This window comes from Pristis pectinata, chromosome 24 (assembly GCF_009764475.1).
Source record: "Pristis pectinata isolate sPriPec2 chromosome 24, sPriPec2.1.pri, whole genome shotgun sequence".
NCBI classification, from domain to species: Eukaryota; Metazoa; Chordata; class Chondrichthyes; order Rhinopristiformes; family Pristidae; genus Pristis; species Pristis pectinata.
Window position 1 is genome coordinate 6270883 of NC_067428.1, and position 144179 is coordinate 6415061.

General features: G+C 47.6%; 2 protein-coding genes, 1 pseudogene and 1 gene segment (V, D, J or C); 2 read left to right on the forward strand and 2 right to left on the reverse strand.

The window, feature by feature from the left end:
- Positions 1–38040: 38040 nt before the first annotated feature.
- Positions 38041–40829, reverse strand: LOC127582759 (immunoglobulin lambda-1 light chain-like). The gene is made up of 3 exons (XM_052038333.1): positions 40721–40829; positions 40260–40616; positions 38041–38747 (listed from the first exon to the last, which is right to left on the reverse strand). Exons 1-3 carry the CDS (start codon positions 40764–40766, stop codon positions 38425–38427), a joined length of 726 nt encoding a protein of 241 aa, XP_051894293.1. The 5' UTR covers positions 40767–40829; the 3' UTR covers positions 38041–38424.
- Positions 40830–44758: 3929 nt separating this feature from the next.
- LOC127582705 (Ig kappa-b4 chain C region-like) lies at positions 44759–68969 on the forward strand. The segment is given in 4 exon segments: positions 44759–44857; positions 66461–66543; positions 67479–67534; positions 68647–68969. Coding segments are annotated over 4 exon segments (561 nt in total).
- A 15499-nt stretch (positions 68970–84468) lies between these two features.
- On the reverse strand, positions 84469–87118 carry LOC127582762 (immunoglobulin lambda-1 light chain-like; annotated as a pseudogene).
- A 32884-nt stretch (positions 87119–120002) lies between these two features.
- Positions 120003–122833, forward strand: LOC127582760 (immunoglobulin lambda-1 light chain-like). Its single transcript, XM_052038334.1, has 3 exons — positions 120003–120135; positions 120240–120596; positions 122127–122833. Exons 1-3 carry the CDS (start codon positions 120090–120092, stop codon positions 122447–122449), a joined length of 726 nt encoding a protein of 241 aa, XP_051894294.1. The 5' UTR covers positions 120003–120089; the 3' UTR covers positions 122450–122833.
- The last annotated feature ends 21346 nt before the right edge of the window (positions 122834–144179 follow it).

The window sequence follows — 144179 nt, forward strand, 5'->3', positions numbered from 1 at the left end:
GCCCTTCGTCCCAAATCGTCCATGTCCACAATGGTGACCCCCAAGTTAGTCCCATTGCCTGCGTTTGTCCAATATCGCTCTCAAACCTTCCTATGTATGTACTTATCCAATTGTCTTTTAAATGTTGTTACTGTACCTGCCTCAGCCACTTTCTCTGTCAGTTCTTTCCATATTTGCACCATTCTCTGGGTGAAGAAGTTGCCCTTCAGTTCACTTTTAAATCTTTTACCTCTCACCTTAAAGCGATGCCCTCTAGTTTTTCGGTTCCCTTCCCTGGAAAATAGACCATGTGTGTTCATCCTATTTATACCTCTCATGGCTTTATTCACCTCTATAAAGTCACCCCTCAATCTCCCACGTTCCAAGGAATAAAGTCCGAGTCCACCCAACCTCTTCCTGTAACTCGGACCCTCGAGTCCTGCCAGCATCCTCATAAATCTTCTCTGCACTCTTTCCAGTTTAATGATGTCTGTCCTGTAACAGGGTGAACAAAACTGTACACAATGCTCCAAGTGCAGGTTCACCAACATCTTGTACAACTGCAACATAACCTTCCAACTCCTGTACTCAGTGCCCTGACTGATGAATACCATCTGTAAATGCCTCCTTCACCACCCTGTGCACCTGTGATGTCGGTTTCAGCGAACTATGTACTTGTAGTTGTCGGTCCCTCTGTCCCACAACACTCCCCAGGGTCTGACCATTCACTAAATAAGTCCTACCGAGGTTTGACTTCCCAAAAGGCAACACTTTACACTTAGCTGAATTGAAAGCCATTTGCCAACCCTCGACCCACTTCCCCAGCCGATCAAAATCCCCCAGCAATGCCCATCTCTCAGGTGACCTGCTCTCTCCAACGCCATCCCTTCAATATGCCTATGAGATTTCTTGGGATTTTCCTGAACTGTGCCTGCCAGATCTGTCTCATACCCTCATTTTGCCCTCTGATATCCTTCTTAAGTGCACTCCTGCACTTCTGATAGTCAGCGAGGAATTCACTCGTTCCAGATTGCCTCCTTCATTTTCCTGACCAGAGCCCCAATATCTCTCCTCAGTCAGGATCCCCTGAACTTGCCAACCTTGACCTTCACCCCGGACTCTTGAGATCACATTTTCAAGTCTTCCTACTTGCCAGTCATTCCTTTTCCAGCCAACAGTCTCACCCTATCGACCTCTGCAAGATTTCACATAACCCCCCCAAAATTGGCCCTGCCCCAGTTTCAGACCTTAATCCGTGGACCTATCCTATCTTTCTCCAAAACTACTTTAAACATAGTAGGATTATGGTAAGTGACTGAAGTGCCGCCCGGACTGACACTTCAGTCACTTACCCTACCTCATTCCTCAAAGGGGGGCCAGTGCTTCGCCCTCTCTTGTTGGGTCCTCCATGTATTGGTCATGGAAACTTTGTTGGACACATTGAACAAAATCCACCCCACTCAAGCTGGTTGCACCATGTGTGGCCCAGTTAATGTTGGGGAAGTTAAAATCCCCCACTCATACTACCCAACTACTCTTACAACTGTCTACAATCTCTCTCTGCATCTTATTATTTATTTTACTATTCATTATTGCTCACTGCTTATTTATATTGTAACTTACAATAATTTTATGTCTTCATGTCTTGCACTGTACTGATACCCCAAAACAGCAAAATTCACGACATATGTCAGTGATAATAAACCTGATTCTGATCTGCTCCCCTAATTCCTGCTGATGATTGGTGGTGGGGGTGGGGGCGCTATAATACAGCCCATCAAAGTGACCATCTGCTTCTTGTTCTGAAGTTACACCCATATGGCCTCACTGGATGATCCCCCAAGAAGATCCTCTCGAACCTCTGTTGTTATGTTCTCCCTCCCCAGAAAACAAACCGTCCCCCCCCCCCCCACCTTTACTGACCTCTGTCAGGCCTGCAGCATCTGTATCATGGAACACTGAGCTGCCAGTCCTGCCCTTCCCTCAGCCATGGTTCTGTTCTGGCAATAATATCCCAGTCCCCAGAGCTAATCCACACCTGGAGTACATCCGCCTTACCTGTTTAGTCTCTCGCATTGAAACAAATGCAGTTTAATCCAGTCGTCTTTTCCTCTCCCTTCACTGTCCTCCTGCTCTCCTGACCACTAAACTTTCTCTCACTGGTGACAGTATTTTCCCTTGACTTCTCATCGGCCTCTGATGGTCAGGGTCCAACCCCTAGCCAATCTAGTTTAAAACCTCCCGAGTAGCACTAGCGAATCTCTCTATCAGGATATTGATCCCCCTCCAGTTCACGCGCAAACTTGTCCCTCTGGTGCAGGTCACCTCTGTCCGAGAAGAGATCCCAATGATCTAAAAACTTCAATCCATGCCCTTTGCACCGGCTCCTCAGCCTTGCATTCATCTGGCCCATATTTGTATTCCTGTCCTCAACAGCATGTGGCACTGGGAGAAATCCAGAGATCACTTCCCACGGGGTCCTGCTTGTTAACTTCTTTCCAAACTCCCTGTACTCACTCGGCAGGACCTCATCCATTTTCTACTCATGTCGTTTGTACTAATGTGCACAACGACCTCTGACTGTTCACCCTCCCACTTGAGAATATTCTGCAACTGCTCAGCGACATCCTTGACCCGGCACCTGGGAGGCAACACACCGTCCTGGTATCGCATCTGCGGCCACAGAATCTCCTGCCTGTGCTCTCACCAGCGAGTCTCCTCTCACTAACGCCCTGTCTGACTGCATGCTTTCCCACTGAGCCCAGGCTAGGTTAGAGTGCCAGTAACTGCTGCTGCTACCCACAGAAAGATCACACCCCCAACAGTACCCAAGGAGGTAAACCTGACATTCCGACCTTCTTTCCTGATATTCGGTGTCCAAGGCTGCCGCGAAAGAGCGGTTTCCTCTCACTTACCGGAACCAGGACACGGACCGGAGCAGAGAGACGAGTCTCCCCCCACCTCCCACCTCCCACCTCCAACCCGGTGTCAGAATGGGAAGAGCACGCAAGGTAACGAGACACACACACGGAAATCATTCCTGCAATGATCATCTTTATTGGTAGTTAATCACCGTTACCGTCTGTCAGTCTGATACTGATGACGAATCATAAAAACATTCATTAATTATTTTAATTAGATCCATCCCTGGTGCCAGAGAAAACCATTCACCGGCTGAAATTTCTAATGAAGCCAAGTAACTGGTCACTTTAACCCGGTGTAGCCTCTCGGTGGGAGAAACAGAACAAAAGCAGTCTCGGGTACAAATATTCCAAGAACACGGTGGAAACCACAGAGAGCGGAACAGAAGCACAGAGTGGGAGAGGGGGTGAAAGATGCAAGGCAGTGATCTCCCGGTAATCAGGGAGCAAACACGCCCGCAGCCGCACTCTGTTTAACAGCTGGATTGTGCGACAGTTACGGATATTTTCGAGGCTTCTCCTTGTTGAACTGTGCAGGAGTACACCTTTCCACTGCTCCAGTCTGTGCCGGGCACCGTCAGGTAGCTGCTGAGACTGAAGGTGTTGTCCGTGTTCCGACTCACCGCGCTGGTTTCGACCTGACTGCTCGTCGGACTCCCATCCGTCTCCAGTCGCACAACATGCCCTCAGGGTCCCAATGAGTTTACACAAGCATTTGTCTTCAAAAAAGACCCAGGGTATGAAATTGGTTTGTTGGGTAAGTCAGTCAATAAGTCATTGAACAGTGGTGGTGTCTGAATAGAGTCTTTACTTGTTCATTGAGATGGTCTGGCCTGGCAGGGAATTTCAGAGCCATGGGAATGGGCATCCTGGGCAATGTGGGACCTCGGGTGCTTCCTGTTTCCTGGACAACCACAGGTACAGGAAGTGTTGGCAGCAGGAGGAGCTTGAGCAACAACAGTCCATCCCCAAGGCTGAGGGTTTCGTGTGCAGCAGGTTTCAGGAGGTGATCATCCTGCAGCTGAAGTGAGTGCAGGCAGCGGGGGACCGGGAGACCGGCCGACAGACAGAGAAGAGCAAGCAGATGGGTCAGGAGACCCTTGGGGACACCCTGCTCTCTAACTGTATGATATTCCAAGTGCTGACTGGGAAGAGTTTTCCCCTGGGGATGGAGAAACTACCAAACAGGTGGGTCAGTTGTGCAGGGAGAGAGAGATATGATGTTGAGAGCAAAAGGAGAAGGGATTCTATCGTCTGTGCTCACAGACACGGTTCCAGGAGGGTAAGTTATCTCCGTGGAGCCTGGTGTCAATGATGTCACTGAACAGATTTTTTTATATTCCAAACTAAACTTCATTCATCATAAAAAAACAAACTACAGACAACAATGAACAGTTGTTATAAAGGATGAAGTGTTGCATTACGCTGTGTATGGTCGGGCCCTGGGGAGTGTTGTGGAGCCCAGGAGTACAAGTACATAGTTCGCTGAATGTGGCATCATAGGTGGACAGGTTGCTGAAGAAGGCATTTGGCACAGTGGTCTTCATCAGTCAGGTCATTAACTGTAGGACTTGGGACATTATGTTGCAGTTGTACAACCACAGTTGGAGTTGTTTTTGTGTCAACCTGTGTCTGTGACCATCTTCAGGAATTGATTAAAGGAATATTGCACTACTGGTGACAATTGACATTGTCCTGGGACAATGGATTATGGAATCTTTTGACATATCAAATATTACAAGTGGATCCTGATCAGCAAGGTAAGTGGGCTGAGGAATGGCAAATTGTGTTCAATCCAGAGGTGTGAGGTGTTGCATTTTGAGAAGTCCACCAGGGTAGGACTTTAACAGTGAACAGGAGGGCACTGGGGAGTGTTGTCAAACAGAGGTACCGAGGAGTACAAGTACATAGTTCCCTGAAAGTGGTGTCAAATGTAGACAGGGTGCTGAAGAGGGAAATTGGCATGCTGGCCTTCATGAGTCAGGGCATTGAGTACAGGAGTTGGGATGTTATTTTGCAGTTTTACGAGACATTAGTCAGGCTGCACCTGGAGTACTGTGTACAGTTTTGGTCGCCCTGTTACAGGAATGATGTCATTAAACTGGAAAGAGTGCTGAGAAGTTTTTCAAGGATGTTACTGGGTAGTAAGGGCCTGAATTATAGGGGAGGGTGGGCAGTCCAGGACCTTGTCCTTGTCATGCTGGAGACTAAGGCATAACCTTACAGAGGTGCATAAAATGGACATAGAAGGGTGAATGCACACAGTCTTTTTCCAAGGGAAAGGGAATTGAAAACTAGAGCGTGTATGTTTAAGCTGAGAGGGAAAATAATTAAAAGCGACCTGAGGGGTAACTTCGATATGCGGAGGGTGGTGGGTATATGGAAAGAGCTGCCAGAGGAAGTGGTTGAGGCAGGGACAAAAACAAAATCTAAAAGACTGATGGACAAGTATCATGGATAGGAAACGTTTTGGGCGTTATGGACCTAATGTGGGCAAATGGGACAAGTTTAGATGGACAACTTTGTAAGTCGACATGAGTTGGGCCAAAGGGCCTGTTTCCATGCTGTATTACTCTATGAGTCTACTTTGAGTGAAGAAACAATAGAGAGGCATTAACCTGACCAGGACTATTGTACACAATGCCAGTTTGTGGGAAGGGTATCGAGCAACAAGGGAGATTACACAAATCCAGTGACGCTGGAGAACTTCCATAATCCAAGTACAGACAGGACAGCAGTGACATGAGGGGCACAGAGTGGGAGGGGATTATGAGTGTTGAGAGGAGCTTCCTTCTTCAGAACATTTCTGGTCCAATGAGGACAGAGGGCAGAGGTGCAGCACTTCAGTCTGTACAAAGAAAGCAGGTCCTTCTGGAGTCTCAGCAAAGGAAGATGTGACTGAGATTCTGGTTGAGACAAAGATTGATACAGAGCAGGTCCAGGAATGTGTTGCTGCACCTAACATGGAGTCAGTAACAGAGAAACAAGACAGAGTAGAAGTGTAACGGAGGGGAGGGAAGTGTGAGTGAGTGGCCATGGGTCGGTATGAGGGCCACTGTTTTCCTTCATGTATATTAATGACTCACACTTGGGTTTACAGGACACAACCTCCAGATTTACAGTTGACACAAAACTTGGAGGCCCAGTGAACTGTGAGGATGATAGTAACAGACTTTAAGGAGGCAGAGGGAGGCTGGTGGAGTGGTGAGACAGGTGACAGAGTGAGGCAGAGTAACAGTGAGAATAGGAGCAGGAGTGGGCCATTTGGCCCTTTTGGCCTGCTGTGCCAGTCAACACGATCACTGCTGATTTTTGACTTCAGCTCCTGTTCCCACCTTCTTCCCATTTCCCTTCTTGAATATTTTTTATGACTTGGCGTCCACTGCCTTCTGTGGTAGAAAACCTGTGAATATATTTCTCCTGAACTTAGTTCTAAAGTTCCTTCCCAGAATCCTGTGACTCTCTGGTTTTGGACTCTCCAGTGATTGGTGAAATCTCCCCAGGAATGAAAGTCCAGCCCTGTTGAAATTTTACAGAGTACTGTGAGATCTCCTCTCATTCTTCGGTGCTTCAATGACTAAAAGCCGAACCAACCCATTCCCCCTTCGTACAGAAGTACTGACGGTAGTGAGAGCACAGAATGTACCCTGGTTGGGGACTTCGATGTCCACCACTGAAAGTGGCTTGGGAACCCCACCACTGCAGGCTGACTGTGGACTGAAGGATGAAGCTGCTAAACTGGGTCTGCAGCAGGTGGTGAGTGAACTCACTTGGGGGTAGGCGTCCTGGGTTCCAGGACAGTGGAAAGACTTTTGTCTCCCTGACACTGTGGGGAAATGCTGGGATTTGTTCTGTTCACCAAAAGCAGGACAGATCCAGTCCAGCTAATTGTTGCCCAATCAGTCTACTTTCACTCACCAGCAAAGGTGGAAGGGGTCACCGACAATGGTATCAAGTGGCACTTACGCTGCAATAATCTGCTCGCCGAAGCACAGTTTGATTTTCACAGAACCACTTGGCTTTAGATCTGCAGACAAGTCAGTGGGAGAGAGAGGAGCAGATATGCAGACAAATCACAGAAAGATATACGAGCAAGAGAGTTTTCAGTAATGAGCATTTTAACTTCCCCAATATTGACCGGGATTGCCTGAGTGTGAAGGATGGAATTTGTAAAGTTCATCCAGGAGAGTTTTCTCAGCCAATTAATAGATAATCCTGCCGGGACCTGTCTGTACTGGACCCTGTCTTGTGAGTGAGGCTCGGCAAGTGGTGGAAGGGTTAGTGGGAGCATTTTGGGGATTGTGGTGATAATTCTGTGAGGTTCAAGGTTGTTTTGGGAGGTGATAAGAATAGTCCAGATGTTCAGGTCCATAAATGGGGGAAAGCTGATTCCAATAACATGAGCTGGGGAAAGCTGACTGGGAGAAGCTGCTTGTGGGTAGAACAACATCCAACCAGGGGGAGTGTTTTAAAAGTGAGAGAGTGAGAGTTCAGGGCCAACATGCTCTCATAAAGGTGAAAGGAAAGGATGGCAAGATTGGGAAATCATTGGTATCAAGGGATATCAAGGGCTTGATGAAGAAAACGAAGGAAGCACATGGCTGGTATCGGTGACTGAAAATGGGAGAGACCCTTGAGGAGTAGAGAGAGTGCAGGAGAGAACTTAGGAGAGCAAAGAGGGGCCATTAAATGTCACTGACACACAAGATGAAGTAGAATCCCAGGGCATTTTTTAAGTATATTAGGAGCAAAGGTGTACGTATGGAAAATGCAGGTCCCTTCAGGAAGCAGCAGAGGAATCTGTGCATGGAGCCAGGGGATGTGGGTGAGGACTTAAATGAATACTTCTCATCTGTATTCACGGAGGAGAAATACACGGGAAATGGAGAGTTCACGGAAAGGGGCAATGATATTCTGGAGCTTGTTTGAGTTAAGAAGATGGAGGTATTGGTATTGGTTTATTATTGTCACTTGTACCGAGGTACAGTGAAAAACATGTCTTACATACCGATCGTACAGGTCAATTCATTACACAGTGCAGTTACATTGAGTTAGTACAGAGTGCATTGAGGTAGTACAGGTAAAAACAATAACAGTACAGAGTAAAGTGTCACAACTACAAAGACAGCGCAGTGCAATAATGTGCAAGGTCACAACAAGGTAGGTCCTGAAGTCAGGGTCCATCTCATCATATAAGGGAACCACTGTCTTATCACAGTGGTGTAGCAGCTCTCCTTAAGCCTGGTGGTACGTGCCCTCAGGCTCGTCTATCTTCTACCTGATGGAAGAGGAAAGAAGAGAGAATGACCCATGTGGGTGGGGTCTTTGATTATGTAGGCTGCTTCGTCAAGGCAGCGAGAAGTAAAGACAGAGTCAAAGGGGAGGCTGGTTTTCCTGACGCTCTGAGCTGTGTCCACAACTCTCTGCAGTTTCTTGAGGTCCTGGGCAGAGCAGTTGGCGTACCAAGCCATGATGCATCCAGATAGGATGTTTTCTATGGTGCATTGATAAAAGTTGGTGAGTGTCAAAGGGGAAATACCAAATTCCTTTAGCCTCCTGAGGAAGTAGAGGCACTGGTGAGCTTTCTTGGCCATGGCATCTATGTGATTTGATCAGGACAGGCTATTGGTGATGTTCACTCCCAGGAACTTGAAGCTCTCAACCCTCTTGACCTCAGCACCATTGATGTGGACATGTGCATGTACACCACCTGAAGACAATGAGCAGCTCTTTTGTTGTGTTGACATTGAGGGAAAGGTTGTGGTCATGACACCATGCCACAAAGCTCTCTATCTCCTTCCTGTACTCTGACTCATTGCTGTTTGAGATACAGTCTACAACGGTGGTATCATCTGCAAACTTGTAGATGGAGTCAGAGCAGAATCTAGCCACACAGTCATGATTATATAGGGAGTAGAGTAGAGGGCTGAGAACGCAGCCTTGTGGGGCACAAGTGTTGAGAAAAATCATGCTGGAGGTATTGCTGCCTATCCTTACTGATTGCGGTCTGTTGGTTAGAAAGTCAAGAACCCAGTTACAGAGGAAGGTGTTGAGTCCCAGGTCTCGGAGTTTGGTGACGAGTTTGCTTGGGATTATAGTATTGAACGCAGAGCTGTCATCAATAAACAATAGTGGCTAGAGGAGAGAAAAGGTGGTTCCATTATTCAAGTAGGGCAGCAGGCAGAAGCCAGGTAGCTACAGGTCAGTGAGTCTTAAATCAGTGAGAGGGAAATTATTGTAAAATATTCTAATGACAGGAGATATTTACATTTGGAAAGGCAGAGATTGATCAGGGATAGACAGCAAGGTTATTTTTGTGGGAAATCCTGTCACACCAATTGACTGAATTTTCAGATAAAAAGAAAGATTGTATCAGCTGAGTTTGTTGTCTGTGGAGTCCGGGAGGCTGAGGTCTGACGCGAGAGGTATACAAATTACAAGGAAGAGAATGAGAGCCGACAATAAGAATATTTTTCCAGAAGAGGGAGAGACGAAAACAAGAGAGGTAGGACATTTAGAGGGAACCTGAGGAGGATTTTTTTCATTCAGAGAGTGGTAGGAATCTGGAACGTGCTGCCTGAGGAGGTGGTGGAGGCAGGTACTCTCACATTTATGAAGCATCTGGACACGCACTTGAATTGCTGAGTAGATTACAGGCCAAATGCAGGTAAGTGGGGCTCGCATAAATAACTACAGTGTTCGGCATGGACATGTTGGGCTAAGGAACCTCTTTCTGTGCTGTACAACTCTGTAACAATGACTCATCACAACCTTGGTTCAAACATGGCATTCCAGAGGTGAGGCGAGAGTGAATGAAGGTTACATTTGACAAATTGTGACATCAAAGAGTCCCGGTAACACTGAAGTCACTGGGTATCATGAGGAAAACACACCAATGTCTGGAATCATACCTCACACAAAGGAAGGTGTTGTGGTTGTTGTTCGTCGATCATCCCAGTCCCAGGACATGGTGCACGACTTCCTCACAGCAGTGCATTCAACCCAGCTGTGTTCAGCTGCTTCATCAATGACCTTCCTTCCAGTGTAAGATCAGAAGTGAGAATGTTGACTGATGATTGCAACTCCTCAGCAAAAGAACCAGTTCATAACTGCATGCAGGAAGATGTGGACAACATTCAGGCATGGGCTGATGAGTGGCAGGTAATGTTCACATGACAGTAATGCTGAACTAGGACCATAACCAAGAAGAGTGTGTCGAGCTACCTACCCTTGACATTCAATCCCATCACCATCACAAAGTCTTTCCACCATTTGTAAGTCTAAGACAATATAATAATGGAATAAGCTCCACTGTGGTGATGAGTACATCGTCAACAACATTCCAGAAGCTCAGTGCAGAACGAGGCATCCCAATTGATTGGCAGCCAATCCGCTGATATATTGATGGACCTTCATGTCACTGGGTCTCATTCCTGGATCTCCCATCCAACAGCACTGTGGGAGTCCCTTCACCAGAGGGACTGCAGAGGTTCAAGAAGGCAGCTCATCACCACTTTCTCAAGGGCAGTTGGGCAATTAAAACTTGACAGAGAAATAACTAACTCACCAAATGGAAAGACAGGAGAATCTGGTGTTGTTCACCTCAGAACCGATGAGGCTGCAAGGAGATCTGATGGTAGATTTTTTTTAAATCATGGAAGATTCAGACAGAGTTGCAAGGGAGAGAATGTTTTCATTGGTGGAGTTTCAAGAAGCAGGGAACATGGAATGAAAGGAAATGGCAAACGTGACATGAAGAAAATCTTCCTCACACAGTGAGAGGTGAGAGACTGGAATGCACTGTCAGGGGTTTTAGTGCAGGAAGATTCAATTGTAATGTCCAGAAGGGAGCTGAATAAGTATCTGAATCTGCAGGTTTGTGGAGGGAGAGCAGGGGGATGGGACTTGCTGGAGTGTTCTTACATGGAGCTGGTCTGAGGTAAACAGGTTGAATGGCCTCCTTCCCTGAAGTAGCCATTCTGTGACCCCATTATTTAAGTTCTCATGTCAACATCTGATTCTGAGATGGCAAATTGAATGCAAACAATTTCCTTTCAAGTAAAAACCTGCCTGCTTTGGAGCAGTTCATAAGGTAGATAATTGTCTGATATTTCCCAGTGTCGCCATTTGTTTCTGCTTTCTCCGACATGACAACTTCCAGCTCCAATCAACAATTCCCTTTCTTGTACCACAGTCAAATCCAAAACACTTAACCTGTGACTTTGTCATTTCCATTGAATCCTTTTGGACACAAGGAAAATAACACACAAAATAAATCCCTTTATTGGCGGTTGTTCACCAGAGAAAACACCCGAAACATTCCCCGAACACCAGAATCCTCACTGCAGAATATTTAAAATGGAGACTTGATACAAAATGCCAGTGAACAATTCAGTTATTGTTCAGACATTACTGTGTGTTTGTTCCCAGTGTTTCGACTGTGAGTCAACCTGCTTCACTCGAGATAGACTGACACTGTAAACAGTACTGATTCACTAATGCCATCTGACTATCACATTCCAACTTGCGATCAGTGATTAGTAGAACATTAAGACCCTTATATTCAAATCAATGACAAAATTTATCCTGAAACAATCTGCTATTTCAAATAAAATGAGGACATTGAAAGCCAACTGCACTCATTTCAATACAGAAATAGGATTGGTTGAGTTAAGGCTGCAGAGAGTTGGTCCTGCACCAATCAGTTTACAGTATTACACATCAGCTTCATCAAGTTGGACTAAATGATGAATGGAGGAGGTCTGTAACCGAATCCAGTTAGAATGAACTCCATGGGATATTGGGCATTATTGAGCTATGTTAATGTGGGAGAATCTAATCATCTTAATGCTCCAATTTTGTAAAAAAAATTGCCTTGTCATTTTAAAAAATGAGCTTTGGTGCAGTTCAGATCAGCTGCCGTCTGGGTGTGAAAACAACAAACATCTGCAGCCCCAGCAGGAAATGAGCTGTTATTTTAGGGAGAGGGACCGCCCAGAACTGAGACAAGATGTTTACATCTGCCTTTTATACCACATTACACAAATATCACAGTTTCTGTTCGACCTCGCCTCACTTTAAGTATCTATCGGGCACTTGACTATTTAAAGGGTCATTATCTCTGGTGTTCTCTTTGTGTTGTGGCAGTTAGAACAAGAATTGCCTCAGAAATTGTGCCATGTTGGTTACCTGAGGAACTTTGTCCCACAAATTTATTCAGTGAATTTTGGGGGGGGGGGGGGGCTAGTAAATGTTAATCAGGGCTGATGGTATAAATGAGTGACAGTGAATTCACCCCCATTACATTGTCAAAGCCTGGTTTCCTTTCCATTGAAATCAAAGGAATAGAGAAATGAGCAGAGATGTAGAATGGGGCTTTGGTTCAATGTAATTTGGTAAAATGGTTTATTATTTTCACATCTACCAAGATACAGTGAAAAACTTTGTTTGGCATGCCATGCATACAGATCATTTCACAGCAATAGTCAGGTCTGACCATCATGTTAATGTGCTCAAACAAATGATCCAAATCAAACAGCAACACAATTCATTAATGCACCCAGCATTGGACTGTTTTGTCTTGGCGTCTGGCGGGAGAATGGAGCGGCTCAGCCACAGGGCTGCAGATTTACATCCCCAACATCACCAATAGCTTCACTTTTCATGTTTCTTTATGCTCAACAAGAACAACCTGCAGTTAAATCAACCATTAAATTGGTAAACCTGCAAATCCAGATTCTTGATTTTGACCCTGACATTAACGACCATACTGAACAGTAGAAGTCAAAGATAATCCCTCTATGTTTTGATGTGGGGCAGGTTCATCAGGCCATCCCATGGTTTTGGGGAAACCCAAGGGGAGGGTGTGTGAGCTGGAGGGGGTAACAGTGAAGAGCTGCTGGCAAATGGGAAAACCCAGATTGGTGTCAGGGGCACCAACTTACGGCAATGGTCTAACTGGTGTCAGGGCGCCATGTGAAGCAAGAGGCAAGCAGCCCACTGAGGGAAAGCGGGTCATGGCCCAACCAACAGTATCCCAGTGCACCATGCACTGAGGACCTGACTGAGGCTCAAACCAAGCAGATCGTGGAACATGAGTCCTTTCCCGGAGAGGTCCACAAAACACGTGGGAAGGAACGTTAGGGGATGGGAAGTTAGGAATTCGTAAGTGAGGAAGGTTGGAGACTCCTGAGGTTCTGGCTGATGTGGGAGTGTTTGAATGTACGAGTTGGTCTGGTCAATATCTTTCATCATTCCTTTGTTTGAATGGCTGAAACTTAAATGTCATTTTGAAGTGTGCATAACTGTGTTTTTTCCTGTCCTGCCTGTTTCTCCCTTGACAGTAAAGTGCGTGAATGATTTCTGAGTTTAAGTTGTTGTAGCAATTTGGGGACTTTTGAGTTCATTATAACCTAAACAGAGAGAGAGAGAGAGAGAGAGAGAGAGAAAGAGAGAGAGAGAGAGTGACAGAGAGGGAGAGGGAGTAAGTGAAAGGGAGAGAAAGGGGGAGAGAGAGAGGAGAGAGAGTAAGAGGGGGAGGAAGAGAGGGAGAGACAGAGAGGGTGAGAGAGACAGAGAGAGAAAGAGAGAGAGAAGTAAAAAGGTGATTGACAGTTCACTGTTCTGTGCTCAGAGGAAGTTGTGTTAATCCTAACTGTGTCGCATGGAATTGGATGTGGCTGAATGAAGTATTCCGTGTAATTACATGAGAAATTAAATTGCAGGGCTTCTTATATTTAAGGAGGTGTCACTGTCTGAATGATCTGTCTGAAGGAGAGAGCTCTGTCAGCTTTTCCAACTTATTCTTTGTCCTGAGTGTTAAAGATTTATTTAACTGTGGAACCTGAAAGTTTATCTGATTTACCATTATTCTCTTTTCTTTTTCTTTTGGTTATTCACTGAATTAAATTTGGAAGAAACAATGACCTGGATTCGACAATATATTTTTGCAACTCTGTTCAATGTGATACATTATGTGTGGGTCTCCCATTCCCTGGACGAGATTCTCACATGAAATGCTGTTGATTCTGATTTACTATTTTGGGAAATAGGTTGGGGTCACTCAGAATAATCTCATCTATTGTGTTCTTTATTGAGAATTTTTTATTCCCAGAAGTCTACTCCTGATATTGAGCATGCTTTTGCCATTTTAACAGACATCCAGTTTTTAAAAGTTGTTTGATTTCAACAAAAAGATAAAGGATTGATGGGTGATAAATGGCTGTTCAGAAATGCAACATTCAACATTGACTAAAAGATTTTGTTGAATGCCCGTGTAAGCCATTCAGAGTTTGTATTCCCAGGATCAGTTTCAGACTGAAAGACTTAAAAATTGCAGTTGTCAACCACTGACTAGTCATCATGGAATTTAGTTCTGAATAAAATAAATTGTTTGTTTTGATTTGTTTTTCAATAAAAAAAACAATTTTATTCCCTGCAATTCAGCTGTTTGGTCCATGCTGGGACAAAGGTTATGTTGCAATCCAGGGCAAGTGGTCCTGGGGAAATCCAAACTAGGCATCGGTGAGCAAGTCACTGTTGAGTCAGTGTCACTGGTGACAACAGCTTTCATCACTTTACTGATGATTAAACACTAATGAGCTGGATTTAATTTTTCCTCACTTTTGTGAGTGGGAAATATCTGTGCAATTTTCCCCATTGCCATATAGATGCCAGTGTTGTAAATGTATGGGAACTGCTTGGCAGAGGCACAGTGAGATCCGGGATACAAGTCTTTGGTACTACAGCTGGGATGTTGTCTGGTCCCAGAGCCTCTGCTGTTCCCAGTGCTCTCAGCTGTTTCTTGATGTCAGCGGAGGATATCGAGGCTGAAGACTGGTTTCTGTGACAGTGGGGATCTCAGGAGGATGCTAAGGTGGATCATCTATTTAGCACTTAATAATGAACGTGGTTGTGAATATTTCAATCTTTACTTCACCACTCACTGGCTGGGCTGCACCAGCACTGACAATGGGGATGTTCTTGGAGGCTCCTCCTTCGTAACTCGATGTGGTAGGACTCAGACCGTTGATCTGATCCAATGGATGTGAGAACCCTCAGCTCTGTCCGGTACACACTGTTTTTGATGTTTACTGTGTGTGTGGTCCTGTTGCAGCTTCTCCCTGCTGACACCACATCAGTGTTGGGTACGTCTGGTGTTGCTCCCAGAAGCTCTTCTGCATTCCTCATTCAACCAGAGCTGATGCCCTGGTTTAATAGTGAGGGCAGAGTGAGGGATATGAGGTTACAGATTGTGGAGATGGACATCTCTGCCGGTGCTGACGGTCCACAGAGCCTCACTTTAGAGCTACCAGACCTATTCTGAGTCTGTTCCATGTAACACGTCTGTAATGTCACACACCACACAATAGAGGGATTCCTCGATGTGAAGGTGGGAATTGTCTCCACAGGTATGGTCCGGTTGTCACTTGTACCAGTGCGATCATTGACAGATGTATCTGCCATAGGTGGATTGGTGATGTTGAGGTCAAATATGTTTCTCCCTGGTGTTTTTCACTCCTACTGGGAGTGAAGAGTCGGAGTCATACTTTGAGCAAAGGGAGGTCAACCATCCCAGAACCAGGACATCACTGCGGGAGTGTCTGAGGACAGTGTCCTCAGCCCAACAATCCTCAGGTGCTCCATCAAAGACCTTCTTTCCATCTTAATGTCAGAAGTGGGAATGTTCACTGATGATTGCAGAATGTTCAATTTCAGTTGCAACCCCACAGCCAATGCTGCAGCCCACACCTGTATGCCACCCAGCCCTGGACAACATTCAGAAACAGTACTGTAGTGTCAAGCAATGACAATCTTCATGAAGATAGTGTCTAACATCCTACCTTTGACATTCAGTGACATTATCATTGCTGAGTCCCTGACCATCAATATCCTGAGGGTTAACATCAACCAGAAACTCAATTGAACCAGCCATATAAATATGATGGCCCCAGGAGTGGGTCACGAGCTGGGTATCCTGTGGTGAGTGACTCAGCTCCTGATATCTCAAGGCACATATGTTACTTACAGGGTACAAGCCGGAAGTGTGCTGGGATACTCTCCACTTACCTGGATGAGTGCAGTCCAACAATTCCTGAGAAGCTCAGCATTATCCAGGATAAGGCAGACCTTTTAACTGGCGCCTCTGGAATTGACTAAACCATTCATTCCCTCCACCACTGCCCACAGTTGCTGCTGAGTGGAAAATCTACAAAATGCCCTGCAGTTATTCACTCACCTCCTCTGACAGCACCTCCCAAACCACGAGCTCGACCATCTAGAAAGACAAAAGCAGCAGATGCAGAGGAACACCACCACCTGCAGGTTCCCCTCCAATGGGCAAACCATCCAGACCTGGAAATATATCCCTGGTCCTTCACCTCAGTCCTGGAACATCCTCCCCAACATCACAGTGGGAGCACCACACCCAGATGGACAGCAGTGGTTCAAGACCACGGTTCACCACCACTGTCTCAAGCGATGGGCAATAGATACTGGCCTTGTCAGCAATGACCAGGTCCTGGAAATGAATCGTAAAAATTGAGATGGTCATTTGGACCCAATTTGAAAATTTACTCAATCACAGTTTAATTTATTTATAGATACTATGTCATGAGAGTAAGATCACTGCAGACCGTTGAACTGCTGTTGGAATATAAATATGTACAAATGGAGGGAGCTGTGACAGAATCGTTAGAGTTGCTGATGGAGGCAGGTTTCAAGGTCGGCTGTCAGCTTCCAGGTGAGGCAAACATTCGCAAACCAATACCGTGGGTGGCATGGTAGCATAGCAGTTAGCGCGACGCTATTACAGCGCCAGCGATCGGGGTTCGATTACCGTCGCTGTCTGTAAGGAGTACGTTCTCCCATGTCAGTGTGGGTTTCCTCCTGGTGCTCCGGTTTCCTCCCACATTCTAAAGACGTACGGATAGGTTAATTTGGGGTTTAAAATGGGCGGCGCGGACTCGTTGGGCTTAAAGGGCCTGTTACCATGCTGTAAATAAAATTTAAAAAAAATCCTCCGGTATTGTTTATTGCATCTGGTGCTCCCCATGTGACCTCCCCTACATCGGTGAGATCAGGCACAAACTGGGCGACCGCTTTGCCGAGCACCTGCACTCCGTCTGCAGCGAATGTTTGCCTCACCTGGAAGCTGACAGCTGACCTTGAAACCTGCCTCCATCAGCAACTCTAACGATTCTGTCACAGCTCCCTCCATTTGTACATATTTATATTCCAACAGCAGTTCAACGGTCTGCGGTGATCTTACTCTCATGACATAGTATCTATAAATAAATTAAACTGTGATTGAGTAAATTTTCAAATTGGGTCCAAATGACCATCTCAATTTTTACGATTCATTTCCAGGATCTGGTCATCGCTGACAAGGCCAGTATCTATTGCCCATCTTCTTTTCTAATTTCTTTTGTGACAGGGCAACCCTCTCATCCCAGGAATTAACCTTCAGCTTCTCCTGTGTTGTTGATCCAGTGCCTCGTGCACTGACCTTCCTTCTTTGGGTTGGACAGACCTTCCCTTCAGTTTCAGTCATTTATAACCCATCAATCCTTCATCTTTCTCATTGAACTCACACAACTTCTAAAAACTGGATAATCAGTTAGAAAGCAGAAGGCAAGATCAATATCAGGACCAGTCTTTCGGGAATAAAATATTCTCAATAAAGAACACAATCGTTGAGATTACTCCGAACTGTCCCAAACTATTTTCCAGAGCAGTAAATTAGAATCATCAGCATTTACCAAGTAGGAATCTCATCCCTGCAATGGGAGACCCACACACAGTGTACCACATTAAAGAGAACTGCAAAATGTATTGTGGAAACCAGCTCATGATTCCGTCCAAATTTAATTGTAAAAAAAAACAAACGAAAAAGGAAGGAGAATAATGGTAAATCAGAAAAACTGCAGGTTCTACAGTGAAATAAATCTGGAACACACAGCTCAAAGAACAGAGGAGAGGAAATAAGTCGGCAGATCGAACAGAGCTCTCTCCATCATACAGCTCATACACACAGTGACACGGCCTCCTGAAATGTAAGTCCTGCAACTTAATATCCGGTTAAAATACACATAATGTTTCCCTCAGCCACATCCAATTCTTTGTGACATACTGAGGACTAACTCAACTTCCTCAAAGTACAGAACATCAAACAGTGAACAGCATCTCTCTCTCTCTCTCTCTCTCTCTCTCTCTCACTCTCTCTCTCACTCTCTCACTCACTCACTCACTCACTCACTCACTCACTCACTCACTCACTCACTCTCTCACTCACTCACTCACTCTCATAAGTTGAGTTCAAAACTGAACTGAGAAGTTCCTGCATTGCTGCAACACTTCAGACTCACAGATCATTCACACATCTCTTAAGGGTGACAAACGCTGGGCAGTTAAAGCACAATCAGGCAAATTTCAAGGCAACTTTTATGTTTCAGGCTTTAAAACAAAGGAACAGTGGAAGACATTGACCATACAAACAGCCATTCAAGCACTCCCACATTAGCCAGAACCCCAGCAGCATCCAGGCTTCCTCACTTCCCAGTTCCTACCTTCCCCACCCCCTCACGTTTCTTCCTACATGGTTTGTGGACCTCTCGAGGGTAGGTCTCCAGTTCCTTGATCTGCTCTGATGGAGCCTCGATCAGCTCAGTCTGTGGTGCATTGGGATTGGGTCAGTTGGGCCGTGACACTCTCTCCCTTCAAGGAGATGTTTGCCTCTTGCTTCACATGACCCCTGAACCCAGTTATAACATAGGCCTCATTTGGTGCTCTTGACTCCAACCTGGGTTTTCCCTTTTATTGAACACTACGGCACAATACAGGCCCTTAGGCCCACAATGTTGTACCAACATTTGATGCTGCTCTAAGATATATCTAAACCTTCCCTCCCACATAACCCCCTATTTTCCTATCATTCACATTGTCGTCCCGAAATCAATTTTCCCTTTCCGTCCGCTGTAAGTAACAGAGTGCCACAAGGTCGATTCGAACAAATACCTTTATTAGCAGTGCACCGCTAGGAGAATTCTCTTCAGCACTCACAAAGAGTCGCTTCCCGAGTTCTCCCCGCACAAAGGGCAGACAGACATTTGTACAGGTATGTCACGCACATCCCATGCAAACAGCGCCGCGAGTTTTGGTCAAGCTATAGAGATCCCGAGACAGCTATCACACCTTTTGTCTTAGTATAATTGAGTTATAATCAAGACTTTCAAAGGCAGGTATCACCCTTCATTGTTCAGACCAAGTCTTCACCTCGATGTTAATTAGTATGGCCACTGTCTAAAATATCGGAATGGTTCGTTACCCGAAACAAAGGCAGTTAACATACTTAACATTCCAACCTAACTAGTGGGTCAGCAGCTTGCTAGTCCTTGCCAAAGAAATATAAATGCATATCTATATATATTGTTTACCAGTTATAGGTATGGTTGCAATTCTTAACCCTTCACTTCCTCGACATGACAATCTAAGAGTCTCTTAAATGTCCCTAATGTATGTGCCCCCACATACTCTGCAGGCAGTGCATTCCATGCACTCAGCACTCTCTGTGTAAAAGACTTACCCCTGACATTCCCCTTATATCTTCCTCCAATCACCTTAAAATTATGTTCCCTCGTGTTAGCCTCGTTTTGCCGGCTGCTCTTCACTGTTGTCCCCTCCAACTCACATGCCCTCCCCTTGGGTTTTCCCAGAGCCATGGGATGGCCTTATGAACCTGCCCCACATCAAAACACAAAATGATTGTCCAGGAAGAGTGGTCACTGGGTCAGTGGCACTGATGCTGCTGATGCACAGACCAGGCTGATTCACAGATTTCAAAAGCCAAGTGAAGACTTGACCACAGTAAAGAATAAAAACATAACTATGGGAATAGAAAGATGTACGATGTCAATTTAACTTCAGGTGGATGTAAACTGGGCGATGCTGAACAGAGGCCCCATTCTACATTTCATTTCATTCCTCTATTCCTTTGATATCAATGAAAAGAAATCAAGCTTTAACACTGTCACCCATTAAACCATCGGCCCTGATTAACTTCTCCTTCTCACACAATTCAGTGCTTTAATCTGTGGGATGAAGTTACTTAGGCAACCAGCATGGCATAATTTCACAAGCAATTCTTGTTCTGACTGCCACAACACAGAGAGAGCACCAGAGATAATGTCGCCTTAAACAATTATGTGCCTGATAGGTTCCAATCAGTACTGGTGAATTTGAAGTCATCCACTTTGACAACCCTATTGTTTCTGCACCTTTCCATAATCTGTCCACATATCTCTTCCTCCACCTCTCGGTGACTATTTGGGAGCCTGTATTATGACCCCAACAGCGTAATTATACCTTTGTTATTTCTGAGCTCCACCCAAATTGCCTCTGTGGATGAGCCCTCCAGTGTGTCCTCTCTGAGTACTGCTGTGATATTCTCCCTTATCAGTAGTGCAACTTCTCTCCCTCTTTTACGGCCTCCGCCCCCCCCCCCCCCCACACCTCTATTATGTCTAAAGCATCAAAACCCAGGGATGTTGAGTTGCCAGTCATGTCCCTCATGCAACCAAGTCTCTGTAAAGGCAACAACATTGTAATTCCATGTACTAATCCAGGCTCTAAATTCATCCTCCTTACCCATTGTACTCCTAGTGTTGAAACGAACGCATTTCACCCATCAGTCCCACCACGTTTATTAGCCGACCCCTTGCTGTCCTTCCTTTCAGTCTTACTTTTCAGACCATCTTCCTTGCTCTCAACCCGACTACCTGTGGTTCTGCTGCTGTGGCTCCCATCCCCCTGCCACTCTAATTTAAAACCTGCTGATCAGCACCTTGCAGGAGCTTGTCTCTGCTCCTGCCTCTGTCATCAGTTCCTATATGGACCACACCTCTGGCTGCTCACCCTCCCCTCTCAGAATGTCCAGTAGCCAGTGCGAGACATCCTTGACCATGGCACCAGGGAGGCAACACACCATCTTGTTGTCTTGATTGTGGCCACTGAAATGTCCGTCTGTACCCCTTACTGTCGAGTTCTCTATCATTATCACTGTGACTGGCACCAACTTTCCCTCCGTTGCCCCAGAGCAAGGTTGTGGGGCAGCAGGCCCAAGGGGCTGAATGGCGACTCCTGCTCCTATTTTCTCTGTTTCTCTGTCTCACTCTGTCACCTGTCCCACTGCTCCACCAGCCTGCCTCTGTCTCCTTAAAGCCTGTGACTATCATCCCTACAGTTCACTGGGCCTCCAAGTTCTATGTCAACTGTAAATCAGGAGGTTGGGTCTGTAAACCTAAGTTCGAGTGATTAACATACATGAAGGAAAACAGTGGCCCTCATACTGACCCCTGGGGCACTCACTCACACTTCCCTCCCCTCCGTTACACTGCTACTCTCTCTTGTTTCTCTGTTACTGTCTCCATGTTAAGTGCAGCTACACATTCCCGGACCTGCTCTGTATCAATCCTTAGCTCAACCAGAATTTCAGCCACATCTTCCTTTGCTGAGACTCCAGAAGGACCTTCTTCCTTTGTACAGGCTGAAGTGCTGCACCTCTGCCCTCTGTCCTCATTGGACCAGAAATGTTCTGAAGAAGGAAGCTCCTCTCAACACTCATAATCCCCTCCCACTCTGTGCCCCTCATGTCACTGCTGTCCCGTCTGTACTTGGATCATGGAAGTTCTCCACCATCACTGGATTTGTGTAATCAACTTGCAAAGTTGTTGCTCCATATCCTTCCTACAAACTGGCATTGTGTACAAAAGTCCTGGTCAGGTGAATGCCTCTCTATTGTTTCTTCACTCGAAGTAGGCTCATCGACTAACACAGCATGGAAACAGGCCCCTCGGTACAAATCGTCCATGCAAACATAAATATGCCCAGATCAACTTGTCTCATTTGCCCACGTTAACCCATGTTGCCTGAAACCTTTCCCATCCATGTTCCTGATCAACTGTCTTTCAAATTTTATTATTGTCCCTGCCTCAACCACTTCCTCTGGCAGCTCTTTGCAAATACGCACCACCCTCTGTGTGAAGAATATATCCCTCAGGTCTTTTTTATGTCAATTTGCTCTCAGTTTAAACTTCTGCCCTCTCATTTTCAATTCCCTTTCACTTGGAAAAACACTGTGTGCATTCACCCCTCCGTGTCCATTTTATGCACCTCTGTAAGGTTACACCTCAGTCTCCAGCACTACATGGAAAAAGTCCTGGACTGCCCAACCTCCCCTATAACTCAGGCCCTTGTGACCCAGCAACATCCTCGAAAACCTTCTCGGCACTCTTTCCAGTTTAATGACATAATTCCTATAATAGGGCAACCAGATGCGGCCTCACTAATGTCTTGTACTACTGCAAAATAACATCCCAACTCCTATACTCAATGACCTGACTGATGAAGGCCAGCATGCCAAGTTCCTTCTTCAGCATCCTGTCTGTATGTGATACCACTTTCAGGGAACTATGTACTTGTACTTCCCAGGACCTCTGTTCCACAACCCTCCCTAGTGACTTCCTGTTCACTGTTAAAGTCCTACCCTGGTTTGACTTCTCAAAATGCAATACCTCGCACCTCTGAATCATTCTTTGTGAAGATCGGTGTCAAACGATGTTGTAGTCTTTCCTGAATAGTTTTCTCAATCTGTCTTGCTCCCATGTTACACCTCACCTCCAACAACCTTCCCAAGGGAGTGGAGATAATCCCCAGAATTTATGGGAAACTCTTCAACCTACGTGACTGCACTCGAGAACCAAAGACACCCAAACCTCAGTAGTCAACCTGCTCTATACAGGTGATTCCAGCATTTATACACACTCAGAGGCCGGACTCCAAGGCACTGCTCACGCTTTTGTTGAGGATTACAACAGAATGAACCTTACACTCGACATCCACAAGAAAAAGGCCCTCCACCAACCTGCCACTCATATACATGTGAACTCTTCCCCCATTGCAAGAGCCACCTCTCGGTGAAGGCAGACATTAATGATGAAATTCGCCATTGCCTTTAATGTATCTGCACACATTTCGGTTGACTGAGGAAGAGGGTATTTTAAGACATAGTCATCAGTCCTTTCATGAAACCCACAGTTTACCAGGCAGCAGAGATCGCTGGCCTCCAGGATGTTTCTGAGCTCGAGATTACCCACAGCAGGTATGTCAAGGCACTGTAGAAATACCACCAATAGCATCTTCACAAAATCCACCAAATGTAATGCAAGGAGAATTGAACCAATGTCAGTGTGCTGCCCCAGGCCAACCTCACCAGTTCTGAGTCCAGAATTATACTGATTGGCTGTGTTGGGCAGGGCAGGTTGTTCACAGACCTGATTCTATGTCCTGAAACACACATTCTAAGAAATGCATATCCTCACTGGCCCCTGGGACACCCAGGCCCATGACCGCTCAAATCAAAAAGTAGCACTAGGTTGTGAGAATGAGGAACCTCGATGCCAAAGATGAGGAGCACACAGAGGTCCTGTATCAGTGGTGGAAGGAGCGGAAATTCTCACAAACTACCCACCCCTCACCTGTCGACCTCCACCTCCCCTGTCTGGAGAAGAGTCTGTGATTCCTACATTAGCCTCATTAGCCACCTCAGATCCCATAAAACTGGAGAGGAAGGAAGTCATCACAACATCATAAACCCACACAGAACATACAATTCTGATGATGATTCAGAACATGATTCATACAGCACGGAAACAGACCCTTCAGCCCACCTTGTCTGTGCTGACATCAAACCTCTATTTGCACTAACCCAACACTGATCCCCTTCCATTCTCATCACATTCCCTGAAACATCCCCCAGATTCTACCCCTCACCAACATTCACCAACACACTTGGGGCAGTTTACAATGGCCAGTGTAACTAACAACCTGCACATCTGTGACATGTGGGAGGAAATTGCAGCACCTAAAGGAATACAGCAGGGGGAATGTGGAAGACCTGTGGAAGCAGACGGGGTTTGATTAATTTAATTGTGCATCATGATTGGCACTGATATCATGGGCCAAAGGGCCTGTCCCAGTGCTGTCCTGACCCATGTTCTATGGACCAGTTGTGCCAATGTTCCACCCAGGACCACATCCCTTTTCTATCCATGACATCAGTACCGACATGGACACCAGTCCTGGCTGTTCACCCTCCTCCTCCAGAATTTCCTGCAACTGTTCAGTGACATCATTGACACCAGGTGCCACAGAGAAAACAAACCCTCCTGGAATCCACAGAAACACTGGTCTGTTCCCTAACTATTAGAATCCCTTCTCCTGTACCTCTCCAGACCATTCACCTCTCTCCCTGCATTACCGACCCACATGTATGGCCGTGCCTGCATCCCCAGGGAAAAACTCTCCCAAATCAGTACTCTGAATATCATACAGTTAGGGAACCGGCTGTCCTCGGGGATCTCCTGACCCATCTGCCTGCTCTTCTCTGTCTGTCTGCCGGTCGCCCGGTCCCCCGCTGCCTGCACTCACTTCAGCTGCAGGATGATCACCTCCTGAAACCTGCTGCACACCAAACCTTCAGACTTGGGGATGGACTGTTGTTGCTCGAGCTCCTCCGGCTGCCAACACTTCCTGCTCCTGTGGTTGTCCAGGGAATGGGAAGCATCCCGAGGTCCCACATTTCCAAGGTTCCCATTCCCAAGGCTCTGAGATTTCCTGCCAGGCCCCTGTTTATCAAACTGTCTCAATGAACAAGTGAAGACTACACTCACGACACCACCAGTATTCAATGACTTATTGCCTGACTTACCCAACAAGCCTATTTAAATCCCTGGGTCTTTGTTGTAACCAAATGTTTGTGTGAACTCACTGGGACCCTGAGGGCCTGGTGAAGGACTGGAGATGGACACAGACCGGGCAAAGATGGGAGGTTCCCTCCCCGAGAGGTTTAATGAGTCTTCGACAGTTTCCGTCAGACAGTTCACTGTTACTGAAACCAGATTTCATCCCCACATTTAGACCTAATTCAAACCCTCAATCTGTCAGGGTGGGTTTGATCTCAATGTCTGAATGACTGATGTGGGAACAGGAAGCCTGCAGTGTCCTCCCCTGTTGTAACTGGAGGTGTGAGGGGCATCTCTGGACTGTGGGGTGGAGTGCGGCAACAACTGAATCAGGGGAATGAAGGGAGAAAGTGGCAAACATCAGACAATGAGCGACCTGCTCATTCACGGTTGTTTTGAACAGATCAGTCAGTTGCTGACACTGTTCTGGGTTCCATCGGCAGCGGCGACCACAGTCTGTAACAGATACAGCGACTGAAGGGAGGCAGGTAGCTGACAGGCAGCAACGACTCAGCCCAGACTCTGACTCAGCCTCCGGTCGTGTCGGTGAATCCAGGAGCCACGGACACACTGAAATGCAACATCGGGACCACGGATTGCAATTATGTGAATTGGTCCAAGCAAACGCCGTGATCAACTCTACAGTTTATCCTGTATTACCATCACCCACTCAGCGCCCCGACCTGTGGGTCTGAGGTGGGGAAAGTTTCTTTTTCTCCCGGTGCCGTAAGCATTTGCAATTCTCTTCCTCAAGGGGCGGTGGAAGCGGAGTCCATGAATATTTTTCAGTTGGAGGTGGACAGATACAATTTTAGAAAGGGAGCGAAAGGTTAACAGGAATACGCAAAAATGGAACGTTAAGGCTACGCTCAGATCAGCAGTAAATTTACTGAATGGCAGCGCAGGTTAGAGGGGCCGAGTGGTCTACTCCTGCTCCTAAACTGTATGTTCAAGTGGAAATCTACCCACTTGCTTGCATGACACAGCCCCGACCGGAGGATCTTACCTGACTGAACAATGCTGTACTTCACTCGGAAATAGACAGCTCCGCACAGCAACCCCTTGGACCACTCTGACCCAATCTATCCATCGTTCAGTTGGTGGCAAGTGCCAGCTCATGTCTGATTGGCAGGGGCTTATGGAAGCTTCCTCCCCTTCACAAGGAAGAGACTCAAACGATTCCATCTTCAGTGGAGGGGTCAGGAGCCGGCCGGGTGCTTGAACACCCACAACACTGACTCAAAGTCAAACAGCACCCTCGCCTGGAAGAAGAGCTTCCCTTTCTGAGTGTTCCCCCATTCACTGTTTTGAGACTGGCGCCAGGTTTGTTTTCCCAAAACACAAACACTTCAGCACTGGGCTCCTGCGAAAGAAAACATACACACCAAATAACCACCCTGCAATGACCAAGACCCACCATTCCCATCAATCAGAGAAATCTCACACCGACCTGTTCCCAAGTTGCCTTCCCCTGTTAGTGATATCTCAGCGCTCCCTGCAGGAGAAAAAGAATTATTTATTTGGACAAATGTAATGCGGAGAAAGTCCTTCGGTGTTCAGATATTGCAGCAGAAACCTCACTCTGGAATGGCTGAAATCCTGTTGTGTTTCTGTCTGAGTTGGTGGGGGTGGGTTTTATGGTGGAAGAGAGAGAGAGAGAGAGAGAGAGAGAGAGAGAGAGAGAGAGAGAGAGAGAGAGAGAGATGAGATGAGGGAAGGAGCCCCGGGGATAGAGGGGTGGAGAAGAAAAGGAGCTGGGAGTGGGGAGGGATGGGCTACGGAGGGAGAGGTCGAGTGGGAACCGAGCAACCCTGGAACAGACGGAAGGTTTTATCTTATCTCTTCCCTCCCTCTTTCTCACACCCTGCTTCCTCTCTCCCTCCCTCCGTCTATTTCCCATCTCCCTTACATCCATCTTCCCCGCCTCTCTCCTCCCAACCTGTCCTCCCACGCTGTTGTACCTCTCACTATGTTAAACATCCCACTTCTGTCCCAACCACCCCGTCTCTCTCTCTCTCTCTCTGTCTGTCTGTCTGTCTGTCTGTCTGTCTCTCTCCCTCTCTCTCTCTCTCTCTCTCTCTCCCTCTCTCTCACTCTCTCTCTCTCTCTCTCTCTCTCTCTCTCTCTCTCTCTCTCTCTCTCTCTCTCTCTCTCTCTCACTGCTAAAGGAGAGATCTTTACGGATTACTGGTGGAATTGCAAAGTGGAGGTGATTTGTATTCAAAATTGACGAAGTGGTCTGCCTCTGTTGTACAGCGTCATGCTCCTTATTTAAGGAAGAATATAATTGGACTATAAACAATATAGAGAAGGTTTACTGGACTCATGACTCGGATGTGAAGGTCGTCTTGTGAGGAAAGTTGAGGCCTGTGTCCACTGGAGATTTGCAGAGTGAGAGGGGCCTTGATTGAACCATCAGATCCTGAGGGGTCTCGGCAGTGCGGGTGGGGACAGTTTGTTTCCTGTTGTGGGAGCATCTGGAACAAGTTGTCAGTGTTAAGTAATCAGGGGCCTCGCATTTAAGACGGAGGGGAGGCAAAGTTTTCTCTCAAGGCGCCCTAAGCCTTTGGAACTCTCTTCCGTAAGAGGCGGTGGAAGTGAAGTTAATGAATGTTTTCTGAATCAGTGGTGGACAGATACTTGATCAGCAAGGTGTGGTGGGATTGAAAACTTATCGGGAGCACGGAGGAATGAGACACTGAGGTTACAATCAGATCAGCTGTAATCTTATTGAAAGCCTGAGCAGGTCCGAAGGGCCTGGTGGTCTACTACTACAACTAAATTATATGTTCATGTGGAAATCTCCGATTTATCACCATGATGCAGCCCTCACCGGACGGTCTCATCGCACTGATTAATGCTGGACTTCACTCGGAAATAGACAGCTCCGCACAGCAACCCCTTGGCCCACTCTCACCCAATCTATCCATCGTTCAGTTGGTGGCCAATTGCCAGCTCACGTCTGATTGGCAGGCACTTGTGACAGCTTCATCCCATCACAAGGAAGAAACTCAGATCACTCTATCTTCAGTGAACGTGTCAGGAGATGTCCGGGTGCTTGAACACTCACAACACTGACTCCAAGTCAAACAGCATCCTCGCCTGGAAGAAGAGCTTCCCTTTCTGAGTGTTCCCTCATTCACTTTGTTGAGACTGGCCCCAGGTTTGATTCCCCACAAACAAGCACCGCAGCACTGGGCTCCTGGGAAAGTAAACATATTCACCAAATAACCATCCTGCAATGGCCAAGACCCACCATTCCCATCAAACAGAGAAATCTCACACCGACCTGTTCCCAAGTTGCCTTCCCCTGTTCGTGATATCTCAGCGCCCCCTGCAGGAGAGGAAAAAATAATTTGGACGAATTTTGAACTGAAGAAGAACTTCCGCATTCAAACATTGCAGCAGAAACATCTGTGCAATTGTTATTGATCAAAACACAGAATAAGGCCTCTCAGCCCTTTGGGTCTGTGTCAGCTCCCAACAGAACAATCCCATCGGTACCGTGTCCTCTCTCCTTATTTCCCTCATTCTCTCACACGTGCCATCAACTGCCCTTTGATTCTTTTGTTGCTTCTCTACACTGAGGGTAATTTACAGCGACTCATCTTTGGGATGTGGGAGGAAACTGAAGAACCCGGAGATCCCCGCGATGTCACAGGGAGAAAAAACAAACTCTGCACTGACAGTGCACGAGGTGCGGATCGAATCAGTGAGGCCTCAGCACGACCTGCTGCACCTCAATGCCCCCCCTCACATGCTGCCTTCGTGTCCTTGTGCCTGTCTCCCAAACGCATCGCCCACAGGTTCTGTCGGAATCAGTGGGTAGAAGGGGAAACGGACGGCAGCCCTGGGACTGGCGGGTTCAGCTTTGCTCTGCACCGTTTCCCCAAAATCAGCTGCAGTCCGAGCTCCCAGGCTGAAGTCCCGGATTTCAAATAATGGCTGAAATCCTGTTGTGTTTCTGTCTGAAGGGCAGGAGAGTTGGTGCGAGAGAGAGAGAGAGAGGTGGGAGTGGAGAGATGAGCTGAGATGGGGGAAGGAGCCCCGGGGATAGAGAGGTGGAGGAGAAAAGGAGCTGGGAGTGGGGAGGGATGGGCGACGGAGGGAGAGGTCGAGTGGGAACCGAGCAACCCTGGAATAGAATAAAGGTTTTGTCGGATCTCTTCCCTCCCTCTTTCTCACAACCCTGCTTCCTCTCTCCCTTCCCTCCATCTGTTTCCCGTCTCCCTAACATCCAGCTTCCCCGCCTCTCTCCTCCCAACTCGTCCTCCCACGCTGTTGTACCTCTCAATTTGTTAAACATCCCCCTTCTACCCCAACCACCCCGTGTCTCTCTCTCTCCCTCTGTCTGTCGCTCTTTGTCTATCTGTCTGTCTGTCACTCTCTCTCTCACACAATAAAGGCGAGATCAATGCGGTTTACTTGTGGAATTGTAAAGCGGAGGGGGTTTGTACTCAAACCTGGTGAAGTGGTCTGCCTCTGTTCTGCAGAGCAGTGGCGCACACCATCAGCCTCCTTATTTAAGGAAGGATATAATTGCACTAGAAACAACACAGAGAAGGTTTACTGGACTCACTCCTCGGATGTGAAGATTATCCGGTGAGGAAAGGTGAGGCCTGTGTCCACTGGAGATTTGCAGAGTGAGAGGGGCCTTGTTTGAAGCATCAGATCCTGAGAAGTCTCGGCAGGGCGGGTGTGGACAGTTTGTTTCCTGTTTTGAGAACATCCGGAACAAGTTGTTGGTGTTTAATAATCAGGGGCCTCCCATTTAAGATGGAGATGAAGCAAAGTTTTCTCTCAAGGCGCCCGAAGCCTGTGGAACTTACTTCCGTAAGAGGCGGTGGAAGTTGGAGTCAATGAATTTTTTTTTTCTGAATGAGTGATAGATACTTGATCAGCAAGGTGGGGTGGGCTTGAAAACTAATCAGGGGCATGAAGGAATGGGACATTAAGGTTGCAATCAGTTCAGCCATAATCTTATGGAATGGCTGATCACTTCCAAAGGGTCGAGTGGCCTACTTCTGCCCCTCAAGTGTATTTTCATGTGGAAATCTCCAACTTATCACCATGATGCAGCCCTCACTCTATCTTCAGTGAAAGTGTCAGGATCTGGCCGGGTGCTTGAACACCAACAACACTGACTCCAAGTCAAACAACACCCTCGTCTGGAAGAAGAGCTTCCCTTTCTGAGTGTTCCCTCATTCACTGTGTTGAGACTGGCCCCAGGTTTGATTTCCCAAATCACAAGCACTGCAGCACTGGGCTCCTGCGAAAGAAAATACACTCACCAAATAACCACCCTGCAATGGCCAAGACCCACCATTCCCATCAAACAGAGAAATCTCACACCGACCTGTTCCCAAGTTCCCTTCCCCTGTTCGTGATATCTCAGCGCCCCCTGCAGGAGAGGAAAAAAATCATTTCGATGAATTTTGAACTGAAAAAGAACTTCAGCATTCAAACATTGCAGCAGAAACCTCACTGTGCAATTGTTATTGATCAAAACACAGAATGAAGCCTCTCAGCCCTTTGGGTCTGTGTCAGTTCCCAACAGAACAATCCCATCAGTACCGTGTCCTCTCTCCTTATTTCCCTCATTCTCTCACACGTGCCATCAACTGCCCTTTGATTCTTTTGTTGCTTCGCTGCTCTCCAGGGTAATTTACAGTCCCATATCTTTGGACTGTGGGAGGAAAATGGAGCATCGGTGGGAAACTCCAGTGGTCACAGAGAGAACATACAAACTCCACACGGACAGGAACAAGATCAGGATCAAATCCAGGTCCCTGGAGCTGTGAGATATCAGCACTGCCTGCTGCAACTCCATGCCACTCCTCACATGCTGCCGAAGCATCCTTGTGCCTGTTTTCCAAAGGCACGGTCCACTGGTTCTGGAGGAAGGAGGTGGGTATAACGGGGAACGCCGGGGAGCCCTGGGGCTGGTGGGTTCAGTTTTGTTCTGCGTCGTTTTGACAAAAGCGGCTGAAGTCCGAGCCCGTGGGCTGAAGGTCAAGTGTGGGGGAACGATTGGAGCCAGTGGGGGAGAGGATTGAAGGCTGATTCACTCCACCCCACTCTCCAGCAAACTGCTGAAGGACTTCATCACCTGCACAGCCCTCGAGCTTATACCGAGCTGTGAAATCTGTCCTTTAGCAGTTTGCTGGAGGGTGAGGTGGAGTGAATCAGCCTTCAATCCTCTCCCCCACTGACTCTCCAATCGTTCCCCCATACTTGACCTTCAGCCCACGGGCTCGGACTGCAGCTGCTTCTGGCACAAGGGCGAAGAGCAAAGCTGAACCCAGCAGTCCCAGGGCTGCCTGGCCTTCCTCCTTAGAACCAGTGGAACATGCGTTTGGAAAACAGGCAGAAGGATGCTCAGGAGGTGGCATGGATGTGCAACAGGGAGTACTGATGTCTCACTGCTCCAGCCTCACGGGTCTGATCCCGACCTCGTGTACTGTCCGTGTGGAGTTTTCTATGTTCTCCCTGTGACCTCGCGGCTTTCCCTCGGGTGCTCCGGTTTCCTCCCACATCCAAAGATGTGTTGCTGTAAATTAACCCTCAGTGCGGCTAAACAACAAAAGAATCAAAGGGGAGCTGATGGCATGTGTGAGAAAGTAAAGGAAATTAGGAGAGAGGACATGCGACCGATGCGATTGTTCTGTTGGGAGCTGACACAGACCCAATGGACTGAATGGCCTGAATGGTCAATAACAATTCCACAGTGATGTTTCTGCTGCAATGTTTGAATACCGAAGTTCTTTTTCAGTTTAAAATTCGTCCACATGATTAATTATTTCTCTCCTGCAAGGGGCGCTGAGATATCACTAACAGGGGAAGGCAACTTGGGAACAGGTCGGTGTGAGATTTCTCTGTTTGATGGGATGGTGGGTCTTGGCCATTGCAGGGTAGTTATTTGGTGAGTATGTTTTCTTTCCCCGGAGCCCAGTGCTGCAGTGTTTGTGGTTTGGGAAAACAAATCTGGGGTCAGTCTCAACACAGTGAATGAGGGAACACTCAGAAAGGGAAGCTCTTCTTCCAGGCGAGGGTGCTGTTTGACTTGGAGTCAGTGTTGTGGGTGTTCAAGCACCCGGCCAGCTCCTGACCCCTCCACTGAAGATGGAGTCGTCTGAGTCTGTTCCTTGTAATGGGAAGGAAGTTTCCACAGGCCCTTCCAAGAAGGAGAAAGCGAGAGAACAACACGGAGAGATGGATGGAGGAATTGGGAGATTGGAGACGAGGGACGTTTGAAGGAAGTGGGTTGGGAAACGGGATGCGAGAGGGAGAAAGGAAGGAGAAGTTCCAAGAAAGAGGGAGAGAGGAGATCGGACAAAACTGTCCAGGGCTGCATTGTTCCCACTTCCCCCTCCCTCTGTCACCCTCCCCTCCCCACTCCCACCTCCTACCGTTCTCCGCTTCTTCCGCCACCAGGGGTCTTGCTGTCATCTCGCCTTCTCGCTCCCTCCCTCCCTTCCTCCCCCAGCAACATTCCTGTCCCTCAGACCGAAAGACAGCAGGATTTCAGACATTATTTGATCTCTCGGACTTCATTGGTCGCTGTCGACCACCTCGTCCATCGAGGCACCGGGAAGGAGGGGCCGCGAAAATGGGCTCTGAGCCCGGCCACAGAGATGGTGGGGAGGGAGGGTAAGGATCGGGTGCAGGAAGCAGTGGAGCGGGTGGTAGGGAGGAGAAGGGAGGGAGGTCGAGGGTCCGATTCAGGCGGCAGGGGAAGGGAGATCAGGAACTTAGGTGAAAGCAAGCCCCTTGTACCCTGTCACCAGCACACACCAGAGGCTGCAGCATCGGCAGCAGGCAAACACCCACCATATGCGACCCCCAGCAACGGCCTCCCTCGAACTTCTCCTTCTCAGTCGCATCCGACCACTCCATCTTTGGGGTCCCGCACCCGGACACCAACGCCCAGTGGAAGCTTGAGGAGCCGCATCTCACCTTCTGACTGGGCACGTTTCATCCCTCGGGACCCAATCTTGAATTCAGACATTTCAGATCACCAGTTTGTGTCAGAATTGGTCAGTGGTGGTGAAGGTCATTGGCCCGGAATGTTCCCTCAGTTTTCCTCTCTCCACCGATGCTGCCTGACCACCTGCATATTTCCAGCAATTTTTGTGTTTACTTCCTTTATTATCCGTCCCAAGCGCCCACTATTTTGTTCTAATTTTATCATCACTGCCTTCCAATCATCCCCTCGCCTTTTCCTCGATTATTTCCTGTAGTCACAGAGTCATTGAGTAATGCAGCATTGAAATAGGCCCTTCGGCCCAAATCTTCCATGTCCACAATGGTGCCCCCCAAGTTAGTCCCATTGCCTGCTTTTGTCCAATTTCACTCTAAACCCTTTCTATGTATGTACTTATCCAAATGTCTTTTAAATATTGTTACTGTACCTGCCTCAGCCACTTTCTCTGGCAGCTCTTTCCATATATACACCATTCTCTTAGTGAGGAAGTTGCCCTTCAGGTCACTTTTAAATCTTTTACCTCTCACCTTAAAGCTATGCCCGCGAGTTTTTAGGTTCCCTTCCCTGGGAATATAGACTCTGTGTGTTCATCCTATTTATACCCCTCATGGGTTTATTCACCTCTATAAAGTCACCCCTCAATCTCCTACTTTCCAAGGAACAAAGTCCGAGTCCACCCAACCTCTTCCTATAACTCAGACCCTCGAGTCCTGCCAGCATCCTCATAAATCTTCTCTGCGCTCTTTCCAGTTTAATGATGTCTGTCCTATAACAGGGTGAACAAAACTGTACACAATGCTCCAAGTGCAGTTTCACCAACATCTTGTACAACTGCAACATAACCTTCCAACTCCTGTACTCAGTGCCCTGACTGATGAATACCATCGTGCCAAATGCCTTGTTCACCTCCCTGTGTACCTGTGATGCTGGTGTCAGCGAACTATGTACTTGTAGTTCTCGGTCCCTCTGTTCCACAACACTCCCCGGGGTCTGACCATTCACTCAATAAGTCCTCCCCTTGTTTGACTTCCCAAAATGCAACACTTCACACTGAGCTGAATTGAAACTCATTTGACAATCCTCGGCTCCCCTCCTCAACCGATCATGATCCTCCAGCAATGCTGAACTCTCAGGTGACCCACTCTATCCCGCACTACCCTTCTAATAAACCTATGGGATCTCTTGGGATTTTCCTGAACTGTGCCTGCCAGATCCGTCTCATACCCTCATTTTGCCCTCTGATATCCTTCTTAAGTGCAGTCCTGCACTTCTGATAGTCATGGAGGGATTCGCTCGTTCCCGATTGCATAAACCCAATGTATGCCTCCTTCATTTTCCTGACCAGAGCCTTAGTATCTCCCCTCGGTCAGGATCCCCCGAACTTGCCAAATTTGCCCTTCACCGCGGACTCCTGACATCAGATTTTAAAGTCTTCCCACTTGCCAGTCATTCCTTTTCCAACAAGCAGTCTCACCCAATCGACCTTTTCAAGATTCCACCAAATCCCTCTAAAATTGGCCCTGCCCCAGTTTCAGACCTTAACCCGTGGACCCATCCTATCTTTCTCCAAAACTATTTCAAACATAATAGGATTATGGTAGGTGACTGAAGTGCCCCCAGACTGACACTTCAGTCCCTTACCCTACCTCATTGCCTCAGAGGAGGTCCATTGCTGCACCCTCTCCAGTGGGGTCCTCCATGTATTGATCAAGGAAAGATTGTTGGACACATTGAACAAACTCCACCCCATCCAAGCTGGTTGCACCATGTGTGGCCCAGTTAATGTTGGGAAAGGTAAAATCTCCCACTCACACTAGCCAACTACTCTGACAACTGTCTACGATCTCTCTCTGCATCTTATTATTTATTTTACTACTCATTATTGCTCACTGCTTATTTATTTTGTAACTTTCAGGAATTTTATGTCCATGTCTTGCACTGTACTGCTGCCCCAAAACAACAAATTTTATGGTATATGTCAGTGACAATAAACCTGATTCTGTTTCTGATTCTGATCTACTCCCCTAATTCCTGCTGATTATTGGGGTGGGGGTAGGGGCAATAATGCAGCCCATCAAAGTGACCATCGCCTTCTTGTTCCTATATTCCACCCATATGACCTCACTGGATGATCCCCCAAGTAGATCCTCTCAAACCTCTGTTGATATGTTCTTCCTCTCTAGAAAAGCAATTCACCCTCCTCCCCCCCACCTTCCTGTTCCTCTGTCAGGCCTGCAGCATCTGTACCCCGGAACATTGAGCAGCCAGGCCTGCCCTTCCCTCAGCCATGTTTCTGTTCTGACAATACTATCCCAGTCCCCAGAGCTAATCCACACACAGAGTTCATCCATCTTACCTGTTTAGTCTCTCGCATTGAAACAAATCTAGTGTAACCCAGTGTTTTTCCTCTCCCATTACTGTGCTCCTGGCTCTCCTGACCACTAAACTTTCTCTCACTGGCGACACTATTTCACCTTGAATTCTCATCGGCCTCTCTGATGCTCAGGGTCCAACTGCCCTGCCAATCTAGTCCAAAACCTCTCGAGCAGCATCATCGAATCACTCTAGCAGGATATTGATCCCCCTCCAGTTCAGGTGCAACCTGTCCCTCTGGTGCAGGTCACCTCTACCCGAGAAAATATCCCAATCATCTTAGAACCTGAATCCCTGCCCCTTGCACCAGCTCCTCAGCCTTGCATTCATCTGGCCCATCTTTGTATTCCTGTCCTCAGTAGCACGTGGCACTGGGAGAAATCCAGAGATCAAATCCCACGGGGTCCTGCATGTTAACTTCTTTCCCATCTCCCTATCCTCACTCCGCAGGACCTCATCCACTTTCTACAAATGTTGCTTGTACTAATGTGCACAACGACCTCTGACTGTTCACCGTCCCACTTGAGAATATTCTGCAACTGCTCAGACACATCCTTAACATGACACCCTTTCGCCAATTTTTAGGACATAAACTGAATGTACACAGGAGTGAACTTTTCCCTTGGAACAATCTGAAGTTATTCGATACTAACCCTCCTTTTAAAATTTTAAGAAATCATTTTACCTATTTGGGTGTCACAATTACTAAAAATTATAAACCTTTATTTGAAGAAAACTTTCTTACTTTATTGAATTATGTGAAAAGGGTCTTATTAAATTGGTAACCCCCTCTATATCGTTGATTGGGCGCATTAATTCTATTAAAATGTATATTTTACCTAAATTAACGTGTCTATTTCAGGCATTACGTGTTTTTATTCCTAAGTCTTTTTTGATTCCCTTGATTCAACTATATCTTCTTATATATGGGAAAATAAACATCCTAGATTAAATAAAGTTCACTTTCAGAAATTTAAAAATAATGGAGGCTATGCCTTACCCAACTTTAGGTTTTATTACTGGGCAGTCAATGTATGAAATCTTACGTGTTGGTTACATTATATTAATCATGAGGCCTGTCCAGTGTGGATTTCTTTGGGAGCTAATTCTGTTAAAAAAAATTTCTATGATCTCTTTGCTTGGCTCTTCACCTCCTTTATAATTAAATAAATTAACTCATAATTTGATAGTTGAACATGCTTTGAGGATTTGGTTACAATTTAGAAAATATTATGGTTTATTGAGATTTTCTCTGTCTGGTCCCATTGCTGCTAGTTGTTGTTTTAAACCTTCTATGACTGACAATTTTTAAAGAATGGGATAGATTGGGTATTACTTGTTTTCAGGATCTATTTGTTGGAGCAGATTTTGCAACATTTGAACAATTGTCAATTAAATATAATTTAGCAAAAACTCACTTTTTTCGATATTTGCAAATCAGAGACTTTCTCCAATGTCAAGTCCTGATAAGAACTTACTAGATGCAATTTTTAATTTGAAACCTTGTTATGATGGTTCAGTATCTGAGATCTATAGTAGGTTATCAGGAACAAATAAAGCTCCTTGACAAAATTAAAAATGCTTGGGAACATGATTTGCAGATTTCAATTTCTGAGGAAACTTGGAATGAAATTTTTAAATTGGTTAATACTTCATCATTATGTGCACGACACTCCCTCCTTCAGTTTAAAGTGGTCCATAGAGCTCACCTGTCCAAGGACAAGTTATCACACTTTTATTTGGATATATCTCCTTATTGTGATGAATGCAATAACGGAGAGGCTTCATTAATTCACATGTTTTGGTCATGTCCGAGTCTGAAAAAATACTGGATAGATGTATTTCAAGCCTTGTCTGTGCTTTTTAAAATAAATTTAAAGCTAAATCCTTTAACTGCATTATCTGGGATTGTTGGAGAAAAAGATATAATTTTGGAGACTTCCGATTTACACATATTGGCCTTTATTTCTCTTATAGGCAGGAGGGCTGTGTTGCTTAAATGGAAGGAAGTTACTATCCACACTCATGTTCAATGGCTATGGGATGTTATGTCATTTCTAAATTTAGAGAAGACCCATTGTTCAATTTCTGCATCTAATCTGGACTTTCAAATATTATGGGGACCTTTGCTGAACTACTTTCAAAACCATTGATTTGGTGCTTAAAGTACAGATACTGGCTAATACTGTTATACCTTTAGGGCTTTTTTTTTGTCCTTTTTTTAACCAAACAGCTTCGGTCTTGGTAGTGGGTTTATATTTTTTTATAATAAAATTATTCCACTTTATTAAATTAATTTGGTATCATTTCTGTTTATCAATATGAAGTATTGTGATTTCAAGTGTGATTCAATACAATGTATTTTGTAACATTGTGTCTTTTGTTTTGTTTCATGTACTTTGGATTTTCTATCTGGAATTAATAAGAAGTTATGTTCTGAAGAAAAAGACAGCACCAGGAGGCAACACACCGCCCTGGTGTCTCTTCTGCGGCCACAGAATCTCCTGTCTGTTCCCCTAACCAGCGAATCTCCTATCACGAACGCCCTTGTCTGACTGCACGCTTTCCCACTGACCCCCAGGGCCGGTCACAGTGCCAGTAACTGCTGCTGCTGCCCACAGAAAGGTCACACCCCCAAAAGTACCCAAGGAGGTAAAAATGTTACAGAGGGGAATGGCCACAGAGAGCCCTGAACTGCCACCTTACTCCCTTTGTCTTTCATGGTGGTCACCCAGTGACCTGTTGCCTGGACCTTTGGTGTGACCACCTCACGAAAACCCTTATCGATGATGCTCCCAGCTCAGCAATGGAACTTTCCGACCTTCTTTCCTGATATTCGGTGTCCGAGGCTGCCGCAGAGGAGCGGTTTCCTCTCACTTCAGGGAACCAGGACACGGACCGGAGCAGAGAGACGAGTCTCCTCCCACCTCCCACCCGCTGTCAGAATGGGAAGAGCACGCAACGTAACGACACCCACACACGGATATCATTCCTGCACTGATCATCTTTATTGGGAGTTAATCACCGTTACCGTCTGTCAGTCTGATACTGATGACGAATCACAAAAACATTCATTAATTATTTTAATTAGATCCATCCCTGGTGCCAGAGAAAACCATTCACCGGCTGAAATTTCCAATGATGCCAAGTAACTGGTCACTTTAACCCCGTGTAGCCTCTCGGTGTTGAAACAGAACAAAAACAGCCTCGGGTACAAATATTCCAGGAACACGCTGGAAACCACAGAAAGCGGAACAGAAGCACAGAGTACAGTGAAGAGCGAGCGCACAGAGTGGGAGAGGGGGTGAAAGATGCAAAGCAGTGATCTCCCGGTAATCAGGGAGCAAACACGCCCGCAGCCGCGCTCTGTTCAACAGCTGGATTGTGCGACAGTTGCGGATATTTTCGAGGCTGCTCCTTGTTGAACTGTGCAGGAGTACACCCTCCCACTGCTCCAGTCGCTGCCGGGCACCGTCAGGTAGCTGCTGAGACTGAAGGTGTTGTCCGTGTTCCGCCTCACCGCGCTGGTTTCCACCTGACTGCTCGTCGGACTCCCGTCCACTGTCCAGCTGACGGCAGGGAAGCCCACTGACAGTTTACTGACCAGGCAAACTAAGGTGCCCGCTCCTTTAGCGGAGATCTCCTCGGATGACGGCCCAAGTAATTTTACTGAAGGGTCCGGGAGCTGCTGAGCTGGAACGGGAACAAGAGAAGACGTGTTTCAGGTCACGGAAGAACTCGCGTCATTTCACAATTTGACACAAAGGTTCCTGCTTCCTATAGTGGGAACAGAGTCTCACTGAGGGACAGGGCAGTGTCCATGGAGGACAGTGCATATTGGTCAACACTGAAGAACGATACATTTGAGGTCAAGTTCTTGTTTTAGGATCCTCCTGGTGACTCGCTGTTTTCCAGCATCACCCGATCGGTGACCTCACCTCCAGCTCCCAGGGTCTACCCCGGCTTGTACCACAGGAGCTGACTGGGGGAGAGTCCCCCAGGGAGGTCTCACTTAGCCTCAGTACTTCTGGTTCGTGAGGGAAAAGATCCATGATTCCAGTTCCAACCACCAACCAGTGACCTTCGCTCTGGAACCAGTGATTGCCGGTGGAAGATCTACTCCAACCGGTGATGACATTGGCACCGAGTCATTAACGGACTTGAGACACACACCGGCACCAGCGGCGACCCCTCATCAGTTTAATGTGCCCACTCACGGTGCCGCCAGCGACACGTTGCTCCTCTTCCCTTCTCCCCACCCACCCATCACTAATGCCCCCGCTGTGCCACCCACTGCTGTCGGGGGAATAAACCCATCTCACACTCTGCACTGCCCCAGTGGGCGAGGGCACAAGGTGCGCGGTCCTGAGCTTCACGGAGCAGGACAAGGCAGGTCGCTCTGTGATCTGGGATGATGTCGAGGGATTCGGCTCCCACTCACTGTGGGGGAAGGGAGGTGGGATACTCCCCAGACCCGGAACTCCGGCCTCAGTCGGTGCAGCGACCGCAATCGCTGAGCAGCGGTCCCCGGAAAGGAGCAGCGCTCAAGGGAATAGATGGCAGAAGAGAGGGGGCAAGGACTGGGCAATGGGAGAGGGGCTTTTATTGGATGGGTGTCTGCAGGAGATTCCACCCTCACTGGGAGGATTGGAGGTTCAGTGAAAGTCCGAGGGAGGTTTCGTTGGTGGATCCTAATGCAATAACTTGAAACTTGTCATTCTCCTGTCTTGACAACTGTGGGCTGACTTCAGTCGGCAATGTCCTGTCCCCAGTGAGACTCAGGGCCCCACTTTAGGAAGATGGAACCCCTCACGTTCTCTTCTACCAAACCAACACAAAAGCAGACAAACTGACGGGACGGAAGTCGCGCAAACTCACATAGAGAGGGCGAGTTCGTGTCCGAAACATATATTGAAGAGCACATGTCAGGGACAAAGCACACGGTACCAGAAATTGCACAAATTCACACAATGTTTTATCAGGAAGTTCAACTAAATAAAGAAATGTGGTCATTAAAAGACGGTAACAATTCACTGAACACAACCCTCGACTAGAAACTGGAGCTTGACAAGAAACAGGATTGTATTGTAAATCAATATTTTTACAGTAAAATCCGCCAGGAAACAATAAGGTTTCAATTATTAATTGCCAGGTGATTGTATTTATGCCGTTAGTAATTGCAGGAAGGATTTCTCAGACACTTACCTGTAACAAAGAGCTTGGTCCCTGGGCCGAACACATTAGCACTGATCGATGAAAACCACTTTCCGCAATAATAGACGGCAGCGTCATTCAGCTCCACGTTCTTTATGATTAACTGGTAAACGGTGCCGGCGCTGTTGGCTGTCGACGTGAAACGGTCGCTGCTGAACCCAGGCCCATAGCTCGGGGCGCTGTTACTGTAATAGTAATAGAGGATCAATTGCGGCGTTGTTCCCGGTGTCTGCTTGTAAAAGCTAACATAATAGCTATCCTTGGTCCCGATGTTACATTTCAATGTTGCCGTGGCTCCTGGATTCACCGATACGACCGGAGGCTGAGTCAGAGTCTGGGACTCTCCAGCTGGAAAAGAGCAGGGATTCAACTTTAACCATTGACTCTTTAATGTGACCCCAAGAGCCCCCATCAGCAACCGCTGGCTGTGCAGACTTGCTGCCTGTACTTACAGTCCAGCCACAGTGCCAGAGACCAGAAAAAGCACAGCGTCCGCATCGTTGCTGCCCGTCAGCTTCCTGCCTCCCTTCAGCCGCTGTCTCTGTGACAGACTGTGGCCGCCGCTGCCGATGGAACCCAGTTATAGAGCCATTCACACCAAGGAGGAAATCCATGCAAATCAGGGCGACTCACACTGACCAACCAGAGCAAGGATCTGTAACCCTCCCATTCGCTGTTGGACCCCGTCAGCTTGAGGCGGCGACACTGTCAGCAACTGACTGATCTGTTCAAAACAACCCGTGAATGAGCAGGTCGCTCATTGTCTGATGTTTCCCACTTTCTCCCTTCATTCCCCTGATTCAGTTGTTGCCGCACTCCATCCCTCAGTCCAGAGATGCCCCTCACACCTCCAGTTACAACAGGGTAGGACACTGCAGGCTTCCTGTTCCCACATCAGTCATTCAGACATTGAGATCCAACCCACCCTGACAAATTGAAGGTTTGAATTCGGTTTAAATGTGGGGATGAAATCTGGTCTCAGTAACAGTGAACTGTCGGACGGCCCTTTGCGGGAGGGAATCTCCCATGTTTATCCGGTCTGTGTCCATGTCCAGTCCCACAACATGCCCTCAGGGTCCCAGTGAGTTCACACAAGCATTTGGTTTTAAAAAAGACCCAGGGTTTTAAATAGGTTCGTTGGGTAAGTCAGGCAATAAGGCATTGACAAGTCATGGTGTTTTGAGTGAAGCCTTTACTTGTTCATTGTGATGGTCTGATAAAAACAGGCCTGGCAGGGAATTTCAGATCTGTGGGAATGGGCATCCTGGGCAATGTGGGACCTCGGGATGCTTCCTGTTCCCTGGACAACCACAGGTACTGGAAGTGTTAGCAGCTGGAGGAGCTCGAGCAACAACAGTCCATCCCCAAGGCTGAAGGTTTTGTGTCTAGCAGGTTTTGGAGATGGTCATCCTGCAGCTGAAGTGAGTACAGGCAGTGGGAGACTGGGAGACCAGCAGACAGACAGAGAAGAGCCGGCAGATGGGTCAGGAGACCCCTGAGGACACCCTTCTCTCTAAAGGTATGATATTCTGAGTACTGATTGGGGAGAGTCTTCCCCTGGGGATGGAGAAACCACTATACAGGCGGGGCAGTTGTAAAAGGAGAGAGGTGAATGATCTGGAGAGGTACAGGAGAAGGGATTCTAATAGTGAAGGAGCAGACCAGTGTAAGTATGGAAAGCACAGGTCCCTTCAGGGAGCAAAAGAGGAATCTGTGCATGGAGCCAGGGGATGTGGGTAAGGACAAATGGATGCTTCTCATCTGTATTCCCTGAGGAGAAATGCACGGTAAATGGAGAGTTCAGGGAAAGGGACGGTGATATTCTGGAGCTTGTTAGACTTAAGAAGATGGAGGTATTGGTATTGGTTCATTATTGTCATGTACTGAGGTACAGTGAAAAACTTACCGATAGTACAGGTCAATTCATTACACAGTGCAGTTATATTGAGTTAGTACAGAGTGCATTGAGGTGGTACAGGTAAAAACAATAACAGTACAGAGTAAAGTGTCACAGCTACAGAGAAACTGCAGTGCAATAAGGTGCAAGGTCACAACAAGGTAGATCATGAGGTCAGAGTCCATCTCATCATTTCAGGGAACCGTTTAATAGTCTTATCACAGTGGTGTAGCAGCTGTCCTTAAGCCTCGTGGTACGTGCCCTCAGACTCCTGTATCTTCTATCTGATGGAAGGGGAGAGAAGAGAGAATGACCCTGGTGGGTGGGGTCTTTGATTATGCTGGCTGCTTCGCCAAGGCAGTGAGAGGTAAAGACAGAGCCAAGGAGGGGAGGCTGGTTTCCGTGATGCGCTGGGCTGTGTCCAGAAATCCCTGCAGTTTCTTGCGATCCTAGGCAGATCAGTTACCGTACCAAGCTGTGATGCATGCAGATAGGATGCTTTCTATGGCGCATCAATAAAAGTTGGTGAGTATTAAAGGGGACATACCGAATTTCTTTAGCCTCCTGAGGAAGTAGAGGCACTGGTGAGCTTTCTCTGCAGTGTCATCTACGTGATTTGACCTGGACAGGCTTTTGGTCATGTTCACTCCCAGGAACTTGAAGCTCTCAACCCTCTCTACCTCAGCACCATTGACGTGGACATGTGCATGTACACCGCCCCCTTTCCTGAAGTCAATGACCAGCTCTTTTGTCTTATTGACATTGAGGGAAAGGTTGTCGTCCTGACACCATGCCACTAAGCTCTCTATCTTTTTCCTGTACTCTGACTCATCACTGTTTGAGATACAGTCTACAACGGTGGTATCATCTGCAAACTTGTAGAGGGAGTTAGAGCAGAATCTGACCACATAGTCATGAGTATATTGGGAGTAGAGGGCTGTGGACACAGCCTTGTCGGGCACCAGTGTTGACAATAATCGTGCCGGAGTTATTGCTGCCTATCCTCACTGATTGCAGTCTGTTGGTTAGAAAATCAAGGGTCCAGTAACAGAGGGAGATATTGAGTTCCAGGTCTCAAAGTTTGATGATGAGTTTGCTTGGAAATATAGTATTGAAGGCAGAGCTGTAGTCAATAAACAATAGTCTTTACTGTCCAGATGCTCCAGAGCTGAGCGTAGGGCCAGGGAGATGGCATCTGCTGCAGACCTGTTTCGGTGATAGGCAAACTGCAGTGGGTCGAGATTTTCTGGGAGGCTGGAGTTGATGCGTGCCATGACCCCCCTCTCAATGCACTTCATGATGGTGGATGTCAGAGCCACTGGTCAGCAGTCATTAAGGCATGTTAGCTTGTTTTTCTTCGGTACTGGCATGATAGTGGTCTTCTTAAAACAGGTGGGAACCTGAGATTGAAGCAGGAAAAGGATAAATATGTCTGCAAATACTGCCACCAGCTGATTAGCACTAGATCTGAGCACACAGCCAGGGACACCATCTGGGCCAGATGCTTTCCTTGTGTTCACTCTTTGGAAGACTGATCTTATGTCCTCAATGGTGACCATGGATTCAGTTGCATTGGAGGCTATCAGGGTGGTTGGTGACAATCCATTTCCCTTCCGTTCAAAACACGCACAGAATGTGTTAAGCTCATCAGGAAGGGATGCGCTGTTATTAAATATACAGCCTGTCTTCGTCTTGTAGCCTGTTATGGCATGTAAAGCCTGCCATAAATGAAGGCTGGTCTGGGTCTCTACTTTGAGTCGGTAATGCTTCTTGGCATTCCTGATAGCTTTCCGAAGGTCATAGCTTGATTTCTGGAGCAGAAAATGCGTGTGTAAATCCCCAGGGCCTGACAGGATGTATCCCAGGCTTCAGTGGGAGGCAAAGGAGGAGACTGCTGAGTCCTTGATGGAGATGTTTGATTTTGTTGCCACAGGTGAGGTTTCAGATGGCTGGAGGAGAGAAAAGGTGGTTCCATTATTCAAGTAGGACAACAGGGTCAGAGGAGGGAGAGCCTAAAACAAGAGAGATGGGACATTTAGAGGGAACCTGAGGAGGAATTTTTCATTCAGAGAGTGGTAGGATTCTGGAACATGCTGCTGAGGAGGTGGTGGTGGCAGGTACTCTCACATCAGTTATGAAGCATCTAGACATGCACTTGAATTGCCGAGTAGATTACAGGCCAAATGCAGGTAAGTGGTGCTAGAATAACTACAATGTTCAGCATAGACTTGTTGAGCTAAAAGGCCTGTTTCTGTGCTGTATATCTCTGTTACTCTATGACTCATCACAGCCTTGGTTCAAACATGGAATTCCAGAGGTGAGGTGAGAGTGACTGCCCTTGATATCAAGGTCACATTTGACAAATTGTGACATCAAGGAGCCCTGCTAACTCTGAAGTCAATGGGTATCATGAGGAAAACACACCAATGTCTGGAATCACACCTCACACAAAGGTAGATGTTGTGGTTGTTGTATGTCGATCATCCCAGACCCAGCACATGGTGCACGAGTTCCTCACAGCAGTGCATTCAACCCAACCATGTTCAGCTGCTTCATCAATGACCTTCCTTCCAGTGTAAGATCAGAGGTGGTAATGTTGACTGATGACTACAACTTCTCGGCAAAAGAACCAGTTCGTAACTGCATGCAGGAAGATGTGGACAACACGCAGGCATGGGCTGCTGAGTGGCAGGTAATGTTCACGTGACAGAAATGCCGAACTGGGAACAAAACCAAAAAGAGTGTGTCGAGCTACCTACCCTTGACATTCAATCCCATCACCATCACAAAGTCCTTCCACTGTTTGTAAGTCTAAGACAAGATAATAATGGAATAAACTCCACTGTGGTGATGAGTACATCACCAACAATATTCCAGAAACTCAGTACAGAACAAGGCAGCCCAATTTATTGGCAGCCGATCCACCACCATGAACATACATTCCCTCCACCACTGGTGTACAGTGGCTGCAGTGTGTTCCATTTACAAAATGTCCTGCTGTTACTTCCCCAGGCTGCTCCAACAACATCTGCAGCTTCACTTCCAAGTCACACACTACCCCGACTTGGAAATATATTGATGGACCTTCAGTGTTACTGGGTCCAATTCCTGCATTTCCTATCCAACAGCACTATGAGAGTCCCTTCACCAGGGGATCTGCAGAGGTTCAAGAAGGCAGCTAATCACCACTTTCTCAAGGGCAGTTGGGACAATTAAAACTTGACAGAGAAATAATTAACTAACTCAATTGTGAGTGACTCTGGTTGTGTGGATATACAGGAGAAGCTGATGTTGTTCTCCTCAGAACTGAGGAGGTTGCAAGGAGATCTGATGGTAGATTGTTTAAAATCATGAAGGATTCAGACAGAGTCGAAAGGGAGAGAATGTTTTCATTGGTGGAGTTTCAGGAAGCAGGGAACATGGAATGAAAGGGAATGGCAAACGTGACATGAAGAAAATCTTCCTGACACAGTGAGAGGTGAGAGACTGGAATGCACTGTCAGGGGTTTTAGTGCAGGGAGATTCAATTGTATTGTCCAGAAGGGAGCTGGATAAGTATCTGAATCTGCAGGGTTGTGGAGAGAGGGCAGGGGGATGGGACTTGCTTGAGTGTTCTTACATCGAGCTGGTCTGAGGTAAACAGGCTGAATGGCCTCCTTCCCTGAGGTAGCAATTCTGTGACCCCATTATTTAACCTCTCATGTCGACATCTGATTCTGAGATGGTACATTGAATGCAAACAATTTCCTTCCAAGTAAAAACCTGCCTGCTTTGGAGCAGTTAATGAGGTAGATAATTGTCTGATATTTCCCAGTGTCCCCACTTGTATCTGCTCCGTCCTAAAGGACAGCTCCCAACTCCAATAAGCAATTCCATTCCATGTCCCGCAGACAGATCCAACATGCTTAACCTGTGACTCTGTCATTTCCATCAAATCCTTTTGGACACAAGGACAATAGCACACAAAATAAAACCCTTAATTGGCAGCTGTTCACCAGAGAAAACATCCGAAACATTCCCCTAACACCAGAATCCTCACTGCAGAATATTTAAAATGGAGACTTGATACAAAATGTAAGTGAACACTTCAGTTATTGTTCAGACAACATTACTGTGTGTTTGTTTCCAGTGTTTCAACTGTGAATCAACTTGCTTCACTCGAGATAGACTGACACTGTAAATAGTACTGATTCACTAATGCCATCTGACTATCACATTCCAACTTGCTATCAATGATAAGTAGAACATTAAGACCCATATATTCCAGTCAATGACAAAATTTATCATGAAAATATCTGCTATTTCAAATAAAATGAGGATATGGAAGGCCAACTGCACTCATTTCAATACAGAAATAGGATTGGTTGAGTTAAGGCTGCAGAGAGTTGGTCCTGCACCAATCAGTTTACAGTATTACACATCAGCTTCATCAAGTTGGACGAAATGATGAATGGAGGAGGTCTGTAACCGAATCCAGTGAGAAGGAACTCCATGGGATATTGGACATTATTGACCTGTGTTAATGTGGGAGAATCTAATCATCTTAATGCTCCAATTCTGTAAATAAAAATTGCCTCGCCATTTTAAAAAATGACCTTTGGTGCAGTTCAGATCAGCTGCCGTCTGGGTGTGAAAACAACAAACATCTGCGGCCCCAGCAGGAAATGAGCTGTTATTTTAAGGAAAGGGACTGCCCAGAACTGAGACAAGATGTTTACATCTGCCTTTTTTACCACATTACCCAAGTATCACAGTTTCTGTTCTACCTGATGTTACTTTGAGTATCTATCGGGCACTTGACTGTTTAAAGGGACAGTATCTCTGGTGTGCTGTTTGTGTTGTGGCAGTTAGAACAAGAATTACCTCAGAAATTGTGCCATACTGGTTGCCTGAGTAACTTCACCCCATAGACTTATTCACTGAGTTCTGGGGGGTAGGAAATGTTAATCAGGGCTGATGATTTAAATGGGTGACAGTGAATTCATCCCCATTACATTGTCAAAGCTTGGTTTCCTTTCCATTGAAATAAAAGGAATAGAGAATTGAACAGAGATGTAGAATGGGGCTTCGGTTCAATGTAACTTGGTTAATTGGTTTATTATTTTCACATGTACCAAGATACAGTGAAAAACTTTGTTTGGCATGCCATGCATACAGATCATTTCATCACATCAGTGCATTGAGGTCGTACATCGAGGAACAACAATAACAGAATGCAGAATAAGGTGTTGCAGATAAAGTGCGGTGCAGACAGATGCAGACAGACAATAAACTGCAAGGTCACGATGAGGTAGACTGTGAGGTCAAGAGTTCCACTTATCGTGGAATCAAACTGTTCAATAGTCTTGTAAAAGGGGGATAGAAGCATGAAGTCATCTGTTTTCATCCACCTGAAGTGAAAGTGACATCCTGTGAGTTTTTATTCTCATGGTCCTTGTCTGATTCTATGATTTGGTGAAATCTTCCCTCATTTTCTGAAATCTGTGAATCGGCTTGGCCTGTGCATCAGCAGCATCAGTTCCACTGACCCAGTGACCACTCTTCCCGTGGGAAGCCGGACAGTGAATGTTCAGACAAGTGCAAGTGAACCCAACCGGCCCAGTGCTGCCTTCCTCACACACCCAGCAATCAGGGTCACTGACGGTGAGCAGGAGAGTGGAAACCCTGGATGAATTCTGATTTTTAACCCTGGACATCTCGAGGAAGATCTCATTACATTGCGCAAGAACAGGGATAAGCCCGTGCACCTTCCGAGACAGCAAACCCTCCCACTGCAGTCAAAGTTTATTTAATCTTCTTCACCCAGAGAGAGTCAACAGCCCAAGTCAAGTCTGTTTACGTGTAAAGGTCAGAGAAACGCATAAACGTGTTGGCTCTCAAGGTAGAAAAAAAGGAGGCAAAATCAGGCCACATCCCACAGCTCAACCAGCAGCAGTGGGACCTGGTGCACGATCTGTACGACCTGTCCCAGGACAGGCAGCATAATGGGCAGCTGAGAACTGTGGAGGGTGAAGGATAAGGAGGGTGCCTATGAGAGCAAAGCAATAGTCAGGTCTAACCATCATTTTAATGTGGTCAAACAAATGATCCAAATCAAACAGCAGCAGGATTCATTAATGCACCCAAAATTGGACTGTTTTGCCAGTGTCTGGTGGGTGAATGGAGTGGCTCAGGCACAGCGATACAGATTTACATCCCTAATGTCTTCACCAGTTGCATCACTTTTCATGATTTTCAATCTCAAAAAGAACAACCTGCATTTAATTAACACCATTAAAATGGTAAAACTGTAAGTCTGTATTCTGGATGTTGATTCTGAGGTCAATGATCATACATAACGGTACAAGTTAATGAAATCACTTTGTGTTTTGAATGGGAGCATATTCAGAAAGCCATCCCATGTGATTTTAAAATGTTACAGAAATGCAGGAAATTTTGATTTCAAATTGATTTGGGGGGTGGGTGGTGGGGGGGGGGGTGGAGAGAGAGAGAGAGTGAGAGAGAGGAAGTAAAAATGCTGTTGACTGTTTGCTGTTCTGTGCTCAGAGGATGCTGAGTTAGTTGGGTTGAATCTAATTATGTCACGAAGAACTGGATGTGGCTAAGGGAAATATTCTGTGTAATTGAACGGGATATTAAGTTGCAGGACCTCTTGCATTTGAGAAGACTGTGTCACTCTGTCTATGAGCTGCGTGAAGGAGAGAGCTCTGTCAGCTCTGCCTACATACTCACTCTCTTGTATTCTTTGTCCTGAGTTTTAAGGATTTATTTCACTATGGAATCTAAAAGTTTTCAGGATTTACAGTTATTCACCATGGCTCCTCACAAAAAAAAATTCAGCAGGGATTTTGCTTTTCTCCCCCCTTTTAACCTTGTGTTTTTCTGCTTTCTTCTCTTTTCTGTTTCACTTGTTTATTTTCTAAATGAAGTTTGAAAGAAGTTTTCTGATTTTCACAATAGCTTTTGAAATTCTGGTCAATGCTGCTTGCAATGTTTGGGTCTCTAATTCGAGGTATAAGATTCACATTATTCTTATTGATTCTGAATTACTACTTTGGGAAATACTTCGTGACTGTTTGGAGAAACTTCAAATATTCTCTTCCTTATTTGGAATAATCTATTCCCCACACGCTATTCCTTATATTGATCATGTTTTTTGCACTTCTAATGGATTATCCAGTTTTTAATAGTTGTTTGATCTCAACAAAAAGGATAAAGGACTGATGAGTTATAAATGTCTGAAATGAAATGCCAAGTTCAATATTGACCAAAGGATTTTGTTGAATGCTGGTGTAAGCTATTCAGTCTTTGGATTCCCAAGATTAGATTCAGACTTAAAGACTTGAAAACTACAGTTGTCAATGATGACTGGTCATCATAGAATTCAGTTTTGAATTCTAAAAAAATGTTTTGATTTGTTTTTCAATAAAAGTAATTTCAGTCTCTGCACTTCAGCTGTTTGGTCCACGTTGGGGCAAAGGTGCTGATGCGATCCAGGGCAAGTGGTCCTGTGGAAATCCAAACTGGGCATTGGAGAGTAGGTCACTGTTGAGTTAGTGTCACTGGTGACAACAGCTTGCATCACTTTACTGATGATTAAACAGTAATTCGCTGGATTTAATTTGCACTTATTTTTGTGAGTAGGACATACCTGGACAATTTTCCACATTGTGACACAGATGCCAGTGTTGTAACAGTACAGGAACTGCTTGGTGGAGGCACAGCTAGTTCTGGGGTACATGTGTTTAGTACTACAGCTGGGATGTTGTCTGGTCCCAGAGCCTCTGCCGTATTCAGCAACCTCAGCTGATTCTTACTATCATGTGTGGTGAATTGACTTGTCTGAAGACTGGTTTCTGTGACAGTGGGGATCTCAGGAGGACGTTGATGTGGATCATTTATTTGGAACTTAATAATGAAAGTGGTTGTGAATATTTCAATCTTTAATTCGCCACTCAGTGGCTGGGCTGCACCGGCACTGACGATGGGGATGTTCTTGGAGCCTCCTCCTTCGTAACTCGATGTGGTAGGACTCAGACTGTTGATCTGATCCAGTGGATGTGAGATCCCTCAACTCTGTCCGGTACACACTGTTTCTGACATTTACTGTGCGTGTGGTCCTGTGTTGCAGATTCTCCCTGCTGACACCACATCAGTGTTGGGAACATCTGGTGTTGCTCCCAGAAGCCCTTCTGCTCTCCTCATTCAACCAGAGCTGATGCCCTGGCTCAATCGTGAGGGCAGAGTGAGGGATATGCCGGGCCGTGAGGTTACAGATTGTGGAGATGGACATCTCTGCCGATGCTGATGGTCCACAGAGCCTCAGTTTTGAGCTACCAGACCTGTTCTGAGTCTGTTCTATGAAACATTCTGTAATGCCGCACAACACCACACAATAGATGGAGTTCTCGATGTGAAGATGGGAATTGTCTCCACAAGGATGGTCCAGTTGTCACTTCTACCAGTGTGATCATTGACAGATGCATCTGCCAGAGATGGATTGGTGATGTTGAGGTCAAATATCTTCCTCCCTGGTGTTGTTCACTCATACTGGGAGTGTACTAGTTGGAGTCATATTTTGTACAAAGGGAGTTCAAGCATCCCAGCATCAGGACGTCACTGCAGGAGTGTCTCAGGACAGTGTGCTCAGCCCAACCATCTTCAGCTGCTTTATCAAAAATCTTCTTTCCATCCTAAGATCAGAAGTGGGGATGTTGACTGATGATTGCAGAATGTTCAACTCCAGTTGCAACCCCTCAGCTAATGCTGCAGCCCACACCTGTATGCCACCCAGACCTGGACAACATTCAGAAATGGTAACGTCGTGTCACGCAATGACAATCTTCATGTGAGTTCATCCTTTTGAATCCAGTCCTCCCACCTTATCCCATCCATCCTTGTTACATAATCTGGTGGAGCATCAACTTCCACAGGGTGCTTCCCTGTCAGGTTCCCAAGAACACCTGATAGTATGGTTGGTCAACACCACTTCTTCAATCCTCCATCCAGTGTGAAGGTCCCCCCAGACACATTTTATGAGGATCTTTCCTTGACCTTGTCTGCTCACGTGATGCAGCGTCTGCTTCTGCTCTGCATGAAATACAGACTTCCCTCCCAGTCCTGATCTCAAAAAACCTTCACTATAGCAACGTCAAGCATTGGCTGCAGACCATGAATCCTGTTCCATGTTAATTGTTTCAGTACCACAGACGAGCCACACAGTGAGAATCCCCCACAGCTTCTTCAGGTCACAAAGGGGCTTTGCCTCACTTTAAATTTTCTGTTCTGTGCTGCAGGCCTTTGGCTGACATATCACACACTGCTCCTTTCTCCGATGTGGATGTCCTCTGAACTTGAACATTCGGGATAAAGTTTAAACATTGAACTCAGGAGCTGGGAGGAAGCAGACAGCTGACCTAAAAACCTGCCTCCCTCAGCAGCTCTAACAATTCCTTCACGGCTCCGCCTGTCTGTCCGCATTTGCCCAAAACCAGTCTGTAACGATTTTACGACATGAACTCTGTCAACAAATTAAATTGTGATTCAGTAAATGCTCAAATTGGATCGAAGTTGATCTTCTGATTCTTCAAAATTAATTTCTGTGATCTGGGCATCGCTGGCAAGGCCAGTAGCTATTGCCCATCACTTCAGAGAGTGGTGGTGAACCGTGGTCTTGAACAACTGCTGTCCTTCTGGGGAAGGTGCTCCCACAGTGATGTTGGGGAGGATGTTCCAGGAGCTTAGGTGAAGGACCGAGGATATATTTCTAGCTCCAGATGGTTTGTGTGTTGGAGGGGAACCTGCAGGTGGTGGTGTTTCTCTGTATGGTTTGGAAGGTGCTGTTGGAGGAGATGAGCCAATCACTGCAGTGCATTTTATAGATTTTCCACACTGCAGTCACTGTGGCTCAGTGGTGGACGGAATTAATGTTCAGAGGAGTTGGTTTCAGAGGTGCTAATCAAGAGGGCTACCGTGTCCTGGATGATGTTGAACATGTGGTGAGTTGTTGGTACTGCACTCATCCAGGTAAGTGGAGAGTATTCCATCACATTTCTCACTTATGCTGTGTAGATTGTGGAAAGGCATTGGGATGTCAGGAGGTGAGTCACTCAGCACAGGATACCCAGCTTCTGACACACTATTGTGGAGCTGGTATTTATTTGGCTGGTCCACCTGAGTTTCTGATCAATGGTAACCCTCAAGATATTGTTGGTGGGGGGCTCAGCAATGGTAATGTCATCAAAAGTCAAGGCCATGTCAATAGATTCTGTCCTCTTGGAAATGGTCGTTGCCTGACACTATGGTGGTGCAAATATCGCTTGTCACTTATCAGCCCGTTCATGAATGTTGTTCATGTCTGGGTGGCATACTGGCATGGGCTGCAGCATTGTCTGTGGGGTTGCAACTAGAATTGAACATTCTGCAATCATTTCTTCTGATGCCCATTGACGTGACTTTTACCAGTGCTCCTTGATGCCACACTCAGTCCAATGTGGCTTTGATATCAAGGGCAGTCACTCTCACACTCCCAGACCAGCCCAAATTCAGCAACAGCCTGATAATGTTTTATCACAGAATTACACCACACAGACATGTGCCAGACTTCTCTCTCACCATCCTGGGTACGACTTGTCCCAAAACAAGACAGAATCTCTCAAGGTGGGGCACAGTGGTGTAGAGCAGGAGGGAGGAGCCCTTGCTGTCTTGGGCATTAGCTCAGGGCACAGTGAAGTTTCATACCATCAGGCAAAATATGGACAAGGAAACATTCTCCTGATTCCTGCACCCTGGCCTCCCTGTGGCAGGTTGTGAGTGCACACCACCAGGGAGAAACATCCCATCTCTTGTACCAAAGTCCAGAACTAACAATGTCTCTGCCAAGCAGTTCCCGTGAGGTTACAACACTGCCATCCATATGGCAATGTGGAATGTTGCCCAGGATGGAATTGCAGTGACTGAAGCTGTTCTTAAAGGCAGCAAAATCAAAATCAAGTTTGTTATTAAGAAGTAAATACAATGATAGCTTGTCACTTGCTGATAATTGCAGTTTTTACATCTTCAAGACTGAAACTGATGTTAGGAATACAAACTCTGAATACTTTACATGGGTGTTCAAGAAAATCCTTCCATCAATATTGAGCTTTGCATTTTATTTCAGTCATTTATAACCCATCAATCCTTCATCTTTCCTGTTGAACTCACACAACTTCTAAAAACTGGATAATCAGAAAAGCAGAAGGCAAGATCAATATCAGGACCAGTCTTTTGGGAATAAAATATTCTCAATAAAGAACACAATAGTTGATATTACTCTGAACTGTCCCAAATGATTTTCCAAAGTAATATATCAGAATCATCAACATTTACGAAGTGGGAATCTCATCCCTGCAATGGGAGACCCACACACAGAGTACCATGTGAAAGAGAACTGCAAAATGTATTGTGGAAATCAGCTCAACATTCCTTCCAAATTTAATTCTGAAGAAAAAAGGAAAGAGTAAGGAGAATAATGGTAAATCGGAAAAACTTCAGGTTCTACAGTGAAATAAATCTTGAACACACAGCTCAAACAACAGAGGAGAGGAAATAAGGAGGCAGAGTGAACAGAGCTCTCTCCATCATACAGCTCATACACACAGTGACACGGCCTCCTTAAATGTAAGAGATCCAGCAACTTACTATCCAGTTAAAATACACATCATGTTTCCCTCAGCCACATCCAATTCTTTGTGACATAATGAGGATTAACTCTTCCTCAAAGCACAGAACAGCAAACAGTGAACAGCATTTTTACTTCTCTCTCTCTCTCTCTCTCTCTCTCTCTCTCAATTTGAGTTCAAAAATGAACTGAAAAGTTCCTGCATTTCTGCAACACATTAGATTCACAGATCAGATCATTCACACACTTTACTCTGAAGGGTGACACAGGCTGGACAGTTAAAGCACAATTCTGCACATTTTAAGGCAACCTTTTGGTTTCAGGCTTTAAAAAAAGGAACAATGGAAGATATTGACGATACAAACATACATTCAAACACCCCCACGTCAGCCAGGACCCCAGCAGCCTCCAAGCTTCCTCACTTTCCAATTCCTACCTTCCCCACACCCTCACGTTTCTTCCCACGTGTTTTGTGGACCTCTTCATGGAAGGACTCGAGTTCCTTGATCTGATTTGATGGAACCTCCATCAGCTCAGTCTGTGGTGCACTGGGATAGGGTCAGTTGGGCCGTGACGCTCTTTCCCTTCAAGGGGGTGTTTGCCTCTTGCTTCACATGGCTCCCTGAACCAAGTTATAACATTGGCCTCGGTTGGTGCTCTTGTCTCTAACCTGGGTTTTCCCTTTTACGGGCTGCTCTACACTGTTGTCCCCTCCAGCTCACATACCCTCCCCTTGGGTTTTCCCAGAACCATTGGATGGCCTTATCAACCTGCCCCACATCAAAACACAAAATTATTTTCTGGGAAGAGTGGTCACTGGGTCAGTGGGACTGATGTTGCTGATGCACAGACCAGGCTGATTCACAGATTTTAGAAACCGAGTGAAGATTTGACCACAGTAAAGAATAAAAACAAAACCATGAGAATAAAATGACATCCGATGTCAATCTAACTTCACATGGGTGTGAGCTGGGTGACATTGAACAGATTCCCCATTCTACATCTCATTTCATTTCTCTATTCCTTTGATATCAATGAAAAGAAACCAAGATTTGACACTGTCGCCCATTAAACCATCGGCCCTGATTAACTTCTCCTTCTCACAGAATTCAGTGGTTTAATGGGTGGGATGAAGTTACTTAGGCAACCAACACGGTATAATTTCAGAAGCAATTCTTGTTCTGACTGCCACAACGCAGAGAGCACCAGAGATAATGTCCCCTTAAACAATTATGTACCTGATAGATATTTAAAGTAACATCAGTTAGAACAGAAACTGTGATATTTGGGTAATGTGGTATAAAAGGCAGATGTAAATGTCAGCTCAGTTCTGGACAGTCCCTCACCTTAAATTAACAGCTCAATTCCTGTTGCGGCCGCAGATGTTTGTTATTTACACACCCAGACGGCAGCTGATCTGAGGTGCGCCAAAACTTGTTTTTTTAAAATGGTGAGCCAATCTTTACTTACAAATTTGTAGCATCTAAATGATTTGTTTCTTCTACATTAACACAGGTCAATAATGTCCAATATCCCATGGAGTTCTTACTCACTGGATAAGGTTACAGACCTCCTCCATTCATCATTTAGTCCAACTTGATGAAGCAGTTTTTTAATGCTGTAAACTGATTGGTGCAGGACCAACTCTCTGCAGCTTTGCCTGAACAAATCAGCTTTCTGCATTGAAATAAGTGCAGTTGGCTTTCAATGTCCTCATTTTATTTGAACAAGAAGATATCCTCAAAATAAACTTTATCCATGAATCGAGTTTATGGCTCTTAATATTCTCCAGCGCTGGTGGTTGACAGCAAGTTGACGTTCGATAGTCAGATGACATTAGTGCATCGGTACTATTTACAATGTCAGTTTCTATGGAGGGAAGCAGGTTGATTCACAGTTCAAACACTGGAAAGAAACTCACAGTAATGTTGTCTATAGAATAACTGAAGGGTTCACTTATATTTTGCATCACGTCACCATATTAAATACTTTGCAGTGAGGATTCTGGTGTTGGGGAAATTGTTTTGGACGGTTTCTCTGGTGAAAAGCTGACAATAATGGGACTTACCTTGTGTGTCATTGTCCTCACATTTCAAAGGATTGGATACAAGTGAGAGAGTCACAGGGTAAGGGTATTGGATCTGACTGTGGTGTAACAAAGGGAGATGGTTATTGGAGTTGGGAGCTGCCATTTAATCTCAGTGACTGGACGGAGCAGAAACAAGTGAGGACACTGGGAAATATCAGACAATTATCCACCTTATTAACTGCTACAAATCAACAAGGTATTTCTGTGGAAGGGAATTGCCAGCGTTGAACTCACCATCTCACAATAAGAGGTCAATATTATATGCTAAATAACACTGTGTTACAGAAGGGTTACCTCAGGAAATGAGGCCATTCAAAATTTTGACCTCAGACCAGCTCCATGTCAGAACAGTTCAGCAAGTCCCATCCCCCGGCCCTCTCCCCAAAACCCTGCAGATTCAGACACTTATCCAGCTCGCTACTGAACTTTACATTTGGGACTCCTGGCAGTGCATTCAGTCTTTCACCACTCATTGCATTAGAAAGCTTTTCTTCATGTCAGAACTTCTTGAACCTCCTCTGGTGTAAACAGTCCCTCCTTTTCTAAACTGCCTGTACCCTCCATGATTTTAAAAAAATCTCCTTGCATCCTTGTCAACTCTGATGAGAACCACCCCAGCCTCTCCTGTCTGTCCACACAACCAGAGTCACTCACATTTCAGTGAGTTCCTTATTTTTTGGTCAAATTGTCCTAAATGCCTTGGAGAAAGTGGTGATGAACTTCTGGAATTTTGGCTGTCCCTCTGGTGAAGGAACTCCCACAGTGCTGTTGGATGGGAGATCCAGGAATGAGACCCAGTGACAATAAAGCTCTATCAGTATATTTCCAAGTCGGGGTGGTGTGTGACTTGGAAGTGAAGCTGCAGATGTTGTTGGAGCAGCCTGGGGAAGTAACAGCAGGACACTTTGTAAATGGAACACACTGCATCCACTGTACACCAGTGGTGGAGGGAATGTATGTTCATGGTGGTGGATCGGCTGCCAATCAATTGGGTGGCCTTGTTAAGAACTGAGCTTGTGGAATGCCAAGGCTAGGTAGCTTGACACACTCTTCCTGGACCTGAACCTAGTCTGGCATTTACATCAGGTGAACATTACTTGCCACTTATCAGCCCATGCCTGAATGTTGTCTAGGACTTGCTGCATGCAAGTATAAACTGGTTCATTTGCTGAGAAGTTGTAATCATCAGTCAACATTCACACTTCTGATCTTACACTGGAAGGAAGGTCATTGATGAAGCACCTGAAAGAGGTTGAGTTGAATGCACTGCTGTGAGGAACTCATGCACCATGTCCTGGGACTGGGATGATCGATGTACAACAACAACATCTTCCTTTGTGTCAGGTATAATTCCAGATATTGGTTTGTTTTCGTCATGATACCCATTAACTTGAATGTTACCAGGACTCCTTCATGACGTAATTTGTTCGAATGTTGCCCTGACATCAAGCGCAGTCACTCTCACCTCACCTCTGGAATTCCATGTTAGAACCAAGGCTGTAATGAGTCACAGAGTTATAGAGCATAGAAACAGGCCCTTCAGCCCAACATGTCCATGGCCAACATTGCAGTCAGCTGTATGAGCCTCATTTACCCGCACTTGGCCTGTAATCTTCTTGGCAATTCAAGTGCGTGTCTCGATGCTTCATAAATGATGTGAGAGTACCTGCCTCCGCCACCTCCTCAGGCAGCACGTTCCAGATTTCAACCAACAACAACTCTGTGAGTAAAAACATTCCCCTCAGATTCCCTCTAAATGTTCCAAGTCTCTTGTTTCAGGCTCTCCCTCCACTGGAAAAATATTCTTCATGTTTGCCCTCACTATCTTCCCGATAATTTTGTATACCTCTGTTGGGTCGCACCTCAGCGTCCCCGACCCGATGTAAAACAAACTCAGCCGATCCAGTCGCTTGTTATATCTGAAAATTCAATCAATTTGTGAGACAGGATTTCCCAGAAAAATAGCCATGCTGTCTATCCCTGATCAATCCCAGCCTTTCAAGATGTAAATATATCCTGTCCTTGGAAACTTTTTGCAATAATTTTCCTGCCAGTGATTTAAGACTCACTGACCTGTAGTTAACTGGTTTCTCCATGCTGCCCTACTTGAATAATGGAACAACCTTTGTTCTCCTCCAGTCATCTGATACCTCACCTGTGAGCAACAAAATTCAAAAATCTCCATCATGGACCCAGCAGTCTCTTCCTTTGCCTCCCATAGAAGCCTGGGATACACCCATCAGGCCCTGGGGATTTACACACCTAGTTTTTACTCCACGACATCCAATACCTCCTCTAACTTAATGATAACAAGCTGCAGAAGATCACCGTCCCTTTCCCTGAACTCTCAATTTACCATGTATTTCTCCTCAGTAAATACAGATGAAAAGTATCCACTTCAGACATCACCCACACCCCCTGGCTTCATGCTCAGATTCCCCTCAAGGGTCTCTCCCATTTTCAGTCACTGATCCCAGGCATGAGTTTCCTTCATTTTCTTCATCAAGCCCTTGATATCCCTTGATATCGAGGATTTCCCAATCTTGCCATCCTTTCCTTTCACCTTTATGACAATATGTTGGTCCAGAGCTCTCATTCTCCCACCATTAAAACACTCCCACCAGTTGGATGTTGTTCTACCCACAAGCAGTTTCTCGCAGTCAGCTTTCCCCTGGTCATGTTATTGGAATCAGCTCTCCCCCATTTATGGGTCTCAACTTCTGGACCATTCTTATCACTTCCCAAACTCCCTTGAACCTTACAGAATTATTACCACCGTCCTCAAAATGCTCCCCACTGACACTTCGACAATTTGCTGAGACTCACTCCCAAGATTGGGTCCTGTACAGACAGTTGCTTGTTGGACTGTCTATCTATTGGCTGATAAAACTCTCCTGGATGAACATAGAACATGGAACAGTACAGCACTGGACAGGCCATTCGATCCACAATGTTGTGCTGATCTTACAATTTACACTAAATGTCCTCTTCCTGTATATCATCTCTATCCCTCTGTTCCCTTCATATTTATCTGTCTATGTAATAACCTTTTAAATTCCACCAAACTGCCTGCTTCCACTACTAACCCCAGCAACCCATTCCAGGCACCTACCACTCTCTGTGTAAAACTTGCCCCTCATCTCGTCTTTAAACTTCCCCCGTCTAACCTTAAAAGTATGTCCTCTGGTGTTTGAAATTTCTACCCTGGGGGAACAGATTCTGACTGTCTACCCTATCTGTGCCTCTCATCATTTTAAAAACCTCTGTCAGGTCTCCCATCAGCTTCCGACGGTCTGGGGAGAACAACCCAAGTTTGTTCAACCTTTCCTTATAGCTCATAACTTCTAATCCCATAAACCTCTTCTGCACCCTCTCCATGATCTCCACATCCTTCCTGTCATGGGGTGACCAGAACTGCACAGAATACCCCAAGTGCCATCTGACTAAAGTTTTATATAATTACAGCATGACTTCCTTACTCTTATACTCAACACTATGAAGGCAAGCATGCCAGATGCCTTCTTTACCACCTTATCCACTTGCATGACCACTTTCAGTGAACTATGGAGCTGGATCCCAAGATCCCTCTGTCGCTCTCTCTCTGAACGCTGTCTGCCACTTCTTTGCCCATATCTGTAACTGATCTATATCCCGCTGTGTTCTTTGACAGTCCTTTACACTGTCCACAACTCCACTCAAACTTGCTAATCCACCCATCTACATTTTCATCCAAATCATTGATATATATCACAAATAACAGAGGACCCAGCACCGATCTGGAACATCACTGGTCACGGAGCTCCAGCCAGAATAACAGCCTTCCACCCCTACTCTCTGTCTTCTATGGGCAAGCCAGTTCTGAATCCAAACTTGCAATTCACCCTGGATCCCAGACATCTTTATCTTCTGAATCAACCTGCCATGAGGGATCTTATCAAATGTCTTACTGAAGTCCATGTAGATAACGTCCACTGCCTTACCCTCATCAAACTCCTTTGTCAACTCCACAAAAATCTCAAGCAATTTTTTAGGCATGACCTGCCCTTCACAAAGCCATGCTGACTGTCCTTAAGCAGGCCATGCCTTTACAAAATGTGAAAAAATCCTATCCTTCAGTATCCTGTCCAATAGCTTACCCAACAATGACATGAGGCTCACTGACCTATAGTTGCTTGGATTATACTTACTTCTCTTCTTTAACGAAGGCACAACATTTGCTACTGTCCAGTCCTCTGGGAACTCACCTGATGCTAGTCAGGACACAAAGATCTTTGTCAAAGACCCAGCAATCTCCTCATTTGTTTCTTTCAGTATTCTGGGATATAAGCCACCAGGCCCTGTGGATTTATCTACTTTCATGCTTTTCAGAAGACCCAGCACGATCTCTTCCTTCATCTCAAAATGTCCCAGAGCATTAACAGGCCCCACTCTGCCTTCACTATCCTCCAAATCCTTCTCCTCAGTAAACACTGACATAAACTACTCATTTAGTACTGTAGCCACTTGCTCTGACAACAAGAACATATTCCTTCCTTTATCCTGAGTGGACCTACCCTCCCTTTAGTTATCCTCTTTTTCTGAATGTAAGTATAAAATGCCTTGGGATTATCCTTGATCCTGTTCACCAAGGACATTTCGTGACCCCTTTTGGCCTTCCTAATCGCCTGATTGAGCACTTTACTGCTGTCTTTATATTCTAGAAGGGTCCAATCTGATTTTAGCTTCCTAAACATTACATATGCTTCCTTTTTCTTTCAGTCTAAATTTAGGACCTCTCGGGTCATCCATGTTTCCTGACACTACCATCCTTTTCCTTACTCCTGACCGGAACCTGGTGATCCTGAACTCTGATCAGCTGGTCCTTAAATAAATCCCACATGTCAGACGTGGACCTGTCTGACAGCAGCTGCTCCCAATCAACGCTCCTTAGCTCCTGTTTTATCCTGTTGTAATTTGCCCTCCCCCAATTTAGTAGCTTCCCACAAGATCCAATTTTATCCTTACTCATAACTATCTTAAAATATAATGTGTTGTGGCCATTATTCCCAAAATGTCAGGTCTGTCACTTGGTCTGGCTCATTTCCCAAAACCAGGTCCAGTATGTTTTCTCCACTAGTTGGACTTTCCACAAACTGTTTCAAGAACCCCTCTCAGATGCACTGAATAAATCCCACCCCATCGAAGTTGCTTGAATGAAGGTGGTTCCAATCAATATTGGTGAAGATAAAGTCCCCTACTTTGGCAACCTTGTTGTTTCTGCACCTTTCCATAATCTGTTCACATATCTGTTCCCCCACCTCTTGGTGGCTATTTGGGGGCCAGTATTATGATCCCATCAGCATAATTGCACTTTTCTTACTTCTGATCTCCTCCCAAATTGCCTCTGTGGACAAGTCCTCCAGTGTGTCCTCTCTGAGTACTGCTGTGACATTCTCCCTGATCAGTAGTGCAACTCCTCGCCCTCTTTTGCCCCCCTTTCACACCTCTATCATGTTTAAAGCATCAAAACCCAGGGACGTTGAGCTGCCAGTCATGTCCCTCATGCACCAGGTCTCTGTAATGGTAACAACATCGTAATTCCATGAACTGTTCCAGGCTCTCATTTCATCCTCCTTACCCATCGTATTCCTCGCGTTGAAGTGAATACATTTCACCCATCAGTCCCACCACGTTTATTAGCTGACCCCTTGCTGTCTTTCCTTTCAGTCTTACTTTTCAGACCATCTTCCTTGCCCTCAACCCTACAGCCTGTGGTCCTGCTGCTGTGGCTCCCATCCCCCTGCCACTCTAGTTTAAACCTGCTGGTCAGCACCAGGAAACCTCCCAGCAAGGATATTGATTCTCCCCCACTTCCAATGAAAACTGTCTTGGTTGTACATGTCCCACATGTCTTGGAAGGGAGCCCAAAGATCCATAAACTTGAAGCCCTCCCTCCTGTACCAGATCCTTCACTTCATATTGAACTGCACGGTGTAGCTATTTCTCAATACTGGCACATTGCATGGGTAGAAGACACAGGTGCCTGAGGGCAAGTACCACCCGATTTAAGGACAGCTTCTACCCCACTGTGATAAGACGAATGAATGGTTCCTTTATACAATGAGATGGACTATGACCTCACAATCTACCTTGTTATTATAGAATATATGGAAAATAGAGGCTGTACACTTTTTTTTTATTCATAGCCTGCTCTGTGTTTAAGATGGCCGCTGGGTCTCCTTCTTGTCCAGCCCAAGTGCGGGAAACTCTTAGTGCAGAAAACATACAGCTCATTAAATGAATAGTTAGCCCATTCCTAGGGAGACACTTTTGATTTATTGTAGCTCATTGAACAGATGGTTAGCCCATTCCTAGGAAGACACTGTTGATCTATTGTGTAGCTAATGGTTGTTATGGCTAGTGCAACTAATGATTTTGAAGCAGTTCTGTAGTTGATAGTTTTCATAACTGATAAGCTTGGTGCCAGCGAGTCTCAAAACACTTAAGTAATAGGGGCACATTGTGATGTTTTATAACTGTTAGCCTTGTAGCTAATAAGCCTAGTATTGTTTTATAACTGATAGTTCTGGAGCCTAGTACCAGTACTCCCAATGTCCATAAATAATTGGGGCACCCTGTGATTGAGTCAGGAAATGACTCTGGTGAAAGACAAATGGTTGTGAGCCAGGAGAGAACTGTGAAAGGAGGCAAATGGTAACGGATGAAACTGTGAAGATAAGAGAGAACATGATGGATTGTGATAATGTAATTGAGCTATGAAAAAGGTATACAGTATGTGGTCCATACTGTTGGTAACAGTATGGACCACACCTCTGGCTGCTCACCCTCCACTCTCAGAATGTCCTGTACCCAGTGCGAGACATCCTTGACCCTGGCACCAGGGAGGCAACACACCATCCTGGTGTCTCGATTGTGGCCACTGAAATTTCCGTCTGTGCCCCTTACTATCGTGTCCCCAATCACCATCACTCTGACTGACATCAACTTTCCCTCCGTTGCCCCAGAGCCGGGTTGTGGGGCAGCAGACCCAAGGGGCCGAATGGTCTACTCCTGCTTCAATTTTCTCTGTTTCTCTGTCTCGCTCTGTCACCTGTTCCACCACTCCACCTGCCTGCCGATGTTTCCTTAAAGTCTGTCACTATCATCCTCACAGTTCATTGTGCCTCCAAGTTTTGTGTCAACTGTAAATCTGGAGGTTGTGTCCTGTAAACCCAAGTGCGAGTCATTAATATACATGAAGGAAAATCGTGGCCCTCATACTGACACCTGGGGCACTCACTCACACTTCCCTCCCCTCCGTTACACTGCTACTCTCTCTTGTTTCTCTGTTACTGTCTCCCTGTTAGGTGCAGCAACACATTCCCGGACCTGCTCTGTATCAATCTTTAACTCAACCAGAATCTCAGCCACATCTTCCTTTGCTGAGACTCCAGAAGGACCTTCTTCCTTTGTACAGACTGATGTGCCGCACCTCTGCCCTCTGTCCTCATTGGACCAGAAATGTTCTGAAGAAGGAAGCTCCTCTCAACACTCATAATCCCCTCCCACTCTGTGCCCCTCATGTCACTGCTGTCCTGTCTCTACTTGGATCATGGAGGTTCTCCAACCTCACTGGATTTGTGTAATCTCCCTGCAAAGTTGTTGCTCGATATCCTTCCCACAAACTGGCATTGTGTACAATAGTCCTGGTCAGATTAATGTCTCTCTGTTGTTTCTTCACTCAAAGTAGACTCAGAGAGTAATACAGCATGGAAACAGGCCCTTCAGCCCAACTCATCCATGCAGACCAAGAAGCCTAGATATGCTGGTCCCATTTGCCCGCTTTAGGTCCATATCCCATAAAACCTTTCATATCCATATCCCTTTTCAACTGCCTTTTGAATGTCGTTATTGTACCTGCCTCAACCACTTCCTCTGGCAGTTCTTTCCATGCATGCACCCCCCTCTGTGTGAAGAAGTTACCCCTCTGCTCCTTCTTATATCAATTTGCTCTCAGTTTAAACCTACACTCTCTCATTTTCAATTCCCTTTCCCTTGGAAAAACACAGTGTGCATTCACCCTGTCTATCCCCCTCTTCATTTTATGCTCCTCTGTAAGGTCACCCCTCAGTCTCCTGCACTCCAAGGAATGGTCCTGGCCTGGACAACCTCCCGCTATACCTCAGGCCCTCGGATTCTGGCATCCTTCTTGAAGATCTTCCCTGCACTCTTTCCAGCTTAATAAAGTCATTACTATAACAGGGCGACCAAAACTGCACACAGTACTCCAGGTGCAGCCTCACTAACGTATTGGAAATCTGCAACATAACGTCCCAACTCCTATACCCAATGCCCTGACTGATGAAGGCCACCATGCCAAATGCCTTCTTCACCAACTCGTCTACCCATCACACCATGTTCAGAGAACTATGTCTACAACACTACTAGGTCCCTCTGTTCCACAACACTGCCCAGGGCCCTGTTGTTCACTGTAAAAGTCCTACCCTTGTTTTCTTTCTCAAAATACAGCAACTCACACTTATCTGAATTGAACGCCATTTGACATTCCTTGGCCACTTACCTTGCTGATCAAGATTCCCCTGTAATTTTTGATAAGCAGATAGTTTCTGTCTTCCATTGTCCCACGACTTCCTCACCAGCAGTGCAATATTCTCATTAATCTATTCTCAAAGATAGTCATGGTCTCAGATTGTCTCAGGAACAAGTCTGACTGTGGTAACTACAGAGGGGTCTCCCAGCTCTCTGACACAGGGAGAGTCATCACCAGCGTCCACCTCAACCACCTTCGTCCAGTGACAGAAGAGCTGCTCCCAGAATCACAGTGTGAAATTCATCCACCCACAAGCACAGAGGACATGATCGTCAATGTGCAAAAACTCACTTGACTCCATCAATCAGGACGTTCTATGGAAAACCCTCCTCAAACTTGGATCCCAATGAAATTCATCTCCATCTTACATTTGCTCCACAAACATGTGACAACAGGATCATTCTTTGTGAAGACCGGTGTCAAACGATGTTGTGGTCTTTCCTGAACACTTTTCTCAATCAGTGTTGTTCATGTTACAACTCAGCTCCACTAAACTTCCAAAGGGAGTGGAGATAATCCCCAGAACTACTGGAAACTCTTCAACCTTCATGACTGCACTCTGGAAACAAAGATGCACAAACCCCAGTGATCAATCTGCAGTACGCAGGTGATTCCAGCATTTATACATATTCAGAGGCCGGGCTCCAAGGCATTACTCACCCTTTTGTTGAGGAATACAACAGAATGAACCTTACACTCAACATCCAGAAGAGAAAGACCCTCAACCAACTTGCAATTGATCAACATGTGAACTCTTCCCTCATGTAAGAGCCACCTTTCGGTGAAGGCAGACGTTAATGATATAATTCGCCACTGTCTTTAATGTATCAGCACACATTTTGGCTGACCGAGGAAGAGTGTATTTTAAGACCTAGTCGTCAGTCCTTTCACAGAACACACAGTTCACCAGGTAGCAGTGATCTCTGGCCTCCAAGATGTCTCTGAGCTCGAGATTACCTACAGCAGGCATCTCAAGGCACTGTAAAAATACCACCAAGAGTATCTCCACAAATTCCAGCAAATTCACTGCAAGGATAAGTGAACCAATGTCAGTGTCCTGCCCCAGGCAAACACCACCAATTCTGAGTCCATAATTACACTGATTGGCTATGTTGGGCAGGGCAGATTGTTCACAGACCTGATTCCATCTCCTGAAACACACATTCTAAGAAATGCAACATCCTCACTGGCCCATAGGATACCATGGCCCATGACCGCTCAAATCAAAAAGGAGCATTTAGCTGTTTGAATGAAGAACCTCGAGGCCATAGATCAGGAGCACACAGAGGTCCTGTATCAGTGGTGGAAGGAGCGGAAATTCTCACAAACTACCCACCCCTCACCTGTCGCCCACCACCTGCTCCATCCGGGGAAGAGTCTGTGATTCCTACATTAGCCTCATTAGCCACCTCAGATCCCATAAAACTCATCACAACATCATCAACCCACACAGAACATACAATTTCTGATGATGATTCAGAACATGATTCATACAGCACGGAAACAGACCCTTCGGCCCACCTTGTCTGCGCTGCCATCAAACCTCTATTTCCACTAACCCAACACTAATCCCCTTCCATTCTCATCACATTCCTTGAAACATCCCCCAGTTTCTACCCCTCACCAACATTCACCAACACACTTGGGGCAGTTTACAGTGGCCAGTGTAACTAACAAGCTGCACATCTTTGACATGTGGGTGGAAATTGCAGCACCTCAAGGAATGTAGCTGGGGGACTGTGGAAGACCTGTGGAAGCAGATGGGGTTCGTTTAATTTAATTGTGCATCATGATTGGCACTGATATCATGGGCCAAAGGACCTGTCCCAGTGCTGTCCTGTCCCATGTTCTATGGACCAGTTGTGCCGCTGTTCCACCCAGGACCACATCCCTTTTCTACCCATGTCATCAGTACCGACATGGACACCAGTCCTGGCTGTTCACCCTCCCCCTCCAGAATTTCCTGCAACTGTTCACTGATATCATTGACACCAGGGGCCACGGAGACAACAAACCCTCCTGGAATCCACAGGAACACTGGTATGCTCTCTCACGATTAGAATCCCTTCTCCTGTACCTCTCCAGATCATTCACCCCTCCCCCTGCATAACCGACCCACCTGTATGGCCGCACCTCCATCCCCAAGGGAAGATTCTCCCCAATCTCCTGACCCATCTGCCTGCTTTTCTCTGTCTGTCTGCAGGTCTCCCGGTCCCCCGCTGCCTGCACTCACTTCAGCTGCAGGATGACCACCTCCTGAAACCTGCTGCACAGGAAACCTTCAGCCTTGGGGATGGACTGTTGTTGCTCGATCTCCTTCAGCTGCCAACACTTCCTGTTCCTGTGGTTGTCCAGGGAACGGGAAGCATCCCGAGGTCCCACATTTCCAATGTTCCCGTTTCCAAGGCTCCGAGATTCCCTGCCCGGCCACGTTTGTCAGACCGTCTCAATGAACAAGTAAAGACTACACCGACGACCCCACCACTCTTCAATTACTTATTTCCTGACTTACCCAACAAACCTATTAAAATCCCTGGGTCTGTGTTGTAGCCAAATGCTTGTGTAAACTCACTGGGACCCAGGGGGCATGTTGTGGGACTGGAGACGGACACAGGCCGGGTGAAGATGGGAGGTTCCCTCCCGCAAAGAGCCGTCCTACAGTTACACTTCAGATATGAAGATATAAGTCATATCTTTGTATCGGATGGAAACATTCTGATCTTTCACTCTTCATGGAGTCATATTAAATTTGCCCTTTATTTCAATATTTTCAACGTCAATCTTTCCATATTTGGGAAGTTTCCGAATCCCGCCGCCCACTGCCGGGTGTTGCTGCCGTTCAATGTCAGCCTGGCGATGCCCCACACCAGCCGGGACACTAGGCATGTGTGAAGTCTGGTTTCATGCCGACACTGGAGTGTCTGACCGTGTTTTCTGCCTGATTCCAGGGCCCTGGATAACTGTATGGACTGAAGCCCGGAACCTCACACTGTGTATGAGTTCGGTCCAGGGACAAAGCACTTTGTTACAGGTAAGTGCCTGGGAAATCCCTCCGGCAATTACTGACGGCAAGAATACGGTTGCCTGGCAATTAATTATTTAAACGTTTTAATTTCCTGGCGAATTTTACAGTGAAAATGTTGATTTACTGTTTAATCGTGGTTCGTGTCCAGCGCCAGTTCTACTCGATAGAGTTGTGTTCAGTGAATCGTTATCGTCTTTTATTGAACACATTTCTCTTTTCAGTTGTGTTTTCCGATGAAACACGAATAAATCCTTTGTGTTAATGAGTGCTATTTCTAGTGCCATGTGCTGTGTCTCTGACATCTCTAATATTGTCTTTCTGACACTAACGCTTCCTCTCTGTGCGAGTTTGCGCGGTTTCAATGCCGTCAGTTTCTCCGCTTTTGTGTTGGTTTGACAGAAGCGAACATGAGGAGTTTCAGATTCCTAAAGTGGGGCCGGAGTCTCACTGGGAACAGGATATTGCTGAATGAAGACAGCCCACGGTTGTCAAGACAGGAGAACGACAAATTTCAAGTTATTGTATCAGGATCCTCCAGCGAAACCTCCCTCGGACTTTCACTGAACCTCCAATCCTCCCAGTGAGGGTGGAACTCTCCTGCAGACACCCATCCAATAAAAGCCCATATCTCATTGCCCAGTTCTTGCCTCTTCTCCGTCCATTTGTTCCTTTGAGCATCGTGAGTGGACACATTAAAGCTCATGCAGGGTCGCTGCTGGTGCCGGTGTGAGTCTCAAGTCCGTTAATGACTCGGTGCCAAAAAGCCTCACCCGTTAGAGTAGATTTTCCACTGCCAATCCCTGGTCTCAGAGCGAGGGGTCACTGTTTGGTGGTCGGAACTGGTATCATGGATCGCTCCCCTCACTAACCAGAGGTACTGAGGCCAAGTGAGACCTCCCTGGGGGACTCTCCCCAATCAGCAAGAACTTGACTTCAAATCTATCGTTCTTCAGTGTTGACCAACATACACTGTCCTCCATGGACACTGCCCTGTCCCTCAGTGAGACTCGGGCCCCACTCCTGGAAGCTGGAACCTTTCACTCGCGCTTCTCTCAAAATGTGAAATGACGCGAGTCCTTCCGTGACCTGAAACACGTCTTCTCTTGATCCCGTTGCAACTCAGCAGCTCCCGGACCCTTCAGTAAAACTGCTTGGGCCGTCATCCGAGGAGATCTCCGCTAAAGGAGCGGGCACCTCAGTTTACCTGGTCAATAAACTGTCGGTGGGCTTCCCTGCCGTCAGCTGGACAGTGGACGGGAGTCCGACGAGCAGTCAGGTGGAAACCAACGCAGTGAGGCGGAACACGGACAACACCTTCAGTCTCAGCAGCAACCTGACTCTGCCCGGCACAGACTGGAGCAGTGGGAGGGTGTACTCCTGCACAGTTCAACAAGGAGCAGCCTCGAAAATATCCGCAACTGACGCACAATCCAGCTGTTGAACAGAGCGCATCTGCGGGCGTGTTTGCTCCCTGATTACCGGGAGATCACTGCCTTGCATCTTTCACCCCCTCTCCCACTCTGTGCGCTCGCTCTTCACTGTGCTCCAGCGCTTCGTTTATCGCATCATTACCCTCTTTCCCCACTATTCCCGGCTCAGAGACCACTACCGCAGCCCCTCCATCCCGGTCCCTCGATAGACCGGGTGGTCGGCACCGACCAGTAGAGGACGCACGGTGAGGTCAGAGGAAGAGTCCATTGGATGGAAAGGTGGTGAGGGAAAGGAGGTGGGAGTGGGGAGGGATGGCGCAGTGGGAGAGGCAGAGTGGAGACCGAGGAACCCTGGCACAGACCCCAGATTTGTCTTATCTTCCCTCCCTCTATCTCACAACCCTCCCTCCCCTCCCCCTTCCCTCTCTGTATTTTTTTCATCTTCGATCCTTCCGGTTCTATCCTCCCAACTCGCTCCCCCCACCCTGTAGCACCTGTTTGCCTGATGCACATCCATTCTCCCACTCACTCGACCCTCCCCCGTCCCCACCCACCCCTCAGATGGGCAAAGGAGAGATCTCTGCGGTTTACTCGTGGAATTGTAAGTAGAGGGGATTTGTCCGCAAAATTGGAGCTGTGTTCTGCCTCTGACCTATAGAGCAGTGGTGTATACACTGTGGGGTCTCCTTACTTAACTTCGGGTATAACTCAAAGAAAGCATCCCAGAGAAGGTTTACCGGTCTCAATACTCTGATGTGTTGGTCGTCTTGTGAGGAACGGTGAGGCTTGTATACACTGGAACTTTGAGGAGTGAGAGGGGCCCTAACTAAAACATGAGATCCTGAGGGGTCTTGGCAGGGTGGGTGTGGATAGGATGTTTCCTCTTGTGGCAGCATCTAGAACAAGTTGTTAGTGTTTAAAAATCAGGGACGGAGATATAAGACGGAAGTGGGGATGTTTTTTGTCTCCCAGAGGGCCGTCAGCCTTTGGAATTCTCTTCCACAAGCGACGGTGGAAGCGGAGTCCATGAATATTTTTCAGTTGGAGGTGGACAGATCCAATATTAGCAAGGGGGCGAAAGGTTAACAGGAATAAGCAAAAACGGGACCTTAAGCCGACACTCAGATCAGCAGTAAACTGACTGAATGGCAGAACAGGTTAGAGGCGCCGAGTGGTCTACTCCTGCTCCTAAATGTATGTTCATGTGGAAATCTACCCGCTTACTTCCATGACACAGCCCCTACCGGAGGATCTTACCTGACTGAACAATGCTGTACTTCACTTGGAAATAGACAGCTTCGGACAGCAACCCCTTGGACCACTCTGACCCAATCTATCCATCGTTCAATTGGTGACGAAGTGCCAGCTCACGTCTGATTGGCAGGGGTTTGTGGAAGTTTCCTTCCCATCACAAGGAAGAGACTCAGTCGACTCCATCTTCAGTGGAGGGGTCAGGAGCTGGCCGGGTGCTTGAACACACACAGCACTGACTCCAAGTCAAACAGCACCCTCGCCTGGAAGAAGAGCTTCCCTTTCTGAGTGTTCCCCCATTCACTGTGTTGAGACTGGCCCCAGGTTTGATTTCCCACAACACAAGCACTGCAGCACTGGGCTCCTGGGAAAGAAAACATACTCACCAAATAACTACCCCGCAATGGCCAAGACCCACCATTCCCATCAAACAGAGAAATCTCACACCGACCTGTTCCCAAGTTGCCTTCCCCTGTTAGTGATATCTCAGCGCCCCCTGCAGGAGAAAAATAATTATTTATTTGGACAAATGTAACGCGGAGAAAGTACTTCCGTGTTCAGATATTGCAGCAGAAACCTCACTCTGGAATTGTTGCCAAATCACACAATGAGGCTATTCAGCCCATTGGGTCTGTGTCAGCTCCCAACAGAACAATCCCATCGGTACCGTGTCCTCTCTCCTTATTTCCCTCATTCTCTCACACGTGCCATCAGCTCCCCTTTGATTCTTTTGTTGCTTCTCTACACTGAGGGTAATTTACAGCAACTCATCTTTGGGATGTGGGAGGAAACTGGAGAACCCGGAGATCCCCGCGATGTCACAGGGAGAACAAACAAACTCTGCACTGACAGTGCACGAGGAGCGGATCGAATCAGTGAGGCCTCAGCACGACCTGCTGCACCTCAATGCCCCCCCTCACATGCTGCCTTCGTGTCCTTGTGCCTGTCTCCCAAACGCATCGCCCACAGGTTCTGTCGGAATCAGTGGGTAGAAGGGGAAACGGACGGCAGCCCTGGGACTGGCGGGTTCAGCTTTGCTCTGCACCGTTTCCCCAAAATCAGCTGCAGTCCGAGCTCCCAGGCTGAAGTCCCGGATTTCGAATAATCGCTGAAATCCTGTTGTGTTTCTGTCTGAAGGGCAGGAGAGTGGGTGAGAGAGAGAGAGAGGTGGGAGTGGAGAGATGAGCTGAGATGGGGGAGGGAGCCCCGGGGATAGAGGGGTGGAGAAGAAAAGGAGCTGGGAGTGGGGAGGGATGGGCGACGGAGGGAGAGGTCGAGTGGGAACCGAGCAACCCTGGAACAAACCGAAGGTTTTGTCTTATCTCTTCCCTCCCTCTTTCTCACAACCCTGCTTCCTGACTCCCTTCCGCCGTCTTTTTCCCGTCTCCCTAACATCCAGTTTCCCCGCCACTCTCCTCCCAACTCGTCCTTCTACGCTGTTGTACCTCTCACTATTTTAACTATCCCCCTTCTACCCCAACCACCCGTGTGTGTCTCTCTCTCCCTCTGTCTGTCTGTCGGTCTCTCTCTCTCTCGCTCGCTCGCTCACTGCTAAAGGCGAGATCTATACGGTTTACGCGTGGAATCGTAAAGAGGAGGGGATTTGGACTCAAACTTGGCGAAGTGGTCTGCCTCTGTTCTGCAGAGCAGTGGTGCACACCATCAGCCTCCTTATTTAAGGAAGGGTATAATTGGACTAGAACCAATACGGAGAAGGTTTACTGGATTCATTACTCGGATGTGAAGATCGTCTTGTGAGGAAAGGTGAGCCCTGTGTTCACTGGAGATTTGAAGAGTGCGAGGGGCCTTGATTGAAACATCAGATCCTGAGGGATCTCGGCAGCACGCGTTGTTTCCTGTTTTGAGAACATCTAGAACAAGTTGTTGTTGTTTAATAATCAGGGGCCTCCCATTTAAATGGAGGGGAGGCAAAGTTTTCTCTCAAGGCGCCCGAAGCCTTTGGAACTCTCTTCCGTAAGGGGCGGTGGAAGTGAAGTCAATGATTTTTTTTTGCTTCAGTGGCAGACAGATACTTGATCAGCAAGGTGGGGTGGGATTGAAAACTATCGGGGGCATGAAGGAATGGGATATTAAGGTTACAATCAGATCAACCGTAATCTCATTGAATGGCTGAGCAGGTTCGAAGGACCGAGTGGTCTACTTCTGCTACTCCATTGTATATTCATGTGGAAATCTCCGACTTGTCACCGTGATACAGACATCACCCGACAGTCTCATCGCAATGATTAGTGCTGTACTTCACTTGGAAATAGACAGGTTCTCACAGCAACCCTTAGGGCCACTATGACCCAAGTGTCAGCTGACGTCTGATTGGCAGGCGCTTGTGGAAGTTTCTTCCCATTACAAGGAAGAGACGCAGATCACCCCATCTTCAGTGGAAGTGTCAGGAGATGTCCTGGTGCTGGAAGACCCACAACACTGACTCCAAATCAAACAGCACCCTCGCTTGGAAGAAGATCTTCCCTTTCTGAGTGTTCCCTCATTCACTGTGTTGAGACTGGCCCCAGGTTTGATTTCCCACAACACAATCACAGCAGCACTGGGTTCCTGGGAAAGAAAACATACTCACCAAATAACCACCCTGCAATGACCAAGACCCACCATTCCCATCAAACAGAGAAATCTCACACCGACCTGTTCCCAAGTTGCCTTCCCCTGTTAGTGATATCTCAGCGCCCCCTGCAGGAGAGAAATAATTATGTATTTGGACAAATGTAACGCGGAGAAAGTACCTTCGGTGTTCAGATATTGCAGCAGAAACCTCACTCTTGAATTGTTACTTCTTACCAAAGCACAGAATGAGGCCATTCAGCCCATTGGGTCTGTGTCAGCTCCCAACAGAACAATCCCATCGGTACCGTGTCCTCTCTCCTTATTTCCCTCATTCTCTCACACGTGCAATCAGCTCCCCTTTGATTCTTTTGTTGCTTCTCTACACTGAGGCTAATTTACAGCAACTCATCTTTGGGATGTGGGAGGAAACTGGAGAACCCGGAGATCCCCGCGATGTCACAGGGAGAACAAACTCTGCACTGACAGTGCACGAGGTGCGGATCGAATCAGTGAGGCCTCAGCACGACCTGCTGCACCTCAATGCCCCCCCTCACATGCTGCCTTCGTGTCCTTGTGCCTGTCTCCCAAACGCATCGCCCACAGGTTCTGTCGGAATCAGTGGGTAGAAGGGGAAACGGACGGCAGCCCTGGGACTGGCGGGTTCAGCTTTGCTCTGCACCGTTTCCCCAAAATCAGCTGCAGTCCGAGCTCCCAGGCTGAAGTCCCGGATTTCAAATAATGGCTGAAATCCTGTTGTGTTTCTGTCTGAAGGGCAAGAGAGTGGGTGCGAGAGAGAGAGAGAGAGAGAGAGCTGGGAGTGGAGATATAGAGTGACAATAGCGAAGGAGCCCCGGATAGACAGGCGGCGAAGTAAAGGAGCTGGGAGTGGGGAGGGATGGGCGACGGAGGGAGAGGTCGAGTGGGAACCGAGCAACCCTGGAACAGACGGAAGGTTTTGTCGGATCTCTTCCCTCCCTCTTTCTCACAACCCTGCTTCCTCTCTCCCTTCCCTCCGCCTTTTCCCATCATCCCTCTATCCAGCTTCCCCGCCTCTCTCCTCCCAACTCGCCCTCCCACGCTGTTGTACCTCTCACTTTGTTAAATATCACCCTTCCTCCCCCACCCCGTCTTTGTCTCTGTCTGTCTGCCTCTATCTGTCTGTCTGTCTGTCTCTCTCTCTCTGCTAAAGGCGGGATCTATACGGTTTACTCGAGGAATTGTAAAGCGGAGGGGATTTGTACTCAAACGGCGAAGTGGTCTGCGTCTGTTCTGCAGAGCAGTGGTGTACACCATCAGCCTCCTTAGTTAAGGAAGGATATAATTGCACTAGAAACAATACAGAGAAGGTTTACTGGACTCATTACTCGGATGTGAAGGTCGTCTTGTGAGGAAAAGTGAGGCTTGTGTCCACTGGAGATTTGCAGAGTGTGAGGGGCCTTGATTGAAACATCAGATCCTGAGGGATCTACGCAGTGCGGGTGTGGACAGTTTGTTTCTTGTTGTGGAAACATCTAGAACAAGTTGTCATTGTTAAAGAAAAGGGGCCTCCCATTTAAGACGGAGGTGAGGCAAAGTTTTCTCTAAGGCGCCCGAAGCCTTTGGAACTCTCTTCCATAAGAGGCGGTGGAAGTGAAGTTAATGAATGTTTTCTGAATCAGTGGCAGACAGATACTTGATCAGCAAGCTGGGGTGGGATTGAAAACTTATCGGGAGCACGGAGCAATGGGACATTTAAGTTCCAATCAGATCAGCCGTGATTTTGTTGAATGGCTGAGCAGATTCGAAGGGCCGAATAATCAACTCGTGCTCCTAAACTGTATGTTCATGTGGAAATCTACCCACTTGCTTCCATGACACAGCCGCGACCGGAAGGTCTCACCTGGCTGAACAATGCTGCACTTCACGTGGAAATAAACTGTCCCACACAGCATCCCCTTGGACCATTCTGACCCAATCTATCCATCGTTCAGTTGGTGACCAAGTGCCAGCTCACGTCTGATTGGCAGCTGCTTCCTGCCCATCACAAGGAAGAGACTCAGACGTTCAGTGGAGGGGTCAGGAGCTGGCCGGGTGCTTGAACACCCACAACAGTGATTCCAAGTCAAACAGCACCCTCGCCTGGAAGAAGAGCTTCCCTTTCTGAGTGTTCCCTCTTTCACCTGCAATGGCCAAGACCCACCATTCCCATCAAACAGAGAAATCTCACACCGACCTGCTCCCAAGTTGCCTTCCCCTGTTCGTGATATCTCAGCGCCCCCTGCAGGAGAGAAATAATTCATCATGTGGACGAATTTTGAACTGAAACAGAACTTCAGTATTCAAACATTGCAGCAGAAACCTCACTGTGCAATTGTTATTGATCAAAACACAGAATGAAGCCTCTCAGCCCATTGGGTCTGTGTCAGCTCCCAACAGAACAATCCCGTCGTTACCGTGTCCTCTCTCCTTATTTCCCTCATTCTCTCACACGTGACATCAACTGCCCCTTGATTCCTTTGTTGCTTCGCTGCTCTCCGGGGTAATTTACGGTCTCATGTCTTTGGACTTTGGGCGGAAAATGGAGCATCGGTGGGAAACTTCAGTGGTCACACAGAGAGAACATACAAACTCCACACGGACAGTAACAAGGTCAGGATCAAATCCAGGTGTCTGGAGCTGTGAGACATCAGCACTGCCTGCTGCAACTCCATGCCACCCCGCACATGCTCCCGAAGCATCCTTGAGCCTGTTTTCCAAATGCACGGTCCACTGGTTCTGGAGGAAGTAGGTGGGTATAACGGGGAACGCCGGCAGCGCTGGGACTGGCGGTTTCAGTTTTGCTCTGCGTTGTTTTGCTAAAAGAGGCTGAAGACCGGTCCCGTGGGCTGAAGGTCAAGTGTGGGGGAACGATTGGAGCCAGTGGGGGAGAGGACTGACGGCAGATTCACTCCACCCCACTCTCCAACAAACTGCTGAAGGACAGACCACAGCTCGGTAATAACCTCGGGGGCTCTGCGGGTGGTGAAATCCGGTGTTGTAACCGCGGTCTGAGCCTGGCTGACGACAGACAGACTCTGGATAGGAGGGGATCGAGTTTCACAGATTGCCCCTCTATTGCCGACCTACTTTGGTATCTTGTCCCTTAATGCCTCCAATTTAAAAAATCTCCTCATTGTTTGCCTCATGTGCCCCTGTCTCTATTACCCCATCACCTCCTTTGGCTTCGGCTCTCGTTACTCACCGGCACAGTGAGCGGCCTTTCCCTCTTCATTCGTCCCTTTGCCTTTAGACATCCAAGCCTCGTGCTTTGCAATTCCCTCTCCCGCTGTCTGTCTCTCTCCACATTCCCAACTTTCCTTCTATGACCTGGCGTCCATTTCGACCGATGACGTCTCTATCTGAATTCCGCAGAGGCAAATTATAAAGGCCGGTTCCTGCATCTGGTTCTGATGGAATCCACAGTTTGGTTTTTGGCTCCGAATTTCGTTCTCTTGAACTACAGGTTATTTGAAGGACTAAATGCTTGGGAGCTGTGAGGTGCTGAAGATTTCGCCACGGATTGTCTTCATTTCGACCGACGTCTTGGTGCCAAAAATTGTCTGAGCACAGGAAGTCAGTGGTGTCAGACCCTGTGTTCAGTGTTCACTTGCTTCCTCATCATCGTTATGGCGCGGGAGCAGGATTGTGGGATTGGCCGAAAGTATTTTTTTTATTTGTTTGCAAAAGCAGTGGACGCAGTCGACAATACCTCCGAGAACTCATGCAGACAACCGCAGTGCCACTCAGACCCCGGCAATGGGTTTCTCTTGTCTTCTGCCCCATCCACAGATGTTTGCCGAGCTGCAACCGATGTCTCCAATAAAATTCCGAGTGGTTTCTGATCCCTTTAAATGGACCAGATGCAGGATATGTCCCCGCTGTTCAGACCGGATTCTCTGTGTCTGCTCCACATTCGGTGTTATTTGGATGAATGTGACTCCGTTTCACAGGACTGCCTGCAGTCAGGCCTGGCACAGGGACTGACATCCCCACACGCACCTGACCTGCTCTGTGTTGAAGCAAGTCCTGTGTGTGGAAGAGGCCATCTGAAGTTTGCATTGCACGCTGTCAGTTCCCATCACCATTTTGCGATCAGTCAAGTAGCCCTTAAAGTAATGATGAGCAATTCCACGTCCCGCTTTGAGAGTTGCTGATCCGCACGGCCAACTGTTCAGTGAAACTGACCATATCCCTCCCTCTGAGGATGGGTCCTTTGGTGAGGAGTCTCGAACTCGTGAACATCATCTCAAAATACAGCTTTCACCACTAAAAGTGAGATAAGGAGAGATGTCTACGCTTCGGGAGTTGTGAGTCTTTGGAACTCTCTACCCAGAGAGCTGTGAGTGCTGAGTCATTGAGCGGATTCAATGCTGAGAGATCGGTTTTTGGACAACGAGGGAATCACGGGTCAGGGGACTGGGGAAGAAATTTGAGCTGGGCTCAGGCCTCAGATCACCCGTGATATTGATCGGTGGAGGAGGACTGAGGGGCCGTATGCATGCAAAATACGAAGAGAAATTTGGAACGAGAGTCGGCCGTTCTCCTGCTCCACCATTCAACACATTGATGGCTCATCTGATCTTGGCCTCAACTCCACCATCCCCCCGTTCCCCGTACACCCTCGACTGCACTATGGACCAACATCAGCCTCAGGCCCGAATATATTCAGTGTCTGTGACTCCGCAGCTCTCTGGGATGGAGAATACCAAAGATTAAAGTCCGCTGAGAACAGATATCCTTCGCCAGCTGCTACATTACTGGGCCACCCTTTACTCTGAAATTCTGAGCTGGAGGAGAAACCAGCACCCGGCAAATTGGGAAAAGGTCGGTGTGAGATTTCTCTGTTTGATGGGAATGGTGGGTCTTGGCCTTTGCGGGGTGGTTATTCGGTGAGTATGTTTTCTTTCCCAGGAGCCCAGTGCTAAAGTGTTTGTGTTTTGGGAAAACAAACCTGGGGCCAGTCTCAACACGGTGACTGGGGGAACACTCCGAAAGGGAAGCTCTTCTTCCAGGCAAGGGTGCTGTTTGACTTGGAGTCAGTGTTGTGGGTGTTCAAGCACCCGGCCAGATCCTGACCCCTCCACTGAAGATGGAGTCGACTGAGTCGCTTCCTTGTGATGGGAAGGAAGTTTCCACAAGGCACTTTCAAGAGGGAGAGAGCGAGAGAACAACGGGTAGAAATGGATGGAGGAATTGGGAGAAAAAGAGATGAGGGCAACTTGAAGGAAGTGGTTTGGGAAACGGGAGGGGAGAGGGAGAGAGGAAGGAGGGTTCCAAAAAAAGAGGGAGAGGAGATCGGACAAAAACGTTCGTCTGTGCCAGGGCTGCTTTGTTCCCACTCTCCCCCTCCCTGTCACCCTTCCCTCCCCACTCCCACCTACTTCCGTTCTCCTCTTTTCCGCCACCAGGGCTCTTGCTCCCATCTCACCTTCTCTACCCCCCCGCCCCCCACCACTCCTGTCCCTTAGACTGAAAGACAGCAGGATTTCAGACAATATTTGAACTCCCGGACTTCATTGGTCGGTGACGACCACCCTGTCCATCGAGGCACCGGGAAAGAGGAGCCACGGTAGTGGGCTCTGTACCCGGCCGCAGAGATGGTGGGGAGGGAAGGTAAGGATTGGGTCCAGGAAATAGTGGAGTGGGCGGTGAGGAGGAGAAGGGAGGGAGGTCGAGGGTCCGGTTCAGGCGGCAGAGGAAGGGACATCAGGAAATGAGGTGGCACCAAGCCCTGTGCACCCTGTCACCAGCACACACCAGAGGCTGCAGCATCGGCAGCAGGCAAACACCCACCAGGTGCGACCCCCAGCAACGGGCTCACTTGAACTTCTTCCCACTCGCACTCCGACCGCTCCGTCTCTGGGCTCCCGCACCCGGCCACCAACGCCCAGTGGAAGCTTGGGGATCAGCATCTCACCTTCTGACTGGGCACGTTTCATCCCTCGGGACCCAATCTTGAATTCAGACATTTCAGATCACCAGTTTGTGTCAGAATTGGTCAGTGGTGGTGAAGGTCATTGGCCCGGAATGTTCCCTCAGTTTTCCTCTCTCCTCCGATGCTGCCTGACCACCTGAATATTTCCAGCAATTTTTGTGTTTACTTCCTTTATTATCCGTCCCAAGCGCCGACTATTTTGTTCTAATTTTATCATCACTGCCTTCCAATCATCCCCTCGCCTTTTCCTCGATTGTTTCCTGTAGTCACAGAGTCATAAACTAATACAGCATTGAAATAGGCCCTTCGGCCCAAATTGTCCATGTCCTCAATGGTGCCCCCCAATGTTAGTCCCATTGCCTGCGTTTGTCCAATATCGATCTAAAACCTTCCTATGAATGTACTTATCCAAATGTCTTAAATGTTGTAACTGTACCTGCCTCAGCCACTTTCTCTGGCTGCTCTTTCCATATATGCACCATTCTCTGGGTGAAGACATTGCCCTTCAGGTCACTTTAAAATCTTTTTACCTCTCAGCTTAAAGTTTTTAGGTTCCCTTCCCTGGGAAAATAGACTGTGTGTGTTCATTCTATTTATACCCCTCATGGGTTTATTCACCTTTAGGAAGTTACCCCTCAATCTCCCACTTTCCAAGGAATAAAGTCCAAGTCCACCCAACCTCTTCCTGTAACTCAGGCTCTCGAGTCCTGCCAGCATCCTCAAATCTTCTCTGCACTCTTTCCAGTTTAATGATGTCTGTCCTCTAACAGGATGAACAAAACTGTACACAATGCTCCAAGTGCAGTTTCACCAACATCTTGTACAACTGCAACGTAACGTTCCAACTCCAATACTCAGTGCCCTGACTGATGAATACCATCGTGCTAAATGCTTTCTTCATCACCCTGTCTACCTTTGATACCAGCTTCAGCGAACCATGTACTTGTAGTTCCCGGTCCCTCTGTTCCACAACACTCCCCAGGGTCTGACCATTCACTCAATAAGTCCTCCCCTGGTTTGAATTCCCAAAATGCAACACTTCACACTTAGCTGAATTGAAAGCCATTTGCCAACCCTCGGCCCTCTAACCCAGCCGATCAAGATCCCCCAGCAATGCTAGTCTCTCAGGTGACCAACTCTCTTCCTCCACACCCTTTTAATATACCTACGGGATGTCTTGGGATTTTCCTTAATTGTGCCTGCCAGATCCCTCTCATACCCTTATTTTGCCCTCTGATATCCTTAAGTGTTCTCCTACACTTCTGATAGTCACCGAGGGATTAGCTCGTTCCCGATTGCATAAACCCAATGTATGTCTCCTTCATTTTTCTGACCAGAGCCTCAATATCTCTCCTCAGTCAGGATCCCCTGAACTTGCCAACATTGCCCTTCACCCCGGACTCTTGATATCACACCTTTAAAGTCTTCCCACTTGCCAGTCATTCCTTTTCCAGCCAACAGTCTCACCCAATCGACCTCTGCAAGATTCCACCAAATCCCTCCAAAATTGGCCCTGCCCCAGTTTCAGACCTTAACACGTGGACCCATCCTATCTTTTTCCAAAACTATTTTGAACATAACAGGATTATGGGAAGTGACTGAAGTGCCCCGGGACTGACATTTCAGTTACTTACCCTACCTCATTCCCTCAGAGGAGGTCCAGTGCTGCGCCCTCTCGTGTAGGGTTCTACTAAGGAAACTTTGTTGGACACATTGAACAAACTCCACCCCACCCAAACTGGTTGCACCATGTGTGGCCTAGTCATTGTTGGGGACATTAGAGTCTCCCACTCATACTACCCAACTACTCTGACAACTGTCTACATTCTCTATGATTTAGTTTAGTATTTATCATTGCTCACTAATTTATCTTGTAACTTACAGTAATTTTATGTCTTCATGTCTTGCACTGTACTGCTGCCCCAAAACAACAAATTTCACGACATATGTCAGTGATAATAAACCTGATTCTGATCTACTCTCCTAATTCCTGCTGATCATTGGGGCACCAATGATACAGCCCAAAGTGACCATCACCTTCTTTTTCCTAAGTTCCACCCATATGGCCTCACTGAAAGATCCCTCAAGAAGATGTTATGTTCTCCCCCCCCCCCCCCTTTACTGTACCTCTGTCAGAACTGCAGCATCTGTGTGTTGGAACATTGAGCTGCCAGTCCTGCCCTTCCCTCAGCCATGTTTCTGTTCTGGCAATAATATCCCAGTCCCCAGAGCTACCATAGCTGATCCGCACCCGGAGTACATCTGCCTTACCTGTTTAGTCTCTTGCATTGAAACAAATGCAGTTTAATCCAGTGGTCTTTTCAGCTCCCTTCCCTGTCCTCCTAACCACTAAACTTTCTCTCACTGGCGACAGTGTTTTTCCCTGACCTCTCATCAGCCTCTCTGATGCTCTGGGTCCAACCACCACCACCACTACCCCCCCCCCCCCAACACCTGTCAATCTAGTTTAAAACCTCCCGAGTAGCACCAGCGAATCATTCTACCAGGAGATTGATCCCCCTCCAGTTCACGTGCAACCTGTCCCTCTGGTGCAGGTCACCTCTACCCGAGAAGAGATCCCAATGATATAAGAACTTTAATCCCTGCCCCTTGCACCAGCTCCTCAGCCTTGCATTCATCTGGCCCATCTTTGTATTCCTGTCCTCAACAGCACGTGGCACTGGGAGAAATCCAGAGATCACTTCCCGCACGGTCCTGCTTGTTAACTTCTTTCCCAGCTCCCTATCCTCTCTCCGCAGGACCTCATTCATGTTTCTGCTCACTACTGTGCACAACGACCTCTGACCGTTCACCCTCCCACTTGAGAATATGCTGCAACTGCTCAGAGACATCGTTGACCCGGCACCTGGGAGGCAACACACCGTCCTGGTATCGCTTCTGCGGCCACAGAATCTCCTGTCTGTGCCCCTAACCAGCGAATCTCCTATCACTAACGCCCTGTCTGACTGCACGCTCTCCCACTGACCCCCAGGGCCGGTCACAGTGTCAGTAACTTCTGCTGCTGCCCACAGAAAGGTCACACCCCCAACAGTGCCCAAGGAGGTAAACCTGTTAGAGAGGGGAATGGCCACAGAGAGCCCTGCACTGTCTCCCTACTGCCTTTGCTTTTCCTGGTGATCACCCAGCGACCTGCTGCCTTGACTTTTAGTGTCACAACCTCACGAAAACCCTTATCGATGATGCTCCCAGCTCAACAATGGGACTTTCCGACCTTCTTTCCTGATATTCGGTGTCCAAGGCTACGGCAAAGGAGCGGTTTCCTCTCACTTCACGGAACCAGAACACGGACCGGAACAGAGAGACGAGTCTCCCTCCCCCTCCCCCACTTCCCCCTTCCCCTTCCCCCCTCCTCCCCCTCCTCCTCCTCCTCCTCCCCCCTTCCCCCCTCCTCCTCCTCCCCTCCTCCCCCTCCCCCCTCCTCCTCCCCTCCTCCCCCCTCCCCCCCTCCTCCTCCCCTCCTCCCCCCCTCCTCCCCCCTTCCCCCCTCCTCCCCCCTTCCCCCCTCCTCCCCCCTCCCCTTCCCCCCCTTCCCCCTTCTTCCCCTCCTCCCCCCTTCCCCCCCTCCTCCTCCCCTCCTCCCCCTTCCCCCCCTTCCCCCCTCCTCCTCCCCTCCTCCCCACTTCCCCCCTTCCTCCCCCCCTCCCCCCTTCCCCCCCTCCTCCTCCCCTCCTCCCCCTTCCCCCTTCCTCCCCTCCTCCCCCCTTCCCCCTTCTTCCCCCTTCCCCCCCTCCCCCCTTCTTCCCCCTTCCCCCCTCCCCCCTTCTTCCCCCTTCTTCCCCATTCCCCCCTTCCCCCCCTCCCCCCTTCTTCCCCTTCCCCCCTCCCCCCTTCTTCCCCCTTCCCCCCCTCCCCCCCTTCTTCCCCCTCTCCCCCCTTCTTCCCCCCCCTCCCCCCCTTCCCCCTTCCTTCCCCCTCCCCCTTCTTCCCCCTTCCCCCCTCCCCCCCTTCTTCCCCTTCCCCCTTCCCCCTCCCCCCTTCTTCCCCTTCCCCCCTTCTTCCCCCTTCCCCCCTCCCCCCTTTTCCCCCTTCTTCCCCCTTCCCCCCTTCTTCCCCCTTCCCCCCTCCCCCTTTTCCCCCTCTCCCCCCTTCTTCCCCCTTCCCCCCTCCCCCCCTTTTCCCCTCTCCCCCCTTCTTCCCCCTTCCCCCTCCCCCCCTTTTCCCCCTTCCCCCCTCCCCCCCTTTTCCCCCTCTCCCCCCTTCTTCCCCCTTCCCCCCTCCCCCCTTTCCCCCTCTCCCCCCTTCTTCCCCCTCTCCCCCCTTCCCCCTCCCCCCCTTTTCCCCCTCTCCCCCCTTCCCCCCTTCTTCCCTCTTCCCCCCTTCTTCCCCCTCTCCCCCCTTCTTCCCCTTCCCCCCTTCTTCCCCCTTCCCCCCTTCTTCCCTCTTCCCCCCTCCCCCCTTCCCCCCTTCTTCCCCCTTCCCCCCTCCCCCCCTTCTTCCCCCTTCCCCCCTCCCCCCTTCTTCCCCCTTCTTCCCCCTCTCCCCCCTTCCCCCCTCGCCCCTTCTTCCCCCCTTCTTCCCCCTCTCCCCCCTTCCCCCCTCCTTCCCCCTCTCCCCCCTTCCCCCCTCCTTCCCCTTCTCCCCCCTTCCCCCCTTCCCCCTCTCCCCCTTCCTTCCCCCTCTCCCCCTTCCCCCCTCCCCCCTTCTTCCCCCTTCCCCCCTCCCCCCTTCTTCCCCCTTCCCCCTCCCCCTTCTTCCCCCTCTCCCCCTCCCCCCTTCTTCCCCCTTCCCCCCTCCCCCTTCTTCCCCCTCTCCCCCTCCCCCCTTCTTCCCCCTCTCCCCCCTTCTTCCCCTCTCCCCCCCTCCCCCCTTCTTCCCCCTCTCCCCCCTTCTTCCCCCTCTCCCCCCTCCCCCCTTCTTCCCCCTCCCCCCTTCTTCCCCCTCCCCCCTTCTTCCCCCTCTCCCCCCTCCCCCCCCTACCCCCCTTATTTCCCCCCTTCCCCCCTTATTTCCCCCCTTCCCCCTTCCCCCCTTCTCCCCCCTTCCCCCCCTTCTCCCCCTTCCCCCTTCCCCCCTTCCCCCCCTTCTTCCCCCTTCCCCCTCCCCCCTCCCCTTCTTCCCCCCTCCCCCCTCCCCTTCTTCCCCCTCCCCCCTCCCCTTCTTCCCCCTCCCCCCTCCCCTTCTTCCCCCTCCCCCCTCCCCTTCTTCCCCCTTCCCCCTCCCCCCTCCCCTTCTTCCCCCTTCCCCCTCCCCTTCTTCCCCCTTCCCCCTCCCCTTCTTCCCCCTTCCCCCTTCCCCCTCCCCTTCTTCCCCCTTCCCCCTCCCCTTCTTCCCCCTTCCCCCTCCCCTTCTTCCCCCTTCCCCCTCCCCTTCTTCCCCTTCCCCCCTCCCCCCCCCTTCCCCCTTCCCCCCCCTTCCCCCTTCCCCCTCCCCCCCCCTTCCCCCTTCCCCCTCCCCCCCCCTTCCCCCTTCCCCCTCCCCCCCCTTCCCCCTTCCCCCTCCCTTCCCCCTCCCTTCCCCCTTCCCCCTTCCCCCTCCCCCCCCTTCCCCCTTCCCCCTCCCTTCCCCCTCCCTTCCCCCTTCCCCCTCCCTTCCCCCTCCCTTCCCCCTTCCCCCTCCCCTTCTTCCCCCTTCCCCCTCCCGTTGTCAGAATGAGAAGAGCACGCCAGGTAACAAGATCCACACATGGAATCACTCCTGCACAGATTATCTTTATTGGTAGTTAATCACCGTTACCGTCTGTCAGTCTGATGCTGATGACGAATCGCAAAAACATTCAGTAATTATTTTAATTAGATGCATCCCTGGTGCCAGAGAAAACCATTCACCGGCTGAAATTTCCAATGAAGCCAAGTAACTGGTCACGTTAACCCCGTGCAGCCTCTCGCTGGGAGAAACAGAATAAAAGCAGCCTCGGGTACAAATATTCCAAGAACACGGTGGAAACCACAGAGAGCGGAACAGAAACACAGTGAAGAGCGAGCGCACAGAGTGGGAGAGGGGGTGAAAGATGCAAGGCAGTGATGTCCCGGTAATCAGGGAGCAAACACGCCCGCGGCCGCGCTCTGTTCAACAGCTGGATTGTGCTCCTGTTGTGGATATTTTCGAGGCTGCTCCTTGTTGAACTGTGCAGGAGTACACCTTCCCACTGCTCCAGTCTGCTGGCGCTGGGCACCGTCAGGTAGCTGCAGAGACTGAAGGTATTGTCCGTGTTCCGCCTCACCGCGCTGGTTTCCACCTCACTGCTCATCGGACTCCCGTCCACTGTCCAGCTGACGGCAGGGAAGCCCACCGACAGTTTACTGACCAGGCAAACTAACGTGCCCGCTGCTTTAGCGGAGATCTCCTCGGCTGATGGTCCAAGCAGTTTTACTGACGGGTCCGGGAGCTGCTGAGCTGGAACGGGAACAAGAGAAGACGTGTTTCAGGTCACTGAAGAGCTCGCTTCATTTCAGTTTGAGAGAAGCGCGAGTGACAGGTTCCAGCTTCCTATAATGGGGCCCGAGTCTCACTGAGGGACAGGGCAGTGTCCCTGGAGTTCAGTGCATGTTGGCCAACACTGAAGAACGATACATTTGAGGTCAAGTTCTTGTTTCAGGTTCCTCCTGGTGGCTCGCTGGTTTCCAGCATCACCCGCTCGGTGACTTCACCTCCAGCTCCCTGGGTCTACCCCGGCCTGTGCCACAGGAGCTAATTGGGGGAGAGTGCCCCATGGAGGTCTCACTTGGCCTCAGTACTTCTGGTTAGTGAGGGGAGGGATCCATGATCCCACTTCCGACAACCAACCAGTGACCCCACTCTCTGGGACCAGGGATTGTCAGTGGAAACTCTACTCCAACCCGTGAGGCTTTTGGCACCGAGTCACTAACGGACGAGACAGCGACCCCGCATCAGTTTAATGTGCCCACTCACGGTGCCACCAGCGACACGTTGCTCCTCTTCCCTTCTCCCCACCCACCCATCACTAATGCCCCCGCTGTGCCACCCACTGCTGTCGGGAGAATAAACCCATCTCGCACTCTGCACTGCCCCAGTGGGCGAGGGCACAAGGTGCGCGGTCCTGAGCTTCACGGAGCAGGACAAGGCAGGTCGCTCTGTGATCTGGGATGATGTCGAGGGATTCGGCTCCCACTCACTGTGGGGGAGGGGAGGTGGGATTCTCCCCAGACCCGGAGCTCCGGCCTCAGTCGGTGCAGCGACCGCAATCGCTGAGCAGCGGTTTCCCGGAAGGAGCAGCGCTCAAGGGAATAGATGGCAGGAGGGAGGGAGCAGGGACTGGGCAATGGGAGAGGGGCTTTTATTGGATGTGTGTCTGCAGGAGATTCCACCCTCAGTGGGAGGATTGGAGCTTCAGTGAAAGTCCGAGGGAGTTGTTGCTGGAGGATCCTGATACAATAACTTGAAACTTGTCGTTCTCCTGTCTTGACAACCGTGGGCTGTCTTCAGTCGGCAATGTCCTGTCCCCAGTGAGACTCCGGGCCCCACTTTAGGAAGCTGGAACCCCTCACGTTCGCTTCTACCAAACCAACACAAAAGCGGAGAAACTAACGGGACGGAAACAGCGCAAACTCACAGAGAGGAGTTAGTGTCAAAAACACAATATTGAAGAGCACATGTCAGGGACACGGCACCAGAAATAGCACGAATTCACACAAAGGGCGAATTCATGTTTCATCATGAAATTCAACTAAATAGAGAATTGTGGCAACAATTCACTGAACACAACTCTATCCAGTGGAACTGGCGCTGGACACGGAACACGATTGGATTGTAAATCAATATTTTAATGTAAATTTCGCCCGTAAACAATAACTTATCAATTATTAATTGCCAGGTGACCGTATTCATGCCGTTAGTAATTGCAGGAGGGATTTCCCAGACACTTACCTGTAACAAAGAGCTTAGTCACTGGGCCGAACAACCACTGCCCGATGAAAACGCCTTTCCGCAGTAATAGACGGCAGCGTCATTCACCTCCGCGTTCTTTATGGTCAACTGGTAAACGGTACCGGCGCTGTTCGTTGTCGACATGGAACGGTCGCTGCTAAACCCAGGCCCATAGGTCGGGGCGCTATTACTGTAATAGTAATAGAGGATCCATTGTGGAGCGGTTCCCGGTATCTGCTTGTACTAATTCACAACATTGCTATCCTTGGTCCCGATGTTACATTCCAGAGTGGCCGTGGCTCCTGGATTCACCGACACCGTCGGAGGCTGAGTCGGAGTCTTGGACTCTCCAGCTGGAAAAGAGCAGGGATTCAACTTTAACCATTGATTCTTTAATGTGACCCCAAGAGCCCCTATCAGCAACCGCTGGCTGTGCAGACTTGCTGCCTGTACTTACAGCCCAGCCACAGTGCCAGAGACCAGAAAAAGCACAGCGTCCGCATCGTTGCTGCCCGTCAGCTTCCTGCCTCCCTTCAGCCGCTGTATCTGTGACAGACCGTGGCCGCCGCTGCCGATGGAACCCAGTTATAGAGCCATTCACACCAGGGAGGAAATCCATACAAATCAGGGTGACTGACACTGACCAACCAGAGCAAGGATCTGAAACCCTCCCATTCGCCGACAGACACCGTCGGCTTGAGGCGGTGACACTGTCAGCAACTGACTGATCTGTTCAAAACAACCCGTGAATGAGCAGGTCGCTCATTGTCTGATGTTTCCCACTTTCTCCCTTCATTCCCCTGATTCAGTTGTTGCCGCACTCCACCCCTCAGTCCAGAGATGCCCCTCACACCTCCAGTTACAACAGGGTAGGACACTGCAGGCTTCCTGTTCCCACATCAGTCATTCAGACATTGAGTTCAAACCCACCCTGACAGATTGAGGGTTTGAATTCGGTCTAAATGTGGGGATGAAATCTGGTCTCAGTAACAGTGAACTGTCGGACGGCCAGAAATACTGGAAGACTCATTAACCCTTTGGGGGAGGGAACCTCCCATCTTTACCGAGTCTGGGTCCGTCTCCAGTCCCACACCAGGCCCTCTGGTGGCCTCGCAAACCAGCCCGTTGTCAACAACCACCAATCGAAGGCCCTCACCCAGCGCCGCCTTCGGGCACCTCAGGATAGGCAACAAATGTCGGCTTTGCCAGTGACAGCCACATTCGAAGAAGGTGGAAAATTCAAGGTTGGGCAGATTCCCAGGGTGTGGGGCCATGTTCCTGGAGTAAATGGAGATCAGGAGACAGGGTCCCAGCGAGTTTACACAAGAATTTAGCTTCAACAAAGACCCAGGCAATAAGCCATACGGACTGTCTGCAAGAAACAGTGCATTGAAGAAGTACAAGGGAAAACAATAACAGAATGCAAAATAAAGAGTTACCGTTATAGACAAAGTGCAGTGCAGGCAGACAATAAGGTGCAAGGCCATAACAAGGTAAATTGTGAGGTCAAGAGTCCATCTCATCATACTGGGGGACATTTCAATAGTCTTATAACAGCGGGATAGAAGCTGTCCTTGAGTCTGGAGGTACCTGCTTTCAGGCTTTTGTATCTTCTGCCCAATGGGAGAGGGGAGAGAGACTGCCTGGGGTGGGTGGGATCTTTGATTATATTGGCTGCTTTACCAAGGCAGTGAGAAGTGTAGACAGTCAATGGAGGGCAGGCTGTTTTCTGTGATGTGCCGAGCCCTGTCAACAACTCTCCGCAGTTTTCTGCGGTCCCGGACAGAGCAGTTGCCATACCAAGCTGTGATGCAACTGGATTGGATGCTTTCTATGGTGCATTCATAAAGATTGGTGACAGTCAAAAGGGACATGCCAAGTTTCTTTGGCCTCCTGAAGAAGTACAGGCAGTAGTGTGCTTTCCTGGCCGTGGCATCTAAGTGTTTGGACTAGGACAGGCTATTGGTGATGTTCACTCCAAGGAACTTGAAGGTCTCATCCCTCTCAAGCCTTTCAATTCTCCAGTTTCCTCCCACATCTCAAAGATGTGCAGGTTGGCAGTTTAATTGGCTGCTGTAAGTTGCCCTGAGTATGCTGGTGAGTGGTAGAATTTGGGGGATTTAACATTTCTCACAAAGGACAAGATTAGTAGAAATTACAAGAAGCTCCACAATAGATGAAAGGTGTGTCTACATTCAAGAAGCTTCATAAACAAGACTGCTGAGCTGTGTGGGTTGATGATGTTTCAATGATTTACTTCTGAGGTGGGTAATGAGGCTAATGTGGGAACCACAGACACTTCCCCGATCAGGGGAGGTGGAGGTCAACAGGTGAGGGGTGGGTAGTTTGTGAGAATTTCCGTTCCTTCCACCACTGATACAGGACCTCTGTGCGCTCCTGATCTATGGCCTCGAGGTTCTTCATTCTCACAAATAAATGCCCCTTTTTGACTCGAGCTGTCATGGGCCTGGGTGTCCCAGGAGTCAAGAGGATGTTGCATTTCTCAGAATGTGTGTTTCAGGACATGGAATCTGGTCTGTGAACAACCTGCCCTGCCCAACACAGCCAATCAGTGTAATTATGGACTCAGAACTGGTGACGTTGGCCTGGGACAGGACACTGACATTGGTTCACTTGTCCTTGCAGTGTATTAGGTGGATTTTGTGGAGATACTGTTGGTGGTACTTTTACAGTGCCTTGAGATGCCTGCTGTGGGTAATCTAGAGCTCAGAAGCATCTTGGTGCACAGGGATCTCTGCTGCCTTGCGAACTGTGAGTTATGTGACATGACTGAGGTCTGGATCTCAAAATACCCTCTTCGTCAGTCGACCAAAATGTAGGCAGACACACTAAAGTCACTGGTGAACTTCATCATTAATGTTTACCTTTGCCGTGGGGTGGCTCCTGTGATGGGGGAAGAGTTCACATGTTGATCAATGGCAGGTTGCTGGAGAGTCTTTGTCTTGCGGATGTTGAGTGTAAGATTCATTTGTTGCATTCCTCGACAAAAAGATGGGCAATGCCCTGGAGCCCGGCCTCTGAGTGTGTATAAATGCTGGAATCACCTGCATACAGCAGGTTGACAACAGAGGTTTGGGCACCTTTGGATCTAGAGTGCAGTCATGAGGGTTGAAGACTTTCCCATTACTTCTGAGGATTATCTCCACCCCCTCAGGAAGGTTGTTGGAGGTGAGGTGAAACAAGGCAGCAAGACAGATTGAGAAAAGTGCTCAGGAATGACAATAACTTCATTTGACACCAGTCTTCACAAAGAATGATTCTGTTGTCATATGCTTGTGGTGCAAATGTAAGATGGAGATGAATTTCATTGGGAGCCAAATTTGAGGAGGGTTTTCCATAGAACATCCTGATTGATGGAGTCAAATGAGTTTTTGCACAGTGAAGATCATGTCCTCTGTGCCTGTGGGTGGATGAATTTCACACTGTGATTCAGGGAGCAGCTCTTCTGTCACGGGAAGAAGGTGGTTGAGGAGGACACTGGCGATGACTCTCCCTGTGTCAGAGTGCTGGGAGACCCCTCTGTGTTACCTCAGTTGGACTTGTTTCCATGACAATCCGTGTCTGTGACCATCTTCAAGTATTGATTAATGAGAATTTTGCACTGCTGGTGAGGATATTGTGGGACCGTGGAGGACAGAAACTATCTCCTTATCAAAAATTACAGAGTAATCTTGATCTGTGAGGTAAGTGGACCGAGGACTGGCAGATGGTGTTCAAACCGTACATGGGTGAGGTGTTGTATTTAGGGAATTCAAACTCAGCTAGGAATTTTACAGTGAATGGTAGGGCCCTGTGAAGTGTTGTAGAACAGAGGGACCCAGAGTACAAGTATAGACTTCCCTGAAAGTGGTGTGGGAGTTGAAACATTATGTTGCAGTTGTCCAAGAAATTGGTGAGGCTTCACCTGGAGTATTGTGTACAGTTTTGGTTGCCCTGTCATAGAAAAGATGTCATTAAACTGGAAAGAGTGCAGAGAAGATTTTTGAGAACGTTTCCAGGACCCGAGGGCCTGAGTTATAGTGGGAGGTTGGTCAGGCCAGGACATTTTCCTTGAAGTGCAGGAGACTGAGGGGTGACCTTACAGAGGAGCATGAAATGAACTGGAGCATAGACAGGGTGAATGCACACCGTCTTTTTCCAAGGGAAAGGTAATTTAAAAATGAGAGGGTGTAGTTTTAAGGTGAGAGGGAAAAGATTTAAAAGTGACCTGTGGGGTAACTTCTTCACACAGAGGGTGGTGCGTATATGGAAAGAGCTGCCAGAGGAAGTGGTTGAGGCAGGGACAATAACAACATTTAAAAGACAGCTGGACAGGTACATGGATAGGAAATGTCCAGGGTGATATGGGTCTTACACAGGCAAATGGGACTAGCTTAGATGGGAATATTGGGTGGCATGTATGAGTTGGGCTGAGTGTCCTGTTTCCATGCTGTATTACTCTGTGAGTCTCTCTGGGTGAAGAAACAACAGAGAGGCATTAACCTGATCAGGACTATTGTACACAATGCCAGTTTGTGGGAAGGGTATCGAGCAACAAGGGAGATTATACAAATCCAGTGACGGTGGAGGAATTGATGAGAGTGTTGAGAGGAGCTTCCTTCTCCAGAACTTACCTGGTCCAATGAGGACAGAGGGCAGAGGTGCAGCACTTCAGTCTGTACAAAGGAGGAAGGTCCTTCTGGAGTCTCAGCAAAGGAAGATGTGGCTGAGATTCCGGCTGAGCTAAAGATTGATACAGAGCAGGTCCAGGAATGTGTAGCTGCACTTAACATGGAGACAGTAACAGAGAAACAAGAGAGAGTAGCAGTGTAACGGAGGCGAGGGAAGTGTGAGTGAGTGCCCCAGGGGTCAGTATGAGGGCCACTGTTTTCCTTCATGTATATTAATGACTCACACTTGAGTTTACAGGACACAAGCTCCACATTTACAGTTGACACAAAACCTGGAGGCCCAGTGAACTGTGAGGATGATAGTAACAGACTTTAAGGAGACAGGCAGGCTGGTGGAGTGGTCGGACAGGTGGCAGAGCGAGACAGTGAAACAGAGAAAATAGGCGCAGGAGTGGGCCATTCAGCCCTGTGTCTTTGCCCCATTCAATATGATCACAGTTGATCATCCACTTCAATACCTGTTCCCACCTTCTCCACATGTCCCTTTATCCCTTCAGCACTGTGAAATAGATCCACCTCCTTCTTGAATATATTTAATGACTTGTCCTCCAACTCCTACTGTGGTAGAAAATCCCACAGGTTCATCACCCTCGGAGTAATGAAATTTCTCCTGAACTTAGTTCTAAAGTCCATTCCCCAGATTCTGTGACCCTCTAGTTTTGGACTGTCCAGTGATTGGTGAAATCTTCCCAGGAACAGACTGGACCCTGTCTTGGGATTGAGGTTCAGCAAATTCTCAAAGAGTCAGTGGGGAGAATTTTGGGGATTGCAATAATAATTCCATAAGGTTCAAAGTAGTTTTGGGATGTGATAAGAATGGTCCAGAAGTAAATGGGGGAAAGTGAATTCCAATAACATGACCAGGGGAAAGCTGACTGGGAGAAACTGCTTGTGGGTAGAACAACATCCAACTGGTGGGAGTGTTTTAAAGGTGGGAGAGTGAGAGTTCAGGGCCAACATGCTGTCATAAAGGTGAAAGGAAAGGATGGCAAGATTGGGAAATCCTCGATATCAAGGGCTTGATGAAGAAAACGAAGAAAGCACATGGCTGGTATTGGTGACTGAAAATGGGAGAAACCCTTGAGGAGTAGAGAGAGTGCAGGAGAGAACTTAGGAGAGCAAAGAGGGGCCATTAAACGTCACTGACCCACAAGATCATGGAGAATCCCAAGATAATTTGTAAGTAGATTTAGAAGAATGGGGTAACCAGGAAAAGCATATCTCCCTTTAGGGAGCAAGAGGAGAATCTGTGCATGGAGCCAGGGGATATGGGTGAGGACTTAAATGGATACTCCTTATCTGTATTCGCTCAGGAGAAATACGTGCATTGTTAATGGAGAGTTCAGGGAAAGGGATGGTGATATTCTGGAGTTTGTTGGCATTAAGAAGACAGAGGTATTGGAACAAAAAATATGTGTGTAAATACGCAGGTTCTGGTGGGAGGTATCCCAAACTTCAATGGGAGGCAAATGAGGAGACTGACTTGATGGAGATTTTTGAATTTTGTTGCTACAGGCTGGAGGAGAGAAAAGGTGGTTCCATTGTTCAAGAAGGACAGCGGGGAGAAGCCAGGTAACTAGAGGTCAGTGAATCTTGAATCAGTGGGAGGGAAATTATTGTAAAAAATTCTAATGACAAGATATATTTACATTTGGAAAGGCAGGGGTTGATCAGGGATAGACAGCATGGCTATTTTTGTGGGAAATCCTGTCTCACTATTTGATTGAATTTTCAGATATAACGAGAGATTGGATCAGCTGAGTTTGTTTCCTGTTGAGTCAGGGAGGCTGAGGTGTGACCTGACAGAGGTATACAAAATTACGAGGAAGAGAGTGACAGGCCCAATACAGGTAAGTGGGGCTAGTCTAGAGATCTACAACATTGTGCATGGACATGCTGGGCTGAAGGGCCTGTTTCTGTGCTGCACAATTTTGGAACTATGACTCATCACAGCCTTGGTTCAAACGGAATTCCAGAGGTGAGGTGAGAGTGACTGCCCTTGATATCAAGGTCACATTTGACTGATTGCGACATCAAGGAGCCCCGGTAACACTGAAGTCAATGGGTATCAAGAGGAAAACACACCAATGTCTGGAATCATAAAGGAAGATGTTGTGGTTGTTGTACGACGACCATCCCAGTCCCAGGACATGGTGCACGAGTTCCTGACAGCAGTGCATTCAACCCAACTGTGTTCAGCTGCTTTATTGATGACCTTCCTTCCATTGCAAGATCCCTAGCCACAGGTGAGGTCCCGGAGGACTGGTGAGTAGCTAATGTTGTTCCATTGTTCAAGAAGGCAACTAGGGATAATCCTGGAAATTATAGACCAGTGAGTATCACGTCAGTAGTTGTAAAGCTATTGGAGAGGGTTCTGTGGGAGAGGGTTCATGAGCATTTGGAAAACCATGGCTTAATTAGGGACAGTCAGCATGGCTTTGTGTGGGGCAGGTCATGACTTATTAACTTGATTGAGTTTTTTGTGGAGTGACCAAGGGGATTGATGAGAATCTGGATATTGTCTACGTGGATTTTAGTAAGACACTTGACAAAGTCGGCTCATACCTTATGCAAAGGAAGATGTTGTGGTTGTTGTACGATGACCATCCCAGTCCCAGGACATGGTGCACGAGTTCCTCACAGCAGTGCATTCAACCCAGCCATGCTCAGCTGATTCATCAACTCCTCATGGGAGGCTCATCCAGAAGATTAAGATGGATGGGATCCATTGGTGACTTGGCTGGTTGGGTTCAAAATTCACTTACCCATAGAAGACAGTAGTGGTCAATGGGATTGATTCTGGCTGGAAGTCAATGATGAGTGGTGTTCCGCATGGATCTTTACTAGGACCTCTGCTGTTTGTGATGTATATAAATGACTTGGATGAAAACGTGGATGGGAGGGGTTAGTAAGTTTGCAGATGAAACAACAATTGATGGTGTTTTGGAAAGTTTGGAGGATTGCCAAAGGATACAGTGGGATATGGATCACTTGCAGATGTGGGCAGAGAAATGGCAGATGGAGCTTAATCTGACCAATTGTTACATGTTGCACATTGGGAGATCAAATATAAAGGGACAGTACACAGTAACGACAGGACCCTTAACAGCATTGATGTACAGAGGGATCGAGGGGTCCAAGTCCATAGGTCCCTAATAGTGGGTGCACAGGTTGATAGAGTGGTAAAGAAGGCATCCGGCATACTTGCCTTTATTAGTCGAGGCATTGAGCTCAAGGATCAGGAAATTATGTTGCAGCTTTATTTAACTCTGGCTAGGCTGCATCTGAAGTATTGCATTCAGTTCTGGTTGCCCCATCAGAGGAAGGATGTGGAAGGTTTGGAGAGGGTGAAGAAGAGGCTTACTAGAATGCTGTCTGGTTTGGAGGGCATGTGCTATCAGGAGGCATTGGACAAACTTGGGCTGTTTCCTCTGGAGGAGAGGAGGCTTAGGGAAGACCTGATGTAAGTTTTCAGATTATGAAGGCAGATATAGAGAAGACGGCTGGCATGGTTTTTCCAGGGTTGAAATGTCCAGTACTGGAGGGGCATACATTTAAGGTGAGAGGGGGGAATTTCAAAGAGATGTGTGGGACAAATGAGAGTGATGGGTGCCTGGAATGAACTGCCGGGTGCAGTAGTGGAGGCAAATACAATAGAAGCACTAAAGAGGCTCTCAGATGGGCACATGGTTGTGCAGAGAATGGAGGGATATGGACATTGTGTAGGCAGAAGGGATTTGTTTACTTAGGCATTTACCTACCAGTTTAATTAGTCAGGAACAACATCATGGTCTGAAGGGCCTGTTCCTACGCTGTACTGTCTGATATTCCATGTTCTGTGTTCAGAAGCAAGAATGTTGACTGATGATTGCAACTCCTCAGCAAATGGACCAGTTCATAACTGCATGCAGCTAGATGTGGACAACATTCACGCATGGGCTGATAAGTGGAAAGTAATGTTCACTGGACAGAAATGCCGGATTAGGTTCACGCCCAAGCATTTGCTTCAAACTACCTGCCTATCACCATCACAAAGTCTTTCTGACATTTATAAGGTTAAAGACAAGATCATAATGGAATACTCCCCACCTGTGGTGATGAGTACAGCTCCAACAACATTCCAGGTGCTCAGAGCAGAACAAGGGAGCCCAATTGATTGGCAGCCGATCCACCACCATGAACATACATTCCCTCCACCACTGGTGTACAGTGGCTGCAGTGTGTTCCATTTACAAAATGTGCTGCTGTTACTTCCTCAGGCTACCCCAACAGCACCTCCCAAACCTGTGAGCTCTGCTTCCAAGAAAGCAAGGGCAGAATGTGCAGGAGAGCACCACCACCTGCAGGTTCACTTCCAAGTCACACACCATCCTGACTTGGAAATAGATTGATGGACCTTCATTGTCACTGGGTGTCATTCCTGGATCTCCCATCCAACAGCACTGTGGGAGTCCCTTCACCAGAGGGACTGCAGAAGTTCCAGAAGGCAGCTCATCATCACCTTCACAAGGGCAGTTGGGACAATTAAGTCTTGACAAAGAAATGAATATCAAACTAAAAAGTGAGGGATTCTGGTTGTGTGGATAGACAAGAGAAGCTGGGGTGGTTCTCTTCAGAACACAGGAGGTTGCAAGGATATCTGACAGTAATTTTTATAAATGATGGAGGGTACAGACAGAGTAGAAAGGGAGAGACATCGGAGGAGGTTCAAGAACCTGGGAACATCAAATGAAAAGGAATTGCAAACGTGACATGAAGAAAATCTTCCTCACGCAGTGAAAGGTGAGAGACTGGAATGCACTGCCAGGTGCAAGAAGATCCAATTGTAATGTTCAGAAGGGAGCTGGATAATTATCTGAATCTGCAGGGTTGTGGGGAGAGGGCAGGGGGGTGGGACTTGCTGGAGTGTTCAAACATCGAGCTGGTCTGAGGTCAATGGGATGAATGGTCTCCTTTCCTGAGCTAACCATTCTGCCATTCTGTAACACTATTATTTAGCCTCTGATTCTGAGTGAATTCAATGCTGGCAATTCCCTTCCAAGTCAAAACCTCCTTGCTTTGGAGCAGTTATTAAGGTAGATAATTGTCTGATATTACCCTGTGTCATCACTTGATTCTGCACAGTACATTCACTGAGATTAAATGACAGCTCACTACTCCAATAAGCATCTCCCTTTGTTATACCTCAGTCAGATCCAATACCCTTACTCTGTGACTATCTCATTTGTATAGAATCCTTTAAAACCCAAGGACAATGACACACAAGGTAAGTCCCATTGTTGGGAGTTCTTCACCAGAGAAACCGTCCAAAACATTCATGTTACACCAGAATCCTCACTGCAAAATATTTATTATGAAGACTTGATGCGAGATATAAACGAACCCTTCAGTTATTGTACAGACAACATTACTATGCGTTTGTTCCCAGTGTTTCAACTGTGAATCAACCTGCCTTACTCAAGAGACACTGATATTGTCACCAGTACCAATGCACTAATGCCATTTGGTCATCGTATTCCAACTTGCTATCAATAAACAGCAGAGGAGAATATTACGGGCCACATATTCGATTCATGGATCAAAGTTATTTTGAGCAAATCTGTTTCAAATACAAGTTGGACATTGAAAGGCAACTGCATTCATCACAATGCAGAAGGGTGAATGGGTGAGGCAGGGCTGCAGAGAGTTGGTTCTGCACCAATCGGTTCACAGTATTTCAAATCAGCTTCATCAAGTTGGACTAAATGATGAATGGAGGAGGTCTGTAACCTAATCCCGTGAGAAAGAACTCCATGGGATATTAGACATTATTCAGCCATGTTATTGTGGGAGAAACAATCGATTTTAATCCTCCACTTTTGAAAACTAAAAATTGCCTCACATTTTAAAAAAAGCACTTTGGTGCAGTTCAGATCAGCTGCTGCCCGGGTGTGAAAACAACAAACATCTGCAGCCCCAGCAGGAAATGAGCTGTTATTTTAAGGAAGGGGACTGCCCAGAACTCAGACAAGATGTTTACATCTGCCTTTTATATCACATTACACAAATATCACAGTTTCTGTTCTACCTGATGTTACTTTAAATATCTATCGGGCACTTGACTGTTTAAAGGGACATTATCTCTGGTGCTCTCTTTGTGTTGTGGCAGTTAGAACAAGAATTGCTTCAGAATTTCTGCCATGTTAGTTGCCTGAGAAACTTCACCCCACAGATTTATTCACTGAATTCTGGGGGAAGGAAATGTTGATCAGGGCCGATGATTTAAACAAGTGACAGTGAATTCACACCCATTACATTATTAAAGCCTAGTTTCCTTTCCAGTGGAAACAAAGGAACAGAGAAATGAAGTGAGATGTAGAATGGGGCTTCAGTTCAATGTGATCCACTTTACATCTACCCAAAGTTAAATTGACACTCTACGTGCTTTTATTCTCATGGTCTCACCTTTATTTTTCTTAGTTAAATCTTCCCTCAGTTTCTGAAATCTGTGTATCAGCCTGGTCTGTGAATCAGCAGCATCAGTCCCACTGACCCAATGACCACTTTTCCCGTGGGAAGCTGGACAGTGAGTGTGGACAGACAAGTGCAGGTGAACCCAACCGGCCCAGTGCTGCCCTCCTCTCACACCCAGCAATCAGGGTCACTGACGGTGAGCAGGAGGGTGGAAATCCTGGCTGAGCACTGATTTGTAACCCTGGACATCTCGAGGAAGGTCTCATTGCATTGCCCAAGAACAAGGATAAGCCCGTGCACCTTCCAAGACAGCAAACCCTCCCACTGCAGTCAAAGGTTATCTAATCGTCTTCACCCAGAGACAGTCAACAGCCCAAGTCAAGTCTGTGTATGTGTAAAGGTCAGAAAGAGACAAAAACATGCTGGCTCTCAAGGTAGAAAGACAGGAGGCAAAATCAGGCCACATCCCACAGCTCAACCAGCAGCAGTGGGACCCGGTGCACGATCTGTCCCAGGACAGGCACCATAATGGGCAGCTGAGAACTGTGGAGGGTGAAGGATAGGAGGGTGCCTATGAGAGCACAGCAATAGTCAGGTCTAACCATCATGTTAATGTGGTCAAACAAATGATCCAAATCAAGCAGCAACACAATTAATGCACTGCAAAATTGGACTGTTTTGCCTTGGTGTCTGGCGGGAGAATGGAGTGGCTCAGGCACAGGGCTGCAGATTTACATCCCCAGCATCACCAGTAGCTTCACTTTTCATGCTTCTTTAGCTCAACAAGAACAACCTGCATTTAAATAGCACCATTAAATTGTAAACCTGCAAATGAATATTCTGGGCTTTGACTCTGAGATTAACGATCGTACTCAACAGTAGAAATCAAGGAAAATCATTTTGTGTTTTGATGTGGGGCAGGTTCATCAGGCCATCCCATGGCTCTGGGGAAGCCCAAGGGGAGGCTGTGTGAGCTGGAGGGGGAAACAGTGAAGAGCTGTTGGTAAAAGGGAAAACCCAGGTTGGAGTCAAGAGCACCAACCGAGGCCAATGTTATAACTGGGTCCAGGGGGCCATGTGAAGCAAGAGGCAAACACCCCCTCAAAGTGAAAGGGCATCACAGCCCAACCGACCCTATCCCAGTGCACCACAGACCGAGGACCTGATTGAGGCTCCAACTGAGTAGAGACTGGAACTTGAGTCCTTCCTTGGAGAGGTCCACAAAAGAGAGCTCCACCTGGAAAGAAGCGTGAGGGGGTGGGGAAGGTAGGAATTAGAAAGGTTGGAAGCTTGGACGCTGCTGGGGTTCTGGCTGATGTTGGGCTGTCTGAATGCATGAGTTTGTATGGTCAATATCCTCCATCATTTCTTTGATTTAAAGCCTTAAAATTTAAGTGTCCTTGAAATGTGCATGATTGTGTTATAACTTTAACTAAGAGAGTGAGTGAGAGAGAGAGAGAGAAATGCTGTTGACTGCTGTTCTGTGCTCAGAGGATACTGAGTTAGTTGAATTAATCCTTGTTATATCACAAGGAATTGGATGTGGCTAAGGGAAATATTCTGTGTAATTCAATAGGATATTAGGTTGCGGGACCTCTTACATTTAAGGAGGCTGTGTCACTGCGTGAACAGGCTGTGTCACTGCGTGAACAAGCTGTGTGAAGCAGAGAGCTCTGTCAGCTCTGTGTGCTAATTCACTCTCCTCTATTCTGTGGCCTGAGAGTTAAGCATTTATTTCACTGTAGGACCTAAGGGTTTTCTGATTTACCATTATTCTCTTTTCTTTTTCCTTTGTTTATTTTCTGACTTAAATTTGGATGAAATAATAACTTGGATTCTACAAGACTTTTTGCAATTCTCTTCAGTGTGGTACACTCCGTGTGGGTCTCCCATTGCAGGTATGAGATCACAATCAGAATCAGAGTCAGATTTATTATCACTGTCTTATGACCTGAAATGTTTTTTGTTTTACGAGAGCAGTCCAGTGCAATGACATAACAGCTATAAATTACAAAATAAATAAATAGTGCAAATAAAAAGGAATAATGAGGTGGTGTTTATGGGTTCATGGACCATTCAGAAATCTGATGGCATAGGGGAAGAAGCTGTTTCTGAATCACTGAGTGTGGTTCTTCAGGCTCCTGCACCTCCTCCCTGATAGTAGTGATGAGAAGTGGGCATGTCCCAGATGGTGAGGGTCTTTAGTGATGGATGCCACCTTCTTGAGGCACCGTCTCTTGAAGATGTCCTCAGTGGTGGGGAGGGTTGTGCCCATGATGGAGCTGGCTGAGTCTACGTCCTTCTACAGCCTCTTATGATCCTGTGCATTGGAGCCTCCGTACCAGGTGGTGATGCAACCTGTCAGAATGATCTGCACTGTACATCTGTAGAAATTTGCAAGAGTCTTTGGTGATGTACCAAATCTCCCCAAACTCCCAATGACGTAGAGCTGCTGGCGTGGCTTCTTCATGATTGCAGCAATGTGTTGGGCCCAGGACAGATCCTCTGAGATGTTGACACCCAGGAAATTAAAGCTGCTCACCCTTTCCACTGCTGACCCTTCAACAAGGACTGGTGTGTGTTCTCCCACCTTCCCCTTCCTGAAGTCCATGACCAATTTCTTGGTCTTGCTGACGTTGAGTGCAAGGTTGTTGTTGCAACACACTCAACCAGCTAATCAATCTCACTCCTGTACGCCTCCTCGTCGCAATCTGAAATTTCAACAACAGCAGTGGTGTCATCTGCGAATTTATAAACGGCGTTCGAGCTGCGCTTAGCCACACAGTCCTGAGTGTCGAGACAGTAGAGCAGTAGGCTAAACATGGATCCTTGAGGTGCGCCTGTGTTGATTTGTCAGCGAGGAGGAGATGTTATCACCGACCTGTACTGACTGTGGTCTCCCAATGAGGAAGTCAAGGATCCAGTTGCAGAGAGAGGTACAGAGGCCCAGGTTTAGAATCTTGGTGATTAGTATTGTGGGGATGATGGTGTTGAACACTGAGCTGTAATTGATAAACTGCAGCCTGACGTATATTCTGCTGTTGTCTTGGTGCTCCAATACAGAGTGAAGAGCCAGTGAGATTGCGTCCACTGTAGACCTGTTGCAGCGGTAGGCAAATTGCAGCGGGTCCAGGTCCTTGCTCAGGCAGGAGTTAATTCTAGCCATGACCAACCTCTCCATCCCCACTTATTAAATGTTGTTGATTCAGATTTCCTACTTTGGGAAATAGTTTGGGACAGTTCAGAGTACACTCAACTATGGTGTTCTTTATTGAGAATATTTTATTCCCAAAAGACTGGTCCTGATGTTGGTCAAAGAGCACTGGTAAAAGTGATGTCAATGGACATCAGACTAAAACGCACTAATAGATGGAGTCACACTTTGCACAAAGGGAGGTCAAGCATCCCAGCACCAGGACATCACTGCAGGAGTTCCTGAGGACAGTGTCCTCAGCCCCATCTTCAGCTGCTTCATCAATGACCTTTTTATCATAAAGTCAGAAGTGGGGATGTTCACTGATGATTGCAGAATGTTCAATTCTGGTTGCAATCCCACAGCCAATGCTGCAGCCCATGCCTGTGTGCCACCCAGACCTGGACAACATTCAGGAATGGGCTGATAAGTGACAAGTGATATTTGCACCACCATAGTGTCAGCTAATAACCATCTCCATGAACACAGAATCTAACCACCTACCCTTGATATTCAATGACGTTACCATTGCTGAGTCCCCCACTATGAATATCCTGAGTTCAAACACAAGTGGACCAGCCAAATAAATACCATGGCCCCAGGAGCGGGTCAGAGGCTGGGTATCCTGTGGAGAGTGACTCACCTTCTGACATCTCAAGGCCTTTCCACTATTTACACATCAGAAGCCAGAAGTATGCCGGGATACTCTCCACTTACCTGGATGAGTGCAGTGCCAACAACTCTCGAGAAGCTCAGCATTATCCAGGACAAGGCAGCCCATTTAACTGGCACCTCCGGAACAATATGAAACATTCATTCCCTCCACCACTGCCCACAGTGGCTGCAGTGTGGAAAATCTACAAAATGCCCTGCAGTTATTCACTCACCTCCTCCGACAGCACCTCCCAAACCACGACCTCGACCACTGAGAAAGACAAAAGCAGCAGATGCAGAAGAACACCACCACCTGCAGGTTCCCCTGCAACGGGCAAACCATCCAGACCTGGAAATATATCCCTGGTCCTTCACTTCAGTCCTGGAACATCCTCCCCAACATCACTATGGGAGCACCTTCCCCAGAAAGACAGCAGCGGTTCAAGACCACAGTTCACCACCACTCTCTTAAGGGATGGGCAATAGATACTGGCCTTGCCAGAGATGCCCAGATCCTGGAAATGAAATTTATCATTCTGAAATCTATTTGCACCCAGTTTGAAAATCCACACAATCACAGTTTAATTTATTTATAGATATTATATCATAAGAGTAAGATTTTTGCTGACTGGTGAGCAAAAGTGAATTTCTTTTGGAACATAAGTAGGTACAAATGGAGGGAGCTGTGACAGAATCATAAGAATTGCTGATAGAGGCAAGTTTTAAAGTTGGCTATCTGCTTCCAGGTGAGGCAAACATTCACATGCAAATCGTCCAGCCCTGTTTATTGCATCTGGTGCTCCCCATGTGACATCGGTGAGATCAGCCACAAACTGGGTGATTGCTTTGCCGAGCACCTGCACTCCGTCTGCTGTGACAGTCTGGAGCTCCCGGTTACCAGCCATTTTAATTCCCCTCCCCATTCACACACCGACATGTCTGTCCCCAGCCTCCTCCACTGACAGGGTGAGACTAAATGCAAACCTTATATTCCACCTGGGTCGTCTGCAACCCAACGGCACAAACATTGAATTCTCCAGCTTCCCGTAAACTACTCCCCCACTGTCCCTTTTCTCTCTCCTCCTGATCTACCTCGTTCTTCCTACACCCACCCCACCCCCATCACCCTGATCCTTCCCCTCCTCCACCCACTCTATCTGCCCATCACCCACACACTCCTCCCACTGGCTCCCCCTCCCCCACTGTTCCCATCTGCCCTCCCCACCTCCCTCACTTGTCTCCATGTCCCACCTTCCTCTCCCATCAGATTCCATCATCTTCAGCCCTTTGTCGCCTCCACCTGTCACCTCCCAGCTCCTGTCACTATTTCCACCCTCCCCTCCTCCATCTACCTGTCACCCCTCCTCACAGGGATCCACCTATCACTTGCCAGCTCTTGCTCCACCCCTTCCCTTCACCTTTTTACACCGGCTGTCTCCCCTCTATCTTTCAGTCAGATGAAGGGTCTCAACCTGAAATGTCGACTGTCCATTTCCCTCCACAGATGCTGCCTGACCCACTGATTCCTCCAGCATCTTCTTCTTTAATTTCTTTAGCCGACCGTGACAGGGCAACCCTCTCGTCCCAGGAATTAACCTCCAGCTTCTCCCATGTTGTTGAACCAGTGCCTCGTTCACTGACTGACCTTCCTTGGGTTGGACAGACCTTCCCTTCAGGATCTTAAGCAGTCTATTTTGCAATGGATCCAGCCAAACATTTCACTGTCCTTTCTTGACACTGGACACAGGTCCCAATGAACAACCCAGATATAATGAGCAGGTGTCTCACAACAGAACATGGGCACTTACAGTTACTGTCATTGTACCATTCCAGGGATCCAGGTGCCAATCAAACACATGCTGGGGTAGTGTGTTCCATTTTGTTACAAGCACAGAAGAACCTGCATCTAGTGTGAGTCCATCCTGTTGGATCTGATCCTCCCACCTTATCCCATCCACTCTCGTTAAATAATCTGGTGGAAAATCAACTTCCACCAGGTGGTTCCCTGTCAGGGTACCAAGAACACCTGATAGTACATTTGGACACCACCCCTTCTTTAATCCTCCACGTTGTGTGAAGTTCTCCCCAGACACATTGCATGAAGATCTTTCCTTGGCCTTATCTGCCCACATGATGCGGCGTCTGCTTCTGCTCTGCATTTAATACAGACTTCCCTCCCAGTCCTGATCTCAAAAAACCTTTACTTTTGCAATGCCAAACATTGGCTGTAGACCATGAATCCTATTGATTGAAAGGGGGACTTGTTTAGTTCACTGTGGAATACTCCCGAAACAGGTAACATTTAATTCACTCTGTTCCATGCTCATTGTTTCAGTACCACAGACGATCCGCACAGTGAGAATCCCCCACAGCTTCTTCAGGTCACAAAGGGGCTTTGCCTCACTTTAAACTCTGTTCTGTGCTGCAGGCCTTTGGCTGACACATCACATACTGCTCCTTTCTCCAAAGTTGATGTCCCCTGAACTTGAACATTTGGGATAAAGTTTAACCTTTGAACTCGGGAGCTGGGAGGAAGCAGACAGCTGACCTTAAAACCTGCCTCCCTCAGCGACTCTAACGATTCCCTCACAGCTGCACCAATTTGTCCACATTTTTATTCCATCAGAAATTCACCTTGCAAACAAACCAATTTGCTATGATATAACTTCTAAGATAAAACTCTGCAAACAAACTAAACTGTGATTCATTAAATTTTCGAATTTGATCTCAGTAGGTTTCCTGATTCTTTAACATACATTTCCAGGATCTGGTCATCGCTGACAAGGCCAAAATCTATTGCCCATCCCTTGAGAGAGTGGTGGTGAACCGTGGTCTTGAACAACTGCTGTCCCTCTGGGGAAGGTACTCCCACAGTGATGTTGGGGAGGATGTTCCAGGACTTAGGTGAAGGACCAGGGATATATTTCCAGGTCTGGATGGTTTGCCAGTTGGAGGGGAACCTGCAGGTGGTGGTGTTTCTCTGCATCTGCTTCCCTTGTCCTTCTAGGTGGTCGAGGTCGTGGTTTGGGAGGTGCTGTCGGAGGAGGTGAGTGAATAACTGCAGTACATTTTGTAGATTTTCCATCCTGCAGCAACTCTGAGCCAGTGGTGGGGGGAATGAATGATTAGTGGGTTTGGCTCAGGAGGTGCTAATCAAGAGGGCTGCCTTGTCCTGGATGATGTTGAGCTTCTTGAGAGTTGTTGACACTGCACTCATCCAGGTAAGTGGAGAGTATTCCATCACATTTCCAGCTTGTGCCGTATAGATAGTGGAAAGGCCTTGGGATGTCAGGAGGTAAGTCACTCAGCACACGATACCCAGCCTCTGACCCACTCTTGGGGCCATGGTATTTATATGGCTGGTGGCTGGTCCACTTGAGTTTCTGGTCAATGTCAACCCTCAGGATATTGATGTTGGGGGGTGGGACTTGCCACTTATTAGCCCATTCCTGAATGTTGTCCAGGTCTGGGTGGCATACAGGTGTGGGCTGCAGCGTTGGCTGTGAGGTTGCAACTGGAATTCAACATTCCAGTTCCCATCGCCACTTCTGAATTTATGATGTAAAGAAGGTCTTTGATGAAGCAGCTGAAGATGGCTGGGCTGAAGACACTGCCCTGAGGAACTTCTGCAGTGATGTCCTGGTTCTGGGATGTTTGACCTCCCTTTGTGCAAAGTGTGACTCCAACTATTGGTGCGTTTTAGTCTGATGCCCATTGACGTGACTTTTACCAGTGCTCCTTGATGCCACACTCAGTCCAATGTGGCGTTGATATCAAGATCAATTACTCTCACACTCCCAGCCCACTCAATGCTCCCAGTCCAGTTGATGTTGCAAAGTCCTCCTCACAAACATGTGGGACTGGTGTCTCAATTGGGGCAGCTGAACAACAGACTAGTTCAGCAACAACCTGACATGGTTGTACTCACGGAATTTTGCTGCACAGACAATGTGCCAGACTCCTCCCTCACCATCCTGGGAATGTCTTGTCCCAAAAGGAGGACAGACTCTCTGGAGGTGGGGATACAGAGGTGTACAGGCAGGAGGGAGGAGCCCTGAGCATTGACTCAGGTCACAGTGAAATCTCATATCATCAGGTCAAACATGGACAAGGAAACCTCCTCCTGATTACTACCTCCTGGCTTCCCTCCACTGATGAATCCATGCTCTTCGATGTTGAGCAACACTTGGACAAAGTACTGAGAGAACCAAGGACACAGAATATTCTCTGGAACTTCAATGACCATCACCAAGTGTGGTTTGGTTGCACCACCACAAACTGAGTTGGCCGAGTCCTGAAGGACAGACCTGCCAGACTAAGCTTGCAGCAGGCAGTGAGTGAACAACCAGGGAGAAACATATTTGACCTCAACCTCACCAATCCAACATCCCAGCTGTAGTACTAAAAACTTGCAGTCCAGAACCGGCAGAGCCTCTACCAAGCAGTTCCTGTACAGTTACAACACTGGCATCCATTTGACAATGTGGAAACTTGCCCGGGATTGTACTGCAATAACTAAAGCTGTTCTTAAAAACAACAAAATCAATATAAACACGTTTATTATTCAGAACTAATTTCTTTGCTGACTTGTCACTTGTCAACTGTGTTTTTAAGTCTTCAAGGCTGAAACTTGGGAATACAAACTCTGAATGCCTCACATGGGTATTCACGAAAATTCTTTAATCAATGTCAAACATTGCATTTCATTTCAGACATTTATAACCCATCAAACCTTTACCTTTCTTGTTGGACTCACACAGTTTTTAAAATCTGGATAATCAGTTAGAACTGCAGAAGGCATAATTAATATCAGGACTAATTTTTTTGGGAATAAGACTAACTATTTCCCAAGGTAGGATATCAGAATCAACAACATTAAATAAGTGGGAATCTTATCCATGGAATAGGAGATCCACACATGGTTCTCCACATTAAACAGCAAACGGGCAACAGCCTTTCTCTCTCTCCCTCTCTTCCTCTTTGTGTAAATAAAATTCCATTCAAATGTTCCCAAATTTCTGCAACACTTTGAACTCACAGATCATTCACACACTTTATTCTCAAGGGTGAAACAGACAGGACAGCTTAAAATACAATCATGCATGTTTAATGGAGATCTGAAATATTGAGAGTACAGAATCTGTATGTTCTTGTTAGAATAAAAGGCAAGGCTAACAGGTTTAGGAAACCTTGGTTATTGAGGGATATTGAGGCCCTGGTAAAGAAAAAGGAGGCATGTATCAGGTATAGGCAGTTGGGATCAAATGAGTTGCTCGAGGAGTACAAGAAATGCAAGAGAACACTTAAGAGAGAAATCAGGAGGGCAAAGAGAGGACACGAGGTTGCTCTGGCAGACAAGGTGAAAGAGAATCCCAAGGGTTTCTATGCTATATTAAGGGCAAAAGGGTAGCAAGGGACAAAATTGGCCTTCTTGAAGATCAGCATGGTCATCTATGCATGGAGCTGAAAGAGATGGGGGCAATCTTAAATGAATTTTTTGCATCCATATTTACTCTGGAGACAGACACAGAGACAATGGAACTATAAGACTATAATCAAGAGATAAAGAGGACTATAGACCATATCCAGATTATAGAAGAGGAGGTGCTGGCTGTCTTGAGGCAAATGAAGGTGCATAAATCCCCGGGCCCGACAAGGTGTCCCCTTGGACCTTGAGGGAGGCTGGTGCAGAAATTGCAGGGGACCTGGCAGAGGACTGGAGGATAGTGAGTGTTGTTCCTTTGTTCAAGAAAGGCTCTAAGAATAAGCTGAGAAACTATAAGCCGGTGAGCCTGACCTCAGTCGTAGGTAAATTATTGGAAGGTATTCTAAGGGACAGGATACTGTATTTAAATATTTGGATGGACTGGGCCTGATTAGGGATAGTCAACATGGCTTTATGCGTGGAAGGTCATATCTAACCAAACTTATAGAGTTTTCCGAGGAGGTTACCAAGAAGGATGATGAGGGAAAAGCAGTGGATGTTGTCTACATAGACCTAACAAGGCCTTTGACAAAGTCTCACATGGGAGGCTGGTCCAGAAGGTTAAGTCATTTGGCATTCAGGATGGAGTAGCCAATTGGATTCAACATTGGCTTAGTGGCAGAAGCCAGAGAGTGGTAAGAGATAGTTGTTTCTCTGACTGGAGGCCTATGATTACTGGTGTGCCTCAGGGATCGGTGCTGGGCCCGTTGTTGTTTATCATCTTTATAAATGATTTAGACGATAATGTGGCAAATGGGATCAGCAAATTTATAGATGACACCAAGACTTGGGGCAGCAAGGAAGGCTATCAGAGCTTGCAGCGTGAACTTCACCAGCTAGGAAATTGGGCTGAAAAATGGCAGATGGAATTTAATGCAGACAAGTGTGAGGTGATGCACTTTGGGAGGACAAACCAAGGTAAGTCTTACACAGTGAATAGTAGGGCTCTGAGTTATGCAGCAGAACAAAGAGACTTGGGAATATAGATCCATAGTTCCTTAAAAGTGGCATCACAGGTAGATAGGATTGTAAAGAGACACCCCCACATCAGCCAAATTTCAAAACTCCAAATCACAGCAACATTTAAACTCACTGATCTTTAACACACGTTACTCTTAAGAATGAAGCAGGCAGGACAGAAAATACATAATCAGGCACACTGCAAGGAGACTTTAAGATTTCCAGGCTTTAAAACAAAGGAACGATGGAAGATATTGACCACACAAACACACATTCAAACACCCCCATGTCAGCCAGAACCCCAGCAGCCTCCAAGCTTCCTCACTTTCTAATTCCTATCTTCCCCACCCCCTCGCGTTCCTTCCCACATGTTTTGTGGACATCTCCAGGGGAGGACTCGAGTTCCTTGATCTGCTCGGTTGGAACCTCGATCAGGTCCTCAGTCTATCATGCACTGGGATAGGGTCTGTTAGGCCATGACCCGCTTTCCCTCAGTGGAATGTTTGCCTCTTGCTTCACATGGCCCCCTGACCTCAGTTACAACATTGCCGTACATTGGTGCCCCTGCCTCCAACCTGGGTTTTCCCATTTGCCAGCAGCTCTTCACTGCTGCCCCGTCCAGCTCACACACCCTCCTCTTGGGTTTACCCAGAGCCATGGGATGGCCTGATGAACCTGCACCACATCAAAACACAAAATGATTTTCTTTGACTTCGACCGTTCAGTATGATGGTGAATCTCAGGGTCAAAACCCAGAATGCAGACGTGCAGGTTTATCAATTTAATGGTGCTATTTAAATGCAGGTTTTCCTTGTTAAGCTTGAAGAATGATGAAAAGTGAAGCTACTGGTGAATATGTTGGGGATGTAAATCTGCAGCCCTGTGCCTGAGCCGCTCCATTCTCCCCCGAGACTCCAAGGCAAAACAGTCCAATTTTGGGTGCATTAATGAATTGTGTTGCCGTTTGATTTGGATCATTTGTTTGACCACATTAACACGATGGTTAGACCTGACTATTGCTCTGCTCTCACAGGCACCCTCCTGTCTTTCACCCTCCACAGTTCTCAGCTGCCCATTACGCGGCCTGTCCTGGGACAGATCATGCACCGGGTCCCACTGCTGCTGGTTGAGCTGTGGGATGTGGCCTGATTTTGCTTCCTGTCTTTCTACCTTGAGAATCAACGTGTTTGTGTCTCTTTCTGACCTTTACACATACACAGACTTGACTTGAGCTGTTGACTGTCTCTGGGTGAAGACAATTAAATAAGCTTTGACTGCAGTGGGAGGGTTTGCTGTCTCAGAAGGTGCACAGGCTTATCGATGTTCTTGGGCAATGCAATGAGACCTTCCTCGAGATGTCCATGGTTACAAATCAGAACTCAGCCAGGATTTCCAGCCTCCTGCTCACCGTCAGTGACCCTGATTGCTGGGTGTGTGAGGAGGGCAGCACTGGGCCGGTTGGGTTCACCTGCACTTGTCTGTCCACACTCTCTGTCCGGCTTCCCATGGGAAGAGTGGTCACTGGGTCAGTGGGACTGATGCTGCTGATTCACAGACCAGGCTGATTCACAGATTTCAGAAACCGAGTGAAGACTTGACCAAATTAAAGAATAAAAGCAGAACCATGAGAATAAAAAGATACAAAATGTCACTTTAACTTCAGGTAGATGTAAAGTGGATCACACTGAACCGAAATCCCATTCTACATCTCTGTTCATTTCTCTCTTCTTTTAATTTCAATGGAAAGGAAACCAAGCTTTGCTAACTCAGTGGGAGAGAATTCACTGTCACCCATTTGAACCATCAGCTCTAATTAACATTTCCCCCTCACAGAATTTAGTGATTTAATCTATGGGATGAAGTTACTCAGGCAACCAACATGGCACAATTTCTGAAGCACTTCTTGTTCTAACTGCCACAACACAAAGAGAGCACCAGAGGTAATGTCACTTTAAACAGTCAAGTGCCCGATAGATATTTAAAGTAACATCAGGTAGAACAGAAACTGTGATATTTGGGTAATGTGGTATAAAAGGCAGATGTAAACATCTTGTCTCAGTTCTGGGCAGTCCCTCTCCTTAAAATAACAGCTCATTTCCTGCTGGGGCTGCAGATGTTTGTTGTTTTCACACCCTGACGGCAGCTGATCTGAACTGCACCAAAGCTCATTTTTCAAAATGACGAGGCAATATTTTGTTACAAAATTGGAGGATAAAGATAATTAGATTCTCCCACATTAACACAGCTCAAAATTGTCCAACGTCTCATGGAGTTCTTTCTCACTGGATTCGGTTACAGACCTCCTCCATTCATCATTTAGTCCAACTTGATGAAGCTGATGTGTAATACTGTAAACTGATTGGTGCAGGACCAACTCTCTGCTGCCTTGCCTTAACCAATCACCTTTCTGTATTGAAATAAGTGCAGTTGGCTTTCAATGTCCTCATTTTATTTGAACAAGAAGACATCCTCAAAATAAACTTTCTTCATGAATCGAGCTTATGGCTCTTAACATTCTCCAGCACTGGTGGTTGACAGCAAGTTGACGTTCGATAGTCAAATGACATTAGTGCATCGGTACTATTTACAATGTCAGTTTCTATGGAGTGAAGCAGGTTGATTCACAGTTCAAACACTGGAAAGAAACTCACAGTAATGTTGTCTATAGAATAACTGAAGGGTTCACTTATATTTTGCATCACGTCTCCATGTCAAGTTTTTTGCAGTGAAGATTCTAGTGTCAGGCAAATGTTTCGGACAGTTTCTCTGGTGAGCAGCTGCCAATACTGGGACTTACCTTGTGTGTTATTCTCCTCATGTTTAAAAGGATTCGATACAAGTGAGAGTCACAGGGTAAGGGTATTGGATCTGACTGCGGTGTAACAAAGGGAGATGGTCATTGGAGTTGGGAGCTGCCATTTAACGTCAGTGACTGGACGGAGCAGAAACAAGTGAGGACACTGGGAAATATCAGACAATCATCCACCTTATTAACTCCTACAAATCAACAAGGTATTTACTTGGAAGGTTTTGCCAGCATTGAACGCACCATCTCAGCATCAGAGGTCATTATGAGAGGCTAAATAACACCATGTCACAGAATGGTTACCTCAGGAAAGGAGGCGATTGAGCCTGTTGACCTCAGACCAGATTGAAGTAAGAACACTCCAGCAAGTCCCATCCGCCTGTCCTCTCCCCACAACCCTGCAGCTTCAGATACTTATTCAATCCCTTCTGAAGATTACAATCGAATCTCACTGCATGAACACCCCTGGCAGTGCATTCCAGTCTCTCACCATTCACTGCATAAGGAAGATTTTCTTCATGTTGCATTTGCCAATCATTTTCATTTCATGTCCCCTGGTTCTTGAACCTTCTCCAGTGAAAACAGTCTCTTCCTTTCTACTCTGTCTGTACCCTCCATGATTTAAAGAAACTTCTCAGATCTCCTTGAAACCTCGTCTCTTCTGATGAGACCAATCCCAGCTTCTCCTGCCTGTCTACACAAACAGAGTCACTCACATTTTAGTTTGTTCTTTACTTCTCTGTCAAGCCTTAATTGTCCCAACTTTCCTTGAGAAAGTGGTGATGAGCTGCCTTCTTGAACTTCTGGTGAAAGTACTCCCACAGTGCTGTTGGATGGGAGATCCAGGAATTAGACCCAGTGATATTGAAGGTCCATCAATATATTTCTAAGTCAGGACAGTGTGTGATATCAAAATGAACCTGCAGGTGGTGGTGCTCTCCTGCACATTCTGCCCTTGCCCACTTGGTAGTAGAACTCAAAGGTTTGGGAGGGGCTGTTGGAGTAACCTGGGAAGTAACAGCAGGACATTTTGTAAATGGAACACACTGCATCCACTGTACACCAGTGGTGGAGGGAATGTATGTTCATGGTGGTGGATAGGGTGCCAATCAATTGGGCTGCCTTGTTCTGCTCTGAGCACCTGGAATGTTGCTGGAGCTGTACTCATCTCCACAGGTGGGGAGTATTCCATTCTGCTCCAGTCTTAGACCTTACAAATCGTGGAAAGGCGTTGTGATGTTGATGGAATTGAGTGCCAAAGGTAGACACAATCTTCCTGGACATGATCCAAGTCGGGCATTTCTGTCATGTGAATATTACCTGCCACTCATCAGCCCATGCCTGAATGTTGTCCACATCTTCCTGCATGCAGTTATGAACTGGTTCTTTTGCTGGGAGGTTGCAATCATCAGTCAACATTCCCACTTCTGATCTTACACTGGAAGGAAGGTCATTGATGAAGCAGCTGAACATGGTTGGGTTGCATGCACTGCTGTGAGGAACTCGTGCACCATGTCCTGGGACTGGGATGATCAACGTACAACAACCACAACATCTTCCTTTGTGTGAGGTCTGATTCCACACATTGGTGTGTTTTCCTCATGACACCCATTGACTTCAGTGTCACCGGGACTCCTTCGTGTCACAATTTGACAAAAATTGCCTTGATATCAAGGGCAGTCACTCTCACCTCACCTCTGGAATTCCATGTTTGAACCAAGGCTGTGATGAGTCACAGTTACAGAGTTGTACAGCACAGAAACAGGCCCTTCAGCCCAACATGTCCATGGCGATGTTGTAGTTCTCTATACTAGCCCGATTTACCTGCATTTGGCCTGTAATCTTCTCGGCAATTCAACTGCGTGTCTAGATGCTTCATAAATGTTGCGAGAGTACCTGCCTCCACCACCTCTTCAGCAGCACGTTCCAGATTCCAACCACTCTCTGAGTGAAAAAATCCTCCTCAGGTTCCCTCTAAATGTCCCACCTCTCTTGTTTTAGGCTCTCCTTCCATTGGAAAAATATTCTTCATGTCTTCCCTCAATCTCTTCCTGGTAAATTTGTATACTTCTCTCGGGTCGCACCTCATCCTCCCTGACTCCACTGAAAGCAAACTCAGCAGATCGAATCTCTCATTGTATGGGAAAATCCAATTAATTAGTGAGACAAGATTTCCCACAAAAGTAGCCATGCTGCCTACACCTGATCAATCCCTGCATTTCCAAATGTAAGTATATCCTGTCCTTGGAAATTTTTACAATAATTTCCTTGCCACTGATTTAAGACTCACTGACCTGTAGTGACCTGGCTTCTCCTTGCTGCCCTATTTGAATAATGGAACCACCTTTTCTCTCCTCCAGCCATCTGGTACCTCACCTGTGGCAACAAAATTCCAAATTCTCCATCAAAGACCTAGCAGTCTCCTCCTTTGCCTCCGATAAAAGCCTGGGATACATCCCATCAGGCCCTGGGGATTTACACACCTATTTTTTGCTCCAAGACATCTAATACCTCCTCCTTCTTAATGTTAACAAGCTGCAGAATATCACCATCCCTTTCACTGAACTCTCCATTTACCATGTATCTCTCCTTAGTGGACACAGATGAGAAGTATCCATTTAAGTCCTCACCCACATCCCCTGTCTCCATGCACAGATTCTCTTTTGCTCCCTAGAGGGACCTGTGCTTTCCATGCTTACACCTTTACTCCTAATATACTTATAAAATGCCTTGGGATTCTCCTTCATCTTGTGTGTCAGTGACGTTTAACGGCCCCTCTTTGCTCTCCTAAATTCTCTCCTGCACTCTCTCTACTCCTCAAGGGTCTCTCCCATTTTCAGTCACTGATCCCAGCCATGTGCTTCCTTTGTTTTCTTCATCAAGCCCTTGATATCCCTTGATCCCAATCTTGCCATCCTTTCCTTTCACCTTTATGACAGCATGTTGGCCCTGAACTCTCACTCTCCCACCTTTAAAACACTCCCACCAGTTGAATGTTGTTCTCCCCACAAGCAGCTTCTCCCAGTCAACTTTCCCCAGCTCATGTTGATAGAATTCGCTTTCCCCCATTTATGTCTGGTCCATTCTTATCACTTCCCAAAACTACATTGAACCTTATGGAATTATTACCGCAATCCCCAAAATTCTCCCCACTGACACTTTGAGAATTTGCTGAACCTCAGTCCCAAGACAGGGTCCAGTACAGACAAGTCCCAGCAGAACAATTTATTTTTGCCTGAGAAAACTGTTCTGGGTGCACTTTACAAATTCTACCCCATCTATGCCCCTCACACTCAGGCAATCCCAGTGAAGTTAAAATTCTCATTACTTATAACTCTCTTGCTCGTACACCTTTCAGTGATTTGTCGACATATCTGCTCCTCTCTCTCCCACTAACTTGTCTGCAGATCTAAAGCCAAGTGGTTCTGTGAAAATCAAACTGTGCTTAGGTGAGCAGATTATTGCAGCGTAAGTGCCACTTGATACCATTGTCGGTGACCCCTCCAACCTTTGCTGGTGAGTGAGAGCAGACTGATTGGGCAACAATTAGCTGGACTGGATCTGTCCTGCTTTTGGTGAACAGAACAAATCCCAGCATTTTCCCACAGTGTCAGGGAGACAAAAGTCTTTCCACTGTCCTGGAACCCAGGACGCCTACCCCCAAGTGAGATCACTCACTACCTGCTGCAGACCCAGTTTAGCAGCTCCATCCTTCAGTCCACAGTCGGCCTGCAGTGGTGGGGCTTCCGAGCCACTTTCAGTGGTGGACATTGAAGTCCCCAACCAGGGTACATTCTGTGCTCTCACTGCTGTCAGTACTTCTGTAGGAAGGGAGAACTGGTTGGTTCGGCCTTTATTCATCGGAGCATCGAAGAATGAGAGGAGATCTCACAGTACTCCATAAAATTCAAACAGGACTGGACTTTCGTTCCCGGGAAGATTTCACCAATCACTGGACAGTCCAAAACTAGAGGGTCACAGGATCTGGGGAATGAGCTTTAGAACTCAGTTCAGGAGAAATTTCTTTACTCCGAGGTTGATGAACCTGTGGGATTTTCTACCACAGAAGGAGGTGGAGGACAAGTCATTAAATATATTCAAGAAGGAGGTGGTTCTATTTCACAGCGCTGAAGGTATGAAGGAACATGTGGAGAAGGTGGGAACAGGTACTGAAGTGGATGATCAGCCGTGATCGTGTTGAATGGCGCAGCAGAAACAAGGGGCTGAATGGCCCACTCCTGCTCCTATTTTCACTGTTACTCTGTCTCGCTCTGTCACCTGTCCCACTGCTCCACCAGCCTGCCTCTGTCTCCTTAAAGTCTGTTACTATCGTCCTCACAGTTCACTGCACCTCCAAGTTTTGTGTCAACTGTAAATCTGGAGGCTGTGTCCTGTGAACCCAAGTGTGAGTCATTAATATACATGAAGGAAAACAGTGGCCCTCATTCTGACCCCTGGGGCACTCACTCACAACTTCCCTCCCCTCCGTTACACTGCTACTCTCTCTTGTTTCTCTGTTACTGTCTCCATGTTCAGTGCAGCTACACATTCCCAGACCTGCTCTGCATCAATTCTTAGCTCAGCCGGAATCTCAGCCACATCTTCCTTTGCTGAGACTCCAGAAGGACCTTCCTCCTTTGTACAGACTGAAGTGCTGCACCTCTGCCCTCTGTCCTCATTGGACCAGGTAAGTTCTGGAGAAGGAAGCTCCTCTCAACACTCTCATCAATTCCTCCACCATCACTGGATTTGTGTAATCTCCCTTGTTGCTCGATACCCTTCCCACAAACTGGCGTTGTGTACAATAGTCCTGATCAGGTTAATGCCTCTCTGTTGTTTCTTCACCCAGAGAGACTCACAGAGTAATACAGCATGGAAACAGGACACTCAGCCCAACTCATACATGCCACCCAATATTCCCATCTAAGCTAGTCCCATTTGCCTGTGTAAGACCCATATCACCCTGGACATTTCCTATCCATGTACCTGTCCAGCTGTCTTTTAAATGTTTTTATTGTCCCTGCCTCAACCACTTCCTCTGGCAGCTCTTTCCATATATGCACCACCCTCTGTGTAAAGAAGTTACCCCACAGGTCGCTTTTAAATCTTTTCCCTCTCACCTTAAACCTACGACCTCTCATTTTTAATTCCCTTTCCCTTGGAAAAGCACTGTGTGCATTCACCCTGTCTATGCCCCACTTCATTTCATGCTCCTCTGTAAGGTCACCCCTCAGTCTCCTGCACTTCAAGGAAAATGCCCTGGCCTGACCAACCTCCCGCTATAACTCAGGCCCTCGGGTCCTGGAAACGTGCTCAAAAATCTTCTCTGCACTCTTTCCAGTTTAATGGCATCTTTCCTAGAACAGGGCAACCAAAACTGCACACAATACTCCAGGCGAAGCCTCACCAATGTCTCGGACAACTGCAACATAATGTTTCAACTACCACACTGTCCACCTGTGACACCACTTTCAGGGAAGTCTGTACTTGTACTCCTGGGTCCCTCTGTTCTACAACACTTCACAGGGCCCAACCATTCACTGTATAACTCCTAGCCAAGTTTGAATTCCCAAAATACAACACTTCACCCATATGTGAATTGAACACCACTTGCCAGTCCTTGGTCCACTTACCTCGCTGATCAAGATCCCTTTGTAATTTTTGATAAGCAGATGGATTCTGTCCTCCACTGTCCCATGACATCCTCACCAGCAGTGCAATATTCTCATTCTTCAATACATGAAGATGGTCACAGACACAGATTGTCAGAGAAACAAGTCCAACTGTGGTAACTACAGAGGGGTCTCCCAGCTCTCTGACACAGGGAGAGTCATTGCCAGTGTCCTCCTCAACCACCTTCTTCCAGTGACAGAAGAGCTGCTCGCGGAATCACAGTGTGAAATTCATTCACCCACAGGCACAGAGGACATGATCTTCACTGTGCAAAAACTCATTTGACTCTATCAATCAGGAGAGTCTATGGAAAACCCTCCTCAAATTTGGTTCCCAATGAAATGCATTTCCATCTTATATTTGCTTCACAAACGTTTGACAACAGAATCATTCTTTGTGAAGACCGGTGTCAAATGATGTTGTGGTCTTTCCTGAACACTTTTCTCAATCTGTCTTGCTCATGTTACACCTCACCTCCAACAACCTTCCCAATGGAGTGGAGATAATCCCCAGAACTATTGGGAAACACTTCAACCTACATGACTGCACTCTAGAACCAAAGATACCCAAACCTCAGAAGTCAACCTGCTGTATGCAGGTGATTCCAGCATTTATACACACTCAGAGGCCCAAGGCATTGCTCACAGTTTTGTTGAGGAATACAACAGAATGAACCTTACACTCAACATTGATAAGACAAAGGCCCTCCACCAACCTGCCATTTATCAACATGTGAACTCTTCCCCCATCACAGGAGCCAACTCACAGTGAAGGCAGACATTAATGATGAAGTTCACCAGTGACTTTAGTGTGTCTGCCTACATTTTGGTTGACTGAGGAAGAGGGTATTTTGAGACCCAGACCTCAGTCATGTCACATAACTCACAGTTCACCAGGCAGCAGAGATCCCTGTGTTCCAAGATGTCTCTGAGCTCTAGATTACCTGCAGAAGGCATCTCAAGGTACTGTAAAAATACCACCAACAGTATCTCCACAAATCCACCAAATTCACTGCAAGGACAAGTGAACCAATGTCAGTGTCCTGCCCCAGGCCAACACCACCAGTTCTAAATCCATAATTACACTGATTGGGCAGGGTGGGTTGTTCAAAGACCTGAGTCCAAGCTCTTGAAACACACACTCTCAGAAATGCAACATCCTCATGACTCATGGGACTCTTTGACCCATGACCGTTCAAATTGAAAAGGAGCATTTAGCTGTGAGAATGAAGAACCTCGAGGCCATGGATCAGGAGCACACAGAGGTCCTGTGTCAGTGGTGGAAAGAGTGGAAATTCTCACAAACTACCCACCCCTCACCTGGTGACCTCCACCTCCCCGGACCGAGGAAGAGTCTGTGATTCCTACATTAGCCTCATTAGCCACCTCAGAAGTAGGTCATCAGAACATCATCGACCCTCACAGCTCAGTAGTCTTGTTTATGAAGCTTCTTGAATTTAGACACACCGTTCATCTATTGTGGAGCTTCTTGTAGTTTCTCTTAATCTTGCCCTTTGTGAAAAATGTTTATTTCTGCTCTGGAACTATTTATCTCTCCCTGTTCCTTTTTGCACCTTTTCTCCTCCCTTCCACTGCTGCCTTCCCGTGTTCTCATTCCCTCCCACACCACTGAAACTTCCGTGAGGATGCTGGTCCCAACTCTGGTCCCTCCGTCTAGCCTGAGCTGACTGCACCTCCCTGTGAACTGGTCCAGATCCCCCATGGACCTAAAGCCTCCCTCCTGCACTGTTTCTTCAGACTAACATGTATCTTCACCATCCTCTCTTTCTGAAACACACAGAGTGAACCCAAAGCAGTAGTCCAGGGAATACCATCACTGAGGTCCTGCATCTTAACCTTTCAATACTTCCTTAAATTCTGGCTGCATTCTCTCATACAGCACAGAAAGAGGCCCTTCAGCCCACAGTGTCTGTGCTGGCCATCAAGCCTCTATCTGCACTAACCCTACACCAATCCCATTCCATTCTCATCACATTCCCTTAAAATCCCCCCAGATTCCACTCACCAACAAACTCGGGGGAATTTGCAGCAGCCAATTAAACTGCCAACCTGCATGTCTTTGAGATGTGGGAGGAAACTGGAGAAATGAAAGGGTCGAGAGGGATGAGACCATCAAGTTCCTTGGAGTGAACATCACCAATAGCCTGGCCTAGTCCAAGCACTTAGATGCCACAGCCAGGAAAGCACACTAGTGCCTTTACTTCTTCAGGAGGCACAAGAAACTTGGCATGTCCCCTTTGACCCTCACCAATCTTTATCAATGCACCATAGAAAGCATCTGATCCAGATGCATTACGGCTTGGAATGGCAACTGTTCTGTCTGGGACCGCAAGAAACTGTGGAGAGTTGACAAAGCTCAGCACATCACAGAAAACAGTCTGCCCTCCATATACTCTGTCGACACTTCTGACTGCCTTCGTAAAGCAGCCAATATAATCAAAGACCCCACCCACCCCGGCATTCTCTCTTCTCCCCTGTCCCATTGGCAGAAGGTACCTGAAAGCAGGCACCTCCAGACTCAAGGACAGCTGCTATCCCACTGACATAAGACTATTGAATGGTCCCCCAGTATGATGAGATGGACTCTTGACCTCACAATCTACCTTGTTATGTCCTTGCACCTTATTGTCTGCCTGCACTGCACTTTCTCAATAACGGTAACACTTAATTCTGCATTCTGTTACTGTTTTCCCTTGTATTTCCTCAATGCACAGTTGCTTGCAGGCAGTCCGTATGGCTTATTGCCTGGGTCTTTGTTGAAGCTAAATGCTTGTGTAAACTCACTGGGACCCTGTCTCCTGATCTCCATTTACTCCAGGAACATTGCCCCACACCCTGCAGCTCTGGTCAACCTCGGATTTTCCACATCCTTGCAAAGCGGACATTTGTTGCCTATCCTGAGATGCCCGGAGAAGGCGCTGGGTGAGGACCTTCGATTGGTGGTTGTTGACAACAGGCTGGTTTGCGAGGTCGCCAGAGGGCCTGGTGTGGGACTGGAGACGGGCACAGACCCGGTAAAGATGGGAGTTTCCCTCCCCCGAAGGGTTAATGAGTCTTCCACTGTTTCGGGCCGTCCGACAGTTCACTGTTACTGAGACCAGATTTCATCCCCACATTTAGACCGAATTCAAACCCTCAATCTGTCAGTGGGTTTGAACTCAATGTCTGAATGACTGATGTGGGAACAGGAAGCCTGCAGTGTCCTACCCTGTTGTAACTGGAGGTGTGAGGGGCATCTCTGGACTGAGGGGTGGAGTGCGGCAACAACTGAATCAGGGGAATGAGGGGAGAAAGTGGGAAACATCAGACAATGAGCGACCTGCTCATTCCCGGGTTGTTTTGAACAGATCAGTCAGTTGCTGACAGTGTCGCCGCCTCAAGCCGACGGTGTCTGACGGCGAATGGGAGGGTTTCAGATCCTTGCTCTGGTTGGTCAGTGTCAGTCGCCCTGATTTGCATGGATTTCCTCCCTGGTGTGAATGGCTCTATAACTGGGTTCCATCGGCAGCGGCGGCCACAGTCTGTCACAGAGACAGCGGCTGAAGGGAGGCAGGAAGCTGACGGGCAGCAACGATGCGGACGCTGTGCTTTTTCTGGTCTCTGGCACTGTGGCTGGGCTGTAAGTACAGGCAGCAAGTCTGTACCGCCAGCGATTGCCGACGGGGGCTCTTGGGGTCACATTAAAGAGTCAATGGTTAAAGTTGAATCCCTGCTCTTTTGCAGCTGGAGAGTCCCAGACTCTGACTCAGCCTCCGACCGTGTCGGTGAATCCAGGAGCCACGGCCACTCTGGAATGTAACATAGGGTACAGTGATGGCTATTATGTGAATTGGTACAAGCAGACACCGGGAACAACGCCACAGTTTGTCCTGCATTACCATCACTCACTCAGCGCCCCGACCTATGGGTCAGGGTTTAGCAGCGACCGTTTCACGACGACAGCCAACGGCGCCGCCACCGTTTACCAGCTGATCATAAACAACGCGGAAGTGAATGACGCTGCCGTCTATTACTGCGGAAAGGCGTTTTCTTCGGGCAGTGGTTGGGGTCTCGGCCCAGGGACCAAGCTCTTTGTTACAGGTAAGTGTCTGGGAAATCCCTCCTGCAATTACTAACGGCATGAATACGGTCACCTGGCAATTAATAATTTAAACATTTTAATTTCCTGGCGAATTTTACAGTGAAAATGTTGAGTTACAATCCTATCGTGCTTCGTGTCCAGCGGCAGTTCTACTCGATAGAGTTGTGTTCAATGAATTGTTACCGTCTTTTAATGACCACATTTCTCTTTTTGGTTGAATTTCCCGATGAAACATGAATTAACCCTTTGTGTGAATTTGTGCAATTTCTGGTTCCGTGTGCTGTGTCCCCGACATGTGCTCTTCAACTTCAATATTGTGTTTCTGGCACTAACTCCCCCTCTCTGTGTGAGTTTGCGCGGTTTCTGTCCGGTTAGTTTGTCCGTTTTTGTGCTGGTTTGACAGAAGTGAACGTGAGGGGTTCCACCTTCCTAAAGTGGGGCGCGGAGTCTCACTGGGGACAGGGCATTGCCGACTGAAGACAGCCCACGGTTGTCAAGACAGGAGAACGACAAGTTTCAAGTTATTGTATCAGGAGCCTCCAGCGAAACCTCCCTCGGACTTTCACTGAACCTCCAATCCTCCCAATGAGGGTGGAATCTCCTGCAGACACACATTCAATGAAAGCCCCTCTCCCATTGCCCAGTCCTTGCCCCCTCTCTCCTGCCATCTATTCCCTTGAGCGCTGCTCCTTTCCGGGAACCGCTGCTCAGCGATTGCGGTCGCTGCACCGACTGAGGCCGGAGCTCCGGGTCTGGGGAGAATCCCACCTCCCCTCCCCCACAGTGAGTGGGAGCCGAATCCCTCGACATCATCCCAGATCACAGAGCGACCTGCCTTGTCCTGCTCCGTGAAGCTCAGGACCGCGCACCTTGTGGCCTCGCCCACTGGGGCAGTGCAGAGTGTGAGATGGGTTTATTCTCCCGACAGCAGTGGGTGGCACAGCGGGGGCATTTGTGATGGGTGGGTGGGGAGAAGGGAAGAGGAGCAACGTGTCGCTGGTGGCACCGTGAGTGGGCACATTAAACTGACGCGGGGTCGCTGCTGGTGCCGGTGTGTCTCAAGTCTGTTACTGACGGTGCCAAAAGCCTCACCGGTTGGAGATTTTCCACTGGCAATCCCTGGTCCCAGAGCGAGTGGTCACTGGTTGATGGTCGGAAGTGGGATCATGGATACCTCCCCTCACTAACCAGAGGTACTGAGGCCAAGTGAGACTTCCCTGTGTCCCCCAGTCAGCTCCTGAGGCACAGGCCGAGTAGACCCCGGGAGCTGGAGGTGAAGTCACCGAGCGGGTGATGCTGGAAATCAGCGAGTCACCAGGAGGATCCTCAAAGAAGAACTTGACCTCAAATGTATCGTTCTCCAGTGTTGACCAACATGCACTGTCCTCCATGGACACTGCCCTGTCCCTCAGTGAGACTCGGGCCCCACTATAGGAAGCTGGAACCTTTCACTCGCGCTTCTCTCAAACTGTGAAATGACGCGAGTTCTTCCGTGACCTGAAACACGTCTTCTCTTGTTCCCGTTCCAGCTCAGCAGCTCCCGGACCCTTCAGTAAAACTGCTTGGGCCGTCAGCAGAGGAGATCTCCACTAAAGGAGCGGGCACCTTCGTTTGCCTGGTCAGTAAACTGTCGGTGGGCTTCCCTACCGTCAGCTGGACAGTGGACGGGAGTCCGACGAGCAGTCAGGTGGAAACCAGCGCGGTGAGGCGGAACACGGACAACACCTTCAGTCTCAGCAGCTACCTGACGGTGCCCGGCACAGACTGGAGCAGTGGGAGGGTGTACTCCTGCACAGTTCAACAAGGAGCAGCCTCGAAAATATCCGCAACAGTCGCACATACCAGCTGTTGAACAGAGTGCGGCTGCGGGCGTGTTTGCCCCCTGATTACCGGGAGATCACTGCCTTGCATCTTTCACCCCCTCTCCCACTCTGTGCGCTCGCTCTTCACTCTACCCTGTGCTTCTGTTCCGCTCTCTGTGGTTTCCACCGTGTTCTTGGAATATTTGTACCCGAGGCTGCTTTTGTTCTGTTTCTCCCACCGAGAGGCTACACGGGGTTAAAGTGACCAGTTAGTTGGCATCATTGGAAATTTCAGCCGGTGAATGGTTTTCTCTGGCACCAGGGATGGATCTAATTAAAATAATTAATGAATGTTTTTGTGATTCGTCATCAGTATCAGACTGACAGACGGTAACGTGATTAACTACCAATAAAGGTGATCAGTGCAGGAATGATTTCCGTGTGTGGGTCTCGTTACCTTGCGTGCTCTTCCCATCCTGACAGCGGGTGGGAGGTGGGAGGTGGGGGAGACCTGTTTCTCTGCTCCGGTCCGTGTCCTGATTCCGTGAAGTGAGAGGAAACCGCTCCTTTGCGGCAGCCTTGGACACCGAATATCAGGAAAGAAGGTCGGAAAGTTCCATTGCTGAGATACTGGAAAGAATCGGGGACAAGGTGATGGGTTGATTGGAAGGCGGTGATGGTAAAACTAGAACAAAACAGTTGGCGTTTGGAAAGGCTAATAAAGGACGTGAGGACAAAAACTGCCGGAAATATTCAGGTTTGGGGGTAGCCTCGGCGAAGGGAGGAAGACATTCTATTTACATTCTGGGCCAATGACCTTCACCAGCATTGACCAGTTCTGACACAAACTGGAAAGGCTGGTTATCTGACATGGCTTAATTCGCGATTGGATCCCGAAGGATGAAATGTGCCCAGTCAGAAGGCGAGATGCTGTTCCTCAAGCTTCTATTGGGCGTTGGTGTCCGGGTGCAGGAGTCCAGCGACAGAGTGCACGGGGCTTGGTTTCACACCAGTTCCTGATCTCCCTTCCCCTGCCGCCTGTGCCGGATCCTCGCCCGTCCTCCCTCCTTCCCAGCCCACACTTCGCTGCTTCCTGGGTCGGCTCCTCGCCCTCTCTCCATTTCCAGCACCATTACCCTCAATCCCCGAACCCCGTTCCTGCATTGGTCCTTCTCCACCCTCCCCACCAGCTCTCTCACATCTCACTGCCGCTGCCTTCCTGCTGAAGTCCTGCTGCCGTTCAGTCTGAGGGGTAGGAGAGTTGTTGGGGGAGGTAAGAGAATGAGAGATGGAGAGAGAGGCAGTGGCAGAGAAACAGCTGAGAGAGAAGATGAGACGAGGGGAAGGGCCCTGTGGTCAGAGAGGTGGGGAAGGGAAGGAGGTGGGAGTGGGAGAGATGGACGACAGGGGGAGTGGTGGGGAGTGAACCAAGTACCCATGGCACAGATAGAAGTTTGGTCTTATCTCCTCCCTCCCACTTTCTCACAACCCTCCTTCCCCTCTCCTCCCCCTCGCTGCCCTCTTTTCTCCCACTTCCTCCTCTTTCTCCCTCTCGCTCTCTCTCTCGCCCCCTGTCGTGGCCACAAGAAAGATCTCTGCAATGTGCGGGTGGAATTGCAGGGGAACTGAATGCAACATTTGGGAAGTGCTTCTGTTTCTGTTCGATGAAGCACTGGTGAGGTCACATCCGGGGTACTGCATACACCCTCAGTATTTTTGCGTCATCTGCAAACTCAGTAATCAGCCCCTCTGCGTTTTCGTCCAAGTCATTTGCTGCACATCATGAACGACAGAGATCCCAGCACTGATCCCTATGGAACACCACTGGCCACAGTCCTCCAGTCTGAATGATGCCCTTCCACCACTACCCTCTGTCATCCCTGGCCAAACCAATGTTAAGTCCAATTTACCAGGTCATCCTGGATCCCATGTGAATTAACCTTTTGGATCAGCCTACTGTGAAGGAGCTTTTCAAACGCCTTCCTAAAGTCCATGTAGACAACATGCACTGCTCTACCCTCATCAATCGTCTTTGTCACCTCCGAAAAAAAAACTAAAGTCTAAAACTCATGACCTGCCCTGCACAAAGCCATGCTGAGCATTCCTAATAAGCCCATGCTTTCCTAAATATGACTAAATCCTATTGCTAAGAATCCTCTCCAATAACTTCGCTGGGGGGAGAGAGGAACCCTGCTTCCTCTCTCCTTTGCTCCCCTTTTACTGGACTCATTACTCGATGTGTTGGTCGTCCTATGGGGAAAGGTGAGGCTTGTGTCCACTGGAGATTTGAGGAGTGAGAGGGGCCTTGACTGAAACATCAGATCCTGAGGGGTCTCGGCAGGGTCGGTGTGGACAGGATGTTTCCTCTTGTGGGAGCATCTAGAACAAGATTTTAGTGTTTAAAAATCAGGGGCCACCCATTTAAGACAGTTGTGAGGGTAACTTTGTTTATCGCTCAGAGGGCAGTAAGCCTTTGGAACTCTCTTTCTCAAGGGGCAGCAGTAGCGGAATCAATTAATATTTTTAAGTCAGTGGTAGACAGATACTTGGTTAATAAGGGGGTAACAGGTTGCCTGGAGCACGGAGTAATGGGACAGTAAGTTTATAATCAGATCAGACGTAATTTTGTTGAATGGCAGAACAGGTTTAAGGGGCCGAGTGGTCTACTCCTGCTCCTAAATTGTATGTTTATGTGGAAATCTACTCATTTGCTTCCATGACACAGCCCCGACCAGAGGATCTCACCTGACTGAACAATGCTGTACTTCACTCGGAAATAGACAGCTCCGCACAGCAACCCCTTGGACCACTCTGACCCAATCTATCCATCGTTCAGTTGGTGACCAAGTGCCAGCTCACGTCTGATTGGCAGGGGCTTGTGGAAGCTTCCTTCCCATCACAAGGAAGAGACTCAGCCGACTCCATCTTCAGTGGAGGGGTCAGGAGCTGGCCGGGTGCTTGAACACCCACAACACTGACTCCAAGTCAAACAGCACCCTCGCCTGAAAGAAGAGCTTCCCTTTCTGAGTGTTCCCTCTTTCACTGTGTTGAGACTGGCCCCAGGTTTGATTTCCCACAACACAAGCACTGCAGCACTGTGCTCCTGGGAAAGAAAACATACTCACCAAATAACCACCCTGCAATGGCCAAGACCCACCATTCCCATCAAACAGAGAAATCTCACACCGACCTGTTCCCAAGTTGCCTTCCCCTGTTAGTGATATCTCAGCGCCCCCTGCAGGAGAGAAATAATTCATCATGTGGACTGATGCACGGATAAAAAACTTCGGTATTCAAATATTGCAGAAGAAACCTCACTGTGCAATTGTTATTTAGCAAAATTCAGCCCATTGGGTCTGTGTCAGCTCCCAACAGAACAATCCCATCGGTACCGTGTCCTCTCTCCTTATTTCCCTCATTCTCTCACACGTGCCATCAACTGCCCCTTGATTCTTTTGTTGCTTCGCTGCTCTCCGGGGTAATTTACAGTACCATGTCTGTGGGCTGTGGGAGGAAACTGGAGCACAGGTGGGAAACTTCAGTGGTCACCGAGAGAACATACAAATCCTACACGGACAGTAACAAGGTCAGGATCAAATCCAGGTCCCTGGAGCTGTGAGACATCAGCACTGCCTGCTGCAACTCCATGCCACCCCGCACATGCTACCGAAGCATCCTTGTGCCTGTTTTCCAAATGCACGGTCCACTGGTTCTGGAGGAAGTAGGTGGGTATAACGTGGAACGTCGGGCAGCCCTGGGACTGGTGGGTTCAGTTTTGCTCTGCACCGTTTTGCCAAAAGCGGCTGAAATCTGATCCCGTGGGCTGAAGGTAAAGTGTGGGGGAACGATTGGAGAGTCAGTGGGGGAGAGGATTGACGGCAGATTCACTCCACCCCACTCTCCAGCAAACTGCTGAAGGACAGATTTCACAGCTCGGTATAACCTCGGGGGCTGTGCAGGCTGTGCGGTCTGAGCCTGGCTGGCGGCAGAGTCTGGATGGGAGCGGATTGAGTTTCACTGCAAGGCTTCTTCAGCAGCACCATTGAAACCCATGAGCTGCAGATGTGCAAAGCTGTGAAATGACAACATCTCAGGAGGAATTGAAACTGAAACATTTCAACAATGTAGCATTCTGTGACGATGCTGATGAGGACACCATCTCGAAGGCCAAGAGAGATCACCATATGGGAACAACACGAGCTGGATTCCACCCATCCCCACGTCCCCCAAATGTCACCCACCATCCTAACCTACAAACACATGGCAGATACTTTGTCATCTCTGGGGACGGATACCTGAACTCCCAGCGCAATAATACTGCAGGAGTATCTTCATTATACAAATCTTGGAGGGCCCAGAAGGTTGCCCATCAGCAACATCATGACCAATTAAAGAGGACAATAAATACTGGCCTTGCCAGCAATATAGACATCCCATTCATGAATACAATTAAGGTGGTCCATCAGGACCCATTGACAGATTGTCCCTCTATTGCCAATCTACTTTGGTATCTCCCCCCTTAATGCCTCCAATTTAAAATTCTCATCATTCTTTGCCTCCTGTGCCCCTGTCTCTATTACCCCATCACCTCCTTTGGCTTCCCCTCTCGTAACTCATTGGCACAGTGACCAGCCTTTCCCCCGCCGCTGAAAGCCTTGCCTTCAGACATCCAAACCTTGAACTTTGTAATTACTGCCCCAAACTCTCCTCTTTCTCTACATCCCCCTCTCTCTGTATCTTTTTGTTTATAAATCCTATTCTTTGACACCACAGACTTTCATTCTATGGCTTGGCGTCTTTTCACACTGATTACACCTCTATCTCATTTACCCACAGGCAAATTATGAAGGCCAACTCCTGCATCTGGTTCTGATGGAGTCCACAGTTTGGTTTTGCCCCCCCCCCCCGATTTCCTTCTTTTGGACTAAAGGTTATTTAAGGACTAAGTTGCAGATGTTAAAGCTACCTATGAATGCAAGGACATTCTTTAAGGGACAGGGTGTCAGTTGCTGGAGGAAGGTAATGAAATAATCAACTGAAGTGGGACAGTTCTCCTAAAAGAAGCTAATGCACACTGCATCATTAATGATCATGCACTGGATAACGCCAACATGGAATAAATTTGTGAATTGACAGCATCTCAGGTAGAACAGAAACTGGGACGGTTAGATTCTGTAATGATAGAAATAGAACATAGAAGAGTACAGCGCAAGAACAGGTCTTTCAGCCACAATGTTGTACTGCACTAATTAAACCAGTAATTAAATGCGTAACTAAATGAATGCCTTCTGCCTACACAATGCCTCTATCATATTTGCCTCCACCATCACCCCTGGCAGTGCATTCTAGGCACCCACCACTCTCTGTGTAAAAAAACTTGCACCGTACATCTCCTTTGAACTTACTCCCTCTCACTTTAAAAGCATGCCCTCCAGTATTAGACATTTTGACCCTGGGAAAAATATACCAGCTCTCTATTCTATCTATGCCTCTCATAATTTATAAACTTCAAATAGGTCTCCCCTCAGCCTCTGTCGCTCCAGAGAAAACAGTCCAAGTTTGTCCAACTTCTCCTTCAAGCACATACCCTCTAATCCAGGCAGCATCCCGGTAAACTTCTTCTCCATGCTCTCCAAAGCCACCATGTCCTTCCTATAATGGGATGACCAGAACTGAATGTAATAAATGTCACAATGGAGATGTTTGTCATTGATCACAGGTGTCAATGCGTGGACAGATTTAATCTAATAGAATATGTTTACATGCAATGCATGATTACTTTGGTCCCTGCTCCAGAACGGATTAACTGATCTTCCCTGGAGAATACAGCAACTACAACCAGCTTCCTTGCTCTGGGATTACAAGTTAAAGCTCAGCCAGGATTTCCACCCTCCTGCTCACCGTCAGTAACCCTGATTGCTGGGTGTGTGAGGAGGGCAGCACTGGGCCGGTTGGGTTCACTTGCACTTGTCTGTCCACACTCACTGTCTGGCTTCCCACGGGAAGAGTGGTCACTGGGTCAGTGGGACTGATGCTGCTGATGCCCTCAGAGAATGAGGGAAAACTGGACCACACTTTGCGCAGATGTGTAAAATGGGGAATATTCAGTTATTCCTTTCAGTGATTAATATTATGGAGCTGATCTGTTATTGGAAGCTGCTTCCTCTTTCCCCTTAATGAGGTTAACGGGTAAACCCCGGACTGGTCCCATGGACAACACACATGAGGCCAAGTTTTGGTTCCTGCATCACTGAGTCTGGAAACCACAGTGTGGCCATGTCCAAAGGTCAAAGGTTGGTCCAAAATAATGTCTGAAACTTCTTGTTCCCAACCCCAAGGTAGATTTCTTCCATTGAGATGTTTTGGTCCAAAATTTCATCAATATCCAAGAAGTACTGTAGAGTGAGTTTACTATTTCACAGCATGAAATTTTGACCCATTCTGGGCATTGAGCTTGCAAATTTTTGCTTGGTGTTAAACAGACACAACTGAGAAGGGGATAACTACATAAATGACCCATATTTACCATGCTTCTGTGGTCATACACAAATATTTAAGACCTTCCTTTCTTAAATATTTACTGAAATATGCTCACAATTCATGAATTTGTCACCTGCCATGTCAAGCATGTTCATTGTCAGCGTAAAGTTGGTATTCTGTGGTCCTGGCTTGCTGGAGCCTAAAGCAAGCAGGTTTTCTGTGCAAGGTTAGCAATTTATCAACTTTTACACACCCATATTTCCACAGAGATCTGTGTGAATCAGAATGTGGGCAGTGCAGACGAGGTCCAGTGGGAGCTGCAGGAGTCTGGTGGAAGTAGGATGATGCTCGAATGGTGAATTCCCCACTGGAATGGCCAGGACTTACATCGCCTCCCTTGTTGCTGGAAGTAAAGAAGTCTGGTTAGATGGATTTGAGAAAGAGAAGCCATCCTTCCGCCATCTCCAATGGGACCCCACCACCAAGCATATCTTCCCTTCACTACCCTTTCTGCCTTTTGCAGGGACCGTTCTTTCCGCTACTCCCTAGTTCACTCCCTCCCCCCCCCCCCTCCCCCACCACCACCACTTATCCCGCTCCCACCCTGGGAACTTTACATCTCCATTGTGGCATTTATGACATTCAATTCTGGTCATCCCATTATAGAAAGGATGTGGTGGCTTTGGAGAGTGTGGAGAAGAAGTTTACCGGGATGCTGCCTGGATTAGAGGGTATATGCTTTAAGGAGAAGTTGGACAAACTTGGATTGTTTTCTCTGGAGCGACAGAGACTGAGGGGAGACCTGATAGAAGTTCATAAATTATGAGTGGCATAGATAGACAGCCGGTATATTTCCCGCCATAAGTGCAACACCTGCCCATACACCACCTCCATCACCTCCACCCAGGGACCCAAATAGTCTTTTCAGGTGAGGCAGAGACTTAACTGTAGCTCCCTTAATAGCATTCGGTGCTCCAAGCGTGGCCTCCTCTACATTGGTGAGACCAAATGCAGAGTAGGTCACCGTTTCGCAGAACACCTGCGCTCCGTCCGTAACCACGATCTGCATCCCCCTGTTGTTGGTCACTTTAACTCCCCCTCCCACTCCATCACAGATATGTCAGTCCTCGGCCTCCTCCACTGCCAGGAGAATTCCAATCGTAAACTGGAGGAACAGCACCTCATTTTCCGTCTTGGAACCTCGCAGCCTAACGGCATGAACATTGAGTTCTCCCACTTTAAGCAACCCCCACCCCTTCCACACCCACCATGCCTCCTCTTTTCTTCCCTTTCCTAGCATATCTCTCTTTTTTTCCGCCTCTCCTTACCTTTGACCCATTCCCCAGTGGATCTGCTCTCCCCTCCTCCCCCACACCTGCCTATCACTATCTCTTACCTGCATCTACCTATCACCTCCCTGTGCCCACCCCGCCTCCCCCTCTTTTGACCAACTATTGCTGCTCTGTTTCTCCCTCCTTTATATTGGGCTATTCCTATCTTCAGTGCTGAAGAAGGGTCCTGACCCGAAACGTCGACCACCTGCTTTTCTCCACGGATGCTGCCTGGCCTGCTGAGTTCCTCCAGCATCATCGTGTTGTTTGCTGGAGCTCTGTCTCCAGAGAAATGGACCGTCAACTTTACACCACAGAGGCTGTCCCATAAGACAGTTCCCCTTCCTCTTCATGAGTTGGGGGGCCGTCCGGTGCTGAAAGGTGTGGCCACGGGCAAGATTGTGTTCACATCGATCAACGTATTGATGCCAAAAGAAAATCTGACCACAGGAAGTCAGTGGTGTCAGACCCTGTGTCATCATCATCATGGCACTGGAGCAGGATTGTGGGATTTTACCCAAAGTATTTTTTAAATTTTTGGTTTGGGAAATGTTTCTTCAAATACAGGCGCGGCCCTCAGTAGAAGTGTTTGTAATTCAAATTTCAGTTTGAAACGGTGGAATCGCGGTAGAAGCGGGGAACTTGGACTTTACAAAAGAGCTGACGAAATAGGAACAGGAGTGGGACAGATGCTGAGAAGACGTCTCTCCTCCGGGCGCTGGTTTCTCCTGAGAGGCAGAATTTCAGAGTAAAAGTTGTCCCAGTGATGTAGGAGCTGGGGAAGAATTTCTTTTCTTTGGTATTCTCACCCCAGAGAGTCGTGGAGGCGCAGGCACTGGATATTTTCGGGGCTCAGATAGATTGATGTTGGTCTACAGTGGAGTCGAGCGGTGTACGGGGAACAGGGAGGAGGGTGGTTTTGAGGCCAAGATCAGATTAACCATGAGTGTGTTGAAGGGTGGAGCAGGAAACAAGACAGACCCGTTGCTGGGGTCTGAGTGGGACTGAGGTTATTTGCACGGGTTCATCGGTGGAATTTTTGGCTGTGTCCACTGACTTTAGCAACTAAATGTGGTCACTAATCCTGTGGTCGTACGGACGGTGTCCTTAGGACCTCGATCTAATCGTCGATGTCTATGGGCAAAAGAACATTTGAGATGGGGGCAGGACCAGTCCACACGGCCGCTGCATCCTGCTCCACCATTCAGTCAGCTCATGGCTAACTGAACTCTCCTACACTCTAAATACGCTCTCCCGCCATAATCCCGGACTCCGCTTTGCACTAAATATCTGTCCAGAATCAAGCTTGAGTATGCTCAATGACTCGCCTTCCGTTGTTTTCTGGGGCAGAGAATTGCAAAGATCCATCTCCCCCAAAGAAAACCTTTAGAGAATCTTTCATGTGTTCACCTCTCTCTTAATCGGGCAACTCCTTATGAAGGAGCTATCCCCTCAATTCTGGATTCCCCTGTGGTGGCAGTGGAGGGACTGCCGTCCATTACTGCAGTAATGAGGGAGGATATCCTAGAAGGCTTTTCAAATGAGGACGTGTGACCAGAGCACGGCAACAGAATGAGGTGCGATCATTTTGCCGGGGACACACTAGAAGCCTCCTAACAGAAAGCGAAACAGAAACTGAGTGCAGTGAAGAGCGAGCGCACAGAGTGGGAGAGGGGGTGAAAGATGCAAGGCAGTGATCTCCCGGTAATCAGGGAGCAAACACGGCCGAAGCAAACTCTTCGCCTCCAGCCTGTGCCACAGGAACTGACTGGGGAGAGTCCGCCAGGGAGGTCTCACTTGGCCTCAGTACCTCTGGTTAGTGAAGGAAGGGATCCATGATCCCACTTCCGATCACCAACCTGTGACCCTTCGCTCTGGGACCAGGGATTGCCAGTGGAAAATCTACTCCAACCTGTGAGGCTTTCGGCACCGAGTCATTAACGGACTTGAGACACACACCGGCACCGACAGCGACCCCGCATCAGTTTAATGTGCCCACTCACGGTGCCACCAGCGACACGTTGCTCCCCTTCCCTTCACCCCACCCACCCATCACTAATGCCCCCGCTGTGCCACCCACTGCTGTCGGGAGAATAAACCCATCTCACACTCTGCACTGCCCCAGTGGGCGAGGGCACAAGGTGCGCGGTCCTGAGCTTCACGGAGCAGGACAAGGCAGGTCGCTCTGTGATCTGGGATGATGTCGAGGGATTCGGCTCCCACTCACTGTGGGGGAGGGGAGGTGGGATTCTCCCCAGACCCGGAGCTCCGGCCTCAGTCGGTGCAGCGACCGCAATCGCTGAGCAGCGGTCCCCGGAAAGGAGCAGCGCTCAAGGGAAAAGATGGCAGGAGAGAGGGAGCAAGGACTGGGCAATGGGAGAGGGGCTTTTATTGGAGTTTCACCCCCAGTGGGAGGATTGGAGGTTCAGTGAAAGTCCGAGCGAGGTGTTACCTGTAACAAAGAGCTTGGTCCCTGGGCCGAACACACAAGCACTGCTCGCTGATACCCACTTCCAGCAGTAATAAAACAACATCACGTTGTTTATGGTCAACTGGTGGCGGCGCCGTCGGAACGGTCGCTGCTCAACCCAGACCCATAGGTCGGACGCTGTTGCTGGAATAGTCATTGAGGATCAATTGTGGAGTTGTTTCTGGTGTTTGCTAGTTTCAATACACGTATTCGCCATCCTTTGTCCCGATGTTACATTCCAGCGTGGCGGTGGCTCCTGGATTCACCGACACGGTCGGAGGCTGAGTCAGAGTCTGGGACTCTCCAGCTGCAAAAGAGCAGGGATTCAACTTTAACCATTGACTCTTTAATGTGACCCCAAGAGCCCCCATCAGCAAGCGCTGGCGGTGCAGACTTGCTGGTAACAGATTATCAATCTTTGACAAGTAGGTGATTTTCTTGTCCCAGTTTACTTGGAGCGAGTCCGACGGGTCACGCTGCACAAGTCCCCTGAGAATGGGGGCAAAAGTGTACCCAATGTTTCTCTCACCCTGATGACCACCTTCGTGTGTGGCTGTATCAGTCGGTGTGTGGACCCCAAGTACGTGGGCACCAAGTGTCACTACGTGCTGAGGTTCTACTTGTCCCTGGTGCTGCTGAAGATAGGCCTGGCCTCCGTACCGCCCAACGTCCCAGTCAGCTGGATGTTGCTGCACTACCTGTCCTTTGTGGAAGAGTTCTTCCAAGCAAACACTTTTGAGCACAAGTCCACCAAACAGTGGTCAGCACAGAATGTACTGCAGACACTGCGGGACAGGGACACTATGGACTCTGAGGGTTTGTTCCCGGAGCAAATGGTTCAAACCATGTAGCAGAAAGCCTCATGGCCAGCTCTGTCCAACAAGCACCAAGACCTCGCTTGGCTGGCAGTGAAAGGTGCCCTGCCAGTCAGAGCCTTCCTCTGCAGGCAACACATCACCCCCAATGCACGCTGTCCTCAGGAAGGCTGTGGGGTTGGGGGGAGGTGTGATGTGGAGGTGTGATGTGGAGGAAACGGTCACCCACCTCTTTGCAAACTGTGGATTTGCAAAGAGGTTTTGCAAAGAGGGTGTGGAGAAGGATACAAGGGTCCATGTCGCAGTCCATCTGATCTATGGGCTGTTCCTGGGGACACACATACCGGGACAGACATCAGCTGCTGCTGGAAGGTCATCAACTTGGTGAAATACACCCTTTGGTCTGCCCGAAACTTGTTGGTCTCCCAGCACAGCGAGGAATGTCGGTAAGGGAATGCTGCCGACTGGTACATTCCAGGCTGCAGGAGTACGTGCTGAGGGAGCACTGAAGCTCGGTGCAGCCAATGCAAAGGCTCTGTGGGGAAGGACCACAGCCTGGGCTCCTTCCACTACCTCACAGAGTTGGGTGGAGAAGCCCCTCGAACAGTGAAAGGGGTATCACCTCAGGGAGTCACATCAGTGTCAATGGTGCTATGTTTGTTTGTGTGTGTTTTTTCTCTTTAAGTTTTACGCTGTTGGATGTATCAATCATGAATGTTAAGCTTTTGCATTTTGCAGTTTTCTTCCTTTGTATATATTTTTTAATTATGAATAACATTTATTTTTGAAAAAAAGATTTTCTGATCATATGTGCACAATGCAGGCATCACATAATAAGGATAATATTAGGATAATATCACATAAACGGTTTTATAAACCATTCTTAATTGCCCATGAGGTGGTGGTGGTGGTGGTGAATCACTTTCTGGAATTACTGCACTGCACGTGAAGTGGATACTCCCGCGGTGCTGTTCGTGAGGAAGTTCCAGGATTTTGAACCAGTGAAGGACCAGCATTCATATGTCCAGCAGGCTGGGGTGTGAGCTGGAGCAGAAGGGGAGGAGACGGTGTCCATTCAGCTGCTACCCTTGGCCTTGGGGCTTGGAGGATGTTTTCAAAGAAGCTTTGGTGACATTCTGCATTGCAGGTGGCCCACAATGGTGTTTATGGGGCCGGTTTATCAAATATCCTGTTTATTGTTGAAGCTGCACTCATTCAGACAAGTGAAGAGTATTCCATCATATCCTTAAATCATGCCTTGTAGACAGTGGAAATACCATGTGTGTTAGGGGGATAACTATTAAGAATACTCCACTTAACTTTAAATAATGTCTATTATTTGCATATGTGCAATTTATATTGGAAGGGGGCATTTGGAGCCCGTCGGACCTCAATGAAATACTGTGAGTGACTGCGTAAAACTTATTTGCACAAGTTGGCAGGTTTGGTCAGTTATTTTCAAGGGGCTATGAAACTGACAAATGGCTGGGGTAACGAACAATCTGCTGGAAGAACTCAGCAAGTCGAGCAGCATCTGTGGAAGGAAAGGAATTATCGATTTTCAGGTCTAAATCCCACATGAGGGGCCTCAGGAGGAACAGTGCACCTTTTTTTTTAAGGAAAGGGGCTGTCCAGAAACACTTCAAAGATATTAATTTTATACTCACATTGCAGAAATAACTGTTCCCGAATTACGTGACTGTCAAACGCCTCTCTGTTTAAACGAGATATTATTTTAGTACAAAGAGTCATTGGTGTGATTAGTTGGAGATAATTTACAAAGTGTGTCAAGGGAAATAAATTTTAAGATGACAGTTTCTTTCTTTACAGATACATATGACTCCCTTACCATAAAGTTTCACTGGTGGAATCCATAGGAACTGCCCCAGAATTATACCATAGAAATTATATCTCACAGTTCCCCATGCCTATGCTGAAAGAATTTTCGGCCAACCAATGCTATTTCAGATGGCCTTTATCATGTGACAGCTTTCCTTTGAAGTATCTATGGCAGATATCTCAAAGAACTGGAAGACTACAACTGATGCTGTCACTGTACATTTACTGGAAGGACAAGTGAATCAACTTCATTGTCGCCCAAGCCATCATCCCTAGCACTGAGGGCCTCATTACACTACGTTAGCTGCATTTGGCAGGATACGTCAATTGTCCTGGCAATTGGCAGGAAAATACTTCCATGTAAGAATGACTTTGAAAATTGCAAGTGGTGGTGTCTCTTTGCACCTTTTTTCCCCTGTCCTTACAGGTGGCTTTGAGAGCTGTTGTTGACGTAGCCTTGCCGTCTAAGTTTAGTGTATTTTGTGGACACACAACTCCTATAGTGCTACTGTGAAGCACTCTGTATGCACCAATACAAAAACTGGGAGATATCAAACATACCCAATGATGTCCCATCAAACAACTCATCAGCAGCACAATGATGGAAGTGCTGTCGACAACACCCACAAATGATGCATCAGTGTGTGCAAAGCATGCAACTGCAGTCACGAGGAAGTTGGTCCAAACATGGACAAAGATCTGAATTCCAGATGGGAGCAAGGGTAATAGCCCTTAATATCAAAGCAGCACTGACCAAGGGTGGCATCTTGGAGCCTTATCAAGATTGTGTTGAATGTGAATAAAAGAAAACTCGCCAAAGCCTGGAGTCACGCACAACATTAGGAAATGATTATTACTGCTGGGGGTCCATTCATCTCAGACACCGAGTATTGCTGTCAAATTCCCCGGTGGTTTTCAGCCCAATCATCTTTGGCTGTTTCTTCAATGACCTCATATCCACAAGATCAGAAGTAAGGATGGTCACTACATTGTGTTATTTTTAATCCCATTTGCAACTCCTCATTTATGGAAACATTCCACACTGTTACAAGATACAAAGACATGGGTTATGATTAGTACTTGGAACCATCCAAGATTCCAGTCAAGTTCATACACTTTAACAGTACTTGGGCTGATACATGCCAACTAATATTCATGCCAGTGCCAGGAAAAGAAAATCCCCCACAAGAAAATCTATCTTCAATTACATTTCATTCTTTGAATTTTCCACTACCAACAATTCAGAGACACAGACACTGGAAAGACGGTCTAGATTGGTCCAACATAGTCATAATGGATCGCATCTTAGACTCCTGCATTACCACCATAAGATTGTCTTTTCCATCAGACTCACTAGAGATGGCCATGAATTGGTATGGTCAGCAGAGGGCAGAGTTGGGTGTGGTGTGATTGGTAGGAACAGTCAAAAGTTTTAGGCATTAACACTGGCTGTATTCCAAGAAACTTCATGGCATACTGAATGTGGGCAAGGAATCCTTCATCCCTTGTAGCCATTATCCCCAGTGTTGTGGACCCCATTACACTCAATTAGCGACATTCAGTAGGCTGCGCCAACTGCATGCTTGAGACAGCAAAACGAGACACTCTATTCTGAGCTCCGTTATGGGAAGACATTACCATGTTGATAAAGGAAAGAGAAAAAAAAAATCAGGGATGAGCTTAAATTCTCCTTGAAGAAATGCAACTTCCCCACCGACTCCTGGGAATCTCTGGCCTACGACCAGCCAGAGAAGGAGCATTCAGGATGGTATTGAGAATCCCAAGGCCATGCATCAGAAACACACAGAGGCCCTGTGTAAGAAGCAAAAGGAGCAGACCACATGACAGACAACCCACCCACCCGTCTCATTGGCCACCTCCTGTCCCGGCTGTGGAAGACTGCGGTTCCCACATTAGCTTGTTTCAGCAACTTCACACTGCATCTTCTATCCACAAACAACAGCAATCTAAGCTGGCTGGCTGAATGGGTACTGGGTGTGTGTGTGTGTGTGTGTGTGTGTGTGTGTGTGTGTGTGTGTGTGTGTGTGTGTGTGTGTGTGTGTGTGTGTGTGTGTGTGTATATAACAGTGTCAACCTGGAAGAGGACAGCAGGTTTACACTCAGTTGCCACTACTAGGGCAGTACCTTAGTAATTCTAGCAAGCTGTTGACAGAGAGTCTGTTGGAGTACTGTGGCTGCTGGTATACAGACTCACGATGAGCTTGCACAGAGACGTCTGAGCTTCCATTGCAGCACCCACACATTTTGTGGCTTCTGCGTGTGCCCCAATGGAAAATGGAACATGAGCCATCTGATCCAGCCTGGTGGTCCACAGTTGTTGGAAATGGAGCTGTTCAACACCCATCCTGGATAGGATGAGCTTCAGGCTCCACAAAGCCATGTCTAAGGTTAGAAGTGGATTCCTCCATGGTTTTTGGCATCTCACATGTGCAATCAGTCCATGTACCAGCCCACCCGCCAAGCATCTTATGTTCCATTCTCATTAACAACCGTCTGTACACTGCTCCTTCAAAATCATGACCTGCGTCCTCACGTACAGCCTTGGGTTACCCACCAGTTCTATTGTGGTTGCAGGACATGAAGATCTGAGCTAATATGTATAATAAAGTGTCAGCATCTGCACCTGGCTGTGAGTGTCAGATCAAGAAACTGTGCTTCATTTCTCACCTGATGCTCAGCAGCGCCCCCTGGCCAGGTGGGACCTATTTAAACTGAAGTTAGCAAAGGTCGAATGTTTTCCAGTGCTCTCCAAAGAAACCTCCAATGAATTTTAATGACCTTATCAATTATCAGTAAACTTTGATCCATACAGTAAAACAACACCCCTGCTGTATTACCTTGTAAGTTTTGGAATATTTAAAGCACAGAATATTATTTCTTATTACACAGATCTCTTCACATTGTTTTTACATTTTACTGCAACCATTTCCAACAAATCCACAAGCAGGTCTCAACTTGGACATAGTCTGTAAGCCAAATAAGCCTTTCACAGCATATCTATAACCTTCCATGGTATAAATTAAACTGAACTGAAAAGCAAAATTTTGCTGACATTGGGAGCTGGAAATCTGAAATAAAGAGAAAGTGGTGGAGGTAATCAGGAGACATCTATGGTCCTATTTCAATGTCATCTGCAAACTTACTAACCATTCTCTGTAGATTCTTATCCAAATCGTTGATATAGATGACAAACAATGGGCCCAGCACTGACCTGAGGCATAGCACTCGTCACGGGCCTCCAATCCGAGAAACAACCTTCCACCATCACCTCTGCTTTCAAGCCAATTTTGTATCCAATTAGCCAGCTCTCTCTGGATTCCATGTAATCTAACCTTCCAGAGCAGCCTACTATGTGGAACTTTATCAAAGGCCTTACTGAAGTCCATATAAATCACATCTACTGCCCTGCCCTCATCAACTTCCTTGGTCACATCAAAAAAACTCAATCAAGTTTGATCTCCTACGCACAAAGCCACGCTGACTATCCCTAATCAGTCTTCCCAGATGCATGTATATCTTGCAAGTGGAACAGGCCTGGATCGAGGGGGAAATGATGGACTCCAGTTATGAAGAAATGAATTCAGTGGGACAAGAGCAGGCAGAAACAATGGGCTCACCAGGGCTGTCCCGCTATGGATCTTAGGTAAGAGATAGAAGCAGGCACTGTGGGGTTGGGGCACTACGAGATTAGAAGCAATGGCAGAGAGATATCTTGATGTGATGAGATCTGTAGTGGTCCAGGAGACATGGCCTGGTGTTTGGTAGTGGGGTCATGGTCCAGATGAAGGTACAAGGTGTCAGAAAGCTGGCATTTATGTTTTGCAAGGTAGAGGGCTGCATCAGACTATAACGGCACCCCACTTGTCTGCAGGTTTGATGATGATGCCAGGACTGGGCAGCAGCGAGAGGAATGCTGCATGTTTGGAGAGGGTAACGTTGGAATGGGTGAGGAGAGTGGAGAAGTCAAGTCACCAAGTAGAAATAAAAACATCAAGAGAGGGTAAGGATAGAAGACAGAGTCCAAGAGGAAGGAGAGAGCTGGAACCTGGAGGAAGGGTCATCAGTGGGTGTGGGGTGGGGGCAGGAATTTTCAACATTGAGTCAAAATCGTGATGCAGACTTCCTTGTTGAAGAAATAACACAGACATGAAGGAAGAGGAGCTCAGCATTGTATCAGGCCTGGAACTCATCAAGGTGCAGATGCAGGAGTACAAAGGTGAAACCTCTACTTAGGGCAGACTGCTCAGCATCAGAGAGGAGGTGGTTCAAGATGGGGGATATGGTGAAGACAGCAGGGGTTGGAAGTGGCGTGAGGCAAGTGGTCAAAGGAGGGAGGGGGGGTGTTGACTGGGAGGAGTGGAGATGGAGAGTTGGGAGGGAAACCAATCGGTGTAGTGTTGGGGCTGGGTGTAGGATATGGAATCAGAATGAGGTGGGGTCAGAGTTGGATGGGAGACCCACGTCAAGCATTTGGAACCTGGAGCCAGGCAGGATAGAGGAGGCAGCCCCCATCAAGCATCAGGAACCTGGAAGAGAGGCAGGAGGGGCGGGGATGAAGGGGCCCTCGTTCTCCCCTCTCTCCAGTCCACGTAGGAGAGAGGAAGCAGTCCCCTCCAATAGTTCTGCCACATTCATTCTTGAACATTAATGGATAAGTATACAAACAGGGTGCTCCATGAACACCGCCATCCTCAATGATGGCAGAAGCCAGAACACAAGTACAAAAGATGAGGCTGAAACATTTGCAATAATCAGCTAATGTCCTGATTAAATGATCCTTCCAAAAGGTCCTTGTAAGCTCCCATCAGAAATCATTAATTCATCCAATTCAATTTGCCTTTGGAAAAATCTTAACTAGATACACAAAGGCTATGGACCCCAACAACATCCAACAGTGGTGCTAAAGAACCATGTCAGAATCAATGCACCTCTTCCCAAGCCATTCCATTATAGGACCACCAGCAACTGTTCAACAACATGGGAAACCATTCGGGTACATCTTGTCCACAAGAAAGCTACAAATCCAGCCCGTCAAATGCTGCTTCAATCTATTTTCAAACATCAGAGTGGTGGAAGAAATGTTTAACCTCCACTTACCAATACTTAGTTAGGGATCATTCTATTCCAGACCTTGTGCACATAGATAAGAGCTCAATTCCACTGGCGAGTACTATTCAACCCAGTGTGACACCAATCTGCTTTAGTAAAATTAGAGTCAGTTGTACAACAGGCTATTCAGCCCACTATGTCCATGCCAGCCATCAAGTACCCATCTATACCAATTTCTAGCACTCAGCCCATAGCATGGCATTTCAGGTTTTCACCCAAGTACCCTTTATCTTAAACCTAAAACCTCTGGTTGTAGACTCTTCTGCTAAAGGCAAAAGCTTCTATCTACCTTATTTATGTACTTCATAATTCTGTTTACCTCAGTCAGATCATCCTTGGCCTTATCCACTCCATGTAAAACAAACCCAGTGTCCTCACATAGCTGAAATGCAAGATCCTGATGAATCTTCACTGCATCCTCTCCAGTGTAATTACATCTTTCATGTAAAACAACGACCGGAATTTTAAGAGTATTCCAGCTGTGGCCTAACTAATGGATTAATAAAATTGTACCATAACCTCCCTGCTCTTATTCTATGTCCTAGTAATGAAGTATCCTGTATGCCTTCTTAACAATCTTATTTACCAGTACTGCTGCCTTCAGGATCCTTGGACATGTACACCAAGTTCTGTTTCTCAGTACTTCCTAGGATGCCACCATTCAACATGCATATCCTTGCCTTAGTAGCCTTTGCAAAATGCATCAGCTCATACTTTCCAGGATTAAATGTCATCTGTCATTGCCCTGCCCATCTTACCAACTCATTAAAACTATTCTGTAGCCAAAAACTACCCTCCTATTACCAACACCAATTTTGGGGTCATCTGCGAATACTTCCTACATTGCAACTAGATTGTTAATGTACATAACAAGGGTCCCAGTACCTATCGCTGTGGTCCATCACTGGTCACAGGCTTCCAATTACTAAAACAACCCAACCAATTTCAGATCCAAATTGCCATGGATTCCATACATATTTACCTTCAGGACCAGTTTCCCATGTGCAACCTGGTCAATCACCTTACTGAAGTACACGTAAACTATATCAACCGATTACCCTGATCGACAGCCTTGCGTTACACTTCAAAGAATCCAGTGAAATTAGTTGGACATGAACAAAGCCAAGCTATCCTTGATTAGTCCTTCAAAATTCCAACAATTTCCTTACCACTGATATTACACACCAGCCTATAATTACCTGTCCCATCCTTGCTTCCCTTCTTGAATAAAGATACTCCTTCTGCTGGAGGATCACGTGGCACCTCTTTCATGACCAGAGAAGAATCAAGAATCGAATGGAATCAGGAACAAATTGCCTACAGTCTGGAGTCACAGATCTAGCCCAAAGGACTATGGTTTAAGTAGTTGGAACCAATTGTCTTGAACATCTCTGCAAGACACAGTATCACATGTTGCTAAGGTGGTAATAAGCTTGAGAATTTATTGTTTTAAAGATCAGTAAGGATGACAGAGGGTGAAAACAGAATGAGAGTGAACTAATAAAAAACTGAGATTACATGTAATAAAGACTAAGTGGTTCATGATGCAGACGGGAGGAACTGCCAGAGGAATATCTAAGTAGCAGAGTTGTTAAACTAACATTTTTGGGCTGTTGTCACTATAAACCAACAATCTTAGAGTTTTAAAACAAGTTATAAGAATAGCAGATTCATTTTAGAATTCTCTCAATTTTTGGAAGTCCAAGTGAATTGGAAGCAAATGTAACCCCATTGTTCATGAGGGCAAAAATATTAACTATTGGACAATTAGCCCAACAGTTCTGCTAGGGAAAACACTGGAATCTATTACTGAGTAACTGGAAACTTGGAAAACAAAATTCACAATCTGATCTGGCAGATTCAACTTGGTTTTATGAAAGTAAACTTGAAATTTGCCTAATTTTTTTTTTGGAAGGTTTAGCTATAAAGCTACATGGGGCAGTGAAGCTAACTAATGGATGTGGTATTCTGGGGGAAGGGATAGTATGTTAACATCAATAGAGGATTGGCAAGTAAAGATCTTCCTCCTCAGATGTGTAGACTTCTATAAGTACCTCAGAATATCCAAACACCTTAACTTGGTGCAGCCTAAGGCGTTACTCACCCTACTGTCTGTGAAATTAACTCAATACAGTCCTTATTTAAAAATCTGACCCATGTCTAACTCAGAAAAACAAAGAACAGGAAAGAGGTTGCAATCACAATTGTCAGGTTTGGGACCACGGGATGCAGTGGCTCTGCTATATCATTGACCTTACGCAGGTCTTGTACCAGGCGCCATTCCGCCCGTCTGGGTTTGGGGACGGGTAAGATGGGGGTGTTGCAGGGTGATTGGCGGGGAACCAGGATGGCCTGTTTGCAGAAGGAATCTATTAAATGGGTTATTCCTTCAACCGCCTCTCTCCGAAAGGGATACTGTTGGACGGAAGGCAATTGTGCTCCTGGCCTTGCACGGATTTGGATCGGGGTCACTGGGGTAAGCCCTACCTCAGCTTTCGACGTGGCCCATAAATCAGGGTCTGACTCATCTGAAGGGAGTCGGTGGGGCTGATGGTGGCGTAAACAGCCTGTTGCCGAAAAAGGGGTGAAGTAATAAGTCAGAGTCCCTTCTGGCAGTATCTGGGGAACCCCGTCAAGGCCTGTGTCTGCCTGTACCTCAAGTCGGTTGGCTAGGAATCCCAGCTCCTTTGGTTTATGGCCCTCATTAACTGACAGGGGAATGTGAGGGGACAGTAAGCCTGACTGATTCCACAATTCATTAGGCATTTGAACTAAAAGTGCCGTACCCTCCCTACCTGCTACTTTCCCTAAAATAGTAACAGTCACCATGCTATCCAGGAAGGGAGCATACAAGACTTTCAGCTCCCTTGAGACCCCTGAGGGGTCATAAGCTAGCGTCACATGTGGGTCAGGGGCCTTTAAGGGTGGGTCAAAATCTCTGTTTGTGAAGTCCACCGTCCACCACTGAGGGGGCTGGTGAACCCAGGGGATCCTATTAGGGCCGGTAATGGTAATTCCTTCATCCAGGCATTGTATTTTGAGTCAGAGAGAGCAGAGCAGGTCCTTCCCGGCCAAGTTAACCCCTAGGTCTGGGGTTACTGTGAATTGGATCAGACATTCCTGATTTCCAAACTTCACTCGTAAAAGTTCAGTTAATGGGTAAGAACTTTCCTATCCCTCCAGCCCACTCAATGAGGCCGTGGAAAGTTTAAAATCATGGTGGGCGATACAAGGAGCTTCGAGGGTTGAGGTATTGGCCCCTGTATCTATCATAAAGGGGATCAGTTTTCCTTCAACTAATAAATTGACGATAGATTCATCGTCTGGGTTATCGGTGAGGGCAGGGTACATGGAGTGGCTACTTTCTACAGCTAGTCAGGCGGAGAACGGGTTTCTAGCTGAGAAAGGTTGCCGTGTGCCGGGGTGGGGGGGGGGGGGGGCGTCTGGCCTGCCGTTGGTGGTGGGGGCAATTCCACCGCCTATGGTTAGGTGCCCCACAATGGTAGCATCCTGTGACACTTACCAGTGTGGGTTGTTGGGGTCCCCTGGGTCATTACAAGGGGGCAGTGGTGGTGCGTAAGGGGGTCTGTACGCTGGGGCTCTGGGGCCGTTAGGGTGCATTGGATACCCTCTATCAGACCGGTCAACCCATCCTAGAGGGCACAACTGTGACTCCATTTGGTATCTCGTATCATCGGGATAGGCAGGTCGGGGC

Bases quoted from the DNA above. Each gene is read 5' to 3' on its own strand.
- LOC127582760 (XM_052038334.1), top strand. From the start codon at position 120,090: ATGCGGACGCTGTGCTTTTTCTGGTCTCTGGCACTGTGGCTGGGCT. The intron at 120,136-120,239 runs GTAAGTACAGGC...GCTCTTTTGCAG, and splicing joins TCTGGCACTGTGGCTGGGCT to CTGGAGAGTCCCAGACTCTG. The intron at 120,597-122,126 runs GTAAGTGTCTGG...TTCCCGTTCCAG, and splicing joins GACCAAGCTCTTTGTTACAG to CTCAGCAGCTCCCGGACCCT.
- LOC127582759 (XM_052038333.1), bottom strand. From the start codon at position 40,766: ATGCGGACGCTGTGCTTTTTCTGGTCTCTGGCACTGTGGCTGGACT. The intron at 40,617-40,720 runs GTAAGTACAGGC...GCTCTTTTCCAG, and splicing joins TCTGGCACTGTGGCTGGACT to CTGGAGAGTCCCAGACTCTG. The intron at 38,748-40,259 runs GTAAGTGTCTGA...TTCCCGTTCCAG, and splicing joins GACCAAGCTCTTTGTTACAG to CTCAGCAGCTCCCGGACCCT.